Source organism: Oncorhynchus gorbuscha, linkage group LG20, assembly GCF_021184085.1.
Source record: "Oncorhynchus gorbuscha isolate QuinsamMale2020 ecotype Even-year linkage group LG20, OgorEven_v1.0, whole genome shotgun sequence".
Classification (NCBI taxonomy): domain Eukaryota; kingdom Metazoa; phylum Chordata; class Actinopteri; order Salmoniformes; family Salmonidae; genus Oncorhynchus; species Oncorhynchus gorbuscha.
This window is the reverse complement of record NC_060192.1, coordinates 18,742,162-18,886,340: the sequence shown is the minus strand read 5'-3', so window position 1 is coordinate 18,886,340 and position 144,179 is coordinate 18,742,162. Positions and strand designations below refer to the sequence as shown.

The following is a 144,179-nucleotide window of genomic DNA, read 5'->3' as shown; positions in this document are numbered from 1 at the left end:
AATAATGACATATATGCTACAAAACTGGATCTCATTATATGCACATTATAGTTGTGACGATAGTCGCGGATTGGTTGATGCTCAATGTTTAATTTAAAGCTTTCTACCATCCCATCTAAACCAGTATGACACCAATGTCGATGAAATGTAGCAAATCAGCTTGATCAGACGTTCACAACACACTCCCCGTCTTTCATTATGATCTGTACAGACTTTACCGAGAACCATATACCACATGTTTTACAGGGTCGTTAGTCTTTTGAGTTTCAGATAATTTTCTGCCACCACATAGCTCAAATTCTAGACATCGGATTAAAACGAGAGTATAGCTTCCAAAAAGTGACAATAAGACTTCACATTTTGTCGGATTGACTAAATTACTAGGTGCAACAGTTTGTATTAAAATTATAATTTTGTCATGTGCCCATTAAGAACCAACAATGTGCTATCTTTTCCAGACGAATTATCAAGAGTTCTAAAACCGGTCCCAAAGCACTTGGGTTGTCACACAAAAGCACCAGTAGCCGGCTAACAGCTGGCTGTAGCTAGTTTACACAAGCCAGATGAGAGGCAAGCTAAAAGCAAAGGAAACTATATTTTCTATGGAAGGTTTTTCATATGGCTGAAGTCATCTGTGTAAACTGCTGACCTTGACTCTTGCGTGTAATCGAGTACAAACACATGAGCACAAATAAACTAACGAACGTTCTTGCCTGCTATTATAGCCAGTTAACTAGCCAACTAGCCACCAGCTACAAGTCAACAAGACTGGCTGTATGGACAGATCGTGCACCACACCTCAATGTTGTCAATATATCCTTCATTCTTCCACAAAGCATAGTTAACTAGCTAGTCAACACCAAACTTTGGGAAACTGCCATGTTACTAATTTATAATACCTGCAATGGGTATTGCTTATCTAGCTATTCCATACAGTTAAACTTGCCTGATAACTACATGTGCAGCCTGATTTCAGTTTCAGCAAGACGTGCTAACTTCTTACCATTACCTATAACAGGGGCAGGTTAGCATTTTTTTGGGGGGGGGTATAATATTTATGCACCTGTAACTTTCTCATTCATTATTTTTCATGATTTAATCTAGGTCGGATAATTATCCATCATCATGGTAGCATCCACATTAATGTAGAAGTGTTCCGAAACATATTCTATTCTTATTAACAATAGAAGTGACTCCAAAATGACACAATACATTATTTACCATTCATTTCTACTGGGCACAACATAATCTGAAACACAACCAAAATAAACAGTAATGCATCCAATATATTTGTAGAGTCACAAGCTTAATGTAGTCATTGCGTGCTTGGAATATGGGACAAAATACTTCACTTTTGTCTACTTTAATACACATATAAGTGAATTTGTCCAAATATGTATGAAACTTTCAAATGGAGTGACTAGATACATGAAGTGCTGTCATTTCTAAACGGTAAAACAGATATGTATGAAAATACCCTCAAATAAAAGGTGACATTCTGTACTGTCGCCTCATAGCAAACATTTGATCTCAAATCCAAAATGCTGGAGTATAGAGCCAAATGAAAAGTTTTAGCTTCACTGTCCAAATAAATATGTTGGTGAGTGTGTCATTGAGAAAAAGATATACTTCGCAATAACATATATTTTTTGGTCAGTAGGTGTGCAACATAACAAGTTACTGGTGTGTTGGACACGGTCACATATTGATAGAGAGGTCTATAGAAACTGTCTGCATTCCTGATTTTTGTAACCATTAGCTAATCTGTGTAATATTGACATTAGCTCAGAACCCCTTGTTTTGCAAACATGGTCTCGTTTTATCAATTGCTCGGGCTAATCAATAGGCATTTCATTAACTCTGTCAAAATAATATGTAGCTTCAAGTTACAGGTAACTGCCAAAATAAAGGAAACACCCATGTAAAGTGTCTTAATAGAGCTTTGGGCCACCACGAGCCGACCAGAACAGCTCGAATGTGCCTTGGCAAGTGTTTGGAACACTATTCTTCCACGATAAATTCCGTAATTTGGTATTTTGTTGATGGTGATGGAAAACACTGTCTCAGGTGCCACTCCAGAATCTCCCATAAGTGTTCAATGTGGTTGAGATCTGGTGATTGAGACACACAAGGTTCAAGTTTCAAGTTTTATTAATTGTACAGTACAGAATACTCCATCCAACGAAACGCTTAGGTGCAAGTGTTTAAATTGTGCAGCATTTATCAATAATAATAAGAGTCTGGGAGTAGCAGTTGGGATGTGTGTTTTGCATGAATGTATGTGTGTGTGGATGTGTGCATGAGTGAGTGCATGTGTTTTAACGTGTGGAGTGTCAGTGCAGGTTGTCAGTCCATTTCAAGTGTTCAGCAGTCTGATGGCTTGTAGATAGGGCTCCCGAGTGGCGCAGCGGCCTAAGGCACTGCATCTCAGTGCAAGAGGCGTCCCTACAGTCCCTGATTCGATTCCAGTCTGTATTACATCCGGCCGTGATTGGGAGTCCCACAAGGCAGCGCACAATTGGCCCAGCTAGAGTAGGCCGTCATTGTAAATATGAATTTGTTCTTAATTAACTGAATTGCCTAGATAAATAAAGGTTATATAAAAAAACAGTCTCTGAGCCTGTTGGTATAATGCACCGATACTGTCTGCCTGAGTGAACAACTCGTGGCTGGGTGTGGGGTCCCTGATGATGCTGTGGGCCTTCCTCAGGCATCATTTCGTGTAGATGTCCAACTAGACCGTTTTCACCACCCGCTGGAGGGCCTTGCGGTCATGGACGGAGCAATACCTGTACCAGACTGTGATGCAACCAGCCAGGACACTCTCTACCCTGGGGTTGCAGGGTAGCCTAGTGGTTAGAGCGTTGGACTAGTAACCGGAAGGTTGCAAGTTCAAACCCTGAGCTGACAAGGTACAAATCTGTCGTTCTGCCCCTGAACAGGCAGTTAACCCACTGTTCCTAGGCCGTCATTGAAAATAAGAATTTGTTCTTAACTGACTTTCCTAGTTAAATAAAGGTAAAATAAAAAATTAAAAAATAAAACTCTCGATGATGCAGTGGTAGTATTTGGAGAGGACCCGGGATAGAATGGCACATTTCTTCAGCCATTTCAAGCCAGCCATTGGTCCATTTCAAGTTCTCAGTGATGTGGAAACCGAGGAACTTAAAATGGCTGACTCTGTCTACTGCAGTCCCATAGATGTGAATAGGGGCATGTTCCCTCTGCTTCTTGAAGTCAACAATCAACTCCTTTGTTTTGCTGACATTGAGGGAGAGGTTGTTGTTGTCATGTCACCATAACTCAAATTCACTTACCTCCCTCCCTATAGGCTGACTTGTCGTTGTTGGTTATCAGGCCTACAACCGTGGTGTCATCAGCAAACTTGGCTTTGTGAGTATTCACTCTTTTGAGAATTTTCCTCATGTCAGCTTTGGAGAAAAAAAGCACCTGGTCGTCGGGAGCAACAGGACTCTTCCTGGATGGCTCGGTACTGTCTCCCTCAAAGTGAGCATAGAATGTGTTAAGCTCGTCTGGGAGGGAGGCTTCGGTGAGCACCACACAGCTGGGTTTGCCTTTGTAGTCAATGGTAGTCTATAGTCCTTGCCACATGAGTCATGAGTCTGAGTTGTAAAACATCAATTCAAGTTTGAGTCTGTATTGTCTTTTTGCATCCCTAATGGATTCGGGGAGCTCATACACATCTCGCACCACTGACTCAGGAGGCATGCACACCATCCACCGCTTCCGAGTATATTACTTACTAATGTCTCTGGATAATAAAGTAGATGAGCTCAGGGAAAGGATCTCCTTCCAGAGAGACATCAGGGATTGTAACATATTCTGTTTCAAGGAAACATGGCTCTCTCTGGATATACTGTCCCCGTCCATACAGCCATCTGGGTTCTCAGTACATTGCGCATACAGGAATAAAGAACTCTCCGGGAAGAAGAAAGGCAAGGGTGTATGTTTCATGATCAACTACCGATGGTGTGATTGTGATAACATACAGAAACTCAAGTCCTTTTGTTCACCCAACCTAGAATACCTCACAATCAAATGCCAACCGTATTACCTCCCAATATAATTATCTTCAGATAACAGTCACAGCCATGTATATTTCCCCTCAAGTTGATACCATGGCGGACCTCAAAGAACTACACTGGACTGTATTCAAACTGGAAACCACATATTCTGAGGATGCATTTATTGTAGCTGGGGATTTTAACAAAGCAAATTTGAGGAAAATGCTACCTCATTTCATTTCATTTAAGTAATTTAGCAGATGCTCTTATCCAGAGCGACTACCTAAGTTCTACGAACACATTGACTGCAGTACTCGCGCTGGTAAAACATTCGACCACTGCTACTCAACTTTTCAAAATGCCTACAAGGCACTACCCTGCACTACCTTCGGAAAATCTGATCATGACTCCATTTTGCTCCTCCCTTTCTATAGGCAGAAACTCAAACAGGAAGTACCCGTCTATTCAACGCTGGTCTGACCAATTGGAATCCATGCTTCAAGATTGTTTTGATCACGCGGACTGGGATATGTTCCGGGTAGCCTCTAAGAATAACATAGACAAATACACAGATACAGTGACTGAGGTCATCAGGAAGTGTATAGGAGATGCTGTACCCACTGTGACTATTAAAACCTACCCAAACCAGAAACCATGGATAGATGGCAGCATTCACACAAAACTGAAAGCGGTAACCACCGCATTTAACCATGGCAAGGTGACTGGGAGTATGGCTGAATACAAACAGTGTAGTTATTCCATCCGTAAGGAATCAAACAGGCAAAACATAAATATACAGACAAAGTGGAGTCGCAATTCAATGGCTCAGACACGAGACGTATGTGTCAGGGTCTACAGGCAATCACAGACCACAAAGGGAAAACCAGCCATGTCGCGGACACTGACGTCTTGCTTCCGTACAAGCTAAACACCTTCTTTGCATGCTTTGAGGATAACACAGTGCCACCGACGTGGTCAGCTACCAAGGACTGTGGGTTCTCCTTCTCCATGGCTGATGTGAGTAAGCCATTTAAGCGTGTTAACCCTCGCAAGGCTGCCGGCGCAGACGGCATCCCTAGCCAAGTCCTCAGAGCATGTGCAGACCAGCTGGTAGGAGTGTTTACGAATATACTCAAACTTTCCCTATCCCAGTCTGCTGTCCCCATTTGCTTCAAGATGTCCACCATTGTTCCTGTACCCAAGAAAGCAAAGGTAACTAAATTAAATCACTATCACCCGTAGCACTCACTTCTGTCATCATGAATTGCTTTGAGAGGCTAATTATGGATGATATCACCTCTACCTTACCTGAGACCCTAGACCTTCTTCAATTTCCTTATCACCCCAATAGATCCACAGATGATACAATCGCCATTGCTCTGCACACTGCCCTATCCCATCTGGACAAGAGGAATACATATGTAAGAATGCTGTTTATTGACTATAGCTCAGCATTCAACACCATAGTACCCTCCAAGCTCATCATGGAGCTCGGGGCCCTTGGTCTGAACCCTGCCCTGTGCAACTGGGTACTGGAATTCCTGACGGGCCACCCCTAGGTGGTGAAGATAGGAAACAACACCTCCACTTTGCTGATCCTCAACACAGGGGCCCCACAAGGGTGCGTGCTCAGCCCCATCCTGTACTCCCTGTTTACCCATGACTGCATGGCCACACACGCCTCCAACTTAATCATCACATTTGCAGATGACATATAGGAGGGAGTAGGAACAGAGAGAAGTGATCTTATTGGCCGAAGTGGGAGGCGGGGGATGGCTTTGCACACGTCATGGATGTTTGTATATACATGATCCAGCACGTTGTTTCCTCTCGTGGGGCAGGATACAAAACGTGCTAGGTTAAAATCACCTGCAACAATAAATACTGCTTCCGGGTGAGAGGATTCTTGTTGGCTAATATTCTTGTAGAGTTCGCTGAGTGCTGCCTTGGTGTATGCTTGTGGCGGTATGTTCACAGCTGTGATAATAACACAAGTGAATTCCCTTGGCATATAATGGGGTCGCCGTTTTAGCATTAGGAATTCCAGGTTGGGTGAACAGGAGCTTGAGATGTTTTCAACTTCAGTACACCAGGAATTGTTGATGAGGAAGCATACACCTCCCCCCTACTCTTACCAGACGTCGCTGTTCGATCCATACAGAAAATGGACAAGCCGTCTGATTGAACAACAGAGTTAAGTGTATTTTCCGTAAGCCATGTCTCTGTATAAACAAAGAATTGGCATTACCTGTTGTCCCTCTGCTATTTAATCCTTGCTCTGTGTTCAGAATGTTTATTTTCCAGCGATTGGACATTAGCAATCAGGGTACTAGGAAGACGAGGCCGTGTAGCCAGTCTTTTCAGCCTAGCTTAGAGTCCCCCTTTCCTTCCTCTTCGCCGGCATTGCCTTCTGTCATCTTGGTCAAAAGCAACAGGGAAGCCCGCTGTGCTTGGAACAAAGGAGCGAATGTAGTATTTCAGACCTGGGAGGCTGAGAGATAAGTATGTAGCTTCCGATTCATGATCCAGATGTTGTTGTCGGTTGTAGGAAATGATTCCATGAACATTATGAGCAAACAAAGTAATAATTAATGCCAAAACAGCCATTAAAATGTTAAGTCGAGCAGGAACCGTCAAGATGCTCGCCCTCTTCAGCGCCACCATCTTAAATATCTTATATCACACACACACACACACGCACAAACACACACACACCTCAATCCACCTCAAATGGCACAAAAAAGAAGATTGACACTCACCATCTGAGATTGATATAAACAGATAAGATTAGTATTCCTGCAACATTATTTTGTTGAAATATGATTTAATCTCTTTAATTATCCCTTTAATCTTTTTAAAGGGATAATTGACCCAAATTATACATTGGTTTTCTTACACCTCAGAGTATGGACCAAAGGGGTATCCTACGAAGCAGGTTTGAGGAGTTAGTGAGGTAACTTTGGTTAACTCTGAGGTCAACTTGGGATAACCAGTCATACTAAAGTGGCTTATCTTTTAGCCAGGCCACGAATCCTGGCCAGGTCCTGTGGATGTCTTTTGACCACATTTTTGGATTCCTCATGTCTTACTCATTTTTTATTAAAAAGGCCGATTTAGGTTCAATCAATTATCTTAATTTCTCAAACCAAGTTATCTTTCAACAAAATAATGCTTTGGGAATGCAGATCTTATTTTTCTAACTACAGAAACGATTTCAGAGCAAACATGACCCCGACAAGAGTAGAAATACATTCTCAACTCAACAACTTTAATAAGGAAACAATAATCACATGATTTTGGTAATTGACCACAGGCTTTATGGTTTAAAATCAATCAGGTAGCAATGATGAACACATTGATAATGATGGATTTAGATACTACTATCTCCTAATCAGGGTTGGGGAGAAACTGATTACATGTAATAAGTTACATGTAATCTGATTTTAAAGAGTAACTGTAACCAGCAAAACTATTGTAATCATATTACAGATACTTTTGAAAAACTTGATTACTTCTTTGATGACTTTTAAATTAATTATGACACCTTTCTGTTTTCTCAATGACATTCAATTCAGCATAAAAACGTTTAAGTTTGTTCCACCTGAGCAAGTCCGACCACAAATCAGAGACCACTACGATGACAGACAAAATTTGTTTCATGAATCCTTTTTGTCTTTTTGTAATGCCTCTTAAGGGGAAAGTAACCCACAAGTAACAGAAAGTAATCAGATTACGTTACTGAGTTTGCGTAATGCAAAAGTTACGTTACTGACTACAATTATTTTGGACAGGTACTACTAACTGTAACAGATTACATTTAGAAAGTACCTACCCAACCCTACTGCTAAATAGGTTACATCTCAAAAGTAGTATTACCTGTAGATATAAGTCCTCCTGTGTCTTTCAGTGTACAGTGTACCAATATTTGATAGCACTAATCAGATACTACACTCCACACACACACAGTATACTGTGGGCATAAGGATAAAAAATACATTCATGTTTTGATCATTTTTCTCTCAAAACATGACAATTGTCCAAATAACAACTTAAAAATCTGCTTTTCACTCCACAAACATTTTCTGAGAACATCAATTCAATTAATTTGAATTTTAAGTCACTAGGACAAAAGGATCATACTCTTATTAAGACTGCACTTCTTCAGATACAGAAAGCCCACTTATATGCCATTAAGGTGAAAAAAACAACATAAAAAGAGAAACAAACAATGACAATAACAAACAATGAACTAAAAACAATATGGATTTGAGGGGAATCATACTAAAAGAACATCCAGCCTAGCTATTTGAAATTTATCCCACTACGTTTGAGCTCCTATATTGCACGTGCCCTCCCTGTCCCACACACAAGCGGCCCCTACAGGCTATGTCGTTAAATCAAAACTCTAAGCTGCCGGTGCTCTAACCAGCTTACCGACTTGGGGGAAAAAGGCATTATGGGAAAGCCAAAGTGGACACAAGTCAAAGGCAAAATGGCCATTAGAGTGAGGAGATTGGCCCGGGCTGGGGCATTGTCTTGGGGATTGTTGTGGCCGATTGGGAGTTTTAAGAGCTTTTACAGCAGGGCTAAAAACTTCAGCTCTGGTTGGATCCCTGATATAGAGTGCAGAGTAATGACAGAAATGCTGTGGATTTAAAGGGCTCATCCTCTTCTCTCTCTCTCTTTCCCTCCCCTTTTCCCTTTCTCTTCTCCCAGCTTTGGGAAGATTTGTTCATAATTTTTCATTACACAAATTGGTTTCCCCCTCAAAACCCCTGGCATCATTTAGGTTCGCCAAAGAGATAGTTTTCATGTTTGGGCGATGGAGTACAGAACATGTAGACAGACACTAAGCTAGTGTATTACACCCACTCACACACTGCCCTGCTTTCAGCTCCTACCCATGAGCTGATGCACAAGGCCAGGCATGTAGTGAGCTGTCCATCTGGGCTGATTCTGTAAATTATGTGCAGGCGGTTGTCCATGTAATTGGACCATAACAATGACCACCAGGTATAGCAGGGGTTATGTCTTTGTTAAACCTTGTAGGAAGGTCATTGGGCAGGTATAAGGAACATATAGGGGAACATTAGTTCTAATGTCCCACAGATTATTTCAACTCGCACTGCACACCATATATGGGAGTTTTTTTAGGTGATATTGTACTTGAAAAATATGTACTTGGTAAAAATCATACTACATTTCAAGAATAGAGGTGTGAATAACCTACTGATGAGTATTGGTGAACCTTACAGGATGCACCCCAGTGCACACATTGTTCTGAACACATTGCTTGGGAATACAATTAATATTCTCCCTGCTGTTGGTGTCAAGTGGGGTCAATTAATATCTGCATGTAAGAGCAGATGTAAAGAATTACACCAAGCCTGTGACCTTTCTCTCATTATGAAGATTCCAAAAACACAATAGTTTGAGAAAATTAATCTACATCTATTTTTTTTGTGCACACAATGTACTCGAGTGACGACAACAATAACAATGCATTAATGACAAGGTAATGGAGACAGATGGTTTTGTTTTTGTCAAATAGACATTTACCAAAAAAGAAAAAGAGAAAATACATTTGAGTTGCTCACTTTAAACCTAAAATCAGCTTACTCCCAATCTCATGTTGTCTTAGTTGTTTCTTGCAGCCCCATAATAAACTGTTCCCTTTGGGAGTGACGAAATGAAATCCCCTGGCATGCAGCTCAGGGATTAAAGTAGAAAATAAAAATGCCAAGGGGCCTCCTGGGAAAAACAGCTTGTTTTTGGTATATCTGAGAAAACAATTTTAGGACTAATGAGGTAGGTGTCTTGAGGAGCTTACTGTACTCTGCTGTTTCACACAATGATACATGAATAATATACCCCATTAAGATAAGTGTTTTATATGTACAAATTTAGCAAAAAACCCACAATATATCTTGGAAAACATGTAACACGATACAAAACAAATATGTTTACTGACAAATATTATACAATATCTAGATGTTAACGTATTCTGGCTTGAAGGACCAAATACAGAAAATGCTATAGAATTATAAAGGACTGTAGGCTAAGTGCGTAGGTCTGGTTTTCATTAGAATACATTTAATAATAATTCTCCCAAGCTTGCAAAATGTGGAAGCCTACATTTCATATTGTAAATATTGGGGAAAACAGTACAGTATGTTACAACATAGATAACTATTTGATTACTATTTGATTCCTTACACCAGGACGACCTCTATGATTCTCTGTGACTCTTTCCATTCAAATACTCATAGAAACACGCTGGAGCAATAACAATAACAGCATGCTAAGTCTCATGATTCCATATCTGATTCATTTTTGCATAGAGTCCATACAACTACTTAATCCAAATACAAACATACTGTTCATATTCTACATGCTCTATATTAAATTGCAGAATTCAAGGAAGACCTGCTATTGACAGGCTCAATAAGGGATGATCCTTAAGCCTATGCTCCAGACATATTTAATATTTGACTGGTTTATTTGGGGGGAGGGGTGGGGTTAATTTTCTTAAATGGGGGGCATTATCAGAAGAGACCCCATTGGGATGCCTCCGTGCTATAGTATAAACAACTATTCGTTTATTACATTGACGGTATTCCTGAAGATTTGTGCCTCATTAAATAGAGTTGCTGAAGCCTACAACCTCATCCCTTGACTACTTTGACAGATAGACTGCTGGGAAGGGGGGGGGGATTATGGAATAACACTATGTAATTATCTCCTTATATGATAAGAGCGTAGGGGTTAGAAAGAGGGAGGCTGGGGAAGAGGGGTGATCCGGGGTGTTACAGTGTCAAGACCGAAGACGCTGCGAACAAAACAATACAATGGATGTCAGCACGCTACGACAGCTTGAAGCCCAATTGAGGTCCGTGTTGATTTCTCAAAGTGACAAATACATAAAATAATACGTTATTAAAAGTAGGCTCTGAATTAATGAATAAATTAGAGAAAATATAATCATTTTACCTGGACAAAGAGTATGTGTATTACAGTAAATATGTGATATGTGAACTGGGATCATTGAGTTGAGATCTTCATAGGGAGCACAATATTTTTTGATTATAGAGAGATTACGTATTTCTGTGGAGTGTCATGTATGGCTGTGGTAGGATGGGATGGGAGACACGCGCCACGCAACGCTTAACTCCTTACGCTCCCCGTCTCGCTGGGACCAGTCATGCAGCAGCAAATTGGATATGATCATTATCCAGGGAGAGTGCTTGCATGTAAGTGTGTGGTGTGTGTGGTGTGTGTGGTGTGTGTGGTGTGTGTGGTGTGTGTGGTGTGTGTGGTGTGTGTGGTGTGTGTGGTGTGTGTGGTGTGTGTGGTGTGTGTATTTGTGTGTTGGCAGGGGGGTGCATTGCTTGTCCAGACATTGAGATGAGGCACAATGGAGAGTTAGTACAAGAATACATGCGTTGTCTTGGAAATGAACCCACTCTATGCAACAAATTCATAACGTCATGAGATCTGTATTTATTCTGCTCATCATCACGTGATCCACTGCTATGTAGGATGGCCTGTAAAATGGTTCTTAAAACAAGAAGTAGTCGATTAGGTAGAGAAGAACAGAGCTTTTGATTCTAATGATTCTAATAATGTTCGTTTATAATCATATACATGTAGGAGCTAGTCAGGGTTAACTCAACAACATTGAAAAAAATACACCAATTTATTCACACTGTATTTGATAGCTTTTGTGAGGATTTGACTCAGTTTTGACTTAGTTTTATAGTTACTACATGGGAATGTGTGGAAGGTTAAAAAACAGTGGGATGCATTTCTAGAGCTTAATCATCATTCTACTATTGATATAACACTGCTCTCCAATGGCAAGCCAGACTACTGCAGAAGCCCTGGATATTGGTTTTCACTAGATAACACAGCCACAGTCAGATTCCACAGCCACAAAGTAAAAATTGGCCCAAAAACAATAATTTGGGGTCTTAATTTAAGGTAAGGGTTAGGCATAAAGTTAGCAGTGTGGTTAAGTTTACAGTTAAGGTTAGGGTAAGGTTTAAAATACAATTTTAAGAAGAAAGTTATGGACGGGGTATAGCCATAACTAAGATTTTGTGGCTGTGTTAACTAGTGATGACTCTGAAGTGAATCAAGTGCATACAACTAACTACATTCTTCAGCAAAATGACCCATCAAATTGTCCAGACTTCATGAACAAGCCCTTTTAAGCTGGAAACTATGTTATGTCCACAACATCTCATCACACAAGGCACTTCTGTGGAACAACAAAGATAATGTTGTTAAAAACAAGTCTTTGTTCTTCTAGAAAGTTCTTAAAGACATATAACCTCCCAATATATTATAAAGAATTGAATTATATATGCAAAGCAACACTCAGGATTCACTCAATGAATGAAATCTAATTTGTTTTGGCAAACATGTCAAGATAGGGGCGGCAGGTAGCCTAGTGGTAAGAGCGTTGGGACAGTAACCGAAAGGCTGCTGGATTAAATCCCCAAGCTGACAAGGTAAAAATCTGTCGTTCTGCTCCCGAACAAGGCACAGATACTGGGTATTGGAACAGTTGGAGATTTCTGCCGCTGGCCCCATAGGAACAAACAATTTTGCCCGGAAGCAAGTGGACCCCTGCCATCTAAACAATTTGCAACGAAACAGCTCTTTAACTAGCCCCAAACAACCTTCTAGGAGGAAGATAACTCAAGAGAAACACAGCAGTCCCATTGTCCTTATTGTGGGCTCATCTATGATCCAAAATGTTTCTGTTAGGAAAGCAGAGACCATCTGTTACCAGGGTGCCCGGATCCAGGACATTGACTGTATGATCCCGCTACTCATTAGTAAACACCTGACTGCTTCAGCTATCACTGTCCATGTAGGGTCAAATGATATTAAACTACAGGAATCTGTAGTGACCTCTGCCCTATTGCATGTATCAGGGATACTAGGCTAAAAAACTCTGACCCACGTATCATTTTAAAGAGAAATTATAAACACTTCTCTTTAACCATGACCTTTATTATTCAGAGCTTTTATCCGTAAACTGCATAATTGGACCTAGTTTTAGCGTTCTCTTTCTTTTCAGCAATTTTTACCTTCATGGATGATAAACACGCCCCGTTAAAGCGACTTAGGGTAAAAAAAATCGAACTAATCCTTGGTTCTCCTGTGGTTTGAAAATCCTTTTTCTGCAAAAGAATCAAGCATGGTGTTAAGCCCGTCGTCGGAATGAGACCAAAGCACAGCGTGGACAGTGTACATCTTCTTTATTTATTTAAAAAACAACAAATGAAAAACGAACGTAAAGTTCTGCAGGGCTATACAGCTACTGTGCAAAAACAAGATCACACAACATAGGGTGGAAAACAGGCTGCCTAAGTATGATTCCCAATCAGAGACAACGATAGACAGCTGCCTCTGATTGGGAACCATACCCGGCCAACAAAGAAATAGAAATCTAGAATGCCCACCCAAATCACACCCTGACCCTAACCAAATAGAGAAATAAAAAGGCTTTCTAAGGTCAGGGTGTGACACATGGGCCTTGGCGAGGAAAACTGGTGAAACAGCTGATTGGCTGCTTTTTAGGCAATTGAGAAATAAATTGACCGGAGGAATAAAAAAGGCAAAATCTAGGTATTTTCTTGATGCTATGACAGTCGGCTGGTGATCCAGCTAAATTCTGGAAAACTGTCAACTCACTTAAACAAGGAAACTTGACAACTTGACATCCCTGCCGAAGCAAATTACATCGGAATCTGGGATCATCAGTGACCGAACTGAAATTTGTGATGTTTTTAATAAGCATTTTATTTCTGCTGGTTTTGTTTTTGAAATAAAAATTGGGCAACATGATCCTGACTGGTCTATGGTTTCAGCCCCTCTGCCTTTATCTGATGTGGAAAACAGAAAGACGTTTTTCAATTTTCAAAAAGTCACAGAAGATGAGGTCTTATCTGCACTATCTGCTATAGATTCTAAGAAATCATTAGGCGCTGACAAACTGGATCCATATTTACTCAAGTGTGCGGCACCTATTATTGCTGGTGTAGTGATGCATATTTTTAATCAAACATTTGTCGTAGGAAAGATTCCTAAATCTTGGAAAACAGCTTCCGTTTTACCACTCCTCAAGGGAGGTGATGGTAGTGAGTTTAATAATAATCGGCCCATCTCTAAGCTCTCCTGTTTGGCTAAGATTCTAGAGTCACTGGTGAATAGGCAACTACAATCTTTTTAACTGTTAACAATATTCTTTCTAGTAATCAATCTGGCTTTAGACCTAAACACAGTACTATTAATGCCACTGTACGTGTTGTAAATTATATTACTAATGCCCTAGATAATAGAAAGTACTGTGCCGCCTTATTCATAGATTTATCTAAAGCTTTAGACACTGTAGACCATGCGATACTTTTGGGTAAGCTGTCATCAATAGGACTGGGACTGGATGCCTGTCGTTGGTTTCATGACTATCTAAAGAATATAAGTCAGGCTGTTACAGTCGACGGCATCCAGTCAGAGCCATTGCAGTTGGTTAAAGGGATACCACAAGGTTCTATACTTGGTCCATTACTGTTCACTCTCTACATAAACAATATCGGTGATGAGATAAGAAAGTGTCAAATTAATTTATATGCTGATGCCACTGTCATGTACTCTATCGCTTCAACGGCTGACCATCTATAGAAACAGGACATGCTTGTCCTCTACAAATAGAAGACACATTGTGCAAGCTACTTTTATGTCTGTTATATATTATGGGGATATTATTTACATGCATGCTACGGCATCAACACGTAAATCGCCGGATGCTACTTATCATTGCGCACTTAGGTTTATTACGGGTACTAGCTACAGAATTCACCACTGTGCTTTATATCATAATGTGGGTTGGACTTCGCTGTCTGTGAGGTGAGAACAACATGCTCTCGTGTTTGTCTATAAAGCACTTCTGAATAAGCTACTGTCTTATTTTCATCACTAATCAATATTAGAATCAGAATTCCTAAAAACTTTTTCTGTTACGTTCCTTGCATATGGAATAGCCGGCAGACTAAACTTAAACTTGAGAGTCTTGTCCTCCTTGCTCATTTTAAATATTTATTGGAGCATTTGTCACGCCTTGGTCTTAGTATTTTGTGTTTTCTTTATTTATTTGGTCAGGCCAGGGTGTGACATGGGTTATTGTGGTGTGTTTTTTGTCTTGGGGTTTTGTGGGGTGTCTACGTAGTCTATGGCTGCCTGAGGCGGTTCTCAATCAGAGTCAGGTGATTATCGTTGTCTCTGATTGGGAGCCATATTTAGGCAGCCATATTCTGTGAGTGATTCGTGGGTGATTGTTCCTGTCTTTGTGTTTGCACCAGATAGGACTGTTTCGGTTTTCATTATTTCATTTAGTTATTTTTGTAGTTTCTGTATGTATAGTTTTCCTTCATTAAAATATCATGAATCATCATCACGCTGCATTTTGGTCCGATCCTTGTTCTACCTCTTCGTCAGAGGAGGAGATAGAAGAGAGCCGTTACAGCATTTTTATTTTTGTATTGCTGTTTCAGGTAATGCAAGTTCTTGTGCTGTTAGCGGAATAACCTATGTGTAAATTAAATCTGTTGTTGTTTTTTAAATATTTTTTATATTATCTGTGATTGTTTTGTTTGTCTTGTTTATTTTTTTAAATCATTGTGCCTAAACTGTATGTGCAAACATGTATACGCAGGGCCCAGCTGTAAAAGGGACCTTGGACTCAGTCTGTGCTCCTTGTTGAAATAAAGGTATAATAAATAATAATAATAATAACCCACTGTTCCCTGGTAGGCTGTCATTGTAAATAAGAATTTGTTTTTAACTGACTTGCCTAGTTAAATAAAGGTTACATAAATAAATAAATATTATAAAGATGCATGTTAGAAGGTTGCCCTCTGCTGGATAATACATGTAATAATACATTCATAAAATTACTCCAAGAACAAGATCTCTCCTAGAGGGACATTCTTCTGGAATGCATATATTACTGAAATTGAATGGAAGAAAGCTTGGTTGCGCCCTTACAAATTTTGTTGATCAGAAATTCACTTTGTAATAACTTGTTGAGGACATATGCCTTTTCTGTGATAAAGAAGGGGAAACTATTATACACATTTTTTACGAGTGTGACTTGCGCACTTAGGTTAAGTATTTACATTTTTTATTAAATTAATTAGACCCATGTATTTACAATGAAAGATGTAATATTTTATTATTCAAACGAAAACAAAACTACTGAATTAGTAATTCATTTTTTCATTATCTCTGGTAAATTGTGTATACACAAAAACAAATATTTGAAATCTGTCCCCAAATCGAATAAATATTTTTACTTGAAAACCAATATTTAATAACATCTCTAGAATATTTCAATAACAAAAAACCCAGGTATTCTTACAACTCTATCTATCACAGGTTTTCTCTGCACCTGCAATAACATCTGTTAATCACGTGTATGTGACCAATAAAATCATTCAACTTTTGAAAGAAAATTATTGTGATTTTTCTGCAGAGAAAACATACTGTACGTGCAGTGATGTCCTATGTTTTTTGTTATTGTATTGTAATTTGAAATACACTGCTCCCAAAAAATAAAGGGAACACTTAAACAACCCAATGTAACTCCAAGTCAATCACACTTTTGTTAAATCAAACTGTCCACTTAGGAAGCAACACTGATTGACAATACATTTCACATGCTGTTGTGCAAATGGAATTGACAACAGGTGGAAATTATAGGCAATTAGCAAGACACCCCCAATAAAGGAGTGGTTCTGCAGGTGGTGACCACAGACCACTTCTCAGTTCCTATGCTTCCTGGCTGATGTTTAGGTCACTTTTGAATGCTGGCGGTGCTTTCACTCTAGTGGTAGCATGAGACGGAGCCTACAACCCACACAAGTGGCTCAGGTAGTGCAGCTCATCCAGGATGGCACATCAATGCGAGCTGTGGCAAGAAGGTTTGCTTTGTCTGTCAGTGTAGTGTCCAGAGCAAGGAGGCGCTACCAGGAGACAGGCAAGTACATCAGGAGACGTGGAGGAGGCCGTAGGAGGGCAACAACCCTGCAGCAGGACCGCTACCTCCGCCTTTGTGCAAGGAGGAGCAGGAGGAGCACTGCCAGAGCCCTGCTAAATGACCTACAGCAGGCCACAAATGTGCATGTGTCTGCTCAAACGGTCAGAAACCGACTCCATGAGGGTGGTATGAGGGCCCGACATCCACAGGTGGGGGTTGTGTTTACAGCCCAACACCGTGCAGGACGTTTGGCATTTGCCAGAGAACACCAATATTGGCAAATTCGCCACTGGCGCCCTGTGCTCTTCACAGATGTAAGCAGGTTCACACTGAGCACATGTGACAGACGTGACAGAGTCTGGAGATGCCGTGGAGAACGTTCTGCTGCCTGCAACATCCTCCAGCATGACCGGTTTGGCGGTGGGTCAGTCATGGTGTGTGGTGGCATTTCTTTGGGGTGCCGCACAGCCCTCCATGTGCTCGCCAGAGGTAGCCTGACTGCCATTAGGTACCGAGATGAGATCCTCAGACCCCTTGTGAGACCATATGCTAGTGCGGTTGGCCCTGGGTTCCTCCTAATGCAAGACAATGCTAGACCTCATGTGGCTGGAGTGTGTCAGCAGTTCCTGCAAGAGGAAGGCATTGATGCTATGGACTGGCCCGCTCGTTCCCCAGACCTGAATCCTATTGAGCACATCTGGGACATCATGTCTCGCTCCATCCACCAACGCCACATTTCACCACAGACTGTCCAGGAGTTGGCGGATGCTTTAGTCCAGGTCTGGGAGGAGATCCCTCAGGAGACCATCCGCCACCTCATCAGGGGCATGCCCAGGCATTGTAGGGAGGTCATACAGGCACGTGGAGGCCACACACACTACTGAGCCTCATTTTGACTTGTTTTAAGGACATTACATCAAAGTTGGATCAGCCTGCAGTGTGGTTTTCCACTTTAATTCTGAGTGTGACTCCAAATCCAGACCTCCATGGGTTGATAAATTTGATTTCCATTGATAATTTTTGTGTGATTTTGTTGTCAGCACATTCAGCACTATGTAAAGAAAAAAGTATTTAATAAGAATATTTCATTCATTCAGATCTAGGATGTGTTATTTTAGTGTTCCCTTTATTTCTCTGAGCAGTGTATATCTAAAAAAACGATGGGATGGGACAAGACTACAGAACGTTCATATGCCCCCATCATTTTAATAGGAAGATTTCCAAGTTTGCAGTTTAACACACATGGGCTATGCATTAATCTTTCCATATGATGTCATGGGTCATATTTGGGTCAGCATAATAAAATAATCACTTTAAAAAAATCGAATAATACTAACTACATTCGTATGAGGCAGTTTAATTTTTTAACATTAATTCAAAGATAATTCTGACAATACATACCTCTGTAAATATCTTTGTTGAAGAGTTGTGAATGAGAAGTAAACACTTATTCACAGATGAAAAATAGCCCTTGATTCTTCTCTTCGTTCCTGACTTCCTGGTTCTACTTGTTTCTCTCCAATCAGGATATAGATCTTTGGTGCCTCCCAGTGGCGTTACATAGTAACACAGGTTTTATAAATCCAGAAATGGAAGTGAATACCATTTCTGCCTGTTCTATTTGTGGGCACGATTCTCAAGTATTTGTTCAGATTAGAATGGCAGAACATATAGATAGGCCATGTGAGTCATATTTGAGACTATCCTATATTGTTTGTTTATGTTGTTTCAGCTCACCAAAAAGAGGAATGACCATACTCACTAAAATAAAAATGTATAATGTATTACACCTCTTATCGCTTGATTATTACACATGTTTACATTTTGTAGTTTAATGTCTGTTTTAGTACAAATGACTTTAGGTTCTCACACCATATGCTGGTATGCCATGAAATAATCATGACTCATGATGCCATGTCTTTGTAATTTCCTCATTGTATCCAGAGATCCATGGAAATAACTGAATGAAAAGTAGGATGAGAAGAGAAGAGGATGAGAAGAGAAGAGGAGGAGGAATGGGGAGACTGTTAGCATGAGTCACACTTGTCATGCCACGCAACATCTCACCAAGAAAGCAAAAGTCCCTTGAATCTAATGCTGGCTTCACGAAACTAGGAAGTGGGAAGAAATCAATCCAACATGATTGTTTTCAAGTGTTTTTGAAGTGGGAACAATTCTTCAACGATAAGAAGTTAGATAGTTTGCTTAACATTGACAATATGTTCAAACTAGCTACATTATCCATATTGATAAGGTAGGTGGTAGTTGTCAAAAACAGATGTGTTGTCATCTTTTGTTTGAAAAGGTGAAAGGTCAGTGGGGAACAGTCACAAATTGGCAACAACATTTTCTCAGAGTTCCCCACTTGTAACTCCATCTTGGAAGGTCGTTCAAGTGAAACTACTCAGTCAACGTGACATAATCCATTCTCTGTAATGGTGACTTATTGAGCCCTGAGCCCTGATCCTGGGACTGCCAAGAGAACAGATGTGGAGTGCTCGGTTGGGATGTATGGTTTAAGCATAGCCGGAAGGCAGGGAGGGGCAGTTCCCCTTGCTGCTATGTAGGCAAGCACCAAGGCAAGCACCAAGCACCAGGGCTATCTGCCTGTAAGGCACCCCCACCATTGTCCCAATTCACGCCCTTCCCCTCTCAACCCAATGAGGGGATTCGATTAATGTCCCGGGCCTACTATCCCTGCTGAACCGGGTTAGCATTGATTGCATTCATTTTGTAATTGAGCTGCCTCCCCGGCATGAGGCAGGTGTGTCACGCCCTGACCATAGAGAGCCTTTTATTCTCTATGTTGGTTTGGTCGGGGTGTGACTAGGGTGGGCACTCTAGTTTTTGTATTTCTATGTTGGCCTGCTATGGTTTCCAATCAGAGGCAGCTGTCTATCGTTGTCTCTGATTGGGGATCATATTTAGGCAGGAATTTCCCCCACTGTGTTTTGTGGGAAACTGCCCTGGAGCTCGTTGGCACTCTGCTAACCATGGAATAACCTGTCGCCAAATCTATTTAACTGGTTTACTATGGACCAAACCCCTGTTTCCCTGGGGGGGAGCACATACTGTATCTCAGATTCGTCAACAAGACAACAACAACTATGAGAGAGCTAACCACAGACATTCAATGTCAGAATATTTGTGCAGTGTAGCTACTAGCTAGCCTATGAGCCCTCTAAAATACTACCCACCTGAAGCATCCTGCTCAAGCGTTTTACCTCCTTCGTTCAGAATGGAAATGAGGCAGACTAAGCTCTAGGTTGAATGAACCAGATTTTAAAGCTCACCTCAACCATGTTACTTTTGTGTAGCAGGCCTGTAATGAGCTTTGGATGACTTTTCTAGCCGACCTAATACTCATTCAGTGACAAAATCACTGGTGATGATTTAGTATTTGGGTGGGAACCTGTGGGTCATTCTTAATGGACAGCTTATTGCAATCCATTATTTTGTGAATCGCAACACATTCAAATATAAAAGTCTGTTCTCAAGCAAATTTGAACCATATAAGCAAACACATCTCACATGCTCCTCATGAGTCCAGTCCTATTGTTAGTTTTCAGTTTATTCAGTTTTCCATATTCATTTCCATATTCATTGAGAACAGACAGCATTTAGTCACGAGAAAATAGAAGCAATACTTGTGAAAAAGGTGCCGGTGGATAAACAAACACACGCATTCAGTGTCAACATGCATGGCTGAGAAAAGAACACACATACCCATTATGTTTCATATATAGTCTGTCAACATAGCAAACGGGACACATGCACAAAATACTATTATTAGTGAGATCTACAGTGTGTCAAGACCCTAGAAAACTCTTTTCCACCATCTCCTACCTCCTTTGTCATGTATTGTCATATTATGTCTTGTTCCTGTTCTTTCTCTTCACTCAGTCTCCCTCTGCTGGTCGTATTAGGTTACCTTCTCTTCCTTTCCTTCCCCCAGCTGTCCCTCATCTTCTCTAACTACCTCGTTCACCCTTTTCCCACCTGTTCCCCTTTTCCCTCTGATTAGGTCTCTATTTCTCTCTCTGTTCCTGCTTCTGTCTTTGTCAGATTCTCGTTTGAGTTTCTCATGCTAGAATCAAACTATCGTCTTGTTTGCTTCACCCTTGTCCCGTCCTGTCAGAATTTACCTGTTCATCTTATGCTACGTATGATCAGGTACCTCTGTCCTCTACGACCCGCGCCTACCCAGAGAGACCAGCAGTCTGTCGCCGCTCACCCAGCTATTTTCCTCGGCTGCTAAGAAGGGGACTCTAACCCAGCTATTCTCCTCTGCTGCTAAGAAGGGGACTCTTCTGTAATATTCAGAGGGACTTTATTATTCTTTTGTCGCCCTCTCTGCGGGTTGTCTATTTTGCCATTTTTATACATCTGAAGAGGATCTATGTCTTCCCTGTGTTTGGACATTAAAAGACTCTGTATCTGTTAAACCGCTTTTGGTTCCTCACTCACGTGCATAACAGAAGAATCTGACCAAGAATGGATCCAGCGACTTCGGATCCTCTCCACTCGGCCGTCGAGATCCAGGGAGCGATGCTAGGCAGACACGAGCAGGAATTGTCTGTTGCTCAACATGCCGTTGAGACCCTGGCCGCCCAAGTCTCCGACCTCACTAAACAGATTCACCATCTCCGCCTCGATCCACCGGCCACTTCCAGGGCTTCCGAATCTCCGGAGCCCAGAATCAATAACCCGCCGTGTTACTCTGGGGAGCCCACTGAATGCCGCTCGTTCCTCACCCAGTGTGCTATTGTGTTTTCTCTCCAGCCCAACACGTACTCCAGGAGCACAGCTCGTATCGCCTACGTCATATCTCTCCTTACTGGACGGGCTCGTGAGTGGGGCACGGCAATCTGGGAGGCGAGGGCTGAGTGTACTAACCAGTATCAGGACTTTAAGGAGGAGATGATACAGGTTTTTGATCGTTCTGTTTTTGGGGAGGAAGCTTCCAGGGTCCTGTCTTCCCTATGTCAAGGTAATCGGTCCATAACAGATTACTCTATTGAGTTTCGCACTCTTGCCGCCTCCAGTGATTGGAACGAGCCGGCTTTGCTCGCTCGTTTTCTGGAGGGTCTCCGCGCAGAGGTAAAGGATGAGATTCTCTCCCGGGAGGTTCCTTCCAGCGTGGATTCCTTGATTGAACTCGCTATTCGCATAGAGCGACGGGTAGACCTTTGTCGCCGAGCTCGTGGAAAGGAGCTTGCGTTCTCCGTTGCCCCCCTCTGCGCATCACTACCATCTTCCTCCGCCGGCTCGGGTGCTGAGCCTATGCAGCTGGGGGAGCTGCAGCTGGGGGGTATCCGCATCTCGGCTAAGGAGAGGGAACGGAGAATCACCAACCGCCTCTGTCTCTATTGCGGTTCCGCTGGTAATTTTGTCACTTCATGTCCAGTAAAAGCCAGAGCTCATCAGTAAGCGGAGGGCTACTGGTGAGCGCTACTACTCTGGTCTCTCCTTCAAGATCCTGCACTACCTTGTCGGTCCATCTACGCTGGACCGGTTCGTCTGCTTCCTGCAGTGCCTTGATAGACTCTGGGGCGGAGGGCTGTTTTATGGACGAGACCTGGGCTCGGGAACATGACATTCCTCTCAGACAGTTAAGGGAGCCCACGGCCTTGTTCGCTTTGGATGGTAGTTCTCTCCCCAGGATTCAGCGTGAAACGCTACCTTTAACCCTCACTGTCTCTGGTAATCATAGCGAGACCATTTCTTTTCTAATTTTTCGTTCACCTTTTACACCTGTTGTTTTGGGCCATCCCTGGCTAGTTTGTCATAATCCTTCTATTAATTGGTCTAGTAATTCTATCCTCTCCTGGAACGTCTCTTGCCATGTGAAATGTTTAATGTCTGCTATCCCTCCTGTTTCCTCTGTCTCTTCTTCACAGGAGGAGCCTGGTGATTTGACGGGGGTGCCGGAGGAATATCACGATCTACGCACGTTGTTCAGTCGGTCCAGGGCCACCTCTCTTCCTCCGCACCGGTCGTATGATTGTAGTATTGATCTCCTTCCGGAAACCACACCCCCGGGGTAGACTATACTCTCTGTCGGCTCCCGAACGTAAGGCTCTCGAAGATTATTTGTCTGTAGCTCTCGACGCCGGTACCGTAGTCCCCTCCTCCTCTCCCGCCGGAGCGGGGTTTTTTTGTTAAGAAAAAGGACGGGACCCTGCGCCCCTGCGTAGATTATCGAGGGCTGAATGACATAACAGTTAAGAATCGTTATCCGCTCCCTCTTATGTCTTCAGCCTTCGAGATCCTGCAGGGAGCCAGGTTTTTCACTAAGTTGGACCTTCGTAACGCTTACCATCTCGTGCGCATCAGGGAGGGGGACGAGTGGAAAACGGCGTTTAACACTCCGTTAGGGCACTTTGAATACCGGGTTCTTCCTTTCGGCCTCGCTAACGCTCCAGCTGTCTTTCAGGCATTAGTCAATGATGTCCTGAGAGACATGCTGAACATCTTTGTTTTCGTTTACCTTGACGATATCCTTATTTTTTCACCGTCACTCCAGATTCATGTTCAGCACGTTCGACGTGTCCTCCAGCGCCTTTTAAAGAATTGTCTTTATGTGAAGGCTGAGAAGTGCACTTTTCATGCCTCCTCCGTCACATTTCTTGGTTCCGTTATTTCCGCTGAAGGCATTAAGATGCATCCCGCTAAGGTTCAAGCTGTCATTGATTGGCCCGTTCCTAAGTCATGTGTCGAGCTGCAGCGCTTTCTCGGCTTCGCGAATTTCTATCGTCGTTTCATCCGTAATTTCGGTCAGGTGGCAGCTCCTCTCACAGCCCTTACTTCTGTCAAGACATGCTTTAAGTGGTCCGTTTCCGCCCAGGGAGCTTTTGATCTTCTCAAGAATCGTTTTACATCCGCTCCTATCCTTGTTACACCTGACGTCTCTAGACAGTTCGTTGTCGAGGTTGACGCGTCAGAGGTGGGCGTGGGAGCCATTCTCTCTCAGCGCTCCCTCTCTGACGACAAGGTCCATCCTTGCGCGTATTTTTCTCATCGCCTTTCGCCGTCGGAACGTAACTATGATGTGGGAAACCGCGAACTGCTCGCCATCCGATTAGCCCTAGGCGAATGGCGACAGTGGTTGGAGGGGTGACCGTTCCTTTTGTCGTTTGGACTGACCATAGGAACCTTGAGTACATCCGTTCTGCCAAACAACTTAATGCGCGTCAGGCTTGTTGGGCGCTGTTTTTCGCTCGTTTCGAGTTCGTTATTTCTTATCGTCCGGGCTCTACGAACACCAAGCCTGATGCTTTATCTCGTCTCTTCAGTTCGTCAGTAGTCTCCACCGACCCCGAGGGGATTCTCCCTGAGGGGCGTGTTGTCGGGTTGACCGTCTGGGGAATTGAGAGGCAGGTAAAGCAAGCACTCACTCACACTCCGTCACCGCGTGCTTGTCCTAGGAACCTTCTTTTCGTTCCCGTTCCTATTCGTCTGGCCGTTCTTCAGTGGACTCACTCTGCCAAGTTAGCCGGCCACCCCGGCGTTCGGGGTATGCTTGCTTCCATTCGCCAGCGTTTTTGGTGGCCCACTCGGGATCGTGACACGCGTCGTTTCGTGGCTGCTTGTTCGGTCTGCATGCAGCCTAAGTCCGGTAACTCCCCTCCTGCCGGCCGTCTCAGACCGCTTCCCATTCCCTCTCGACTGTGGTCTCACATCGCCTTAGATTTTATCACCGGACTGCCTTCATCAGCGGGGAAGACTGTTATTCTTACGGTTGTCGATAGGTTCTCTAAGGCGGCTCATTTTATTCCCCTCGCTAAGCTTCCTTCTGCTAAAGACACGGCACAAATCATCATCGAGAATGTTTTCAGAATTCATGGCCTTCCGTCAGACGTCGTTTCGGACAGGGGTCCGCAATTCGCGTCTCAATTTTGGAGGGAGTTTTGCCGTTTGATTGGGGCTTCCGTCAGTCTCTCTTCCGGTTTTCACCCCCAGTCTAACTGTCAAGCAGAACGGGCCAATCAGACTATTGGTCGCATCTTACGCAGTCTTTCTTTTCGTAACCCTGCGTCTTGGGCAGAACAGCTCCCCTGGGCAGAATACGCCCACAACTCGCTTCCTTCATCTGCGACCGGGCTATCTCCTTTTCAGAGTAGCCTCGGGTACCAGCCTCCGCTGTTCTCGTCTCAGCTCGCCGAGTCCAGCGTCCCCTCCGCTCAGGCTTTTGTCCAACGTTGTGAGCGCACCTGGAAGAGGGTCAGGTCTGCACTTTGCCGTTATAGGGCGCAGACTGTGAGATCCGCTAATAAGCGTAGAACTAAGAGTCCTAGATATTGTCGCGGTCAGAGAGTATGGCTGTCCACTCAAAACCTTCCCCTTAAGACAGCTTCTCGCAAGTTGACCCCGCGTTTCATTGGTCCGTTACGTATTTCTCAGATCATTAATCCTGTCGTAGTGCGACTTCTTCTCCCGCGATATCTTCGTTGTGTCTACCCGGTCTTCCATGTCTCCTGTGTTAAGCCCGTTCTTCGCGCACCCGCTCGTCTCCCCCCCCCCATCCTTGTCGAGGACGCACCTATCTACAGGGTCCGTAAGATTTTGGACATGCGTTCTCGGGGCCGTGGTCATCAGTACTTAGTGAATTGGGAGGGGTACGGTCCTGAGGAAAGGAGTTGGGTTCCCTCTCGGGACGTGCTGGACCGTTCGCTGATCGATGATTTCCTCCGTTGCCGCCAGGTTTCCTCCTCGAGTGCGCCAGGAGGCGCTCGGTGAGTGGGGGGGGTACTGTCATGTATTGTCATATTATGTCTTGTTCCTGTTCTTTCTCTTCACTCAGTCTCCCTCTGCTGGTCGTATTAGGTTACCTTCTCTTCCTTTCCTTCCCCCAGCTGTCCCTCATCTTCTCTAACTACCTCGTTCACCCTTTTCCCACCTGTTCCCTTTTTCCCTCTGATTAGGTCTCTATTTCTCTCTCTGTTCCTGCTTCTGTCTTTGTCAGATTCTCGTTTGAGTTTCTCATGCTAGAATCAAACTATCGTCTTGTTTGCTTCACCCTTGTCCCGTCCTGTCGGAATCTACCTGTTCATCTTATGCTACGTATGATCAGGTACCTCTGTCCTCTACGACCCGCGCCTACCCAGAGAGACCAGCAGTCTGTCGCCGCTCACCCAGCTATTTTCCTCGGCTGCTAAGAAGGGGACTCTAACCCAGCTATTCTCCTCTGCTGCTAAGAAGGGGACTCTTCTGTAATATTCAGAGGGACTTTATTATTCTTTTGTCGCCCTCTCTGCGTGTTGTCTATTTTGCCATTTTTATACATCTGAAGAGGATCTATGTCTTCCCTGTGTTTGGACATTAAAAGACTCTGTATCTGTTAAACCGCTTTTGGGTCCTCACTCACGTGCATAACAGAAGAATCTGACCAAGAATGGATCCAGCGACTTCGGATCCTCTCCACTCGGCCGTCGAGATCCAGGGAGCGATGCTAGGCAGACACGAGCAGGAATTGTCTGTTGCTCGACATGCCGTTGAGACCCTGGCCGCCCAAGTCTCCGACCTCACTAAACAGATTCACCATCTCCGCCTCGATCCACCGGCCACTTCCAGGGCTTCCGAATCTCCGGAGCCCAGAATCAATAACCCGCCGTGTTACTCTGGGGAGCCCACTGAATGCCGCTCGTTCCTCACCCAGTGTGCTATTGTGTTTTCTCTCCAGCCCAACACGTACTCCAGGAGCACAGCTCGTATCGCCTCGTCATATCTCTCCTTACTGGACGGGCTCGTGAGTGGGGCACGGCAATCTGGGAGGCGAGGGCTGAGTGTACTAACCAGTATCAGGACTTTAAGGAGGAGATGATACAGGTTTTTGATCGTTCTGTTTTTGGGGAGGAAGCTTCCAGGGTCCTGTCTTCCCTATGTCAAGGTAATCGGTCCATAACAGATTACTCTATTGAGTTTCGCACTCTTGCCGCCTCCAGTGATTGGAACGAGCCGGCTTTGCTCGCTCGTTTTCTGGAGGGTCTCCGCGCAGAGGTAAAGGATGAGATTCTCTCCCGGGAGGTTCCTTCCAGCGTGGATTCCTTGATTGAACTCGCTATTCGCATAGAGCGACGGGTAGATCTTCGTCGCCGAGCTCGTGGAAAGGAGCTTGCGTTCTCCGTTGCCCCCCTCTGCGCATCACTACCATCTTCCTCCGCCGGCTCGGGTGCTGAGCCTATGCAGCTGGGGGAGCTGCAGCTGGGGGGTATCCGCATCTCGGCTAAGGAGAGGGAACGGAGAATCACCAACCGCCTCTGTCTCTATTGCGGTTCCGCTGGTCATTTTGTCACTTCATGTCCAGTAAAAGCCAGAGCTCATCAGTAAGCGGAGGGCTACTGGTGAGCGCTACTACTCTGGTCTCTCCTTCAAGATCCTGCACTACCTTGTCGGTCCATCTACGCTGGACCGGTTCGTCTGCTTCCTGCAGTGCCTTGATAGACTCTGGGGCGGAGGGCTGTTTTATGGACGAGACCTGGGCTCGGGAACATGACATTCCTCTCAGACAGTTAAGGGAGCCCACGGCCTTGTTCGCTTTGGATGGTAGTTCTCTCCCCAGGATTCAGCGTGAAACGCTACCTTTAACCCTCACTGTCTCTGGTAATCATAGCGAGACCATTTCTTTTCTAATTTTTCGTTCACCTTTTACACCTGTTGTTTTGGGCCATCCCTGGCTAGTTTGTCATAATCCTTCTATTAATTGGTCTAGTAATTCTATCCTCTCCTGGAACGTCTCTTGCCATGTGAAATGTTTAATGTCTGCTATCCCTCCTGTTTCCTCTGTCTCTTCTTCACAGGAGGAGCCTGGTGATTTGACGGGGGTGCCGGAGGAATATCACGATCTGCGCACGGTGTTCAGTCGGTCCAGGGCCACCTCTCTTCCTCCGCACCAGTCGTATGATTGTAGTATTGATCTCCTTCCGGGAACCACACCCCCGGGGTAGACTATACTCTCTGTCGGCTCCCGAGCGTAAGGCTCTCGAAGATTATTTGTCTGTAGCTCTCGACGCCGGTACCGTAGTCCCCTCCTCCTCTCCCGCCGGAGCGGGGTTTTTTTTTGTTAAGAAAAAGGACGGGACCCTGCGCCCCTGCGTAGATTATCGAGGGCTGAATGACATAACAGTTAAGAATCGTTATCCGCTCCCTCTTATGTCTTCAGCCTTCGAGATCCTGCAGGGAGCCAGGTTTTTCACTAAGTTGGACCTTCGTAACGCTTACCATCTCGTGCGCATCAGGGAGGGGGACGAGTGGAAAACGGCGTTTAACACTCCGTTAGGGCACTTTGAATACCGGGTTCTTCCTTTCGGCCTCGCTAACGCTCCAGCTGTCTTTCAGGCATTAGTCAATGATGTCCTGAGAGACATGCTGAACATCTTTGTTTTCGTTTACCTTGACGATATCCTTATTTTTTCACCGTCACTCCAGATTCATGTTCAGCACGTTCGACGTGTCCTCCAGCGCCTTTTAAAGAATTGTCTTTATGTGAAGGCTGAGAAGTGCACTTTTCATGCCTCCTCCGTCACATTTCTTGGTTCCGTTATTTCCGCTGAAGGCATTAAGATGCATCCCGCTAAGGTTCAAGCTGTCATTGATTGGCCCGTTCCTAAGTCATGTGTCGAGCTGCAGCGCTTTCTCGGCTTCGCAAATTTCTATTGTCGTTTCATCCGTAATTTCGGTCAGGTGGCAGCTCCTCTCACAGCCCTTACTTCTGTCAAGACATGCTTTAAGTGGTCCGTTTCCGCCCAGGGAGCTTTTGATCTTCTCAAGAATCGTTTTACATCCGCTCCTATCCTTGTTACACCTGACGTCTCTAGACAGTTCGTTGTCGAGGTTGACGCGTCAGAGGTGGGCGTGGGAGCCATTCTCTCTCAGCGCTCCCTCTCTGACGACAAGGTCCATCCTTGCGCGTATTTTTCTCATCGCCTTTCGCCGTCGGAACGTAACTATGATGTGGGAAACCGCGAACTGCTCGCCATCCGATTAGCCCTAGGCGAATGGCGACAGTGGTTGGAGGGGTGACCGTTCCTTTTGTCGTTTGGACTGACCATAGGAACCTTGAGTACATCCGTTCTGCCAAACAACTTAATGCGCGTCAGGCTTGTTGGGCGCTGTTTTTCGCTCGTTTCGAGTTCGTTATTTCTTATCGTCCGGGCTCTACGAACACCAAGCCTGATGCTTTATCTCGTCTCTTCAGTTCGGCAGTAGTCTCCATAGCCATTTTTCCAGCCAAAGAGAGAGGTCACAAAAAGCAGAAATATAGAGAAAATGAATCACTAACTTTTGATGATCTTCATCAGATGACACTCATAGGACCTCATGTTAAACAATACATGTATGTTTTGTTCGATAAAGTTCATATTTATATCCAAAAATCTCAGTTTACATTGACGTGTTATGTTCAGTAGTGCCAAGACATCCGGTGATTTTGCAGAGAGCCACATCAATTTACAGAAATACTCCTAATAAACATTGCTAAAAGATCAAGTGTTATGCATGGAATTATAGATCCACTTCTCCTTATTGCAACCGCTGTCAGATTTCAAAAAAGCTTTACCGAAAAAGCACACCATGCAATAATTTGAGTACAGCGCTCAGACAACAAAGCAAGCCATTCAGATGTCCGCCATGTTGTGGCGTCAACAGGAGTCAGAAATAGCATTATAAATATTCACTTACCTTTGATGATCGTCATCAGAATGCACTCCCAGGAATCCCAGTTCCACAATAAATGTTTGATTTGTTCGATAAAGTCCATCATTTATGTCCAAATGCCTTTTTGTTCACGCGTTTAGTACACAATCCAAACTCACGACGCGTGGGCAAGTCCAGATGAAAGTTCAGATGAAAAGTCCTAATACAGTTCGTAGAAACATGTCAAACGAAGTATAGAATCAATCTTTAGGATGTTTTTAACACAAATCTTCCATGATGTTTCAACCAGAGAATTCCTTTGTCTGTAGAAATGTGATGGTACGCAGGTCGCTCTCACGTGAGCGCGCGTGATCAGCTCATGCCACTCTGGCAGACCCATGACTCATTCAGCTCTCATTTACCCCTCCTTCACAGTAGAAGCATCAAACAAGGTTCTAAAGACTCAAAAAGAAAGGTGGACCAAGGCACTCTTCATATAATTGATTAAGATGCCTTTGTTAGTATGTCATGTTCAATAGAAACAACGTTTTTAAAACCGACGCGTTTCGGCTGCATGGCCTTTGTCAGTGAGAATTAAAAAAAAGGAATACAATGTCCTCTTTTGAACAGCTTTTCAATTAGCCCTAATTGGAAAGAAGGAGTAGTTACACAATTGATTGGACACACCTAGTAAGCAATACTGTACACATTAAAATGTGAAATACTGTAGCTATGCTATCATAAAAATACAACTCCAAGATAGAAGTATCAGAACACTAAAAGGTAGTTCTAACCTTATATCTACCAAAATGTACTATTGTGTACCTTAGTAGCGCTTCCCTTCCTCCTCTTTCCACAAGGTTCTAAAGACTGTTGACATCTAGTGGAAGCCTTAGGAAGTGCAATATGACCCCATAGACACTGTATATTCGATAGGCAATGACTTGAAAAACTACAAACCTCAGATTTCCCACTTCCTGGTTGTATTTTTTATCAGGGTTTTGCCTGCCATATGAGTTCTGTTATACTCACAGACATCATTCAAACAGTTTTAGAATCTTCAGAGTGTTTTCCATCCAAATCTACTAATTACTCTGGGAACCTTTTTATCCAAGCTACTCAATACTGCCCCCCAGTCCCAAATAAGTTATTAATGTGCCCCAAAGCTTTTTACTGTCATTATTTATATAATTTATCTTTGTTTCATAGTATAGTTTATTTTCATTTTTTATTTCGTTTAGTCACACGATTTCTTAATTTGCAGTACGTTTGCCAATCAATTGGGTTGCCAGAGTTAATTGCCACACCTTTTGAGGAAAAACAAAAAGAAATGTGTGTAATATGTTTAAAAAATAAAGCAAACTGGATGGAATAGAGTATGAGGAAACATGCACCAAATTCTATTTGAATCTTCATCATAGAAATGCTACCAAAAATAATTCACTGAAACAAATGATGGAGTCACCCATGATTCACCAACCAATAGTTTGAAAGAGGAAGTAATGTACATTAAGCATATGTGTTTGTTTCAGTCTCCTCCATCTCCAGTAACCGAAGCTAATTGTATGGATTTTTTTCCTATTAATAAAGTCAAATGATCATCTGTACAGAAAGACTCATGTGAAGGCCAAATTACAGAGGGGGAACATCTTGATGCAATTAAAGCCTTTAAGTCCGAGAAACCTCCAAGGCTGGATGGCATAACAGTGGAGGTATACCAAACCTGTTTGATATACTCAGAGAATGGTAGATTATCGGACACTCAACAAGAAGGTCTGATTTCATTATTACTGAAACAGGATCCAAGTGGTAAATATAACGATCCAGTCCATTAAAAAAATTAGAGGTCTCTTACACTTCAGCAAAATGCTTGCGCATAGAATTGAAAACATGTTGTCTGATTCATCATCTGACAGGTTTTTTTACATGGACAATATATTGGAGATAATATAAGACAAGTACTGGAAACAAAATATCACTATGAAATATCTGGGAAACCAGGCCTAGTATTCATAGCTGACTTTGAAAAGGCCTTTGATAAAGTCCGACTGAAGTTTATATATAAATGCCTGGAATATTTCAATTTTGGAGAATCACTTGTAAAATTGGTTAAAGTTATGTATAGTAACCGTAGGTGTAAAATAATAAATAATGGCTACTTCTCAGAAAGTTTTAAACTGTCAAGAGGATTAAAACAAGGTTGCCCACTATCGGCATGTCTATTCATTATTGCTATCGAAACTTTAGCTGTTAAATTCAGATCCAACAATAATATTAAGGGATTAGAAATCCATAAAAAACCAAGGTGTTGTTGTGCACTGATGATTAATGTTTTCTTTGAAATCCACAATTAGAATCCCTCCATAGCCTCATAGAGGATCTAGATACTTTTTCTAACCTCTCTGGATTAAAAAGAAATTATGAAAAGTGTAGTATTTTACATTGGATCACAAAAAAATACAACCTCTACATTACCATATAGTTTACTAATGAAATTGTCTGACAGGGATGTTTATTTAAATTTCTATTTTATTTTATTAAACTAGGCAAGTCAGTTAAGAGCAAATTCTTACTTTCAATGACGGCCCCTTGTACAGGGTCAGAACGACATATTTAATGTGGACACACTTGGTATACATATCCCAAAATATTTTTTTTTATCTCACTCCAACAAATTTTAATATAAAGTTAGAAAAAATAGATAAGATCTACCATGGAAAGGAAAATACGTGTCTATTTGTGGAAAAATCACCCTGATTAACTCTTTACTCACATTCCAGTCTACCTATTTGCGTCTGGTTTTGCCTACACCTAGTGACCTGTTTTTTTTACTATATGAGCAAAAAATATTCAATTTTATTTGGAATGTCAAGCCAGAAAAAACTAAAAGGGCCTAACTATATAATGGCTATGAATTTGGAGGGCAAAAATGATTAAATATTAAAGCATCAGACCTCTCACTAAAGAAATCAGTCATCCAACAGTTATACATAAATCTGAACTGGTTCTCTAGCAAATAGGTAGGAATGTCTCACCCCATGTTCAAGAATGGCCTTTTCCCCTTTATTCAGATTACAACTGCTGGCTTTCGGTTATTTGAAAACGAAATCATCTCCAAAATTTCGTCATTTTTTAAACAAGCCATAGAAAGTTGGTTGCAATTTCAGTAACAAATATTGTGGTTAAACTCAAATATACTAATTGATAATACATTTTTAAAAATACGACTAATTGCAGCATTACCAAAAAATGGAAGAGGCAAGTGGAAGGGGGGAAAATAAAGGAACTTGTCTGTCGGCCCTGCTCTTAAGGATCGTACCCTTTAAAAAAAAATCACATAAATTGACATACCCAAATCTACAGCTGAAGTCGGAAGTTTACATACACCTTAGCCTTATATATTTAAACTCAATTTTTTTTTACAATTCCTGACATTTAATCCTAGTAACAATTCCCTGTCTTAGGTCAGTTACGATCATCACATTCTTTTAAGAATGTGAAATGTCAGTATAATAGTAGAGAGAATGATTTATTTCAGCTTTTATTTCTTTCATCTCATTCATCACAAGTTTACATACACTCAATTAGTATTTGGTAGAATTGCCTTTAAAGTGTTTAACTTTGGTCAAACGTTTGGGTAGCCTTCCACAAGCTTCCCACAATAAGTTGGGGGAATTTTGGCCCATTCCTCCTGACAAGAGCCGGTGTAACTGAGTCAGGTTTGTAGGTCTCCTTGCTCGCACACGTGTTTTCAGTTCTGCCTTTGAATTTTCTACAGGATTGAGGTCAGGGCTTTGTGATGGCCACTCCAATACCTTGACTTTGTTGTCCTTATGCCATTTTCCACAACTTTGGAAGTATGCTTGGGGTCATTGTCCATTTGGAAGACCAATTCGCGACTAAGCTTTAACTTCCAGACTGATATCTTGAGATGTTGCTTCAATATATCCACATAATTTCACTTCCTTGTGATGTCATCTATTTTGTGAAGTGCACCAGTCCCTTTTACAGCAAAGCACCCCCACAACATGATGCTGCCACCCCCATGCTTCACGGTTGGGATGGTGTTCTTGGTGTACTTTTTGGACATTTCTCCAAAAAGTACGACCTTTGTCCCCATGTGCAGTTGCAAACTGTAGTCTGTCTTTTTTTATGGCTGTTTTGTAGCAGTGGCTTCCTTGCTGAGCGGTCTTTCAGGTTATGTCGATATAGGACTCGTTTTACTGTGGATATAGATACTTCTGTACCTGTTTCCTCCAGCATCTTCACAAGGTCCTTTGCTGTTGTTCTGGGATTGATTTTTCACCAAAGTACTTTAATCTCTAGGAGACTGAACACGTTTCCTTCCTGAGTGGTATGACGGCTGCGTGGTCCAATGGTGTTTATACTTCTGTACTATTGTTTGTACAGATGAACGTGGTACCTTCAGTTATTTGGAAATTGCTCCCAAGGATGAACCAGACTTGTGGAGGACTACAATTTTTTTTCTTAGGTCTTGGCTGATTTCTTTTGATTTTCCCATGATGTCAAGCAAAGAGGCACTGAGTTTGAAGGTAGGCCTTGAAATACATCCACAGGTACACCTCCAATTGACTCACATGATGTTAATTAGCCTATCAGAAGCTTCTAAAGCCATGACATCATTTTCTGGAATTTTCCAAGCTGTTTAAAGGCACAGTCAACTTAGTGTATGTAAACTTCTGACCCACTGGAATTGTGATACAGTGAATTATAAGTGAAATAATCTGCCTGTAAACAATTGTTGGAAAAATGCCTTGTGTCATGCACAAAGTAGATGTCCTTATTTGTGGAGGAGGTTGAAAAACTTGTTTTAATGTCCCCAACCTAAGTGTATGTAAACTTCCGACTTCAACTGTAAGTGCCTGTAGTTAAGGACCTGAATCAAGGATATGCAAATGCAAAGGAATATGCAAAGGAAACACTTTGAAGTTTGTGGAAATGTGAAATTAATGTAGGAGAATATAACACATTAGATCTGGTAAAAGATAATACAAACAAAAAAACGTGTTTTCATTTTTTTTGTTACACCTTTGAAATGCAAGAGAAATGCCATATTTTCTGATACGAGTCTAGGTGTAATTTAGATTTTGGCCACCAGATGGCATCAGTGTGCGTGCAAAGTTTCAGACTGATCCAGCAAAGAATTACATTACTGCACAATATTTTGTATCAAGTCTGCCAGGAGTTTGTCCAGATGTGCTGAATTGGTCAATTGATGCTAAGATGCTAAGATGGTGCCGAATAGGATGGCTGATGTTTTACATGCTCCTAACCAGTTGTGATATTTTTGTGCTATATTTTTTTGCATTGTTTGTACCTTTTTAAATGTATTATTATTTTGTACATAATGTTGCTACTACTGTCTCTTATGACTGAAAATAACTTCTGGACATCAGAACAGTGATTACTCACCACAAACTGGAAGAAGCATTTTCCTTTAAAGAGTCCGACGAGAAGGATATACTGCTCTCCCGGGAACAGGCCCAAATCCCCGTCATTTGCGTGAAGAAAAGACAGAGGAAAAGAGGATGCAGATTGGGCTGCCCTCTGAGAATCCAAAGGTGAGCGAGTAAACTCTCACAGCCATCCATTCTACTTGCTAACATGCAATCATTGGAAAATAAAATTGATGACCTACAATTACAAGTATCCTACCAACGGGACATATAAGATATTACAGTTCTTAGTTTCACCGAGTAGTGGCTGTATGACGACACAGATAATATAGAGCTGGAGGGATTTTTCATGCACCGGCAGAACAGAGAAGCTACGTCTGGTAAGACGACGGGTGGGGGTGTGTGTCTGTTTGTCAATAACAGCTGGTACGCAATGTCTAATATTAAAGAAGTCTCAAGGTATTTGTCATGTTTGTCATTTATTATCATGTCTTGTCCCTGTGCTCCCCATTCTATTCGTTTCCCTCTGCTGGTCTTATTAGGTTCTTTCCCTCTTTCTATCCCTCTCTCTCCCCCTCCCTCTCTCACTCTCTCGCTCTCTCTTCTCTCTATCGTTCCGTTCCTGCTCCCAGCTGTTCCTATTCCCCTAATCATCATTTAGTCTTCCCACACCTGTTCCCGATCCTTTCCCCTGATTAGAGTCCCTATTTCTTCCTTTGTGTTCCGTTCCTGTCCTGTCGGTTCCTTGTTTAGAATTCACCGTGCTGTGATTGTGTATCGCCCTGTCGTGTCGTGTTTTCCTCAGATGCTGCGTGGTGAGCAGGTGTCTGAGTCTGTCTGGTTCAAGTGCCTTCCCGAGGCAACCTGCTGTTCACCTGCTGTTCAAGATCGAGTCTCCAGTTTGTCCTCGTCATTTTGAGTGAAAGTTGTTTTTTTGTTTGTAATTACTTTACTGGATTAAAGACTCTGTTTTCGCCAAGTCGCTTTTGGGTCCTCTTTCACCTGCATGACAGAAGGAACCGACCAAGGAATGGACCCAGCGACTTCAGACGCTCGTTACACTGCCGTCGAGATCCAAGGAGCCATGCTCGGCAGACACGAGCAGGAATTGTCTGCTGCTCGCCATGCCGTGGAGAACCTGGCCGCTCAGGTTTCCGACCTCTCTGGACAGTTCCAGAGTCTACGTCTCGTGCCACCTGTTACTTCCTGGCCTGCCGAGCCTCCAGAACCTAGGGTTAATAACCCACCTTGCTACTCCGGGCAGCCCACTGAGTGCCGCTCCTTTCTCACGCAGTGTGAGATTGTGTTCTCTCTCCAACCCAACACATACTCTAGAGAGAGAGCTCGGGTTGCTTACGTCATTTCACTCCTTACTGGCCGGGCTCGAGAATGGGGCACAGCTATCTGGGAGGCAAGGGCTGATTGCTCTAACAAGTTCCAGAACTTTAAAGAGGAGATGATTCGGGTTTTTGACCGTTCAGTTTTTGGTAGGGAGGCTTCTAGGGCCCTGGCTTCCTTATGCCAAGGTGAACGGTCCATAACGGATTATTCTATTGAGTTTCGCACTCTTGCTGCCTCTAGTGAGTGGAACGAGCCGGCGCTGCTCGCTCGTTTTCTGGAGGGACTCCACGTAGTGGTTAAGGATGAGATTCTCTCCCGGGAGGTTCCTTCAGATGTGGACTCTTTGATTGCTCTCGCCATCCGCATAGAACGACGGGTAGATCTTCGTCACCGGGCTCGTGGAAGAGAGCTCGCATCAACGGTGTTTCCCTGCTCCGCATCGCAACCATCTCCCTCCTCTGGCTCAGAGACTGAGCCCATGCAGCTGGGAGGGATTCGCATCTCGACTAAGGAGAGGGAACGGAGGATCACCAACCGCCTGTGCCTCTATTGCGGAGTTGCTGGACATTTTGTTAATTCATGTCCAGTAAAAGCCAGAGCTCATCTGTAAGCGGAGGGCTACAGGTGAGCGCAACTACTCAAGTCTCTCCATCAAAATCCTGTACTACTTTGTCGGTCCATCTACGCTGGACCGGTTCGGGTGCTACATGTAGTGCCTTGATAGACTCTGGGGCTGAGGGTTGTTTCATGGACGAAGCATGGGTTCGGAAACATGACATTCCTTTCAGAGAGTTAGAGAAGCCTACGCCCATGTTCGCCTTAGATGGTAGTCATCTTCCCAGTATCAGATTTGAGACACTACCTTTAACCCTCACAGTATCTGGTAACCACAGTGAGACTATTTCTTTTTTGATTTTCCGTTCACCGTTTACACCTGTTGTTTTGGGTCATCCCTGGCTAGTATGTCATAATCCTTCTATTAATTGGTCTAGTAATTCTATCCTATCCTGGAACGTTTCTTGTCATGTGAAGTGTTTAATGTCTGCCATCCCTCCCGTTTCTTCTGTCCCTACTTCTCAGGAGGAACCTGGCGATTTGACAGGAGTGCCGGAGGAATATCATGATCTGCGCACGGTCTTCAGTCGGTCCCGAGCCAACTCCCTTCCTCCTCACCGGTCGTATGATTGTAGTATTGATCTCCTTCCGGGGACCACTCCTCCTCGAGGTAGACTATACTCTCTGTCGGCTCCCGAACGTAAGGCTCTCGAGGATTATTTGTCTGTGTCTCTTGACGCCGGTACCATAGTGCCTTCTTCCTCTCCGGCCGGGGCGGGGTTCTTTTTTGTTAAGAAGAAGGACGGTACTCTGCGCCCCTGCGTGGATTATCGAGGGCTGAATGACATAACGGTTAAGAATCGTTATCCGCTTCCCCTTATGTCATCAGCCTTCGAGATTCTGCAGGGAGCCAGGTGCTTTACTAAGTTGGACCTTCGTAACGCTTACCATCTCGTGCGCATCAGAGAGGGGGACGAGTGGAAAACGGCGTTTAACACTCCGTTAGGGCATTTTGAGTACCGGGTTCTGCCGTTCGGTCTCGCCAATGCGCCAGCTGTTTTTCAGGCATTAGTTAATGATGTTCTGAGAGACATGCTGAACATCTTTGTTTTTGTCTATCTTGACGATATCCTTATTTTTTCTCCGTCACTCGAGATTCATGTTCAGCACGTTCGACGTGTTCTACAGCGCCTTTTAGAGAATTGTCTCTACGTAAAGGCTGAGAAGTGCTCTTTTCAGGTCTCCTCCGTTACTTTTCTCGGTTCCGTTATTTCCGCTGAAGGCATTCAGATGGATTCCGCTAAGGTCCAAGCTGTCAGTGATTGGCCCGTTCCAAGGTCACGTGTCGAGTTGCAGCGCTTTTTTAGGTTTCGCTAATTTCTATCGGCGTTTCATTCGTAATTTCGGTCAAGTTGCTGCCCCTCTCACAGCTCTTACTTCTGTCAAGACGTGTTTTAAGTGGTCCGGTTCCGCCCAGGGAGCTTTTGATCTTCTAAAAGAACGTTTTACGTCCGCTCCTATCCTCGTTACTCCTGACGTCACTAGACAACTCATTGTCGAGGTTGACGCTTCAGAGGTAGGCGTGGGAGCCATTCTATCCCAGCGCTTCCAGTCTGACGATAAGGTTCATCCTTGCGCTTATTTTTCTCATCGCCTGTCGCCATCTGAGCGCAACTATGATGTGGGTAACCGTGAACTGCTCGCCATCCGCTTAGCCCTAGGCGAATGGCGACAGTGGTTGGAGGGGGCGACCGTTCCTTTTGTCGTTTGGACAGACCATAAGAACCTTGAGTACATCCGTTCTGCCAAACGACTTAATGCCCGTCAAGCTCGTTGGGCGTTGTTTTTCGCTCGTTTCGAGTTTGTGATTTCTTACCGTCCGGGTAGCAAGAACACCAAGCCTGATGCCTTATCCCGTCTGTTTAGTTCTTCTGTGGCTTCTACTGATCCCGAGGGGATTCTTCCTTATGGGCGTGTTGTCGGGTTAACAGTCTGGGGAATTGAAAGACAGGTTAAGCAAGCACTCACGCACACTGCGTCGCCGCGCGCTTGTCCTAGTAACCTCCTTTTCGTTCCTGTTTCCACTCGTCTGGCTGTTCTTCAGTGGGCTCACTCTGCCAAGTTAGCTGGTCATCCCGGTGTTCGAGGCACTCTTGCGTCTATTCGCCAGCGCTTTTGGTGGCCGACTCAGGAGCGTGACACGCGCCGTTTCGTGGCTGCTTGTTCGGACTGCGCGCAGACTAAGTCGGGTAACTCTCCTCCTGCCGGTCGTCTCAGACCGCTCCCCATTCCTTCTCGACCATGGTCTCACATCGCCTTAGACTTCATTACCGGTCTGCCTTTGTCTGCGGGGAAGACTGTGATTCTTACGGTTGTCGATAGGTTCTCTAAGGCGGCACATTTCATTCCCCTCGCTAAACTTCCTTCCGCTAAGGAGACGGCACAAATCATTATTGAGAATGTATTCAGAATTCATGGCCTCCCGTTAGACGCCGTTTCAGACAGAGGCCCGCAATTCACGTCACAGTTTTGGAGGGAGTTCTGTCGTTTGATTGGTGCGTCCGTCAGTCTCTCTTCCGGGTTTCATCCCCAGTCTAACGGTCAAGCAGAGAGGGCCAATCAGACGATTGGTCGCATACTACGCAGCCTTTCTTTCAGAAACCCTGCGTCTTGGGCAGAACAGCTCCCCTGGGCAGAATACGCTCACAATTCGCTTCCTTCGTCTGCTACCGGGTTATCTCCGTTTCAGAGTAGTCTGGGTTACCAGCCTCCTCTGTTCTCATCCCAGCTTGCCGAGTCCAGCGTTCCCTCCGCTCAAGCGTTTGTCCAACGTTGTGAGCGCACCTGGAGGAGGGTGAGGTCTGCACTTTGCCGTTACAGGGCACAGACTGTGAGAGCCGCCAATAAACGCAGGATTAAGAGTCCAAGGTATTGTTGCGGCCAGAGAGTGTGGCTTTCCACTCGCAACCTTCCTCTTACGACAGCTTCTCGTAAGTTGACTCCGCGGTTCATTGGTCCGTTCCGTGTCTCCCAGGTCGTCAATCCTGTCGCTGTGCGACTGCTTCTTCCGCGACATCTTCGTCGCGTCCATCCTGTCTTCCATGTCTCCTGTGTTAAGCCCTTTCTTCGCACCCCCGTTCGTCTTCCCTCCCCCTCCCGTCCTTGTCGAGAGCGCACCTATTTACAAGGTACATAAGATCATGGACATGCGTTCTCGGGACGGGGTCACCAATACTTAGTGGATTGGGAGGGTTACGGTCCTGAGGAGAGGAGTTGGGTTCCGTCTCGGGACGTGCTGGACCGTTCACTCATCGATGATTTCCTCCGTTGCCGCCAGGATTCCTCCTCGAGTGCGCCAGGAGGCGCTCGGTGAGTGGGGGGGGTACTGTCATGTTTGTCATTTATTATCATGTCTTGTCCCTGTGCTCCCCATTCTATTCGTTTCCCTCTGCTGGTCTTATTAGGTTCTTTCCCTCTTTCTATCCCTCTCTCTCCCCCTCCCTCTCTCACTCTCTCGCTCTCTCTTCTCTCTATCGTTCCGTTCCTGCTCCCAGCTGTTCCTATTCCCCTAATCATCATTTAGTCTTCCCACACCTGTTCCCGATCCTTTCCCCTGATTAGAGTCCCTATTTCTTCCTTTGTGTTCCGTTCCTGTCCTGTCGGTTCCTTGTTTAGAATTCACCGTGCTGTGATTGTGTATCGCCCTGTCGTGTCGTGTTTTCCTCAGATGCTGCGTGGTGAGCAGGTGTCTGAGTCTGTCTGGTTCAAGTGCCTTCCCGAGGCAACCTGCTGTTCACCTGCTGTTCAAGATCGAGTCTCCAGTTTGTCCTCGTCATTTTGAGTGAAAGTTGTTTTTTTTGTTTGTAATTACTTTACTGGATTAAAGACTCTGTTTTCGCCAAGTCGCTTTTGGGTCCTCTTTCACCTGCATGACAGTATTGCTCGCCTGAGGTAGAGTACCTTATGATATGCTGTAGGCCACACTATCGACCAAGAGAGTTCTCTTCTATATTATTTGTAGCCGTCTATATACCACCACAGACCAATGCTGGCACTAAGACCACACTCAACCAACTCTATAAGGCCGTAAGCAAACAAGAAAATGCTCACTCAGAAGCGTTGCTCCTAGTGGCCTTGGACTTTCATCTAGGCAAACTTAAATCAGTTTCACCAAATTTTTACCAGCAACACCTTTACTCCACACACAGAGATCCATACAATGCTCTCCCCTGCCCTCCATTTGGCAAATCTGACCATAATTCTATCCTCCTGATTCCTGCTTACATGCAAAAACTGAAGCAGGAAGTAACAGTGACTCGCTCAATATGGAAGTGGTCAAAGATTTTCACGTTCCTTGGTGTCCACCAACAAACTATCATGGTCCAAACACACCAAGACAGTCGTGAAGAGGGCACTACAACACCTTTTCTCCCTCGGGAGACTGAACACTTTTGGCATGGGTTCCCAGATCCTCAAAACGTTCTACAGCAGCACCATCGAGAGCCTCCTGACCGGTTGTATCACCGCCTGGTATGGTAACTGTGTGTACGGCCCAGTACATCCCTGGGGCCAAGCTTCCTGCAATCCAGGACCTATATAATAGGTGGTGTCAGAGGAAAGCCCATAAAATTGTCAGAGACTCCAGTCACCCAAGTCATAGACTGTTTTCTCTGCTACCACACCGCAAGCGTTACCGGAGTGCCAAGTCTAGGACCAAAATGCTCCTTTACAGCTTCTACCCCCCAAGCCATAGGACTGCTGAACAATTAATCAAATGGCTACCGGAATATTACATTGACCCCCCCATTTGTTTTGTACACTGCTGCTATCCACTGTTTATTGTCTATGCATAGTCACTTTACCCTTAGCTACATGTACAAATTGCATCAACTAACCTGTACCCCCGCACTCTGACTCTGTACCTGTACCTGTACCCCCTGTATATAGCCTCGTTATTGTTGTGTTATTGTGTTACTATTTACTTTTTTACTTTTTTTATTTAGTTTATTTGGTAAATACATTTTATTTCTGGGACATTCAGGATGACAAATCAGAGCAAGATGACTGAATGTAAGTAAACTATTTACCTTCAGAGGGGAATGTATCAAACCAGTTGCCGTGATAAAAGTTATTTGTTGTTGTGCACTCTCCTCAAACAATAGCATGGTCTTTATTTACTGTAATAGTTGATGTTCATTGGATACTGCAGTTAGATTAACAGTAATTTAATCTTTCTGCCCATATAAGACATGTCTCTGTATCGGAAAGTTAGCTGCTGTATACAATGTCATTTGAGTCACATTGGCGCATGTTAGCAACAACCATCCCGGTTTAGGGACACTGACACCGTAGAGGTTAAAGAAAATTGTGATAAACAAAAATATATACCCGTTTCATTTAAGGACCAAAAAATTGACATCTGTGCCATATAGATGACAAAATATTTCGGAAGAGATTTTCAATGTAACGATTCCATGGCACATGGTTTATAATTTGACATGCAAAATAACGCCAGATTCCAAAATTAATTTTAATGATTATACAAATGTATTGCAACCAATAGAATGTTAAATATATGGGGGATACAACCTTCCCAGCTCTGCAGATTATGCTGTGAGGACGCAGTCATTAGATCATTTATTTTGGTACTGTCCATATGTAGCTCGTTTTTGGTCACAGGTCCAGGAATGGCTGAAGAATTGCAACACTTACCTGCAGCTGCCGCTGCAGATAGCAATACTGGGTAATTTGAAAAGTCATAGACAATCAATCAATAATATAATAATACTTTTAGCAAAAATATTTATCTTTAATTTACAATCTGTAAAAACTATGAGAATAGAAAGGTTCAGGCCATTTGTGAAGCATCACAGCACAGTTGAAAAATATATGGCAAATATATAAACTGGATGGACATCAGAATTAAAGGAGAGATGTGTTATCCTGGTGAATGAGGACCCAAAAGCGACTTAACAGAAACAGAGTCTTTATTCCAGTCTTAAACAAAAACGATAATCCTGGATATTATCAAAACAGGAAAACTGAAATCCTCTCGTCAGTAGAGAGGAACGACTGGAGACGCGACCACAGACTGCAGGTCGCTTCGGGAAGGCACAGGCCGTAGCTGACATAGACACCTGCTCACACGCAGCATCTGAAGAAGGCAAAAACACAACAGGGCGGAACAAGGACACAGAACAGCAAACATCAAACAAGGATCTGACAAGGACAGAAGCGGAAAACAGAGGGAGAAATAGGGACTCTAATCAGAGGGCAAAATAGGGGACAGGTGTGAAAGAGTAAATGAGGTAGTTAGGAGAATGAGGAACAGCTGGGAGCAGGAACGGAACGATAGAGAGAGAGAGCGAGAGAGGGAGAGAGGGAGGGGGAGAGAGAGGGATAGAAAGAGGGAAAGAACCTAATAAGACCAGCAGAGGGAAACGATTAGAAGGGGAAGCACAGGGATAAGACATGATAATCAATGACAAAACATGACAGTACCCCCCCACTCACCGAGCGCCTCCTGGCGCACTCGAGGAGGAACCCTGGCGGCAACGGAGGAAATCATTGATCAACAAACGGTCCAGCACGTCCCGAGAAAGAACCCAAATCCTCTCCTCAGGACCGTAACGGGAGACGATGAAGAGGGAATCTAGGGCTATTACTCTTATAACAATGAGACACGGGTAGAGAACTGTAAGCGTTAGAGCAAACAGGACCAAACAGGCCAGGAGAGTAACAACTAGGGACAGACTGAGACACAGCAAGGCTAAGACCAGGAACAGGAGAGAGGCGGTGGCTGTGGACAGACTGAGACACAGCAAGTGCAGGAGCAGGACCAGGAGAGATGCGGTGGCAGAGGACAGACTGAGACACAGCAAGGGCAGGAGCAGAAGCAGAAAAAAAGTTACCGGACTTATTCTGCGCGCAGTCCGAACAAGCAGCCACGAAACGGCGCGTGTCACGCTCCTGAGTAGGCCACCAAAACCGCTGGCGAATAGAAGCAAGCGTACCCCGAATGCTGGGGTGGCCAGCTAACTTGGCAGAGTGAGCCCACTGAAGAACAGCCAGACGAGTAGAGACAGGAACGAAAAGAAGGTTACTAGGACAAGCGCGCGGCGACGGAGTGTGAGTGAGTGCTTGCTTGACCTGTCTCTCAATTCCCCAGACATTCAACCTGACAACACGCCCCTCAGGGAGAATCCCCTCAGGGTCGGTAGACGCTACAGAAGAACTGAAGAGACGGAATAAAGCATCAGGCTTGGTGTTCTTAGTACCCGGGCGATAAGAAATCACGAACTCGAAACGAGCGAAAAACAACGCCCAACGAGCTTGACGCGCATTGAGTCGTTTGGCAGAACGAATGTACTCAAGGTTCTTTTGGTCAGTCCAAACGACAAAAGGAACGGTCGCCCCCTCCAACCACTGTCGCCATTCGCCTAGGGCTAAACGGATGGCGAGCAGTTCGCGGTTAGCCACATCATAGTTACGTTCCGACGGCGACAGGCGATGAGAAAAATACGCGCAAGGGTGGACCCCATCGTCAGTATGAGAGCGCTGGGACAGAATGGCTCCCACGCCCACCCCCGACGCGTCTACCTCGACAATGAACTGTTTAGTGACATCAGGTGCAACAAGGATAGGAGCGGATGCAACACGCTTCTTGAGGAGATCAGTACAACAATCATATGACCGGTGAGGAGGAAGGGAGGTGGCTCTAGACCGACTGAAGACCGTGCGCAGATCATGATATTCCTCCGGCCCTCCTGTCAAATCACCAGGTTCCTCCTGTGAAGAGGGAGCAGACGAAACAGGAGGAATAGCAGACATTAAACATTTCACATGACAATAAACGTTCCAGGAAAGGATAGAATTACTAGACCAATCAAAAGAAGGATTATGACACACTAGCCAGGGATGACCCAAAACAACAGGTGTAAAAGGTGAACAAAAAATCAAAAAAGAAATGGTCTCACTATGGTTACCAGATACTGTGAGGGTTAAAGGTAGTGTTTCACATAATATACTGGGGAGAGGACTACCATCCAAGGCGAACATGACCGTGGGCTCCCCTAACTGTCTGAGAGGAATGTCATGTTCCCAAGCCCAGGCTTCGTCCATAAAACAACCCTCCGCCCCAGAGTCTATTAAAGCACTGCAGGAAGCTGCCGATCCGGTCCAGCGTAGATGGACCGGCAAGGTAGTACAGGTACTTGACGGAGAGGACAGTAGTAGCGCTTATCAGTCGCCCTCCGCTTACTGATGAGCTCTGGCCTTTAACTGGACATGAAATGACAAAATGACCAGCGGAACCGCAATAGAGACAGAGGCGGTTGGTGATTCTCCGTTCCCTCTCCTTAGTCGAGATGCGAATACCCCCCCAGCTGCATGGGCTCAACACCTGAGTCAGTGGGGAAAGATGGTAGTGTCGGGGAGAGGGGGGGACACAGTTAACGCGAGCTCTCTTCCATGAGCTCGGTGACGAAGATCTACCCGTCGTTCAATGCGAATAGCGAGTTCAATTAAAGAATCCACGCTGGATGGAACCTCCCGGGAGAGAATCTCATCCTTAACCTTAGCGTGGAGTCCCTCCAGAAAACGAGCGAGCAACGCCTGCTCGTTTCAGTTACTGGAGGCAGCAAGAGTGCGAAACTCTATAGAGTAATCCGTTATGGATCGATTACCTTGACATAGGGAAGACAGGGACCAGGAAGCTTCTTTCCCAAAAACAGAACGATCAAAAACCCGTATCATCTCCTCTTTAAAGCTCTGATACTCGTTAGTACACTCAGCCCTTGCCTCCCAGATAGCTGTGCCCCACTCCCGAGCCCGTCCAGTAAGGAGTGATATGACGTAGGCGATCCGAGCAATACCCCTGGAGTACGTGTGGGGCTGGAGAGAGAACACTATATCACACTGGGTAAGGAACGAGCGACATTCAGTAGGCTCCCCAGAGTAGCACGGTGGGTTATTAATTCTAGGCTCCGGAGACCCGGAAGCCCAGAAGGTAACCGGTGGATCGAGGCGGAGATAGTGAATCTCCTCCGAGAGGCCGGAGACTTGGGCGGCCAGGGTCTCAACGGCATGTCGAGCAGCAGACAATTCCTGTTCGTGTCTGCCTAGCATCGCTCCCTGGAACTCGACAGCAGAGTAGAGAGAATCCGTAGTCGCTGGGTCCATTCTTGGTCGGATCCTTCTGTTATGCTGGTGAATGAGGACCCAAAAGCGACTTAACAGAAACAGAGTCTTTATTCCAGTCTTAAACAAAAACGATAATCCTGGATATTATCTTAGGTAAATACAAAACAGGAAAACTGAAATCCTCTCGTCAGTAGAGAGGAACGACTGGAGACGCGACCACAGACTGCAGGTCGCTTCGGGAAGGCACAGGCCGTAGCTGACATAGACACCTGCTCACACGCAGCATCTGAAGAAGGCAAAAACACGACAGGGCGGAACAAGGACACAGAACAGCAAACATCAAACAAGGATCCGACAAGGACAGAAGCGGAAAACAGAGGGAGAAATAGGGACTCTAATCAGAGGGCAAAATAGGGGACAGGTGTGAAAGAGTAAATGAGGTAGTTAGGAGAATGAGGAACAGCTGGGAGCAGGAACGGAACGATAGAGAGAGAGAGAGCGAGAGAGGGAGAGAGGGAGGGGGAGAGAGAGGGATAGAAAGAGGGAAAGAACCTAATAAGACCAGCAGAGGGAAACGAATAGAAGGGGAAGCACAGGGACAAGACATGATAATCAATGACAAAACATGACAAGATGTGGAGGTTAGAAGAAGGCCAGGAAGAAAAAACAAACAAAATGTACAACTATTGTAAAATAGATTGTGTCTGTAAAATGTATATAGTATGTATGAGCTGGAAGTAGAAGCCAAGCCATACACTGAACAAGTTCCACAGACATGTGACTAACAGAAATTGAATAATGTGTCCCTGAACAAAGGGGGGTCTAAATCAAAAGTAACAGTCGGTATCTGGTGTGGCCACCAGCGGCATTAAGTACTGCAGTGCATCTCCTCCTCATGGACTGCACCAGATTTGCCTGTTCTTGCGGTGAGATGTTACCCCACTCTTCCACCAAGGCACATACAAGTTCCCGGACATTTCTGGGGGGAATGGCCCTAGCCCTCACCCTCTGATCCAACAGGTCCCTGACGTGCTCAATGTAATTGAGATCCGGACTCTTCGCTGGCCATGGCAGAACACTGACATTCCTGTCTTGCAGGAAATCACACACAGAACGAGCAGTATGGCTGATGGCATTGTCATGCTGGTGGGTCATGTCAGGATGAGCCTGCAGACAGGGTACCACATGAGGGCAGAGGATGTATTCCCTGTAACGCACAGCGTTGAGATTGCCTGCATTGACAACAAGCTCAGTCCGATGATGCTGTGACACACTGCTCCAGACCATGATGGACCCTCCAGCTCCAAATCGATCCCGCTTCAGAGTACAGGCCTTGGTGTAATGCTCATTCCTTCGCAATACATGCGAATCTGACCATCACCCCTGGTGAGACAAAATCGCGACTCATAAGTGAAGAGCACTTTTTGCCAGTCTTGTCTGGTCCAGCAACTGTCTTACAACAGGCCTACAAGCCCTCAGTCCAGCCTCTCTCAGCCTATTGCGGGCAGTCTGAGCACTGATGGAGGGATTGTGTGTTCCTGGTGTAACTCGGGAAGTTTTTGTTGCCATCCTGTACCTGTCCCGCAGGTGGGATGTTCGGATGTACCGATCCTGTGCAGGTGTTGTTACACGTGGTCTGACACTGCAAGGACGATCAGCTGTCTGTCCTGTCTCCCTGTAGCGCTGTCTTAGGCGTCTCACAGTACGGACATTGCAAATTATTGCCTTAGTCACATCTGCAGTCCTCATGCCTCCTTGCAGCATGCCTAAGACAATTTCACGCAGATGAGCAGGGACCCTGGACATCTTTCTTTTAGTGTTTTCAGAGTCAGTAGAAAGGCCTCTTTAGTGTCCTAAGTTTTCATAACTGTGACCTTAATTGTCTACCGCCTGTAAGCTGTTAGTGACTTAACGACTGTTCCACAGATGCATGTTCATTAATTGTTCATGGTTCATTGAACAAGCATGGGAAACAGTGTTTAAACCCTTTACAATGAAGATCTGTGAAGTTATTTGGATTTTTACGAATGTTTACGATTTTTACGAATGATCTTATCCTGAAAAAGGGACGTTTCTTTATATGTACAGTTGAAGTTGGATTATTTCACTTATAATTCACTGTATCACATTTCCAGTGGGTCAGAAGTTTACATACACGAAGTTGACTGTGCCTTTAAAAAACTTGGAAAATTCCAGAAAATTTATGTTATGGCTTTAGAAGCTTCTGATAGGCTAATTGAAATAATTTGAGTCAATTGGAGGTGTACCTGTGGATGTATTTCAAGACCTACCTTCAAACTCAGTGCATCTTTGCTTGACATCATGGCAAAATCAAAAGAAATCAGCCAAGAACTAAGAAAAAAAATGTAAGACCTCCACAAGTCTGGTTCATCCTTGGGAGCAATTTCCAAATGCCTGAAGGTACCACGTTCATCTGTACAAACAATAGTACGCAAGTATAAAAACCATTGGACCACGCAGCCGTCATACCGCTCAGGAAGGAAACGTGTTCAGTCGGTCTTCCAAATGGACAATGACCCCAAGCATACTTCCAAAGTTGTGACAAAATGGCTTATGGACAACAAAGTCAAGGTATTGGAGTGGCCATCACAAGGCCCCGACCTCAATCCTATAGAAAATATGTGGGCAGAACTGAAAACGCGTGTGTGAGCAAGGAGGCCTACAAACCTGACTCAGTTACACCAGCTCTGTCAGAAGGATTGGGCCAAAATTCCCCCAACTTATTGTGGGAAGCTTGTGGAAGGCTACCCGAAACATTTGACCTAAGTTTAACAATTTAAAGGCAATGATACCAAAATATTAATTGAGTTTATGTAAACTTCTAACACACTGGGAATGTGATGAAAGAAATAAAAGCTGAAATAAATAATTCTCTCTCCTATTATTTTAACCTTTCTGTAGCTCAGTTGGTAGAGCATGGCGCTTGTAACGCCAGGGTAGTGGGTTCGATCCCCCGGGACCATTATTATTTTTTAACCTTTATTTAACTAGGCAAGTCAGTTAAGAACAAATTCTTATTTTCAAAGACAGCCTAGGAACAGTGGGTTAACTGCCTGTTCAGGGGCAGAATGACAGATTTGTACCTTGGGGATTTGAACTTGCAACCTTCCGGTTACTAATCCAACGCTCTAGCCACTAGGCCACCCTGACATTTCACATTTTTTAAATAATGTGGTGATCCTAATTGACCCAAGACAGGGAATATTTACTTGGATTAAATGCCAGGAATTGTGTACAACTGAGTTTAAATGTATTTGGCTAGGAGTGTATGTAAACATTCGACTTCAACTGTGTATATACACTGCTCAAAAATATAAAGGGAACACTTAAACAACACAATGTAACTCCAAGTCAATCACACTTCTGTGAAATCAAACTGTCCACTTAGGAAGCAACACTGATTGACAATAAATTCCATTTGCACATGCTGTTGTGCAAATGGAATAGACAACAGGTGGAAATGATAGGCAATTAGCAAGACACCCCCAATAAAGAAGTGGTTTTGCAGGTGGTGACCACAGACCACTTCTCAGTTCCTATGCTTCCTGGCTGATGTTTCTGTCACGTTTGAATGTGGGCGGTGGTTTCACTCTAGTGGTAGCATGAGACGGAGTCTACAACCCACACAAGTGGCTCAGGTAGTGCAGCTCATCCAGGATGGCACGTCAATGCGAGCTGCGGTTGGCCCTGGGTTCCTCCTAATGCAAGACAATGCTAGACCTCATGTGGCTGGAGTGTGTCAGCAGTTCCTGCAAGAGGAAGGCATTGATGTTATGGACTGGCCCGCCCGTTCCCCAGACCTGAATCCAATTGAGCACATCTGGGACATCATGTCTCGCGCCATCCACCAACGTTGCACCACAGACTGTCCAGTAGTTGGCGGATGCTTTAGTCCAGGTCTGGGAGGAGATCCCTCAGGAGACCATCCGCCACCTCATCAGGAGCATGCCCAGGCATTGTAGGGAGGTCATACAGGCACACACTACTGAGCCTCATTTTGACTTGTTTTAAGGACATTACATCAAAGTTGGATCAGCTTGTAGTGTGGTTTTCCACTTTAATTTTGAGTGTGACTCCAAATCCAGACTTCCACGGGTTGATAAATTTGATTTCCATTAATAACTTTTGTGTGATTTTGTTGTCAGCATATTCAACTATGTAAAGAAAAAAGTATTTAACAAGAATATTTCATTCATTCAGATCTAGGATGTGTTATTTTAGTGTTCCCTTTATTTTTTGGAGCAGTGTATATTTAACCCAAAAATATATGGGGGATTGGAAATGATGTAGACATTTACATTGATGAAAGCTACAATCTATCCGCAGAGTTAAGGCTAATCTACCCCAACATTAAAAAAAAAGAAAATAGATATAAATACTTGACCCCTCTGAAATAAAAAAAACTTTAGACCAATATCCCTTCTTTCTTTTATTTTTAAAATACTTATGCTTATGAGTATGCTGTCTCTGACCAACTCCCTTGCTATCTCTCTCAGAATGATCCTCTTGACCGTAACCAGTCAGGTTTCAAGATGGGTCACTCAACTGAGTCTGGTCTTCTCTGTTTCATGGAGGCTATCCGCACTGCCAAAGCTGACTCTCTCTCCCCTGTTATCATCCTCCTAGATCTATCCACCCACTGCAATGCCGTGAACCATCAGAACCTCCTCTCCACCCTACCAAGCCTGGGTGTCTCAGGCTCTGCACACTCTTAGAATGCATCTTACCTGGCAGGCTGCTCCTACCAGGTGACGTGGAGAGGATCTCTGTCTGTACCACATACTCTCACTACTGGTGTCCCCAAGGGCTTTGTTCTTGGTCCTCTCCTCTTCTCTCTATACACCAAGTCACTGGTCATATCCTCCGTCATATCCTCACATGTTCTCTCCTATAATTACTATGTGGATAACACTTAACTACTATTCTCCTCCCCCTTTCTGACACCCAGGTGGCAACACGCATCTCTGCATGCCTGGAAGATAGATTAGCTTGGATGTCGGTCCACCACACCACCATAAGCTCAACCTAGGAGGAAACCTAGAGAGGAACCAGGCTCTCAGGTTTGGCCAGTCTTTTTCTGGCAGTGCCGGGTGGAGATTATAAGAGTACATGGCCATTAAGGCCAGATCTTTCTTCAAGATGTTCAAACGTTCATAGATGACCAGCAGTGTCAAATAATAATCCCAGTGGTTGTAGAGGGTGCAACAGGTCAGCACCTCAGGAGTCAATGTCAGATGGCTTTTCATAGCCGAGAATTCAAAGGTTGCGAGAGAGGGAGAGGTTGTGAGAGAGGGAAAGGGAGAGGGAGAGAGAGGGTTGATAACAGCATGTAGCACGCCCGGTGAACAGGTCAGTTATGACAAAGCATGGATTAGCTTTGCTGCATCTTTCTTGTCATTTTTGCAGTTAGGGGGCTGCCATAATGTGGCAGGTAGCCTTGTGGTTAGAGCATTGGGCCAGTAACCGCAAAGTTGCGAGATTGAATCCCTGAGCTGACAAGGTTCAAATCTGGCAGTTAACCCACTGTTCCCCGGTAGGCAGTCATTTTAAATAAGAATTTGTTCTTAACTCACTTGCCTAGTTAAATAAAAAATACAAATAAATGCATACATACTTGTTACTACCCTGCCATAAACACAGACTGACAACTCAGTAAGCAGTGATTGCTTGAGTGTAACTTGTCTATTGACATGTTTCTCAAGAGATAATGACAGTGAAAAGGAAAATAACCTGAAATTATTTTATATGATGTGGGGAAACGATTAAATTGAACATGTGAAAAGATGGTGAGAAAAGGAAGCTGGAAAAGCATAGATGCAAGCCAAATTGGGGAAGGGACCCTGTGGGAAAAACCCAGGTTGAGCTATGTGCTTTGAAAAGAGGCCAGAAAAACGCTATCGCTCAGCATACAGTAAGACAGAGTAAGAGAACAAAGAGAAGAGTGAGAAAAAGAGCCTCTGTGTGTGTGTGTGCGTTTGTACGCGTGCGTGTATTCATGTGAGTGTGTGTGCCCATAAGTGTGTATGTGTGTGACCTATGTATCAGACAGAGACATTGGGATTTCCCCTTTTGCAGTCAGCAGCCCTGCTTGTTCCCTCCCTCCCTCATACTCACACCAAACATGCATCACTCTCTGCTCTGTGATGTCAGCAACAGGGGAGGGGCTTGCCTTATATGGATGTATTTGCACAATACCTCACTTCCTCAGCAGCTGCCATTTCTGTGCTAAGAGAGAGGGAAGGAGAGAGAGAGAGAGAGAGAGAGAGAGAGGGGGGGGGTAGAGAGAGCTGCTGGGAAGGACGCCGTTGCAGCACTGGGAAGTCTTGAGCAGCTGGAGGAAATATTTGTGAAGGGTTAGCTACTGGAGGAGGCTGCCCATGGCTCAGTCTACTAACACTGTTGACCAGGATCTGGCCAGCAAGAGGCTACACTCGAGGTAGGAACCGACCCAAGGGGGAAGGAAGAGGGTTAGTGTGGTGTGGATTCCTGGACGGTCAGCACAGCCTGTTCTTAGTGGGGGGAGGAGAGAGCAAAGTCCGGGAAAGAGGAGCGACTGGGCTGCGAGACAAGGGCTACCGGCTCTCTGCCTGGCTGCCTAAGGAGGCGTTAGACAGGGCGAGCTAACCTAGACACAGCTCCCTGTGAGTAGGCTACAACTCTAGTCAAAGCTTCAGTCCCAAGCCTCATTCCTGGCCTCAGTCCTGGATATCTTAGTCTCTCCTTTCCCAGACTAACATTGCTGCTGCTGTGGGCTCTAAGTGAATGTGCAGACTGGAAGGAGCCACATAGGACCAGGACAAGAGTGGAGCTGGCTGGCTGAGATTGGGCTCACACACACACACACACACACACACACACACACACACACACACACACACACACACACACACACACACACACACACACACACACACACACACACACACACACACACACACACACACACACACACACACACACACACACACACACACACACACACGGTCAATAGAGCACACAGCTGCTCGGTAAAGTCTGTATTTGTGGTAGGTGGATTTGTATACGTAACAGTATGGCTGTCTAGGGAGGCATTAATTTTCCTTTGTCTTTGCATGCATTTAGAGACAGCTAAGCCTTTCTCTGTTCCTTCCCTGTGCTCTCTCTACTGCTGACTGTACTATATATATTCTTTCCACACAGCTTTGAGGGTAAACAGTATGTGCAGATGAATTATAGACAGCACTGAGAGTATGACAGTGGAAAGAATGATGTGTAAGTTTTATTGTAGACTTGAAAGTCCTGAGTTAATAATGGTTACACAAAGTGTGTGTGGAGCTCAAAATCCCCTCTAGCAGTAACACCACATTGGGTTGATTAGCTTAAAAAAAATGACACTGAGGACTAATCTGGATATACCGTATAAAGGATGACCACCAGACTTCATATGTGACTGGTGGGCAGTGTCAAATCAAATGTTATTTGTCACATGCGCCGAATACAATACAAGGTGTAGACCTTATAGTGAAATGCTTACTTACAAGCCTTTAACCAGTTTTAAGAAAATCCCTAAAAAAGTAAGCGATAAATAAAATAAACTGCTGCTCTTTAAATATTTGTTTTATTTTAATTTAACCTTTTATTTAACCAGGTAGGCCAGTTGAGAACAATTTATCATTTACAACTGCGACCTGGCCAATATAAAGCAAAGCAGTGTGACAAAAACAACAGCAGAGTTAATAACACAAAATAAAATTGGATAGTTGGATGGGCTATTTACAGATTGGCTGTGTACAGGTACAGTGATCGGTAAGCTGCTCTGACAGCTGATGCTTGAAGTTAGAAAGGGAGATATAAGACTCCAGCTTCAGAGATTTTTGCAATTCGTTCCAGTCATTGGCAGCAGAGAACTGTAAGGAAAGGCGGCCAAAGGAAGTGTTGGCTTTGGGGATGACCAGTGCAATATACCTGCTGGAGCGCGTGCTAACGGTGGGTGTTGCTATGGTGACCAGTGACCTGAGATAAGGTGGAGCTTTACCTAGCATAGACTTATAGATAACCTGGAGCCAGTGGGTTTGGCGACAGATATGTAGTGAGGGCCAGCCAACGAGAGCATACAGGTTGCAGTGGTGGGTAGTATATGGGGCTTTGTGATAGATAGTGATAGATAGGTACCAGTTTGCTGAGTAGAGTGTTGGGGGATGTTTTGTAAATGACATTAACGAAGTCAAGGATTGGTAGGATAGTCAGTTTTACGAGGGTATGTTTGGCAGCATGAGTGAAGGAGGCTTTGTTGCGAAATAGGAAGCCGATTCTGGATTTAATTTTGGATTGGAGATGCTTAATGTGAGTCTGGAAGGAGAGTTTACAGTCTAACCAGACCCCCTAGGTATTTGTAGTTGTCCACATATTCTAGGTCAGAACTGTCCAGACCAGTAAATAACAGTAGTGGGGCTATATACAGGGGGTACAGAGTCATTTGATTAGCTGTTCAGGAGTCTTATAGCTTGGGGGTAGAAGTTGTTTAGAAGCCTCTTGGACATAGACTTGGTGCTCCGGTACCGCTTGCCGTGCGGTAACAGAGAGTCTATGACTAGGGTGGCTGGACAATTTTTAGGGCCTTCCTCTGATAGAGGTCCTGGATGGCAGGAAGCTTGGCCCTGGAGATGTACTGGGCCAAACACACCACTCTCTAGTGCCTTGCGGTCGGAGTGATGCAATGCGTCAGGATGCTCTCGATGGTGCAGCTGTAAAACCTTTTGGGGATCTGAGGACCCAAGCCAAATATTTTCAGTCTCCTGAGGGGGAATAGGTTTTGTTGTGCCCTCTTCACGACTGTCTTGGTGTGCTTGGACCATGTCAGTTTGTTGGTGATGTGGACGCCAAGGAACTTGAAGCTCTCAACCTACTCCATTACAGCCCCGTCGATGAGAATGAGGGCATCCTCGGTCCTCCTTTTCCTGTCGTCCACAATCATCTCCTTTGTCTTGATCACATTTAGAGAGAGGTTGTTGTTTATGCACCACACGGTCAGGTCACGGACCTCCTCCCTGTAAGCTGTCTCATCGTTATCAGTGATCAGGCCTACCACTGTTGTGTCATCAGCAGACTTAATGATGGTGTTGGAGTTTTGCCTGGAATCAGGAGGAATCAGGAGGATAGCGTTATGGTCAGATTTGCCAAATGGAGGGACAACTTTGTACGTGTCTCTGTGTGTGGAGTTAAAGTGGTCAACATTATTTTCTCTGGTTGCACAGTTAGCTGATAGAAATGAGGTAAAACTGATTTAAGTTTCCCTGTATTAAAGTCCCCGGCCACTAGGAGCACCACCTCTGGATGAGCATTTTCCTGTTTGCTTATGGTGGAATACAGCTCATTGAGTGTGGTTTTAGTGCCAGCATCTATCTGTGGTGGTATGTAGACAGCTACGAAAAATAAAGATGAACTCTCTATGTAGATAGTGTGGTCTACAGCTTCTCATGAGATACTCTACCTCAGGCGATTAAAAACCCTGAGACTTCCTTAGATATCGTGCACCAGCTATTGCTTACAAATATGCATAGGCCCTCACCCCGTGTCTTAGCAAAGGCTGGTGTTCTGACCTGTCAATAGTGTATAACCCGTCAGATGTATCTTCTTAATATTGTTGTTCATCCACGACTCGGTGAAACATAAACTATTACAGTTTTTAATGTCCCATTGGTAGGATATACTGTTGAAGTCGAAGTTTACATACACTTAGGTTGTAGTCATTAACTTGATTTTCTACCACGCCACAAATGTGTTGTTAACAAACTATAGTTTTGGCAAGTTTGGTATCTACTTTGTGCCTGACACAAGTAATTTTTCCAACAATTGTTTACAGACCGATTATTTCACTTATAATTCACTATCACAATTCCAGTGGGTCTGAAGTTTACATACACTAAGTTGACTGTGCCTTTAAACAGCTTGGAAAATTCCAGAAAATTATGTTATGGCTTTAGAAGCTTCTGATAGGATAATTGACATCATTTGAGTCAATTGGAGGTGTACTTGTGGATGTATTTCAAGGCCTACCTTCAAACTCAGTGCATCTTTGCTTGACATCATGGGAAATCAAAAGATGTGAGCCAAGAACTCAGAAGAATTGTTTTTGTAGACCTCCACAAGTCTGGTTCATCCCGGGGAGCAATTTCCAAACGCCTGAAGATACCACGTTCATCTGTACAATCAATACTACTTAAGTATAAACACCATTCGACCACACAGCCGTCATACCGCTCAGGAAGGAGACGCGTTCTGTGTCATACAAATTAACATACGTTGGTGCGAATAGTGCAAATCGATCCCAGAACGGCAGCAAAGGACCTTGTGAAGATGCTGGAGGAAATGGGTACAAAAGTATTTACAGTGGGGCAAAAAAGTATTTAGTCAGCCACCAATTGTGCAAGTTCTCCCACTTAAAAAGATGAGAGGCCTGTAATTTTCATCATAGGTACACTTCAACTATGACAGACATAATTTGAAAAAAAATCCAGAAAATCACATTGTAGGATTTTTTAATGAATTGATTAGCAAATTATGGTGGAAAATAAGTATTTGGTCAATAACAATAGTCTGTCATAGTTGATGTGTACCTATGATGAAAATGACAGGCCTGGCTCATATTTTTAAGTGGGAGAACTTGCACAATTGGTGGCTGACTAAATACTTTTTTCCCCCCACTGTATATCCACAGTAAAACGTGTCCTAAATCGACATAACCTGAAAGGCCGCTCAGAACTGAAAAAGCGTGTTCGAGCAAGGAGGCCTACAAACCTGACTCAGTTACACCAGCTCTGTCAGGAGGATTGGGCCACAATTCCCCCAACTTATTGTGGGAAGCTTGTGGAAGGCTACCTTAAACATTTGACCCAAGTTAAAAAATGTATTGGCAATGCTACCAAATACTAATACTAAGCAACTATACTAAATAAAATGCATTATTATTCCCATACCATTATTACAGAGATTTTGACAAATTATGCCACCCTCTGCCTATTGGGTACTTAGCTTATTTAAGCCCGTTTCAAAATACAACACAGCCTCTTTAAAACCTGTTTGGGATAGGCGTGCCGCTAGCGGGACACCTCGACAACATCCGTTGAATTGGCAGAGCGCCAAATTCAAATTAAGTAACATTTTAAACTTTCATGAATGCACAAGTGCAATACATCAAAATAAAGCTTAACTGCCGCCATGTCAGATTTCAAAAAGGCTTTACGGCGAAAGCAAACCATGCGATTATCTGAGGACAGCGCTCCCAGCACACAAATGCATAACAAATCATTTTCAACCACTGAGTTGCGACAAGAAAGTCAGAAATAGCTATATAATATATGCCTTACCTTTTGAAGATCTTCTTCTGTTGGCACTCCAAAAGGTCCCAGTTACTTTACAAATGGTCCTTTTGTTCGATAATGTCCTTCGTTATATCCATAAAAACTCAGGTTAGCTGGCTCGCTTCAGTCAATAATCGACTCAGTTTCCCACCATCAATATGCATACAAAATGAATCCCAAACGTTCCAAATAAACTTTTCCAAACAAGTCAAACAACTTTTATAATCAAACCTTAGGTATCCTAATACGCAAATAAATGATAAAATTTAAGACGGAGAATAGTATGTTCATTACCAGAGATAAATAAGAAAGAACGCGCTTTCCTTCACGCGCCTAGAAACAAACACTACAGCCAAAATAGGAGCCACCTAAAAAAAACTACTGGGTAATTTTTTCCAAAAACCAGCCTGAAACTCTTTCTAAAGACTGTTGACATCTAGTGGAAGCCCTCGGAACTGCAATTTGGGAGGACTTGGGCTTATAATTATAGTACTAGCCATTGAAAACGGTGGCACATTTTTTTTAGTTATACTCAGACATAATTTTAACAGTTTTAGAAACTTTAGAGTGTTTTCTATCTAAATCTACCAATTATATGCATATCCTAACTTCTGGGCCTGAGTGACAAGAAGTTTACTTTGGGCTTTTCATCCGGATGTGAACTATCCCAAATGTTTTTAAGACAAAAAAAGCTCTTTAACCTCTCTGGGGTATGTAGCGTCCCACCTCGCCAACAGCCAGTGAAATTGCAGGGCGCCAAATTCAAAGCAACAGAAATCCCATAATTAAAATTCCTCAAACATACAAGCATTTTACACCATTTTAAAGATAAACTTGTAAATCCAGCCACAGTGTCCGATTTCAAAAAGGCTTTACGACGAAAGCACACCAAACGATTGTTAGGTCAGCACCTAGTCACAGAAACACAGCCATTTTTCCAGCCAAAGAGAGGAGTCACAAAAAGCTGAAATAGAGAGAAAATGAATCACTAACCTTTGATGATCTTCATCAGATGACACTCATAGGACGTCATGTTACACAATACATGTATGTTTTGTTCGATAAAGTTCATATTTATATCCAAAAAACTCAGTTTACAGTGGCGTGTTATGTTCAGTAGTTCCAAAACATCCGGGGATTTTGCAGAGAGCCAAATAAATTTACAGAAATACTCCTAATAAACATTGCTAAAATATCAAGTGTTATGCATGGAATTATAGATCCACTTCTCCTTATTGCAACCGCTGTGTCAAATTTCAAAAAACTTTACGGAAAAAGCACACCATGCAATAATCTGAGTACAGCGCTCAGACACATAAACAAGCCATGCATATACCCGCCATGTTGTGGAGTCAACAGAAGTCAGGAATAGCATTTAAAATATTCACTTACCTTTTGATGGTCTTCATCAGAATGCACTCCCAGGAATCCTAGTTCCACAATAAATCTTTGTTTTGTTCGATCAAGTCCATAATTTATGTCCAAATACCTCCTTTTTGTTTGAGCGTTTAGTACACAAATCTAAACTCAGGAGGCGCGGGCAAGTCCAGGCGAAAGTTCAGACGAAAAGTCATATTACAGTTTGTAGAAACATGTCAAACGAAGTATAGAATCAATCTTTATGATGTTTTTATCATAAATATTCAATAATATTTCAAACGGAGAATTCCTTTGTCTGTAGAAATGCAATGGAATGCAGCTAACTCTCACGGGAGCGCACGAGACTGAGCTCATGGCACTCTGCCAGATAACTGACTCATTCAGCTCTCATTCCCCCCCTCCTTCACAGTAGAAGCCTCAAACAAGGTTCTAAAGACTGTTGACTTCTAATGGAAGCCGTATGAAGTTCAATATGACCCCATAGACACTGTATATTCATTACATTTACATTACATTTAAGTCATTTAGCAGACGCTCTTATCCAGAGCGACTTACAAATTGATGCATTCACCTTATGACATCCAGTGGAACAGTCACTTTACAATAGTGCATCTAAATCTTAAAGGGGGGGGGGGGGGGGAGAGGGATTACTTATCCTATCCTAGGTATTCCTTAAAGAGGTGGGGTTTCAGGTGTCTCCGGAAGGTGGTGATTGACTCCGCTGTCCTGGTGTCGTGAGGGAGTTTATTCCACCATTGGTGGGCCAGAGCAGCGAACAGTTTTGACTGGGCTGAGCGGGAGCTGTACTTCCTCAGTGGTAGGGAGGCGAGCAGGCCAGAGGTGGATGAACGCAGTGCCCTTGTTTGGGTGTAGGGCCTGATCAGAGCCTGGAGGTACTGAGGTGCCGTTCCCCTCACAGCTCCGTAGGCAAGCACCATGGTCTTGTAGCGGACGCGAGCTTCAACTGGAAGCCAGTGGAGAGAACGGAGGAGCGGGGTGACGTGAGAGAACTTGGGAAGGTTGAACACCAGACGGGCTGCGGCGTTCTGGATGAGTTGAAGGGGTTTAATGGCACAGGCAGGGAGCCCAGTCAACAGCGAGTTGCAGTAATCCAGACGGGAGATGACAAGTGCCTGGATTAGGACCTGCGTCGCTTCCTGTGTGAGGCAGGGTCGTACTCTGCGGATGTTGTAGAGCATGAACCTACAGGAACGGGCCACCGCCTTGATGTTGGTTGAGAAGGACAGGGTGTTGTCCAGGATCACGCCAAGGTTCTTAGCGCTTTGGGAGGAGGACACAATGGAGTTGTCAACCGTGATGGCGAGATCATGGAACGGGCAGTCCTTCCCTGGGAGGAAGAGCAGCTCCGTCTTGCCGAGGTTCAGCTTGAGGTGGTGATCCGTAATCCACACTGATATGTCTGCCAGACATGCAGAGATGCGATTCGCCACCTGGTCATCAGAAGGGGGAAAGGAGAAGATTAATTGTGTGTCGTCTGCATAGCAATGATAGGAGAGACCATGTCAGGTTATGACAGAGCCAAGTGACTTGGTGTATAGCGACAATAGGAGAGGGCCTAGAACAGAGCCCTGGGGGACACCAGTGGTGAGAGCGCGTGGTGAGGAGACAGATTCTCGCCACGCCACCTGATAGGAGCGACCTGTCAGGTAGGACGCAATCCAAGTGTGGGCCGCGCCGGAGATGCCCAACTCGGAGAGGGTGGAGAGGAGGATCTGATGGTTCACAGTAACGAAGGCAGCCGATAGGTCTAGAAGGATGAGAGCAGAGGAGAGAGAGTTAGCTTTAGCAGTGCGGAGCGCCTCCGTGATACAGAGGAGAGCAGTCTCAGTTGAATGACTAGTCTTGAAACCTGACTGATTTGGATCAAGAAGGTCATTCAGAGAGAGATAACGGGAGAGCTGGCCAAGGACGGCACGTTCAAGAGTTTTGGAGAGAAAAGAAAGAAGGGATACTGGTCTGTAATTGTTGACATCGGAGGGATCGAGTGTAGGTTTTTTCAGAAGGGGTGCAACTCTCGTTCTCTTGAAGACGGAAGGGACGTAGCCAGCGGTCAGGGATGAGTTGATGAGCGAGGTGAGGTAAGGGAGAAGGTCTCCGGAAATGGTCTGGAGAAGAGAGGAGGGGATAGGGTCAAGCGGGCAGGTTGTTGGGCGGCCGGCCGTCACAAGACGCAAGATTTCATCTGGAGAGAGAGGGGAGAAAGAGGTCAGAGCACAGGGTAGGGCAGTGTGAGCAGAACCAGCGGTGTCATTTGACTTAGCAAACGAGGATCGGATGTCGTCGACCTCCTTTTCAAAATGGTTGACGAAGTCATCTGCAGAGAGGGAGGAGGGGGGGGGAGGAGGATTCAGGAGGGAGGAGAAGGTGGCAAAGATATTCGATAGGCAATGACTTAAACTACAAACCTCAGATTTCCCACTTCCTGGTTGGATTTTTTCTCAGCTTTTTGTCTGCTATATGAGTTCTGTTATACACAGACATCACTCAAACAATTTTAGAAACTTCAGTGTTTTCTATAGAAATCTACTAACTATATGCATATTCTAGCTTTTAGGCCTGAGTAACAGGCAGTTTACTCTGGGAACCTTTTTATCCAAGCCACTCAATACTGCCCCCCAGTCCCAAAAGTTAACTGACTCGCTTTTCAAAGAATTGTACACAAGTTGTGCTCTTGCTGGAAGCAGTCACTCCCCTATTACTGATGACAAAAGGATCAATAACTGGGCTAATAACTCACTAACTAGTTTAGGTTATGAAACAAAATGTTCACACGTGGCTACATGCAGCTCTTGCTTTGATACCAGAACAAGCACATCTACTCAGGACCACAGCTGTAAGCACAGTCCAGTTCAAGGTAAATGGCATAGATCCATATGTGGCAATTGTCTATTTGCATATAGGCCTGCTGCAGCTCTGGTTGGTTATTCCGCACCGGTCTGTGTAGAGTACGGGCTGAGTGGTGTGCAATAGAATCCAACTCCGAAGCATTCTGCCTATAGCAAAATCTCTTGCATATTTTGTTTTGTTTCGGTATGTTGCATTGAAAGTGGCTAATATTGTGTTGATCTGATCACAATTGCACAGTAAAGGGAAACATTTGTAGTGTTAACTAACAGGGAAAACTCTAAAAAGTTGAGTACAATTCAATCTCGTGCTACTCTCAGTGGGCTGATATTTCTTACATGTGCTGCACGACAGTTTTTGAGCGATTGCTCGCCTGCGGGCAGCTTAGATGGAACATTGATTACAATGAGCAAAGTGATCATGCTGTTTGTATGTGGATGCTGTGAAAGATCATTTTGTTTGTGTGTGGTCAGGAGTGTATTCAACCCACCGATTCTGTTGAAGAACGTTTCTTAAATGGAATCAAATGGATCCAATAGATACCCATGTTTGGAACAGTTGGACTAATGATTACACCCTAAACCAGCTAAATGCAGGCAAGAGTGTGCAAAGCGTTATTGAATGTGTCACTGTCTGCCACCTTGATTACTATATCTTTTCTCTCGACCTGTGCACCTACGTTGTAAATTTCCATTCATAGGCAAGATTGTAGCATTGTCATGATGGGTAGATGGAAAATTACAGTATCATGTAGTAGACTAAACCTAACAATCTTACATTGAGCTGGGTGAATGGGAAATCTAATGACAGTCAATCAATATGCTGTAATAGAAATAAGACCACGCTCATAAAAAAATAAAAAGAATCATCCTCATTGTAGACGGCACGACTGCATGTGTGTGTTTGTGAGTAACGGGACAAACACAGATGAGTCAATAGCAGGGTTTTGTCTAGGGTGACTTTTTCATCACAAGCCAAACAAACCCTACCTCTCATCTGTCCATGTTGTCTGTGTGGGTCTGATTGACAGGGCTCCATTCATATGCATTCAAGGCTTTGTGGGCAGTGCAGACACAACGGTGCTGGAGTATGGAGAGGTAAAACTCTAAAGAGGTGCTTCAGACCCTCTCGGTTTTCTAATGATACAGTAGATGACTATTCATTAGTCCCAGAGCTAATGTTTGTGATATTACACAGAGCTGAAACACTAGCACTCCCATCTGTCCGTGATCAAGAGGTTTTCCTCTGTCAGAATAGGAATGACAATTCTTTTTCCATTATCTATTGCATTCAATTGATGTAGATAGACTACAAGAGGATTCAGTTGACCTCTATATGGCCCTGTAATATCCTCAATCAAAGTGTGCCATAGCTTTTAGATCAGTCTGATTTGAGAGGCATTGAAAATATGGCAAATTACTATTGCTTTAATGTGATGTGGCATTGTTTTTTGTTTTGGTTACATTCCTTTCATCTTTATCCATTTCCATGCACAGTAATATCTGTTGACACCATGTAATAATATGTAGCGAGAGAAAGAGTGAGAAGGAGAAAACAGGGATCAGCCACAACCCGAGACATGTAATGAGGCGAAAAAAACATTGAAGAGTTTCACTTTGGTCACCCTGACAACCAGCCTTGCCTCTGTAATTATGGGTGGATTAATACTCGGAGCACAGAGCTCCTTAGCCAAGCAAGGATCCAGCAAAGAGAACGGTACATTATCATAACACCCAGAATCATCTTAAAACCCATACATGCTAATAATGTAAGATATATTTCAGTGCATTTCTCTTGTTTCTTTACAACCTTTGTTTCTATTGGTCCTGTCTGTTGCTCTCTCTCTGTCTCTCTCTGTCTCTCTCTGTGTGTGTGTTGGAAGGTCAATGTTAGTCACACACATTTTTTTTGTTAGGATTTGGCATGGCTTTCTCTCTCTCACTAGTTCAACTCAACTGTCACAGATGACTCTCTTGCCTCCTTTCCAGGGGAAAGGTCATTTAAAAATAACTCTGATTAAGCAAACAAAACAAAGACTTATTCCATTTTTATTGGCCTTATAATGCTCGACTACTGCTGGGGTGTGGAGATGAAGCATCTACCTGTTTAATTGGAAACAGTGTATATACATTATATATTCAAAAGTATGTGGACACCCATTCAAATTATTTGGCTATTTCAGCCACACCCGTTGCTGACAAGTGTATGCAATTGAGAACACAGCCATGCAATCTCCTTAGACAAACATTGGCAGTAGATTGACCTTACTGAAGAGCCCAGTGACTTTCAACGTGACATCGTCATAGGATGCCACCTTTCCAACAAGTCAGTGTGTCAAATTTCTGCCCTGGTCAATTGTAATTGCTGTTATTGTGACGTGGAAATGTCTATGAGCAACAACGGCTCAGCCGCGAAGTGGTAGACCACACAAGCTCACAGAACGGGGCCGCAGAGTGCTGAAGCGCGTAAAAGTTGTTTGTCCTTGGTTGCAACACTCACTACCGAGTCCCCAACTGCCTCTGGAAGCAATGTCATCACAAGAACTGAGCTTCATGAAATTGGTTTCCATGGTCAAACAGCCACACACAAGCCTAAAATCACCATGCGTCGGCTGGAGTGGTGTAAAGCTCGCCTCCATTGGATTCTGGAGCAGTGGAAAAGCGTTCTCTGGAGTGATGAATCACGCTTCACCATCTGGCAGTCCGACGGACTAATTTGGGTTTGGCGGATGCCAGGAGATGCATAGTGCCAACTGTAAGGTTTGGTGGAGGAGGAATAATGGTATGGGGCTGTTTTTTCCTGGTTCGAGCCAGTTCCAGTGAAGGGAAATCTTAACGCTATAGCATACAATGACATTCTAGAAGATTCTGTGATTCCAGCTTTGTGGCAACAGTTTGGGGATGGCCCTTTCCTGTTTCAGCATGACAATGCCCCCGTGCACAAAGCGAGGTCCATACAGAAATGGTTTGTCGAGATCGGTGAAGACAAACTTGACTGGCCTGCACAGAGCCCCGACGTCAACCCTATCAAACACCTTTGGGATGAATTGGAACACCGACTGCGAGCCAGGCTTAATCGCCCAACATCAGAGCCCACCTTCACTAATGCTCTTGTGGCTGAATGGAAGCAAGTCCCGGCAGCAATGTTCCAACATCTAGTGGAAAGGCTTTTATTTATTTTTTATTTAACCTTTATTTAACTAGGCAAGTCAGTTAAGAAGAAATTCTTATTTACAATGATGGCATACCCCGGCCAAACCCTATCACGGACAACGCTGGGCCAATTGTGTACCGCCCTATGGGACTCCCAATCACAGCCAGTTGTGATACAGCCTGGAATCAAACCAGGGTCTGTAGACTGAGATGCAGTGCCTTCGACCGCTGTGCCACTCGGGAGCACTGTGGAAAGCCTTTCCAGAAGAGTGGAGGCTGTTATAGCAGCAAAGGGGGGACCAACTCCATATTAATGTCCATGATTTTGGAATGAGATGTTGGACGAGCAGTTGTCCACATACTTTTGGTCATATAACTTGTCTTCAGGGAAGGGCAAGCATACTGTAGATAGGACTTGTAAAATTCACAGCTAACATCTGGGAACTTTATGCAAGGCAAGAGACATCCAAGTAACCATATTGTTTCTGGGAAAGAGGAGATCCCACACACACACACACAAATGTTTACGCTACTGGGTCATTCCAAGAAAATAGTGCCTTTTGCCTCCCTTTGACATTTTGAGTAGAAATTGTGCAGCAATATTAAAAGCCTGTCATATTAAATGAAGTGCCCTTTTTAATATAGACCACATGGAGAATTCAATAAATCTGATTTTCTATATGAATAATGACTTGCTAAAGTTTTCACCATAATTGTAAAGCCCTGGTTATTGTATTGCTTTGACAGTCTTTCCTGAAGATTATTATTTATTTAATCTGATTAGAGATTCATTTACATCTGAGTGTCATTTTTAGGTCAACCCTGTTACTTGAACTGAACTTTCGTTTTAATATAGGGAAAGTATTCCTTTTTAAAATGTCTTTCGAAAGGAACATTGAACATCTAATTGTCCAATGATAGTGTGAAAGCAGGTGACCTTTAAAATACTACTATTTTTGGCCATTTTCTGGTGTTTTGTCTTGGGAAACTGAGTGGGTTGAGCATAACATGTTAACCCTGTTACCCATTAATAGACAGGCTAGAAATGTTTTAACAATTGCATTTTTTTTGTGACGCTTTACATTCAATTGCCACTTCCTGTTGTACACAACAAGCTTCCATTCCCCCTGTCACAAGTGGATTCATGGCTGATTCAAGATGAAATCGTCAACCCTGTTACGGTCAACCCTGTTACGGTCAACCGTGTTACTTTATTTGGTAATTAATAGGCCCTTTAAAAAAAAAAATGTTTACCTCTTGAGATGGGAACTTGTTTTTTATGAAGTTTTGTAAAATCGACTTATCAAAAGTCACCGAATTGATGGAACAACCCTACTGCTTTGTGGCTGAGGCATGATGGTGTTTTATGACACATGCTGTGTGATTATTGTTTGTCTGGAAGGTTTCTAAATTCAGTGGTTTAAGCTAACATGCTTCTCTCTGTGTGTGTTGTAGTTTCCTCATCCTCAACTATAATAGAAAGTAATTCATGAAGACAGCCAATGTAAAAAAAAATATGCAATGACAAGAAACATGCTAAAATAACAAATTCCCTCCCTTTCCAGACTAAACCATAATTCCACTACCCATTTTAGCACATCGAATCACAATCTCAGCAATAAGACCACATGACAGATTTCTCTACTGGGATATTATGGCGACTCAGTATTGACTTAGTGTTACTATGCAGAGACCAACCGTCACCGAGGGAAAATATTATTATTCCTTTTAAAATACTATCTTTGGCCCTGAGTAACCATGGCTCCCCTTTTGATCCCACCAGAAACTAAATGTCCTTCTCTCTGGTGTACGTCTGGCATTTCTTTGGACCTCACTCCTGGAGAGGACTTTATACTATTGGACTGTTTCAAAGTTCATCTTTGGAGGTTTATCCTGGCTCAGATTGGGTCTGTGTTCAGTAACCAAACAGTGTGGAACGTTGCAGATAGAAATCCTATGAATAGAGCTGATGTGATTCCTTGTTCTAACAGAGAGGCGTGTTTATGCTCCATAACATACTGTATCTCTGTCTGAACGTAACAAAATGTTGCGTCCTGCTGAATGCACCCGTGGCTGCTTCAGTAACCTTACAGTGCAAATGACAATTTGGATATATCAAATGCCTGGGTAAATATTAAACTAAACCTTGCCTGTGTTATAAGTTATAATATTTTTGTTAGCTCCCTCGGAACCCTCATAGTCTTAACTCATTTTATGATCTGTTCTTCTCTGGAAAACATCATTCACGTTTTTCCCCTGTGCTGAATAAATGTTCAGGCCACACAGCGATGCGAGAAGACCAATATACAGTAACTACTGATATATGGTTTAACGAGTGTCCTCCTATGTTTGTTTATAACTTCATTTGGCCTGAATGGTGACTGTCTGACTGATCCACAAATAATAATAATAAGTAGATCTTTAGGATGCAAGGTGATTTGTAGATCAGTCAGTCTTTAGTCACTACCGGGTAAGTCTACTTCCTGGTTGGCCTACTTGGTCGCAAGTCTCCAGGCTGTGTTTTCAGGGCTCTGACCTGTCTCTGACCAATAGGCCAGTCAGTAGCACAATCGTCTCAGCACTCTCAGCTTATTGTCTCTCTTTAATCCCACTGGACTCCAATGCAAATGTAGCATCATTTGAGATTAGGCTAATTACAAGCATGAAAGGCTGTGGTAATGCAGTGTAGGTTGCAGTTTATGATTTTAAAGAACGCAAACAAGACAAAACTCTTGCCTTTTCACTGGCTACATTTTTAAACTGTGTTCCAGTAAGGTGGTGGTTAACGGATGTTCATAATTCTACCATTTTACTAACCAAGACAAAATTAGAAAGTTAGGGCTACAACAGTAGCTAGCCTATGAAAAAGCGGAAGGATGAAAAACATTGAGAGGAACCTGAGTGGTGTACTACGAATCTAGCTAGATGTACTCGGGTAACTTCAGAAATGCCAATCTATAGCTTCACATTCCACCTCAGGCTTCATCCATATTACGAAGGTGGATGTTGCTCGTCCGCCTGTCGCTAACTCCAACAGGCTTGTAACTGCGTGTACATGTTAAACATGGCTAGTCGAACGCCAAACTCTTTCATTGTGACAATACTGAACCATCAATCTACGGGCGAGTCAGTGCCACATTGTTATTTTAGCTGAAATCAACATGAAAGAAAAGTTATCTTGCAAATTCAGGAAGCTATGGTGTGAAATATGCTATTAGAAGTGCTGTCTGTCTTTTATTTTATTCACTTATGTATCGTTAAAGCCGTCTTTGTGCATATCAATGCAGGAGCACCCCCCCCCCCATTCCTATAGAGGAAGCACTTGTATAAAGTTTTACTGTGCGTGAAGTCCTGTCATTACTAAATGCGTACTGTGATAGGTATTTTAATGTTACTATATTTTTTTTACACAAAAAACATTTGAATGAAATGTTTAAAGCTGCATTATGTCACTTTTTGGGGGACCCTACGGGATTCACATAGGAAATGTTAGTTATAGATCTGTCATTCTCATTGAAAGCAAGTCTAAGAAGCGGTATGCTTCCCAGTCTTAAGTTTTGTTTCAGCTTCAAACAGCTGAAAATACAATATTTTGGGTTATTGAAAATATACTGTATAAATTCACAGCGATTTAGATGGTACAATGATTCTCTATAGGGTGCAAGTGCTTATTTAGTCACAAACTGAAAATAGGCAAAACGTTTGAATTTTAGCAACCATGAAATGGGCGAGCGATTTCTGCATATTGCACCTTTTAATCAGTCATACTCACATGAAGGGGATGATGACGCAATATTTGCGATAGGGAGGGAATCTTATTTCATTGGTCATCAACTTGCTGCTCCACACTTCATTCTGGCTAAGTGGAGTTAGCCTGCGCTGAAGGTGGTTAGTTCTGAAAGATTCATTGCCATAAAAATGTACCTGGCTAAAAGCTAACTACTATTGTGTCACTGGTTATCCTGAGTTGAACTCAGTTGACCAACGTTAGCTTGCTAACTCCTTAAACCAGATTCGTAGTACACCACTCAGACCTTTTTGAGAGGGATCCCATCCTCCTATGGCTGGCTAGGCATAGCCATCAAGGCCAAACAATTGTCAGGTCAGTTTTTAAGTGCACAGGGTTTCCCTCTCACTCTGATCTTGACCTCCAGCCATGAGAGCCAAACGATCAAAGACAAGGCTCTGGGGAGTGGACATGGAGCTAATAGAGAGACACTGGCCTGGTAGAAACACATAACCTAGCCTACCCAGAAGCCAGTGCTGTGATCAGACACTCAGGTCACTGCCCCTTTGTGATCACAATACAGCGGGAGTGCTCAACCCCAAAGGCCCAGCTGTCTGTGAAGATTTGGTAATTCATTGATCTATTTCCATCATTTGTTGGCTTAAGGCCTGAGACTGGGACCCATATGTCACAGTATACCAGAGGTTTGAAACCTGTTTTTGCGTTATGTTTCTTCTTCTAACAGGAACAAAAGGATATATGAAAGTTGAATGTAGATTTCTCTCTAATCCTCTTCAGACTATAGGGGCTGAAGGATCCATTTTAGCTAAAACTTCTTAGCCCTCTTATCTTACCCAATTCTAACCCAGTAACCCTGGGAGACCAACAGACAGTGTGTCCTGTTTTCCTTTCGAGGCCTGTACTTCTTTCTCTCTCTGCCTCTCAAATGAGAACTGATAATATAACTCAGGCTCTTTACTCATTAAAAGCACCCTAATGCAAGAAATGGAGCAGCCAAAAATATAATGCCAAATATTCCAGATTTAATCGGATCAAAACCAATTGTGTACTGACTGCAATTTGTTTCTGATTTGTAAACCTGTGTTTATCTTTTAGTAAATATATCAAGGTTATGGGTGTGTGTTGGGGGAATGCAATCAAACTTTCTTCAAATATATTATTCCCCATGTCACCTCCCTGCTTTTCACCTTCTACCTCTGGGGCTGGTCAGTGTGCCAGACCATGTGCTGTGGGCCTGTTAGAATATATGCCAGGGTCAGCAGATAGCTGGATTAGACCAGACTGCCTGGATCGCTGTGTCTCCTCCACAGAGGAGCTGCAGGTCATTGGATTAAGGTTCGGATTATATTCTCTCACTCACTGGGGAATTGGTTCTGCTGAGACGCTGGTGTCACACTGTCGTCACACGCTGTTACCCAGGATCCCCGCTCCAAGACACTTCCTCTTCTCTCAGTGTGGCTCAACAGAAATAGATTACAGCACTCAGTCACTCAGTGCTGGTTGAGAGATGAACCATAAAATACTACCTAGGCAGGACAACACTATACATTAATTTACTGACTCACCTGTTAACCTGCCTCTTACAGTGCTTCTGAATTGTACTTTTGTGGATATCCATAGACATCTGCGGTGTTGGAAGGAGTAACTTTGTGCTTTGTTAGGAGTTCATGGCTTCAAGTTTGAAGGTTTTTTGGGATCCTTGTCATTGTTCGGATCGCTTCAGAGGTTCATCATTAGTTATTGGGCAGCATTTGAGGACACCTGAGGAACAAATGTTGTCCTTTGCTTTAAAGCGTGCATAGTATCTCCAATGGGTTTCTGTCCCTGTGGTCTGGCTGCACTGTTGCTGACATTGGCGCATTCGACTACTGGAATAATCAATTGAATCTGACGTGGCGTTGGACATCTGCTTGCATATTGACTTATCGGGAACAGAGAAAGCCATCTCAAACCTTTTGTTTTGTGTGTGTGTGTGTGGCCTGGTTGGAGCAGAGTATTGCTATGTTTTTCTCCTGGATTCTCTAGCAGAACTCTCTAGGGTAGTACATTAGCATATGTGACATTTTGCATTCACGTTCACCTCCACCCTAAAGTTTAACCTCACGACACATATCCCTTAGGCTAAGGAGGGCCTTTCAGTGCCTTAAGTTGACCTGGTACCCCATGTCGTCTGACTCTGGCCATCTCACCGGGGCCCAGAGAGCTGTGTGCAGGCTGGTCCACCGGGGCCCCAGACCATGGGCCCTGCTGAGGCCCATAAGGCTGGAGCTGGGGGTGTATGTGGAGAAGACCTGCACTAAACAGAAACACAGGTATTGGTGTCCTGCCGACAGCAGGCTCAGACGCAGCACTTTATTTCACTGTCCTATTATGCTATTTCCTCAAGATATTGTGTAGATGCTGACTGATACTGTATCGGTTGGTTACTTATTTAAAGTAATTCCATTTCCAACCTATTTGGGATAAATCAGTGTCAGGTGGTGTCATACATCTTACAGAACTTAATTAACAAGTTGTTTATGCCAATGAATCCCTCGATGCAAAGGAGTAAGGTTTTGGTAATAATACCACGTTATTTGTAAGTAAATAGCAGCGAAGTGGTGTACTGTCAAATAAAAAGCTGCTAATCATATTTACATCTAGATTAAACTGTGGGGCTAATCTACACTCAACTTTACAGTGAGCTGGCTGAAGAAGCAGTGTCATGTCTTTTGCGTTTTTAATGATAACAGAATCCACATTGGCTGGTATGTTAATTTCAGTTGCTTTCATCGTACTGCAGCAATGATTTTCAGATGACTGTGGGGGAAGGTCTTGGAATGGACTCAGGAATGAGGCTTGCTGAGCGATTATGCCAGATTTCTGTGGTATGGACTTCAGACCACGTGTGCTAAAAGAATGAAGTAGAACTCGTTTTCCTTGAAAACAAATGTCTGTCACTGCGCTGTATAATCATATTAGGCTTTAGGCAGTGGAAGTAAGATATATTTAACTTGACAAATATTTTGGACAGTTTTGTATGGCAAAAACTGTTATATGAAATCCAGGAAGAGGCTAGGCATATTACGTAACAATTGTAACTAAACTAAAGCATTCTGGAGGGTGAGAGGGAGTGGAGTGACTGTACATCAGAGCCTTGTGACCTGGCTCTACAGCAGTTATTTGTGGCATATACTGTAATTCTAAAGAGAATAGATTGACTAAACCCAGAATCTTGTACTCTTGGGCTTCATGTTGCTGAATGATATTTAGCTTGGACAAAAAGACAGTGTTTTATTGGGCAAGGAAATCCTCTGTAAATTTCTCCAAGGAGCATGTTCATTGGGCATGAGGTTTTGTGTGACATGAATTCACTCTCCTTCCTTATTGTCAGTGTGGAGATGAGGTGTTTCCTATTGTTTCACTCTAATCACTCCCACTGAAGCATTTAAGACCTGCATCACTATGTGTAACCTTTATTTAACTAGGCAAGTCAGTTAAGAACAAGTTCTTATTTACAATGACGGCCTACCGGGGAGCAGTGAACAACTGGGGCAGAACGGCAGATTTTTACCTTGTCAGCTCGGGAATTCGATCCAGCAACCTTTCGGTTACTGGCCCAACGCTCACAGCCTGACTGAAACAGAGTGTGTGGGCCGAACAGCTCTGGGAGGATGAGACACTCCTTCTCAATGCAGGGAAGGAAAGATGTCAGTTATCTTTACCATATAAACAAACTGGTCTTTAAACAGTAGCGTTTATGGAAAGATAGACGTGATAAAGGAGCTGAAAGGACGATGTCTCCAAGGTGCTCATGACACTGATTCCTCTGACACTCTTGCTGTGGTAACTGCACAGTGACATGCATTCAGACACTGTTGCCATGGAGACATTTCGGGAATAAGCTTTTCATTGTCATAAACCAAGTTTCCATCCACAGTTTTTATGCGAGTAAAGTCATACTGTAAAAAAAAAAAATTATGACATCTGTGATGGAAACAGGTCGTATTGCTACAATTTTATAAATGCAGACAGATCAGTTGTTTGTTCGACATGGTGATATGTTTTTGTGTCGGTAAAATATATTGTGGGAAATGTTGGTGGAAACACCTATGTGCAAATATTGATATAATAACCATCATATCGAAGTAAATTTGGATCCACGTGATGGTGTAATGTGTGGTCCTTCCACTATGACTGAGGACACCATGCAGTTTATTAGGCTACAAATGAGTTATGATGAACTTCGCGGTTTGGTGAAAGTGCACGGTGATATTGATGTTCCTTTCAAATAAATATTGGGGGTCTTATTCTGGTGACCTGATGATTGCAGCTTGACTGCCTTATCCATTATCCTAACCGCACTGGATCTATTAGCTGTTGGCCTGAGCACAAGCACCAAGACCAGAGTGGCCTATTTACTGTTTAACACAAGTTTGTGACAAAATTATTAGTGGAGCTGAAAATGCAATAGAAACAGATTGATCTTTAGGTTTTTATTTGCTGGCGATGCCAGTGGCACACTGTTTCGGACTTGCTATAATACGGATGTTATTTCTCACTTTTCTCTGCGTGTGTGTGTGTTCAGGATGGAGGCTTCGTGTCTGGAGTTGGCGCTGGAGGGAGAGAGGCTGTGTAAGGCGGGGGACTTTAAAGGCGGGACAGCATTTTTCGAGGCGTCTGTGCAGGTGGGAACAGAAGACCTGAAGACCCTCAGTGCCATCTACAGCCAGCTGGGCAATGCCTACTTCTACCTGAAGGAATACGGCAAGGCCCTGGAGTACCATAGACACGACCTCACTCTGGCCAGGTGAGGCCACGGAATACCAGGAAACATCATGTCTGATCATGGATTCAAATTGTAGTTGAAGGATTTCAACCAATGGTATTAACATGTTTAAAAGATAAATTGTATAGACTGCAATGAATGTGAATACTGAAGTCATTCATAAAGCATAAGAGAATAAACAGTTATCATTCATTGCACACTGTGCAGAGTGTACTCCTGTTGCCCTGCTAGAAAAATATAAGGGTTTGATACTGCTAATGTTGATGAGACCCCCTTGGTATTTAACTCAGATGGCTAAGCCTCTCCTGTGGAGAGGGGGGCAGTTGGTAGCCTGGCAGGGGGGTGATTACAAAGCCAGGGGGCTGCTGCCTTGATAAATTACAATAACAGCAGGACAACTGGAACCCTGTCCTAGGAAGGAAGCTACCTCTCAAACAGTTAGATAATCAAATCAATAAAGCTAATATAACATTATTGTAATAATTATCCATTTAGCAGATGCCTTTGTCCAAAGCAACTTACAGTCATGCGTGCATAAATGTTTCATATGGGTGGTCCCAGCGGGAATCAAACCCACAATCTTGGCGTTGCAAGCACCTCTAGCTGTGCTACTGTACTGACAATGACCGCAATGGATTTGGCAAGACCGCATAAACAGATCTGGATCTCAGGCTATGTATGACTGATAATGAGATACGGTCTCTATTCTCAGGACAATAGGGGACAGGATAGGGGAAGGGAAAGCCAGCGGTAACCTTGGAAACACACTGAAGGTTTTGGGCCGCTTCGACGAGGCAGCAGTGTGCTGTCAGAGACACCTGGACATCTCTCAAGAGCAAGGGGACAAGGTTGAGTACACGCACCCACCGACATCCCATGGATTGGAGTATTGCATCTGTTTAGTACCTTTCACCAGATTTTGAAGAACAGCCTGTTGTATTGAAAATAACTATTGAGTGTGGTCCATGCTATGTTAGTTGAACAATTCCTCAATGTCTTCCAATGTCTCTCGTTGTATTCTAAAGTCGCTCATTTCTTTCTCTTTTTTCCCTATGTTTCTGACCAGGTGGGAGAGGCCAGGGCTCTGTATAATATAGGGAACGTGTTCCATGCCAAGGGAAAGCAGCAGTTATGGGGCTGTACCCAGGACCCTGGGGACCTCCCACCAGACGTCAGAGATACACTGCAAAAGGCTACTGGCTTCTACGAGTGAGTGTTATGCTGTATACAAGTGCAAATGTGACAGACCTCCTCGGATTGGTCTTTTGTAGCAAAACTCGAAATTGTGTTTTTTACATTGGATAAAAGTAGAGACTCAGAGATAAAAAAAGAATGGTATATCATATATGGCAGTTGAGGAATAAATGGAAAAGTAATTTTGCTTTGCAAGTTGATAAACTTGTAACCCCACTTTTGAGAAAATGTCCCTTTAATGTTTTGGGACACCTACTGGAGAACTCTTCTTTGTCTACAACCATTCAACATGGTTCACACTCTCTTAAGCCTTAGCCCCACCCATCTCTTCAAGGATTCACATGTGAGGCCATGTGCTGAACTGTGAGTATGGTAGTGTACAACCAAAGATTTCAAGACTAAAGACTGGTTTACATTAGAGGTCGACCGATTTATGATTTTTCAACGCCAATACCGATACCGATTATTGAAGTACCAAAAAGGGCCGATACCGATTAATCGGCCGATTTATTATGGAAAAAGAAAAAATAGAAAGAGGGAAAAAAAGAAAGTATTTTTAATAATGACAACCGAATGAACACTTATTTTTACTTAATATAATACATCGATTAAATCAATTTAGTCTCAAATAAATATTGAAACATGTTCAATTTGGTGTAAATAATGCAAAAACAGTGTTGGAGAAGAAAGTAAAAGTGCAATATGTGCCATGTAAGAAAGCTAACATTTAAACATGAGAACATATGAAGGCTGGTGGTTCCTTTTAACATCAGTCTTCAATATTCCCAGGTAAGAAGTTTTAGGTTGTGGTTATTATAGGAATTATATGACTATTTCCCTCTATACCATTTGTATTTCATATACCTTTGACTATTGGATGTTCTTATAGTCACTTTACTATTGCCAGTGTAACAGTATAGCTTCTGTCCCTCTCCTCGCCCCTACCTGGGCTCGAACCAGGAACACATCGACAACAGTCACCCTCGAAGTAGCGTTACCCATGCAGAGCAAGGGGAACAACTACTCCAAGTCACCAGAGCGAGTGACATTTGAAACGCTATTAGCGTGCACCCTGCTAACTAGCTAGCCATTTCACATCAGTTACACCAGCCTAATCTCAGGAGTTGATAGGCTTGAAGTCATAAACAGCGCAATGCTTGAAGCATTGCGAAGAGCTGCTGGCAAAATGCACAAAATTGCTGTTTGAATGAATGCTTACAAGCCTGCTGGTGCCTACCATTGCTCAGTCAGACTGCTCTATCAAATCATAGACTTAATTATAGCATAATAACACACAGAAATACGAGCCTTAGGTCATTAATATGGTCGAATCTGGAAACTATCATCTCGAAAACAAAACATTTATTCTTTCTGTGAAATACGGAACCGTTCCGTATTTTATCTAAAGGGTGGCATCCATAAGTCTAAATATTCCTGTTAAATTGCACAACCTTCAATGTTATGTCATAATTATGTAAAATTCTGGCAAATTAGGCTGCCCAAACTGTTGCATATACCCTGACTCTGCGTGCAATGAATGCAAGAGAAGTGACACAATTTCACCTGGTTGATATTGCCTGCTAACCTGGATTTCTGTAAGCTAAATATGCAGGTTTAAAAATATATACTTCTGTGTATTGATTTTAAGAAAGGCATTGATGTTTATGGGTAGGTACACATTGGAGCAAGGACAGTCCTTTTCGCGAATATGCACCGCATCGATTATATGCGATGCAGGACACGCTAGATAAACTAGTAATATCATCAACAATGTGTAGTTAACTAGTGATTATAATTGATTGATTTGTTTTTTATAAGATAAGTTTAATGCTAGCTAGCAACTTACCGTGGCTTACTGCATTCGCGTAACAGGCAGGCTCCTCGTGGAGTGCAATGAGAGGCTGGTGGTTAGAGCGTTGGACTAGTTAACTGTAAGGTTGCAAGATTGAATCCCTGAGCTGACAAGGTAAAAATCTGTCGTACTGCCCCTGAACAGGGCAGTTAACCCACCGTCCCTAGGCCGTCATTGAAAATAAGAATGTGTTCTTTAATTGACTTGCCAAGTTAAATAAAGATTAAATAAAGGTGTAAAAAAAACAAATCGGCCAAATCGGTGTCTAAAAATACCCATTTCCGATTGTTATGAAAACTTGAAATCGGCTCTAATTAATCGGCCATTCCGATTAATCTAGTTCATACTACTTCTATTGACATGTCTGTGTACAGTTGTTGCAGTGACATCATGAACATTCTATAGTCATTCGACTTCAAACTCGTCATTGTTGTTATGAAATAATATTTTTTTGTATAAACACAAAAAAGACATGCTGAATGACATCAGCAGCCTCGGAGTTCAAAATAGCATATCTCGTGCATAATAACACCAATAAACCAATCCTTTAAAAAATGAATTGAGTACTTGTCAATCTAGCAAACCAGGCAACTAAAAGCAACTTTCTAAACAATGTTTTGGTTGGTTTCTAGTAAATTGTACAGTGAAATGGTTACTTGCATAGTAGTCTTTTGTTTAGACATGTAGCCAGCTAGCTAGCAAAATAATGAATCATAATCCCAACTCATAATGTTAACACTCTGCATGAATCTACAGGTAGATAAAGCTAACCAACTAGCTAGGTTCGATGTTAGCTAGCTAGCTAACATTAGGCTATAACTAGAAATGCAAATAGCTTTGAGAAATTAATAACATTACCACACAGATCATACACGTAACGTTAGCTAATGAGCCAGACAGCCAGCTAGCCTGCCAGCTAACGTTAGCTAGCTAGCTAACAGTACGCTGTAACGTGGAATAAAAATAACTTTCTGATAAAATGAGAAACTTATAATACCTGAAAATGTAGCTAGCTCTACTCTTACCCGTATCAATAGATGAACACTTCTCCCTCTCTCTCACGGATGTCATGGTTGCCCTTGAAGATGTATCCAGACAGGTGTTTTTATACAACAACCTTCTGTGTTCTCTTTTCGACTCCCTCCGCATTTGCAATCAGAAGCCTACATTTTCTCCATCTCGTTAGCTATCATACTCTGATTCCACCGGGCATTTCACTGATTTCAAAACTCGGTTCTCCAGGAAGTGAAGAGCCTTAGCAACACTAGCGCAGTTCTTCGTGATATCTTTAAAAGAAAAACACTACTAAAAATATGTTCAAATGCCTCTCCTGTGAAGTAGGGATGAGCGACATATACCTAGTTTCCTGAAATTAGTCACAAATGAACACATACATACTCGTATAAATATAAATAATATGCACAGGCAATACATATATCCCACTGGGCTATTAGCACCTTCAAAATCCTCCTCTGTGGGCAATTAACACTACTTTAATCCATATGTGAAGGAGAGGGATAAAAGTGAATTGTCTTTACAGTTTAAAAGCAATTACTGTCGTACTCAATCCCTTGTGGACACACACTGAGATGCTTCCTCTGGCCTTTTGTTTGGTATGGCAACATGGTGACAGGCCAGTTGTCTATGTCAAAGCTTTCATAACTACTGATGTACTGTAGGCTGCTGTAAACGTTGTGTATCCAGGGGGTACAAAATATACAGTGCCTTCAGAAAGTATTCATACCCCTTGATTTATTCCACGTTTTGTTGTGTTACAGCCTGAATTAAAAATGGATTAAATATTATTTTCTCTTCCATCTACACTCTCAATTCTTTTGAAAACAGGATGCAAAAATATATAATTTACATAAGTATTCACAACCCTGACTCAATACTTTGTAGAAACAGTTTGGGCAGTAACTACAGCTGAGTCTTTCTGGGTCTAAGAGTTTTCCACACATGGATTGTGCAACATTTGCCTATTATTGTTTTCAAAATACTTCAAGCTTTGTCAAATTGGTTGTTGATCATTGCTAGAGAACCATTTTCAGATCTTGCCTTAGATGTTCAAGTAGATTTAAGTTAAAACTGTAACTCTGCCACTCAGGAACATTCACTGTCTTCTTGGTAAGTAGCTCCGGTGTAGATTTGGCCTGTTTTAGGCTATTGTCCTGCTGAAAGGTAAATTCATCTCCCAGTGTCTGGTGGAAAGCAGACAGGATTTTGACTGTGATAAGCTAAATTGTGTTTCCTTTTTATGCTGAAAAACTCCTCAGTCCTTAATGGTTACAAGCATACCCATAACATGATGCTGCCACACATTTTTTTGCAGTATTACTTTAATACCTTGTTACAACCAGGATGCACGTTTTGGAATATTTTTTATTCTGTACAAGCTTACTTTTCACTCTGTCAATTAGGTTAGTATTGTGGAGTAACTACAATGTTGTTGATCCATCCTTAGTGTTATATAACAGCCATTCAAATCTATAACTGTTTTAAAGTCACCATTGGCTTCATGGTGAAATCCCTGAGCTGTTTTTCCTCACAGGCAACGGAAATAGGAAGGACACCAGTATCTTTGTAGAATGGGTGTATTGATACACCATACACAGTGTAATTAATAACTTCCCCGTGTTCAAAGTGATATTCAATGTCTGTGTTTTTTTTTACCCATCTACCAATAGGTGCCCTTCTTTGCGAGGCATAAGAAAACATTCCCGGTCTTTGTGGTTGAGTCTGTGATTTGAAATTCACTGCTCGAGTGCGGGATGGTACAGATAATTGTATGTGTGGGGTACAGAGATGAGGTAGTCATAAAACAATCATATTAAACACTATTATTGCACACAGAGTGAGTCCATGTGACTTAATATGTTACTTGTTAAGCAGATTATTACTCCTGAATGTATCTACTTAGGCTTGCCATAACAAAGGGATTGAATAGTTATTGACTCAAGACAGTTCAGCTTTTCATTTTCTATTAATTTGTCAAAATTTCAAAACACATAATTCCACTTTGACATTATGAGGTATTGTATGTAGGCCAATGACAATAGTATTTTCCATTTAATCCATTGTAAATTCAGGCTGTGCTACAACAAAGTGTGGATAAAGTTGAGGTGTGTGAATACTTTCTGAAGGCACTATAGAATGTTCACTCCAAGACAACAAAAATGTGACTTTGTGTAAAACACAATTTTGTAACAAACTCAAGTCCTCTCTACTAAAGGTTGAACCTGTGTCTGGTCAAAGAGCTGGGGGACAGAGCCGCTCAGGGGAGAGCCTTCGGTAACCTAGGCAACACCCACTACCTTTTGGGAAATTTTGTGGAGGCCATCAAATTCCACAGACAGGTGAGATACATATCCCTGGGATAGTAGTCAACGTCATATGATGTACCAGTAAAGATACACACACACGCACGCACGCACGCACGCACGCACGCACGCACGCACGCACGCACGCACGCACGCACGCACGCACGCACGCACGCACGCACGCACGCACACACACACACACACACACACACACACACACACACACACACACACACACACACACACACACACACACAATAGTGTGACATAACAATTAATGGAAGGTGTTTTCACACTAGATCATTTCGCCCCTGGGTGAAAACACATAAGGGACACTTGCCTTTGTCTTTGTGAATGACCTCAATATAAGTGTATGACGTACATACAAGACGAACAAGTATCAGTTTCGCAACACAATATTTGTCAGTCTATAGGATAATTTTTTTTTTGAATGACACAAATATTAATTTTCACAAAGTCTGCTGCCTCAGTTTGTGTGATGGCAATTTGCATTTACTCCAGAATGCTATGAAGATGAATTGCAATTAATTGCAAAGTCCCTCTTTGCCATGCAAATGAACTGAATCCCCCAAAAACATTTCCACTGCATTTCAGCCCTGCCACAAAAGGACCATCTGACATCATGTCAGTGATTCTCTCGTTAACATAGGTGTGAGTGTTGACGAGGACACGACTGGAGGTCACTTTGTCATGCTGACTGAGTTCGAAAAACAGACTGGAAGATTCAAAATGAGGGTGGTGATTGGAATCATTGTTCTTCCTCTGTCAATCATGGTTACCTGCAAGGAAACACGTGCCGTCATCATTGCTTTGCACAAAAAGGGCTTCACAGGCAAGGAAATTGCTGCCAGTAAGATTGCACCTAAATCAACCATATATCGGATCATCAAGAACTTCAAGGAGAGCGGTTCAATTGTGAAGAAGGCTTCAGGGCGCCCAAGAAAGTCCAGCAAGCGCCAGGACCGTCTCCTAAAGTTGATTCCGCTGCGGGATCGGGGCACCACCAGTACAGAGCTTGCTCAGGAATGGCAGCAGGCAGGTGTGAGTGCATCTGCATGCACAGTGAGGTGAAGATTTTTGGAGGATGGCGTGGTGTCAAGAAGTGCAGCAAAGAAGCCACTTCTCTCCAGGAAAAACATCAGGGACAGACTGATATTCTGCAAAAGGTACAGCGTTTGGACTGCTGAGAACTGGTGTAAAGACATTTTCTCTGATGAATCCCTTTTCCGATTTGCTTGGGGCATCCGGAAAACAGCTTGTCTGGAGAAGACATGGTGAGTGCTACCATCAGTTCTGTGTCATGCCATCAGTAAAGCATCCTGAGACCATTCATGTGTGGGGTTGGGCTCACTCACAATTTTGCCTAAGAGCACAGCCATGAATAAAGAATGGTACCTACCAACACGTCCCTGAGAGCATTTTCTCCCAACCATCCAGGAACAGTTTGGTGATGAACAATGCCTTTTCCAGCATAATGGAGCACCTTGCCATAAGCCAAAAGTGGCTCTGGGAACAAAACATCAATATTTTGGGTCCATGGCCAGGAAACTCCCCAGACCTTAATCCCATTGAGAACTTGTGGTCAATCCTCAAGAGGCGGGTGGACAAACAAAACCCCACAAATTATCACAAACTCCAAGCATTGATTATGCAAGAATGGGCTGCCATCAGTCAGGATGTGGCCCAGAAGTTAATTGACAGCATGCCAGGGCGGATTGCAGAGGTCTTGAAAAAGAAGTGTCAACACTGCAAATATTGACTCTTTGTATCATCGTCATGTATTTGTCAATAAAAGCCTTTGACACTCATGAAATGCTTGAAATTATGCTTCAGTATTCCATAGTCCCATCTGACAAAAATATTTAAAGACACTGAATCAGCAAACTTTGTGGAAATTAATATTTGTCATTCTCAAAACTTTTGGCCATGACTGTACAGTACATATCAAATATATAAACTTTATTTTGTTCACAGAGACTTTCCATTGCCAAGGAGTTTGGTGACAAAGCAGCAGAACGTAGAGCCTATAGTAACCTTGGCAATGCTCTGATTTTCCTGGGCCAGTTCAACACTGCCACGGAGTACTACAGGTTAGAAGAGACTACAACACTGACACCTAGTGGACATAATGTGTATCAACCAATGATGCTCAGAGCGCTATGTGATATAGACTTCATTGCCTGCATGCATTCAAATCTAATGATGTTTTAGATCAATATAATGTATGAAATTAATGTATAATTAAAATGTTTCATTTAAATAAATTGTTGGAATTGTGTGCGGGATAGTAAAAAAACACATGATCAAACTTTAAATATCACTGTTCTCCTCTTTTTCCATTCATCGCCCTCTTCCCCTCTGTATACATCTCTTTTCCTCTCCCTCTCGCTCCCCTTCTCCCCCTTCTCCCTGTTCCATCCAGGAAAACTCTGCAGCTGTCTCGTCAGTTAAAGGACCAGGTGATGGAGGCCCAGGCGTGTTACAGCCTGGGGAACACCTACACTTTGCTGCAGCAGTACGAGAGAGCCATAGACTACCATCTCAAACACCTCCTCATAGCCCAGGAGCTCACTGACAGGTACACACACACACACACACACACACACACACACACACACACACACACACACACACACACACACACACACACACACACACACACACACACACACACACACACACACACACACACACACACACACACACACACACACACACACACACACACACACACACACACACACACACTTCCACAAGCACCACAGGAGGTTGGTGGCACCTTAATTGGGGAGGACAGGCTCGTGGTAATGAATGGTGCAGAATCAATAGAATGGTATCGGATACAACAAGCACATTGTTTGATGCCATTCCATATGTGCCTTTCGAGCCATTATTATGAGCCGTTCTCCCCTCCGCAGGCTCCACACACATACCATAAACCTTTAACATGCTTATCAGTATGCTGTTTGATTTGTTCCTTCTCGAACTATGTTTTGATAGGGTTGGAGAGGGCCGTGCCTGCTGGAGTCTGGGAAATGCCTATGTGTCTTTAGGGAATCATCGCCAGGCCCTGCACTATGCCCGCAAACACCTGGATATCTCCAGAGAGGTAACCACTGTGAAGTTCATTTTCAGACCAATATAAACTCAGCAAAAAAAGAAACGTCAACTGTGTTTATTTTCAGCAAACTTAACATCTGTAAATATTTGTATGAACATAAGATTCAACAACTGAGACAAACTGAACAAGTTCAACAGACACGTGATTAACACAAATGGAATAATGTGTCTCTGAATGAGGGGGGGGGGTCAAAATCAAAGGTAACAGTCAGTATCTGGTGTGGCCGTCAGCTGCATTAGGTACTGCAGTGGATCTCCTCCTCATGGACTGCACCAGATTTGCCAGTTCTTACTGTGAGATGTTACCCCACTCTTCCACCAAGGCACCTGCAAGTTCCTGGACATTTCTGGGGGGAATGGCCCTCACCCTCCAATCCAACAGGTCCCTGACGTGCTCAATGGGATTGAGATCCGGGCCCTTCGCTGGCCATGTCTGAACACTGACATTCCTGTCTTGCAGGAAGTCATGCACAGAACGAGCAGTATGGCTGGTGGCATTGTCATGCTGGAGGGTCATGTCAGGGTGATAAACTGTTAGTGTCTTAACGACCGTTCCACAGGTGCATGTTCATTAACTGTTTATGATTCATTGAAAAGGCATGGGAAACAGTGATTAAACCCTTTACAATGAAGATCTGTGAAGTTATTTTGATTTTTACAAATTTTTACAAATTTGACAGTGTCCTGAAAAGGGGCCATGTCTTTTTTTGCTGCGTTTATTTGCCGTTGCTATTATCAGACTAACAATAATCAGACAGTGAAATCCCATACACCCGCAGTCAACAAGGTATTTTTCTCTCTCTCCCTTCTCCCTCTCTCAGATTGGGGACAGGAATGGCGAGTTGACTGCCAGGATGAATGTGGAGCAGCTGATGGAGGCTCTGGGGGTCAACGAGAGTGACCTTTCACCCTGCGGGTCAGAGTTTGAGGTGCAAGGTATGAGGGATATTTCCTTCTATGGTTCTACCTTGAACTTGTATTTTCAGTGTGAGAGGGAGACTTCAGGCGTCCGCATACATAGGTTCGGTTTGCTGCTAGTGGTACTAGGCTAGGCGAAGTAATCGTTTGTGCTCGCATACTCCCTTAAAATGACTATGCTTTAAAAATGAGAAGAAATAGGCAGTATTACTGTTTATCCCTCTTGAGATGCCATATAAATGACATAGCCAGTACACTTCCTCAAAATAGTCAGAATTAATCTAAGATAACTCAAGAAATCTGTTATGAATTTGCATGTTTTTTGCAATTTTACGTTGAACTAAGATGTTTGGTACAGTGTTTCTCAAGTGATTTTTATTTTACATGAAAACTAGTCTGTCGTTGAATGACAACAAACACTTCATTGGGGAATCCCTGCTGTTGACCTATCCCAGAAAAAGAGTCTGAGACTTTCGCCCACCCGAACTTCGGCTTGCCATGTGCGTTTGAACAGCCCCCAAAAAATAACTGCCGAACACCGAAACAAACCAATACATATGCTAACTGTTTCAACTTGGAAGCCTATGTTAAGCTTCACAGTATATAAATTATGACCACGTGCCAGAGTCTGGTGTAGTGGTGAAAGCTCCCAACATTGGACCACATATGCCTCCTGGAACCTTAAAAAAAAGGAGAACAAATAAATACATAAATGATGACCCCTGGAGGTTTATTTGGAAAAGGATAAGGTTAACCCATAAATATTGGTTTGAGTCTCGATGTGTGTTTGTCCCCTTGATGGTTCAGTGTAGGATTTGAGGGTAAGATGATTGTAGATATGAGCCTTATAGTGTTAATTCTACCTGATGCGCTAAAATCATAACATGCTGAACTAACATTCCAAATGAATCTACTTTTGCTGTTTTATTTGAGTAGATTTGACATTTGACCCATGTCTGCACTTTTTTAAACATGAGTTCATTCCTATGTGGATAAAAAATACATATACAAATTAAAGGGGATGGTTCTATTTCTTTTGATAACCGACCCAGACATACTTTTTCAGGGTGATACTAATGACCATAGTAATAATAATTATCAACATGGAAAGCCCTATATAGTATTTTCTGTTTTTGACCAGCCCTGGTTCACATGCAGAGGCACTGCCCAGCTCGCTCTCCATCTCCATACCACACCCCTTCCTCACAGAATCCCCGGCACACTCTCGCACGCACACACACACACGCTCAGGAGGAAAACATCCCACCACTCCTCCAGCCAAACTCTTGAGTTGAGAGAGAGAGAGAGAGAGAGAGAGAGAGAGAGAGAGAGAGAGAGAGAGAGAGAGAGAGAGAGAGAGAGAGAGAGAGAGAGAGAGAGAGAGAGAGAGAGAGAGAGAGAGAGAGAGAGAGAGAGAGAGAGAGAGAGAGAGAGAGAGAGAGAGAGAGAGAGAGAGAGAGAGAGAGAGAGAGAGAGAGAGAGAGAGAGAGAGAGAGAGAGAGAGAGAGAGACAGAGAGCACCTGTGATGGATTCTCACAGGATACTTATTGGACACTGCAAATGGAATTTAACTATAGACTATTAACAATTATAGCAACAGTTTATTTTCAATTTATGTGACTGACAACAATTACTTTACCTTTTCAAAGTATGAGGTAAGCCTTTGAATTATTTGAATGTACTGTAAATGGTATTGGATGCTTTTTCCTTCTAGTTGCTATGGATCTGTAAAGAATAGTCAAGCGGTTTGAAAGCATACTTGAGAAGGCTTCTGTGAAATTCTATAACCCATTCTCTATTCAATTGGTTGAGGGAGATGTATGTATATGTCAGAGGTGGATTGAGTTTTGCAAAGCGCAGAATAAGCTTTAGAGAATGCATACATTTGTCCTTCGCAGAGCCACGCGCTTAGATCTATTATGTATGCAGAGTAATGTCTCATTGTACTTCTGTCAACAGAATCCTTCTCTGCTGATAATGCATCTTAGTGAATGCATTATGTATGCCCCTCTTAAAGGACGTCTGTAGAAGTATAGAGTCATCATTTCAGCTCCATCGTTCTGAGATTGGATTCAATCCATCGCGGATCAGAGGATGGAGTCATTTAGCAGATGCTCTTATCCAGAGTGACATAGTTAGTGCATTCATCCTCAGTTAGCTAGGTGGGACAAGCACATATCACAGGCATAGAAAGTACATTTTCCCCCAGTAAAGTAGCTGTCAGTAGAGTCCGAGCTAGAAAGGGGCTGGAGGGGTCAAGATACGTTTTGAATAGGTAGGGTTTCAGATGTTTTCGGAAGATGGGCAGGGACTCTGCTGTCCCAGCTTCAAGGGGAAGCGGGTTCCACCATTGGGATACCAGGACAGAGAAGAGCTTTGACTGGGCTGAGTGGGAGTTGCCCTCCTGTAGGGGTTGGAGGGCCAAGAGACCTGAGGTGGCAGAACCGAGTGCTCGGGTTGGGGTGTAGGGTTTGAGTATAGCCTGAAGGTAGGGTGGGGCACTTCCTTTTTCTGTTCCGTAGGTAAGCACCATGGTCTTGTAGTGAAGGCGAGCTTCGACTGGAAACCAGTGGAGTGTGGGGAGGAGCGGGGTGACATGAGAACTTCGGAAGGTTAAAAACCAGGCAGGCTGCAGCATTCTGGATAAGTTGCAAGGATTTGATGGCACCAGCAGGGAGCCCAGCCAACAACGAGTTGCAGTAGTCCAGATGGAAGAGGACAAGTGCCTGGATTAGGACCTGCGCCGCTTCCTATGTGAGGTTGGGTCGTACTCTATGGATGTTGTAGAGCATGACCCTGCAGGAGCGAGTCACTACTTTGATGTTTGCAGAGAATGACAGGGTGTTGTCCAGGGTCACGCCAAGATTCTTTGTACTCTGGGAGTGTGATACTGTGGAGTTGTCAACCATGATGTAGAGGTCTTGGATCGGGCAGGCCTTCTCCGGGAGGAAGAGCAGCTCTGTCTTGTTGGCGAGCTTGATGGTGGTGGGCCGACATCCAAGTTGAAATATCTGCCAGGCACACAGAGGTGTGTGTCGCCACCTATGTGTCAGAAGGGGGAAAGAGAAAAGTAGTTGTGTCATCCACATAGCAATGATGGGAGAGACCGTGTGAGGATATGAGTGAGTTGGTTTATAGAGAGAAGAGGGCCTAGAACCGAGCCCTGTTGGACACCAGTAGCGAGAGTCTGTGGTGCAGACACAGATCCTCTCCACGTCACCTAGTAGGAGCAGCCTGGCAGGTAGGATGCAATCCAAGAGTGTGCAGAGCCTGAGATACCTAGCTCTGAGAGGGTGGAAAGGAGGATCTGATGGTTTACAATGTCGAAGTTAGCGGTTAGGGTCAAGAAGATTGTTCTGAGAGATAACGAGAAAGTTGATCAGAGACAGCACGCTCAAGTGCTACATGTCTATAGTTTTTGACATCCAATGAGTTGAGTGTTGGTTTCTTCACGAGGGGAGCAACTATGGCCATTTTGAAGACAGAGGGGACACAGCTAGTGGTCAGTGATGAGTTGATAAGGGAAGTGAGGTATGGGAGAAGGTCTCCAGAGATGGCCTGGAGAAGGGGATAGGGTCGAACGGGCAGGTAGTCAGGCAGGCAGACCTCACTAGTCACAGGATGTCATCTGGAGAGAGAGAGGGGAGAAAGAGGTCAAGGCGTAGTATTGTGTGAGTGAGACCAGTGGACTCAATAGGTGATTGAGTAGCGGATGTTGTCAACCTTCTTTTCAAAGTGATTGACAAAGTCGACTGCAGAGAGGGAGGAGGGAAGGGTGGAGGGTTAAGGAGAGAGGATAAGGTAGAAAATAGTTTCCTAGGTTTAGAGGCAGAAGCTTGAAATTTAGAGTGGTAGAAAATGGCTTTAGCAGTGGATACAGAGGAAGAGAAGGTAGAGAGGAGGGAGTGAAAGGATGATAGGTCCTCCGGAGTTTTGTTTTGCTCCATTTCCGCTCAGCTGCCAGCAGCCCTGTTCTGTAAGCTCGCAATGGGTCACTCAGCCACTGAGCAGGAGTGGAGGGCCGAGCAAGACAGGAGGAAAGGGGACAGTGTGAGTCATAGGATGTAGAAAGGGATGAGAGTAGGGTCAAAGAGGCAGAATCGGGAGACGGAGGGAGAAGGATTTAGCAGAACGGAGAGATGATAGAATAGAAAAGGAGAGAGTGCTGGGAGAGAGAAAGTGAAGATTGCAACAGCGCATGACCATCTGAGTGGTTAAGGTTGGAGGAAAGGGTGGCAGAAAAGGAAACAAATGAGTGATCAGAGAACTGCAGGGGGGTTGCAATGAGATTAGTAGGCTAGAAGCCTCTAGTAAAGATGAGGTCAAGCGTATTGCCTGCCTTGTGAGTTGGAGGGGATGGGAAAGGGTTAGGTCATAAAAGGCAAGGAGGGGAAAGAGAGATTTGGAAATAAATAAATCAAAGGCAGACATTGGGAGGTTGAAGTCGCCAAGAATAAAGGAAATAAGTTAACCCATTGTCATATCTTAACTATCATTAAATTGAAGACTTAGTTTTATCAAAGATTTTCTGTAATTAGTATTACGTGATTAAACTGATTAATCATGTAACTGTAATTAACTAGGAAGTCGGGGCACCAAGGAAAATATTCAGATTACAAAGTTATAATTTTCCTCATGTAACTTTTCAGCTATTTTTTATCTGATAAATTAGTCTTCTAATTAATTAATTATTTACTTTACCTCACGTTCGTCTCATTCCAAACGTTGTAAATTGTTGGTTATCTGCACGAACCCAGTCTTCACTATGAGTCATCCATCAATTCACAGAAATGCATAAAAAACAGTTGATAGTTACAAGGAAATGATAACGGAAATTCCCTAGTGGGTTAAACCGGCATGGCGGCTTCTTGTACAAAAAGGAAGTGGGGGTCGACTGAGAAAAGACAACACACAGTTGATAATTATAACAATTGAAATGCTAATCCTTTGCACATGAACGCTCATTCATTCAGGAACAATTGCAATCAATATATATATATTTTTGCTCAGTGTGTTGTCGGGATCTCTGCTGAAAAGTTTGTTTCTGTTGGAGAGTTTCCGTCCTCTCTGTCTCTCTCTCTCTGTCGTGGTTAGAGTGGATAGTTCAGAGTGACATTCATTCATTTCTTTATCAGTCTTTATCGGTTTCGGCGGTCTTCGTTCTTCGCGTTCAATGATACCGAATTCCTAGCTCCAGACTAGTAATTCATATCAAAGACTTGTTCTTATTCTGTCGGTATCGATAGTCTAAGAGTTTAACCACGGGTATGGTTAAAATATTCAGCAATCGTCTCAAACCTTGGCCCTCTCGTTATCGAGGTAAACTGGTCTGCAACCTTTGTCCTCTCGTGATTGAGAGAAAACATGGTCTGTTGAGAACTTTTATTCAGGAGTTTATTCAGGAGTTACAGAAACGGGCCCGACTCTACCTGGGCTCATGGGCAGTCCTCTGATTTAGTTAAACTCATAAGGGAATTGGAGTTTCCTTCATTAAACAGTCCAAAATCACATTACACAATTTTACAAAGAGTATCATCCTCACTTATTCATCTTATACAATAATTAGATGTAAACCTCATATCTGAGGCTATTATATAAACAGCGTTATGGTAATGTGGCCGCACCGTATCCCATGAGCTTCACCAAGTTGTAACAAACAGACCAGTTCGTAGCTTGATTCTTCATCGATCTTTTATACCTTCTCCGGAACATGAATGTTGTTCGGACCTCAAGTTCTATGAGGTGGAAGAAATTCCTTTGTTCTCTATGAAAATTCACTAGGTCTCTAAACTGTGGCCATGAGGAGATCATCTCCTCAGGAGATCTTCTTCTCAGGAATTTACCATCTCTCTGACCACAGCAGCCTAGTTGTAGGAGGCAGGGAGAGGGGGATGGGGCTTGCTGTCCCCACAGAGGGCAACGTCATGACACCATTCATGTCCATAACGGAAATGTAGAATTTCCTTTAGTACACGTGTTCTCTGAACTTAATGATGGACAGATCTGAAGAAATGTTCTAAATCGGCCAAAGCATTTGTCTACAATGTGAGTTTTTGATATTGTAATGAATTTAGACTTTGGAGACATGAGGCTACTGTTTTTGGCACATTTCATGAATTAAGTCCCGTGAATACATCTTCAAATTATCAAATTGTAATTTTTGGTATGTAGATAGTTGGGACCATTTTATATATATATATATATATATATATATATTTTTTTTTCATACATACATGCATCCATCCATCCAGTACCAGTACCAGTCAAAAGTTTGGACGCACCTACTCATTCCAGGGTTTTTCTTTATTTTTACTATTTTCTACATTGTCGAATAATAGTGAAGCCATCAAAACTAGGAAATAACACATATGGAATCATGTAGTAAAAAAACAAAAAGTGTTAAACAAAATATATTTGAGAATCTTCAAAAAGCCACCCTTTGCTATGACAGCTTTGTGCACTCTACATATATAAATATCAAAATAAATCCTCTCTCTCTCTCTCCATTGATTTACATTGGATTTGCGTATGATGTGAATACATGTTCAATATATGTTCAAATGGTCAGATCTTAATTTTTGATTTATAGCTTGTCCGCATTCACAAAGTATTCAGACCCTTTGACTTTTTCCACATTTTGTTACATTACAGTCTTATTCTAAAATGTTTTAAATAGTTTCAATCAATTTTTTATTTATTTTATATTTTACCTTTATTTAACTAGGCAAGTCAGTTAAGAACAAATTCTTATTTTCAATGACGGCCTAGGAACAGTGGGTTAACTGCCTGTTCAGGGGCAGAACGACAGATTTGTACCTTGTCAGCTCAGGGGTTTGAACTTGCAACCTTCGGGTTACTTGTCCAACGCTCTAACCACTAGGCTACCCTACACACAATACCCCATAATGACAAAGCAAACACAGGTTTTTATAAATTTTAGCAAATTTACAATAAATCCCCCCCACAAAAATATTCCATTTACATAAGTATTCCAACCATTACTCAGTACTTTGTTGAAGCACCTTTGGCAGCGATTACAGGCTCGAGTCTTCTTGGGTATGATGCTACACACTTGGAGTTTATCCCATTCATCTCTGTAGATCCTCTCAAGCTCTGTCGGGTTGGATGGGGAGCGTCGCTGCACAGCTATTTTCAGGTTTCTCCAGAGATGTTTGATCGTGTTCAAGTCCAGGCTCTTGCTGGGCCACTTAAGGACATTCAGAGACTTGTCTCGAAGCCACTCCTGTGTTGTCTTGGCTGAGTGCTTAGTTAACCTTCACCCCAGTTTGAAGTCCAGAGCATCCTGGAGCAGATTTTCATCAAAGATCTCTCTGTACTTTGCTCGGGTTCATCTTTACCTTGACTAGTCTCCCAGTCCCTGTTGCTGAAATACATGCCCACAGCATGATGCTGCCACCACCATGCTTCACCGTCAGGATGATGCCAGGTTTCCTCTAAACATAACGCTTGGCATTCAAGACAAAGAGTTCAATATTGGTTTCATCAGACCATACAATCTTGTTTCTCATGGTCTGAGAGTCCTTTAGGTGCCTTTTGGCAAACTCCAAGCGTGCTGACATGTGCCTTTTATTGAGGAGTGGCTTCCGTCTGGCCACTCTACCATAAAGGCCTGATTGGTGGAGTGCTGCAGAGTTGGGAAAACCATCTCCACAGAGAAACTTTGGAGTTCTGTCATATTGACCATCGGGTTCTTTGTCACCAGCATGACCAAGGCCCTTCTCCCTCGAAAAGCTCAGTTTGGCCGGGCATCCAGCTCTAGGAAGAGTGTTGGTGGTTGCAAACTTATTTCATTTAAGTATAATGGAGGCCACTGTGTTTTTGGGGACCTTCAAAGCTGATTAACATTTATAGTTCTCTTCCCCAGATCTCGACACAATTCTGTCTTGGAACTCCACGGGCAATTCCTTCGACCTCATAGCTTGGTTTTTGCTCTGACATGCTCGGTCAACTGTGGGACCTTATATAGACTGGTATTTGCCTTTCAAAATCATGTCCAATCAATTGAATTTACCACAGGTGAACTCCAATCAAGTTATAGAAACATCTCAAGGATGATCAATGGTAACAGGATGCACCTGAGCTAAATTTTGAGTCTCATGGCAAAGGCTATGAATACTTATGTAAATAAGGTATTTCTGTTTGCTATTTTTAATACATTTGCAAAAATGTATAAAAACCTGTTTTTGCTTTGTCATTATGGGGTATTGTGTAAAATGTGTTATTTCCTCCATTTTAGAATAAGGCTGTAACGTAAAAAAATGTGGAAAAAGGGAAGGTATTGAACAAATGTGCTGTCCAAATGTGCTGTATATTTCAAAAGTATATATATATTTATATATTGATCCAGACAAACTATACACCAAATATTATTCATTAATATATGACCATTGCAACATGTAATCACATGACTTAATTTGTGACGTGTAAAAAAATTGTACCCGCACTTGTACAAAGATTAAATATAGTGCAATACAGAAACGTCTGTAGTTTACAAATGAGTTGAATCATACTGTATATTTAGCATATTTGGGCTTGGAATAGGTCAAATAAAATAATATATGCTTTTAAACAATTTAATTTGGAAATGTAATTCGAATGATTCTTTATATTTTCTCAAGGTTGATACTGGAAATTAGATGCTGACAATCAATCTTAACATTTCAATGTGGCCTGCCTAGACACTTGTACTAGCTATGTTGACACCAAATTTCATGGATTTACAGAAATTGTTCAGTGGCGCATTTTGATATTGTACGAAATATAGTAAAATGATGTGAATGGGTTTTAATGTTTCTCCCTGACAGATATGCACTGTTACTCATTCACGCACGGTTATACAAATGACACCCTACAATTCTACATGTAGTAACAGTTGAGAGGAAATCCATGTATTGTCTTTTTCTTACCCATTTATGTCATTGTGATATATTGTTTAAAAAATATTCAGGGAATATACTCTGTATTCCAAGAGAACGGCAATGTCCTAAGGCTATGATAGGAGAAAGATAAAGGGACCATGTGAGAAATAATCTAATGAAGATAGACTGATAGATGGAATGTTGAGTGATCATTGTTTGAGGTCACTTGAGAGAATTCCGGTCAATTGCATCTTCTATTGAGTCCGGGTTGGGAGGAAAGGGTTAGTCAGGTGGACACAGCCCTGCTCTGTGTATGGATAGGACATGTTGGATGTTTATTTGAGACAGAGACGGTCTGTTTGGATCAGCAGGCCCATGCTGTACAGACTGTGGTTAGGTGGGACCCAGCCCTGGCGGCCCTGGCACTGCCGCCTCGCAAAATGGAAATACAATGAGAAGACAGACATTCAAGTTGTTATAATGGTGATGAAGTTTAGATTATTGTAGTTTGCGAACCATTGGTGCTTAGCGTTTTCTATGCAAGAATAACTTTATGCCTTACTATTTACAAATTGTCAAACTAGTATGTAATTTAGGACTGTGTTGTGTCTATTCATTTGGGGGGAATTCCAATCTGAGTTAAGCCACCGTAAATAATTCCCTTTTTAATGCACTTTTCTCTCTACGCACTTTTCTCTCTCTTCTCTCTCTGACCTTGCTATTAACTTGCTATTAACTTAATTTAGGGTGGAGATTAAAAATAAGGTGTGGCAGTGTGTCTTCAGATATTCAGTCCTTGATTTAATTCCCTCATAATTTCACCACATTTACACATGATGAAAAGATGTAGTTGTAACGGCGTTCGTCTGTTGAAAGAGAGTCGGACCAAAATGCAGCGTGGTGGTTACTCATGTTCTTTAATGAAAATTAGACGATACATGAAATAACAATAATATACAAAACAACAAACGAAACGCGAAAATACAGCCTATCTTGTGATGACAAACACAGAGACAGGAACAATCACCCACAAAACACACAGTGAAACCTAGGCTACCTAAATATGGTTCCCAATCAGAGACAATGAGAATCACCTGACTCTGATTGAGAACCGCCTCAGGCAGCCAAGCCTATGCTAGACACCCCTACTCAGCCGCAATCCCAATGCCTACTAAAACCCCAATACGAAACACAACAAAATAAACCCATGTCACACCCTGGCCTGACCAAATAAATAACGAAAACACAAAATACTAAGACCAAGGAGTGACAGTAGTAAGGTTAAGCAACCTGTCAGTTCCAAGTGGAACAACATCTACTTTATTTTTTCCCGATAGAAATAACAGCATTCTCCATAAACTGTAATTTATAAATTCATAAGAACTATCGATAAGAGCTAGGTAAATGAGTAAGCCTTTTGGATAAGGGGATTGTAAATATAAATGACAATTGTTTTAGATATATTTTACCTTATGATTGCTGGAGACAAATGTGAAACAAGTCATATGGCAGCAAACTGAAGCATATCAACAGACTCTTTCACCTTTTCCACAGTGAAGTTTATGATTATGCTGGCCTTACAATTTGGAATGAAATTGGGGGGACCCGAGCTATCAGCTTCTGTAGCCATGAGCAAATGACAGTATAGCACCAAACCTACCAGTTTGATTTATGATTTCTACAATGTTTTAATTATATGCCCAGACTTTTCAGTTAAAAAAACAAACAATTTGTATCATGTTAAATATTAGCCTCTATCGGTAGTAACCATCAGTTATACCCACATACATTTATAACTGTCAGTGACTTTAGTGTTAGTTTTCTTACATATTACATCATTCAATTACGTTGTTATTTTACTGTTCATGCCTCTGTCACGTTTGTGTAGTTTTTCCTGAGGATCTCTAGCAATAGTGGATCATATTAGGCTAATGTATTATAAATTGTGCAGTAATTTGGGACTTGTAGTCTATTATTTGAATCATGATGGAGCAAAACATAGGTAAGTTCAAAACTGCACGGTCCACCACGACTGGACCGTTGTCAAAAAGTTCCATGATTAGATTATTGAGGATTATTATGGTAGATTTATAGGACTACTGTTCAACCCCTATTGTACACTTCTCTCACCTTCCAATATTTTATGGATTGAACAATTGAATATGGCAACTTTCAGGGGGAATCAAACCACTATTTCTGATTCATCAAACATTTTTTGTGTACATTTTTGTGAGTCTGCTGAACTATGTTTTATTAAAAGGTACACCAAATTTAAAGGGGTGTCTTTAAATAAATGTACTGAAAACCCCATTGAATGAAAACTCCATGAGAAAATCTGTTGGCCAGCAAGTAGGAGGGTTTTCAGCAATTTAATTAAATGTATTCAACGTGCGCAAGGGAACCACTCCTGCAAAGTCTGTTATGCACCTCCACACTGTAAATCTGAATCCCAACTACTGAAGTGCATAGGAAAGATGTACATTTCCTAAATCTGAATCGGGCCCTAGATGTGCATGTCTGAGATAACTAGGCCTTCAGTGAGTCCATACACTGGACACGTGAGAGCCGAAGGAAACCAGTGTAGATAGATTTGGGATGGTGATTATGTCCCAGTCCAGACGGACATAACACAGACCATGTATGACAACAAAATATTTGGTTGTGTACACTTGGGCACGGTGTAGAGTGAGTGATGGTAATCGTCAAGCATTACATTTTCCCCTCCAAACAAATACACAGATGGGTTCTCTGATGCACATAACAGAAACACAATGAAAATCGAGATGTCAAGTTTGGAAGAATTAGGCCTCAGCCACATGGTTAAAATCATCTATTGGTCATATCGTGATGCAAAAATACAAATGTTCAGGATAATGATAATAACATAACTTTCTAAATGTAATTGCCAATCCAATCCAAACAATTCTATAGCTAACGATACAACCAAATACATAGTGTTTTATTTGTTTACTTTCCAAGTGTCACATGACTGATAGATCTCATGCTTGTCCTATCTACGTAGAAGTGGACTGCAGAAATGGACATACAGGGTACATCGGTAGGGCTGTGACGTTTGTGGATTTTTGGGTAACGATTGTCATACAAATGATACAGTTATTGTCAATTTTCATTTTTGTTGAAAAATGTTGTGAGCTTGTAATAAATACAACACAGCCCTGATGACACCCCTATCTCAAAAACAAATGGTTTTAACAGCTTGGAACTTTTGGAAATGATGCTTCTCTTCCAGACCGTTCTGCTCGTAAAATGATTACCAACTCTAACCACTTCAAATGACAGACTCATATTAGGTAAACTATATCTACTTCAATGTAAAGTTGAATTCCCCTTCCTCAAAAATAAATGTAGTAAGATGATTATGAAGATTTTTTTTTTTTTAAATTCACAGTTATTGTCGGTTACACAATTATACAATAATTGTGCCAGCCCTACACATTCTCCATATCTCAGTGCAGGCCGTCCAGCTCACACACTGGCCCAACATTCCCTATGGGTTCATGGGTCGTAAAGGGCCCGTTAACCACAGTCCTTTTACTTGGCTGTCTGACTGAACCGCGTCCTCACCACGCATCACAAGACCATCTATTTGAGCTGTATGGGAAACAGTCTAGATATGTGTTTTGGTTTTATGTTCATATAGGTTTATCGGTTGAACAATGTAGATTTTGAATGGTCATCCTACAGAACCTTGTGTAACACATCAATGGTAGAGACATTGGTAAGATAACATTATTGCACCCTTTTATAAGGGGTTTGTAAACTATTTTTTAAACTGTTTAAACCTCTTTAGATGTAAAGTCCCTTGTCTAGGGGACTCGCGTGGTTCTGGTACCGGTTCCGACTGACATGTTTGCTTATAAATGGATCTATGGACACCGTAGATCAGAATTGGGGTAGCCCTGGTAGCGTTAGTACTGGTTCCCACGGACTGTGAGAGGTAGGATGTGAAATCTAAGTAGCACATTCAGAGATAAAATAAATCATAGATTAAACAAAAAACACTTTGTTTAATATGAGATGAAAGGCAAGTTCTTAACAAGTTCAGGAAGCCAAGCTAGAGCTATGTGTGACGTTCACAGTTGTGGGAGCAGATGTTTTGATCAAGAGAGACCTTTCATCTCAAAATATGCACACATTTTCTCTAACACTAAACATACAAATATGTATTTTAGACTCATAAGGAATCTTATAGTGGTTTAATCATTTTATTATGCTATATTTATAAAACACATGTCAATTCAAGCCGTATCCATACAGTCTTGTTGAATAGGAAATGCGTCATAAAATATTTCGTAGTTTCATATTTGTACTTGAGCTTGTGTCCTCAAAAGTGACTACACCTCAGCAATGTATATGCTATTTTTACCAGAAAGGTGAGATTTTTACCTTTTCTTGGCGAATGCAGCATTACTAGTTATTGTTTGTTTATGGTCCTCTCATAATAAATATTTTTCAGGGATTACGTAGATTACATTTTAGATTACATGTATTAATAGATTGTGCTGATCATCCAGATTCGATCAGAAATGAATAGATATTGTATTAAGATCAAGGGTGTGGGGTTTCCACGTCACTAAGGTCATGAACAAACCAGGCACAAATAGAATGCAAAGGGGAAGTTTATTAGGGGTTTTCATACATGGGGAAAGAAGGGGGGATTCACCAATCACCTCACAGTCCACAAGCCATTCCCTTTGTCAGTTCCGTTTTCCAGGGGTAATCCGCACACTCGGGTCCTCAGCCAAACACAAGGGGGTTAGGTTAGTCCGACAGTCCAGGTCACAAAGTGTAATCTCACACATAGTATTCTGTCTTCTCCCACCCTTCATAACGCTCTTGGTTCTCTCCTACTCTGCCTCGTTATGAATGTTGCTTCCCCCTTTTATCCCCAAACACTCCCTGGCTTAACAAGTTACTCTTTCTTCTTTGGGGCAGGAAGTTCACATAAGGCCCAGGGGTGAAGCCAACGGACTGCCCAGATATCTCCCCTCAATCACCACTCCTCTCACCTCTCCCTGCCCACTGCCACAATATTTATGAAATACCTGTACATACTTTAACGATCCGAGCCTTGATTAGTGTGTTACTATGTCTCTGAAGTGGGATTGTGGATAGGGTGTTTGTCTTGGGTCAGGTGACCCGGGTTAAAGCCCCCCTCAGGGCAAGACTGTCCCCCCATTCATTACAGTACTAAATGACACTAAACCATCCATACACACTAAACCATCCATTGACAACTTTACAAAGGGTATCTTATGCTTTGATGTCCTCTTTTGCTCTCCTCTTTGTTCTAGGAGCCAGACCCAAAATTACCAAGAGAAACAGTGTGGACAGTGTCGAACTGTGGAAGTACTCGTCAGATAAGGTAAAAACAGTCATTTTGTTGATTCATTGAGATTTCGTTTTCTCACCTAATTTCTGACATTTTATAAAATGACAACATACACATGTAAAATCAATGAAAATCCAATGGTATCCCTGCAAGAATGGAGACAGCCAGGAATTGGACAGTATATCTCGGAGATCCAAGAGTCAGCAGTCTCAGCCAAGTAGAGGGAAGGGCTACCCCGACAGCCAGTCCTCAGATGAGAGGCAGTGGTTTGACTCCCCTGTGGACGCCGATGAAATCACAGTCCAAGTCCCGCCTCCGGTGAGTAGCCATATTTTAATTTTCAATATTTATTGAACCATTATTTAACTAGGCAAGTCAGTTAAGAACAAATTATTATTTACAATGACGGCCTAACCCGGCCAAACCCGGACGACGCTGGGCCAATTGTGCGCCGCCCTATGGGACTCCCAATCACGGCCGGATGTGATGCAGCCTGGATTCCAACCAGGGACTGCAGTGACGCCTCTTGCAAATAAGTTCTGAAAAATGTAGTTAACCAGTGCATCATTTTTCCATTGATCATCCTTGAGATGTTTCTACAACTTGATTGGAGTCCAACTGTAGTAAATTAAATTAATTGGACATGATTTTGAAAGGCAAATACCAGTCTATATAAGGTCCCACAGTTTACAGAGCATGCCAGAGCAAAAACCAAGCTATGAGGTCGAAGGAATTGCCCGTAGAGCTCCAAGACAGGATTTTTTTGTGGCACAGATCTGAGAAGGGTGGCAAAACAATTCTGCAGCATTGAATGTCCCCAAGAACATAGTGGCCTCCATCATTCTCAAATGGAATAAGTTTGGAACCACCAAGTCTCTTCCTAGAGCTGGCCGCCTGGCCACACTGAGCAATCGGGGGAGTTCCTCTGTGGCGATGGGAGAACCTTCCAGAAGGACAACCATCTCTGCAGCACTCTACCAATCAGGCCTTTATGGTAGAGTGGACAGACGGAAGCCACTCCTCAGTATAAGGCACATGACAGCCTGCTTTGAGTTTGCCAAAAGGCACCTAAAGACTCTCAGACCATGTGAAAGAAGATTCTCTGGTCTGATGAAACCAAGATTGAAGGCTTTGGCCTGAATGCCAAGTGTCACGCCTGGAGGAAACCTGGCACCATCCCTACGGTGAAGCATGGTGGTGGAATCATCATGCTGTGGTGATGTTTTTCAGCGACAGGGACTGGGAGACTAGTCAGGGTCAAGGGAAAGATGAACGGAGCAAAGTACAGAGACTTCCTTGATTAATACCTGCTCCAGAGCGCTGAGGACCTCAGACTGGGGAGAACGTATACCTTCCAACAAGACAACAACCCTAAGTACACAGCCAAGACAATGCAGGAGTGGCTTTGGGACAAGTCTCTGAATGTCCTTGAGTGGCCCAGCCCGAGCCTGGACTTGAACCCGATCGAACATCTCTACAGAGACCTGAAAATAGCTGTGCCACAACGCTCCCCATCCAACCTGACAGAGCTTGAAAGCATTTGCAGAGAACAATGGGAGAAACTCCCCAAATACACTTGTGCCAAGCTTGTAGCGTCATACCAAAGAAGACTCCAGGCTTTAATCGCTGCCAAAGGTGCTACAACAAAGTACTGAGTAAAGTGTCTGAATGCTTATGTAAATTTGATATTTCCTTTTGTTATTTTTAATACATGTGCAAAATATTCCAAAAACCTGATTTTTGCCTTGTCATTATGTGTAAATGAGGGGAAAAAACAACTTAATCAATTTTAGAAAAAGGTTGTAACGTAACAAAATGTGGAAAAAGTCAAGGGGTCTGAATACTTTCTGAATGCACTGTATAACTTCACTTCCTCATTATATCCCTGCATAACAACAACATGCGCCTGGTGTTTACTAGTCATGTTCATTTAATTAACGTGGAGAATATACCGGAGGAAATTAGAATTGTCAAACTCATCCCTATGTCAGCTCCACTAAAAGGCATCAGTTACAAAGACTATTGTTTTCAATGTGTAGCCTTGTTCTATAATGGGCTCAGAGACACAATGGCTTGAAGTGTTTGAGCTTCAGGAGACGGTAGCGATAGCACCTCTTGAGTAGCTTGTATCTCCTTGAAGCCCTAATTAAATCTGACACTTTCCTCCTAGTATCAAAGTGTTTTACGGAAAGGCATTATCTACCGAGTCAAGCTTCAGTTTCCTCTCTGCATTTTAGGAATGGAAGCCTTTTAAAAAATCAACGGAAGCTAACCTGACGGATAAAAAGAAATAAATGTGATTAGCGCCCTAAAGCTGGTGGTCAGGAAGACGTTTCTGAAGCCTGTAGGGTCCTTGCATCTTTGCACCTTTTAGTCTGAGATGTACATCATGATTATAGAGGCAAGGGAAAGTGCCATAGGTGAGACATGATGTGATTTAATGAGGGTTATTGGACAATCTAGATCTCCAGGTGAATTCCTGGTAGAGACAGGAGTGCTGTATCTGATGGCGTCAGAATAAATCAGCGTCCAGGAATAACACAAAGTGAACCTGCAGGCCTTTCTGACTGCTCTAGATTGTTCACAACAATATTCCTTTGTGCTTCCGTTATCCTTAGGGCATCCTCGGCCAGCGTCAGCCAAAGCGGTTGTGCTTTGCTGTCACTTGGCATCTGAGGCGGCCAACCATGCGTCCCGGTTCTGTGATGCTGTTTATTGTTGCAATCAGTGGCTTGACATGGAAAAGGGCGAGGAAGCCATTGTATGAAGGAAGCCTGTTATTTAATGACTGACTAAAATAGCAGTTGTGCAACTTGGGGTTGAAATGGAGACAAAGTGGACTTCATCTGGCTAATCGTTCTCTTGTCTACAGAAATAAGGTCAATAAAAATGGTATTTGAACTTTGGGCTATTTGTTTCACACTTTAATATATCCACAACATTTTCGGTCCTCATGATGCCATCTATTTTGTGAAGTGCACTAGTCCCTCCTGCAGCAAAGTACCCCCACAACATGATGCTGCCACCCACGTGCTTCACGGTTGGGATGGTGTTCTTCGGGTTGCAAGCATCTCCCTTTTTCCTCCAAACATAATGATGGTCATTATGGCCAAACAGTTATATTTTTGTTTCATCAGACCAGAGGGCATTTCTCCAAAAAGTACTATGTGCAGTTGCAAACCATAGTCTTGCTTTTTTATGGCAGTTTTGGAGCACTGGCTTTTTCCTTGCTGAGGGCCTTTCAGGATATTTCGATATAGGGCTCGTTTTACTGTGGATATAGATACTTTTGTACCTGTTTCCTTCAGCATCTTCACAAGGTCCTTTGCTGTTGTTCTGGGATTGATTAGCACTTTTCGCACCAAAGTATGTTCATCTCTAGGATACAGAATGCGTCACCTTCCTGAGCGGTATGACGGCTGCGTGGTCCCATGGTGTTTATACTTGCGTACTATTGATGGTACAGATGAATGTGGTACCTTCAGGCATTTGGAAATTGCTCCCAAGGATGAACTAGACTTGTGGAGGTCTACAATGATTTTTTTCTGAGGTTTTTCCTAATTTCTTTTGATTTTCCCATGATGTCAAGCAACAAGGCACGGAGTATGAAGGTAGGCCTTGAAATACATCCACAGGTACACCTCCAATTGACTCGTATGGTGTCAATTAGCCTATCAGAACCTTCTAAGGCCATGACATAATTTTCTAGAATTTTCCAAGCTGTTTTAATGCACAGTCAACTTAGTGTATGTAAACTTCTGACCCACTGGAATTGTGATACAGTGAAATAATCTGTCTGTAAACAATTGTTGGCAAACTTACTTGTCATGCACAAAGTAGATGTCCATACTGACTGGCCAAAACTGTAGTTTGTTAAACAGACATTTGTGGAGTAGTTGAAAAACAAGTTTTAATGACTCCAATCTAAGTGTATGTAAACTTCAGACTTCAACTGTGTATATATAAAGAGTCAATATTTGCAGTGTTGACCCTTCTTTTTCAAGACCTCTGCAATCCACCCTGGCATACTGTCAATTAACTTCTGGGCTACATCCTGACTGTTGGCAGCCCATTCTTGCATAATCAATCCTTGGAGTTTGTTTGTCCACCCGTCTCTTGAGGATTGATCACAAGTTCTCAATGGGATTAAGGTCGGAGGAGTTCCCTGGCCATGGACCCAAAATATCAATGTTTTGTTCCCAGAGCCACTAGTTATCACTTTTGCTTTATGGCAAGGTGCTCCATCATGCTGGAAAAGGCATTGTTCATCACCGAACTGTTCCTGGATGGTTGGGAGAAGTTGCTCTCTGAGGACGTGTTGCTACCATTCTTTATTCATGGCTGTGTTCTTAGGCAGAATTGTGAGTGAGCCTTTTCCCTTGGCTGAGAAGCAACCCCACACATGAATGGTCTCAGGATGCTTTACTGATGGCATGACACAAGGCTGATGGTAGTGCTCACCTTGTCTTCTCTGGACAAGCTTTTTTCCCGATGACCCAAACAATCGGATAGGGGATTCATCAGAGAAAATTACTTTACTCCAGTCCTCAACAGTCCAATCCCTGTACCATTTGCAGAATATCAGTCTGTCCCTGATGTTTTTCCTGGAGAGAAGTAGCTTCTTTGCTGCCCTTCTTGACACCAGGCCATCCTCCACTGTGCGTGCAGATGCACTTACACCTGCCTGCTGCCATTCCTGAGCAAGCTCTGTACTGGTGGTGCCCCAACCCCGCAGCTGAATCAACTTTAGGAGATGGTCCTGGCGCTTGCTGGACATTCTTGGGCGCCCCGAAGCCTTCTTCACAACAATTGAACCGCTCTCCTTGAAGTTCTTGATGATCCGATAAATGGTTGATTTAGGTGTAATCTTACTGGCAGCAATATCCTTGCCTGTGAAGCCCTCTTTGTGCAAAGCGATGATGACTGCACGTGTTTCCTTGCAGGTAACCATGGTTGACAGAGGAAGAACAATGATTCCAAGCACGATTCCCTCCTTTTGAAGCCTCCAGTCTGTTATTCGAACTCAATCAGCATGACAGAGTGATCTCTAGCCTTGTCCTCGTCAACACTCGCACCTGTGGTAACGAGAGAATCACTGACATGATGTCAGCTGGTCCTTTTGTGGCAGGGCTGAAATGCAGTAGAAATGTTTTTTGGGGGTTCAGGTCTTTTGCATGGCAAAGAGGGACTTTGCAATTAATTGCTATTCATCAGATCACTCTTCATAACATTCTGGAGTATATGCAAATTGCCATTATACAAACTGAGGCAGCAGACGTCTTGAAAATTAATATTTGTGTCATTAACAAAACTTTTGGCCATGACTGTATATCCTTTTTTTTACCCTTCCCTCATTAAAACCCACCACCTTATTCCAATGCTTTATCCCTGTTTGATTCTATCCCATGCCTGAGAGGACTGGACACTACCGCTAAACACACCCTGTAACTCTTCTGAAGTGAAATCTCATATCCCCAAGTACTTTTCTGCAGCTGCCACCACAACTTCTATTTTCTTACGTACCATCTCTGCAGTACAGTTGATAACCATTGCTATGAACACTAAGAAGCCAACCTAACTGAAACATATCACTCATTGGCATATCCCTCTGTTCTGGCACAGATCTACTATTCACAGGGTTCCTCTCAGAATCCCTCACCCTTGATCCACCCTCCTACTTTCTTCACTGCCTCAGAATATGACATCTTCTGCACTGCTTTGACCCTGGCCACCTCAACCTGCCTCTCTGATCCTGGCCACCTCAACCTGCCTCTCTGATCCTGGCCACCTCAACCTGCCTCTCTGACCCTGGCCACCTCAACCTGCCTCTCTGACCCTGGCCACCTCAACCTGCCTCTCTGACCCTGGCCACCTCAACCTGCCTCTCTGAACCTGGCCACCTCAACCTGCCGCCTCTTTTACCGGACAACTCTGATCCCCAGAAACATGGGCACCCCTACAGTTGACATGTTTTCCACCAAAATTACACATTCCTCTGTTCCATGTGTTCCTGCACACTTCCCACATCTTGGAATCTCCCTCCTACACACTGCTGCAACATGCCCATAAACGTGACACCTGTAACACTGCAGTGGATTCGGCACAAAACCGCTAACGGAATAACTCATATATATTAACATGACTTTGTCAAATCTCAAAAGAACAGACTGCGTCACCTCTGTTTCCCCACACTCACCACCGGATCTGCATCGCACCAAACAGCGAGCATCACAAACACCAGGAATCAAGGGTTGCTACCTACATTAATGAGCACAAGGTTATCATGCTTTAGAAAGCTGCAGTCCTTGCAGATGAGTATGAGTTTGTGTTGACCTAAAAATATATTCAAACAGGGCACAAAGTACTAATATCCCTACACAAAAAAACTATGCAGAGAAGTCCTCTTTCACTACAAGGTTTGTCTTTTCCACCAGCACCCAGAGACAAGGATGGACAGAACTGGTTAACCGTATTTGCCAGTTTGGCTTTACTGCCATGAGAAAAGCCATATTTGTCTCTGTGCCTGTCCTAAGTTGAAACACAACATTTTGAGAGAAAAAGCTTTCTTCTTGTGGGAGCCCTCCAGCGCATTAAGTCTCTGGTTGGGACTGGTTTATCTCCTAAACAAGATCAGATTTGAATGAACGCTTTGTTTCAGAAGGGTTTGTATCTCTGCAGAGTGGTGATGCTGTTAAACAGCCAATGAAGATACTGGAAGACATTGGGGCCGCCCAGTCCTTCATTTTGTTTGACACTTCAGCAACTGGTGACTGTGTTGGTTCAAGGCGTGGAGATGGGTTGCTTGTAGAATGTGGAACTCAAGTCTGATCTTGTTTCTGGTCGCGTGGTCGTTGGAGTGAAGCCTACCCTACCTGTGAAGGGAGTCTTGTTGATTTTAGGCAATGATTTGGCGGGAGGGAAAATTGTGGTGAATTCTGTTGTTTGTTAGGTGCCAGAGTAGAGGAACCTGATGGGTTATCAGAGAAATACCCTAGAGTGTTCCTAGCTGGTGCTTTTCCACGTGCTATGTCTAAGAAGATTGCTGAGAGCAAGTCTAGTTTTGAGGAGGATGTCAGTAGTCTCACCATATTTGATCTGTCTGAAACATTTCTGTGTGGTCCTGACTTTGCAGCCTGGTCTCAGTGACTAGCCGTAACGTAGTAAATGTTATCTGGGACACACAAATATTATATGTTCTGTTTGGTATGTTTACTTAAGGCAAACAGGAAAGTACAGTGGTTGGTTGAGGTGCATGGGTGGGAGTATAACGAGAACATCTAGCAACCCTGGGGTTGCAAGTTCGAATCTCATCATAGACAACTTTCGCATTTTAGCTAATAAGCAACTTTTCAACTACTTAATATATAATAATATAATATAATATATGCCATTTAGCAGACGCTTTTATCCAAAGCAACTTACAGTCATGTGTGCATACATTCTACGTATGGGTGGTCCCGGGGATCGAACCCACTACCCTGGCGTTACAAGCGCCATGCTCTACCAACTGAGCTACAGAAGGACTACTTAGCATGTTAGCATGTTAGCTGACCCTAACCTGAAACTCATTATTGTATGTTTTACAAATTGGTAACATTGGTAACATTTTCAAATTCGTAACATATAATACTAACTGTAATTCATAACATCAAATGTGAATTGGCTAATGGTCATCCACAAATTAATACATACCACACGAAATGTAACATATCATACTAAATTGAGTGTTCAGATTCAAGTACAGAATAATACGAAATGCTCTGAGACCAGATTGGATTTTGGTGGAACTCCTGAGTTGACCTCTCCTTTGAAGACCCCAAAGGAGAGCGGGTTGGTAGGACCTCTGAAAAGAGAGAGGATTCTTACAGTTGACACTGTTTAGGAAGCATTATGATTACTGAACAGAAAAAATCTCTCCCTTCTATTTGCGGAGATACTGTACATCCAGTGAATGAGTTTGAGTGTGTTACTTTGACAAAGATGACGTTATGAGGTGAGAAAATAGTATTCCCACAACACTTTTATTCAAGGCTTCAAGGCTACAGGCTACAATCTCAAATTGTCGTTCCAGTTACACTCCGACAAGAGATACTGTACTTATGAGGGTAGTATTGCAGGCCATCTTGGGGTCAAGATGTATGACCGTATCTTGCATAACTTGCAACCTAGGAAAGGTAGTGGGTCAAGGAAAAGTCTGACCATTCATGGCAAAAGTGGAGGCCATTATTAAGCTTCCTGTGCCAAGGGTGAGGGGCAGTGAGGGAGGTGGCGAGAGAGGGAGGTGGCGAGAGCGGGAGGTTGCGAGAGCGAGAGATAGAGATGGAGGTGGCGAGAGATGGAGGTGGCGAGAGATGGAGGTGGCGAGAGATAGAGGTGGCGAGAGATGGAGGTGGCGAGGTGGCGAGGGGAAGAGGGAGGGAGGGAGGTGGGGAAGAGGGAGGAAGGTGGCAAGGGGAAGAGGGAGGTGTCGAGGGGAAGAGGCGAGGGAGGTGGCGAGGGGAAGAGGCGAGGGAGGGAGGTGGCGAGGGAGGGAGGTGGCGAGGGGAAGAGTGAGGAAGGTGGCGAGGGGAAGAGTGAGGGAGTTAGCGAGAGAGGGAGGTGGTGAGGGGAAGTGGGAGGGAGGTGGCGAGGGGAAGAGGGAAGGAGGTGGCTAGAGAAGGAGGTGGCGAGGGGAAGAGGGAGGGAGAGGGCGAGAGAGGGAAGAGGCGAGAGCGGGAAGAGGCGAGGGAGGGAGATGGCGAGGGAGATGGCGAGGGGATGAGAGAGGGAGATGGCGAAAGGGAGATGGCGAGGGGAAGAGGGAGGTGGGGAAGAGGGAGGGAGGGAGGTTGTGAGGGGAGAGGTGAGGGAGGTTGTGAGGGGAAGAGGGTGGCGAGGGAGGGAGGTGGCGAGGGAAGTGGGAGGGAGGTGGCGAGGGGAAGTGGGAGGGAGGTGGCGAGGGGAAGTGGGAGGGAGGTGGCGAGGGGAAGTGGGAGGGAGGTGGCGAGAGAGGGAAGTGGGTGAGGAGAAGTGGGAGGGAGGTGGCGAGGGGAAGGGGGAAGGAGGTGGCTAGAGAAGGAGGTGGCGAGGGGAAGAGGGAGGGAGGTGGTAAGGGAGGCAGGTGGAGAGAGGGCGTGAGGGGGAGAGAGAGAGAGAGAGGGAGGGGGCAAGGGGAAGGGAGGGAGATGGCGAGGTAGGCGGGGCGGAGGGGGAGGCATTGAGAGATAGAGAGAAAAAGAGGTGGCGAGGGCGAGGGAGAGAGAGAGATGTGGCGAGGGGGAGGGAGAGAGGTGGCGAGGGAGAGAGGGGAAGGGAGGGAGGGAGGGAGGGACAGACAGAGTCGGAGGGAGATGGCGAGGGAGGGAATTGACGAAGGAGAGAAATGGTGGGAGGGAGATGGCGAGGGGAAGAGAGAGAGGGAGGGAAAGAGAGCGAGCGAGAGAGATGGTGACGCGGGGATGAGAGATGGGAGAGAGAGGGAAGTGGTGAGGGGAAGAGAGAGAGAGAGGGAGGGTGGAAAGGAGGAGAGTGGTGGGGGAAGAGAGGGGAGTGAGTCAGGCGTGTGGAGAGTGAGGGAAGGGGAGAGCGCTTGGAGAGAGAGAAAGGGAAAGATCGGAAAGAGAGGTGCTTGTGTGGTAAGTCACTTCATACTCTTTATCAAAATTATTGTTTGATGGATGATAGACTAGTTAGATAGCAACACTAAGTGTTAGCCTAAATGTTTTTGCTTTGCCAGAGAGTCAGACACATTTAAATTCATTTATAATACCCAGTAAAGCAACATTTGAAGGGTAGTCTAATTTTGTTATGAAGTTTTCACAAGAAAAGTTGCTGCTGAAAATGTGACCGCCTATAGCAATATCACTGTTGTATCGTACTACTGAACATTCTAGTCTCTGACCTGATTCTGGTTCTTGCTCACTGTGAGTTGCCCCTTGTTCACTGTGAGTTGCCCTTTGTCTATATCATGCTGCACCAAATTGAGTTTTAAAGGTTTTCAATTATCAAAGCAAATGTTTAGTCAATCTAATTTGCTACCAGAACGTAATGGGATTGTACGTTGTGTATCCAGTTCGATTTGTTTGGCGATAATGCTTGGTGTTGATTGTGCCATAATGGCGTGTCATTATGGTATGACATCCAGGGTGATAATAACACCATCAGCCATTACTGATCCATGATGTGTCCTATGGTTTACCGCCTTTGATGTCTACCATTAACCTGCCAAGGCATTTATCATCAACATGGAGGCAGGATCACACACTTCTTCAGTGCAGAGAATCATGTCAATGTATCCTGAGGGTGGAAATTGGAGATGGCTATACTGTAGTACTGGGATGTTGATTCTGGATAATTTATGTGTACTGTATAAAGAGGTTGTGCAATGTTTGACCCAAATAAACAAAAGTGATCTAAATAGTGATGAATAATCATATTTACATTGGAATTAGCTTGTTATAACAGTATACATTATTTGTAACATATTCATCAACATATTAACACTGAGGTGTTGATAGCTTTGAAAGGTCTAGTTTCGTTATTCATGTGAAATTTAGAGTTGGCAAGAAAGGAGGTTTATTTTTACATTATGTCAGGTGACAGATTGAGCAACCTTGAAGATCTAGGCCAAGGTATAAACCCTAGGTAGGGCATTCTCAGCACTGAGGGACGTAATTGGTCAGATTGTGAGAACACTGTTATGCTGTTAGTGGTGCGTACTGGCGGCAGAGAAGTCAGACGCTGGAGAGCAAAAACTGTTTCCAAACGGCGCAGTTTAATAACACAAAAAAACCCACCGGGAAACAGAACAATCAAATCATGGGTATATGACCCGACACACACCAGGACAGACGTGCACAAGCACCTACAACAACCGATCACCGACAAGGACATGAGGGGGAACAGAAGGTTAAATACACAACATGTAATTGATGGGATTGGAACCAGGTGTGATGGAAGACAAGACAAAACCAAAGGAAAATTAGGTCGGTGACTTGGACCGCCGAACGCCGCCCGAACAAGGAGGGGGACCAACTTCAGCGGAAATCGTGACATATGCGCTATTCCAGGCAGTACGCTATTCCAGGCAGTACGCTATTCCAGGCAGTACGCTATTCCAGGCAGTACGCTATTCCAGGCAGTACGCTATTCCAGGCAGTACGCTATTCCAGGCAGTACGCTATTCCGGGCAGTACGCTATTCCGGGCAGTACGCTATTCCGGGCAGTACGCTATTCCGGGCAGTACGCTATTCCGGGCAGTACGCTATTCCAGGCAGTACGCTATTCCAGGCAGTACGCTATTCCAGGCAGTACGCTATTCCGGCAGTCCAGGCAGTACGCTATTCCGGGCAGTACGCTATTCCGGGCAGTACGCTATTCCAGGCAGTACGCTATTCCAGGCAGTACGCTATTCCAGGCAGTACGCTATTCCAGGCAGTACGCTATTCCAGGCAGTACGCTATTCCGGGCAGTATCAAAGGCGTATTGTATCCAAAGTGCTAGGAAAAGGTTTCAGAACAACTTAAACAACAACAACTTGATTTTTAATGCAACACACAGATCGCCAAAATTATGTAGAGGCAGTGTTGGAAAAAGTACTCAATTGTCATAGTTGAGTAAAAGTTAAGATACTTTAATATAAAATGACTCAAGTAAAAGTCAGTCACCCAGTAAAATGCTACTTGAGTAAAAGTCTAAATGTTTTTGGTTAAGTATCAAAAGTAAATGCTGCCAAACATACCCTCGTAAAACTGAGCATCCTACCGATCCTTGACTTCGATGATGTCATCTGTAAAATAGCCGCCCAACACTCTACTCAACAAACTGGATGCAGTCTATCACAGTGTCATCTGTTTTGTCACCAAAGCCCCATACACTACCCACCATTGTGACCTGTACGCTCTCGTTGGTTGGCCCTCGCTTCATACTCGTCATACCCGTCGCCAAACCCACTGGCTACAGGTTATCTACAAGTCTCCGCTAGGTAAAGCCCCGCCTTCGCTCACTGGTCACCATAGCAGCACCCACTTGTAGCACTCGAGCAGGTATATCTCACTGGTCACCCCCAAAGCCAATTTCTCTTTTTTGGTAGTCTTTCCTTCCAATTCTCTGCTGCCAATGACTGGAACGAACTGCAAACATTTCTGAAGCTGGAGACTGATATCTCCCTCACTTGCTTTAAGCACCAGCTGTCAGAGCAACTCACAGATCACTGCACCTGTGCATAGCCCATCTGTAAACAGCCCATCTATCTACCTACCTCATCCCCATACAGTATTTATTTATCCTGCTCCTTTGCACCCCAGTATCTCTACTTGCACATTCATCTTCTGCACATCTACCAATCCAGTGTTTAATTGCTATATTGTAATTACTTCACCACCATGGTCTATTTATTGCCTTAACTCTCTTATCTTACCTCATTTACACTCACTGTACATAGGCTCTTTTTTTGTTCTACTGTATTATTGACTGTATGTTTTGTTTATTCCATGTGTAACTCTGTGTTGTTGTATGTGTCGAATTGCTATGCTTTATCTTGGCCAGGTCGCAGTTGCAAATGAGAACTTGTTCTCAACTAGCCTACCTTGTTAAATAAAGGTTAAATAAAAAAAAAATAAATGGAACTGCTAAAATATACTTGAATATGAAAAGTAAAAGTAAAAAACCTTTAACATTCCTTATAATAAGCAAACCAGACAGCAGAATTGTCCATGGGGCACACTCTAACACTCAGACATAATTTACAAACGAAGCATTTGTGTTTAATGAGTCCGCAAGTACAGATGCAGTAGGGATGACCAGCAGTGTTTTCTTGATAAGTGTGTGAATTGGACCATTTTCCTGTCAGAATGTAACAAGTACTTTTGGGTGTCAGGGAAAATGTACGTAAAAAGTACATGATTTTCTTTAGGAATGTTGTAAAGTCAAAATTGCAAAAAAAACATGAATAAACTCCTTCACTGTCAACTGCGTTTAATTTCAACAAACTTAAAATGGGTAAATATTTGTATGTAAGTCGCTCTGAATAAGAGTGTCTGCTAAATGACTTAAATGTAAATGTAAATGTAATGTATGAACATAAGATTCAACAACTGAGACATTAACTGAACAAGTTCCACAGACATGTGACTAACAGAAATTGAATAATGTGTCCCTGAACAAAGTGGGGGGGGGGTCAAAATCAATAGTAACAGTCAGTATCTGGTGTGGCCACCAGCTGCATTAAGTACTGCCGTGCATCTCCTCCTCATGGACTGTACCAGATTTGCCAGTTCTTGCTGTGAGATGTTACCCCATTCTTCCATCAAGGCACCTGCAAGTTCCTGGACATTTCTGGGGGGAATGGTCCTAGCCCTCACCCTCTGATCCAACAGGTCCCAGACGTGCTCAATGGGATTGAGATCCGGGCTCTTCGGTGGCCATGGCAGAACACGGACATTCCTGTCTTGCAGGAAATCACAAACAGAACGAGCAGTATGGCTGATGGCATTGTCATGCTGGTGGGTCATGTCAGGATGAGCCTGCAGGAAGGGTACCACATGAGGGCGGAGGATGTCTTCCCTGTAATGCACAGCGTTGAGATTGCCTGCAATGACAAGCTCAGTCCGATGATGCTGTGACACACCGCCCCAGACCATGACGGACCCTCCACCTCCAAATCGATTCCGCTCCAGAATACAGGCCTCAGTGTAACTCTCATTCCTTCGACGATAAATGCAAATCTGACCATCACCCCAGGTGAGACAAAACTGTGACTCTTCAGTGAAGAGCACAGCGATGGTGGGTTTGTGCCCATAGGTGACGTTGTTGCCGGTGATGTCTGGTGAGGTCTTGCCTTACAACAGGCCTACAAGCCCTCAGTCCAGCCTCTCTCAGCCTAGTGCGGACAGTCTGAGTACTGATGGAGGTATTGTGTGTTCCTGGTGTAACTCGGGAAGTTGTTGTTGCCATCCTGTACCTGTCCCGCAGGTGTGATGTTCAGATGTCCCAATCCTGTGCAGGTGTTATTACACGTGGCCTGCCACTGCGAGGAAGATCAGCTGTCCGTCCTGTCTCCCTGTAGCGCTGTCTTAGGCATTTCACAGTACGGACTTTGCAATTTATTGCCCTGGCCACATCTGCAGTCCTCATGCCTCCTTGCAGCATGCCTAAGGCATGTTCGGGCAGATGAGCAGGGACCCTGGGTATCTTTCTTTTGGTGTTTTTCCAGAATCAGTAGAAAGGCCTCTTTAGTGTTCATAACTGTGACCTTAATTGCCTACCGTCTATAAGCTGTTAGTGTCTTTACGACCGTTCCACAGGTGCATGTTCGTTAATTGTTTATAGTTCCTTGAACAAGCATGGGAAACCGTGTTTAAACCCTTTACAATGAAGATCTTTGAAGTTATTTGGATATTACAAATTATCTTTGAAAGACAGGGTCCTGAAAAGGGGACATTTCTTTTTTTGCTGAGTTTAGTAAAGTACAGTACAGATACACCAAAAAACTCCTTAAGTAGTATTTTAAAGTATTTTTACTTAAGTACTTTACTGTGTAGAGACCATAATTGTACTGCCAATGATTGCATTGGGCTAAAACTAGAGAATCACACTAATAGCCATTCCAGAAACAGCTTTCTCATATTGAATTGCACCCCACCAGAACAGCCTCAATTCGTCAGGGCATGGACTCTACAAGGTGTCAAGTGTTCCACAGGGATGCTGGGCAATGCTTCCCTACAGTCGTGTCAAGTTGGCTGGATGTCCTTTGGGTGGTGGACCATTCTTGATACACACAGGAAACTGTTGAGCGTGAAAAACCCAGCAGAGTTGTAGTTCTTGACACAAACCGGTGCGCCTGGCATCACTACTATACCCCGTTCAAAGGCACTTCAATCTTTTGTCTTGCCCATTCACCTTCTGAATGGCACACAACCCATGTCTCAATTGTCTTAAGGCTTAAACATGTCATTCAGATTTTTTTTCGTCACTGGCCTACACAAAATACCCCAGAATGTCAAAGTTCAATTTTGTGTTTAGAAATGTGTACAAATTAATAAAACATTAAAAGCTAAATATTGTAGGTATTCAACCCCTTGGTTATGGCAAGCCTAAATAAGTTCAGGAGTAAAAATTTGCTTAAGTTGCATGGACTCGCACTGTGTATTTTCTAATGCCTACCTCATATCTTTATGCTATACATACAATTATCTGTAAGGTCCCTCAGTCGAGCAGTGAATTTCAAACGCAGATTCAACAACAAAAATCGGGAGGTTTTCTAATGCCTCGCAAAGAAGGTTTGTCAGAAGAGTGAAAATAAAAAAGCAGACATTGAATATCCTTTGAAGCATGGTGAAGTTGTTAACTACACTTTGGATGGTGTATCAATACACCCAGTCACTACAAAGATGCAGGTATCCTTCCTACCTCAGTTGCTGCAGAGAAAGGCACTGAAGTAAAACAGCAAAAAATGTGTCAAAGAAATGCACTTTATGTCCTGAATTCAAAGCATTATGTAAAGGGAAAATGTAACACAACACATCACTGAGTACCACTCTTCATATATAAAATTAAACTGAATAGAGCTAAGCTCAGGCAAAATCCTAGAGGGAAATCTGGCTGTCTACTTCCACCAGACACTAGGAGACAAATTCACCTTTCAGCAGGACAATAACCTAAAACACAAGGCCAAATATACACTTCAGTTGCTTACCAAGAAGGCAGTGAATGTTCCGGAGTGGCCGAGTTACAGTTTTGACTTAAATCTACTTGAAAATATATTGCAAGACCTGTAAGGGGTTGTATAGAAACTATCAACAACTAATTTGACAGAGCTTGAAGGTATTATGAAAATAATAATGGGAAAATGTTGTGCAATTGTTGTCCAGGTGTGGAAAGCTCTTACAGTCTTACCTAGAAAGACTCACATCTGTAATCGCTGCCAAAGGTGCTTCTTAGATTAGATAGATAGATATCTGTATTTCTATCTATCTACACTACCAAAAGTATGTGGACACCTGCTCGTCAAACATCTCATTCCAAAACCATGGGCATTAATATGGGAGTTGACAGACCATTTGTATGCGCTAAGTGCTTCAGCACTTGGTGGTCCCGTTCTGTTAGCCTTTTTGGCCTATCACTTCAAGGCTGAGCCGTTGTTGCTCCTACACGTTTCCACTTCACAATAACTGCTCTTACAGTTGACCGGGGAAGCTCTAGCAGGGCTGATATTTGAGGAACTGACTTGACGGTGCCACGTTGAAAGTCACTAAGCTCTTCAGTAAGGCCATTGTACGATGAATGTTTGTCTATAGAGATTGCATGGCTGTGTGCTCGATCTTATACATTTGTCAGCAACGGGTGTGGCTGAAATCAATTTCTCTGAGAAGGAGACCGTGATCTCAACTTGACTTGCTGTTTAAATAAAATCCAGACCACCACTTGCCCCAAACAAGTTATTATCTTATACAATTTTTCAATTTAATCTTTATTTAACTAGGCAAGTTAGTTAAGAGCAAATTCTTATATAGAATTACAGCCTAGGAGCAGTGGGTTAACTGACTTGTTCAGGGGCAAAACGAGATATTTTTACCTTGTCAGCTCGGGGACTCGATCTAGCAACCTTTAAGTAACTGGCCCAATGCTCTAACCACTAGGCTACCTGCCGCTCCACGAGCAGAACATGAACCACATAAAAAGGATATAAGAGACAATTGAGTCAATGTGTGTGGGATGAGGGGTTGTGCTGCCTCTTCTATCACTTAGCGTCCATGTCTCTCTCTTTCAGAAGCTAAGTCGTGACCCCTCTGATGAGGACTGCTTCTTCGACCTCCTCAGCAAGTTTCAGAGCAGCCGCATGGACGACCAGCGCTGCCACCTTGACGACCCGAATGTAGAGAACGGAGAAAATGGCGAGAATGGAGGGGCTGTCTCTCTTAATGAAATGCTAGGTAGGTTAGCGAATTAGTGCTGTTACGACAGTGTAAAGCTAGAGGATCCCTGATACTACTTCCATTAAGGATCTGCTGTGAATCTGTTTCGGTTTGAAAGGTGTACAAATCCAAATTCTAGGAGAAATCTATGTGAATGAGGATCCCTGAATTCCATTACTTCCATTAACTTCCTTTCACGTCAATGCATGACTCAATGTATCACTCAAAGCACACATTGCCGGACATCTCTAGTCAGAAATGTGTGGCATTGATTTTTTTTTGGGGGGGGGTCAATTACAGTAAAGGAATATAATCCAACTCCCTTTTCTCTCAGATCCAGCGCTCATCTCCTCGCCCCAGACAGAGGAGCTGTTTGACCTGATCGTCAGCTCCCAGAGCCGTCGCCTGGATGACCAGCGGGTCAGCGTCAGCAACCTGCCGGGCCTCAGGATCACCAATAACAACCTGGGCCACCTGTGTGTTGACACAGACCCCCAGGAGCCCAGCGATGACTTCTTCAACATGCTTATCAAGTGCCAAGTAAGGCCATGTCTCACTGCCTCAGCATCTCTATGGGTTAAATCTTAACCTTAGTCTCCCATTGACATCCATCGATGCGTAATTTAGGTAAAATACACAAATATTTGTGCTTATCTCAGGTTATGCAGGATTCATGAATTGCAGCACTCATGAATTGCAATTTTAGATGTATGTCTCTCCTTCTCTCTCACTGTCTCTCTCACTCTCATGGTCTAAACCAAGTCCTCCAGGATTGATGACCAGCGGTGCTCCCCACCAGAAGGGGGGCCCCGGGCTCCCACGGTGCCTGACGAGGACTTCTTCAGTCTGATCCAGAGAGCACAGGCCAAGCGCATGGACGAGCAGCGGGTCCACCTCCCCTCAGAAGAACAGGACGGGCCCGACTCCGACCCATCCGGGGACTCCAGCTAGGGGCCCAAGCAATCAGCCCTGGGGCAGGGTTTGAGATTGCGACCATTTGACTTGGCAATGCAAAACCAATTTTGAATTGGTCGCTAGGGTGTCAGTGAAAATGTTTTGCTTGTCATCTTAGTTTTTGGTTCACAATTAGCTTTTTTTCTATTATCAAGATTTATTCTAATAGCAGTGGGCAGCAACAATGGGTATGCAAACAATGGGTATGCAAACAATGGGTATGCAAACAATGGGTATGCAAACAATGGGTATGCAAACAATGGGTATACAAACAATGGGTATGCAAACAATGGGTATGCGATGTGCAATTCGGTCATCATCCACTGTTTGAATGAACGTGTCTAAAGGTTTTCCTAAAACACCTTTCCAATTAAATGTTGACTGGAAAGTAGGACTATCTGACAGAATGTGGGGCAGCAGGTAGCCTAGTGGTTAGAGCGTTGGACTAGCAACCGAAAGGTTGCAAGATCAAATCCCCAAGCTGACAAGGTAAACATCTGGTGTTCTGCCCCTGAACAAGGCAGTTAACCCACTATTCCTAGGCCGTCATTGAAAATAAGAAATTGTTCTTAACTGACTTGCCTCGTAAAAAAAAAAAAATGATTTGTATGATATATGAATTTTTCTGCTAACTCTGTCAGTGTAGCCCACACTGTACATTGCACAGTACAAGAACACTGCTAGGCAATTGAATTAAATGCAACTTAATTCTCCAATTATACTTTTTTTTATTGTTCCCAGACCTTAAATGTAGTCTCCTGATGTGGTTTAAGCATTGTTGTGGACTTAAAACATCCAAGTTGTTGTAGTTTTCCTATTAAAACAGTGTGATTGTGACAGTGAGAACCTGGAAAAAACAAGGAAAACTATTAAATTAAACCGGGAAAAATGAATTTACCAAAACTGATTTTATAGGGCTCTACACCTGTAGACTGACTGTTCAAAATCACTAACACTAACCAGGTTTCCTTCCAACCTTTTTATGTGAGTAAAGTACATGTCGGATGAGACATTTCATGACAGGCCAGATGTAAACAGCTAATATTTGGAAATATTATTTGGAAAGTAACCTTTCCAAATATTGACAAAACAAAATACGCAACACAAGGTGTGATCTTTTTGTGTCTAAAATTATGTGAGAAATGGCAGTGGAAATGCCTTTATGCACAAATATTGATCATCATATCAAAGTAAACTTGGAGTCACGTGGTGATATGTTGTGGGTTGCTCCCACTGCGACTTGGGAAACTATGCAGTTTATTAGGCTACAGATGAAATAGCTTATGGGCTGGTGAAAGTGCACAGTAATGAGCTTGATGCTCCTATATAATACATATCGAGGGTGTTATTCTGGTGACGTGATGCTTGGCTGCCATTTGACTAATAATCTGCCATTTGTCTATAATAATCTCATCATGTAGGCTATACCCGCACTGTTTCTGCAAGCTGTTGGCTAGAGGGCACGAGCCAAGACCAGAGTGGGCACATTCGCTATATAACTCAAAAACAAAATGTCACAGAACCATCAGTAGACTTGAAGATGTGATGGAAACCCATTTTTTTATTTGGTAACATCAAAAATAATGTGTATGGGCCGCACACAGCCTTTTATCCACATCAAGTCAATTTGATGGAAACTCATCTCTGGTGGGAGAAGTTTTGAGTATTCGCATGAAAATCGGTCGCTAATTGGATGGAAACCTAGCTATTAACACAATGTTTGAGATTTTGCAAAGGTTTTATTTTCCCCTCCAAACAATCAATGTTAATATGATGTTGTCAAGTTAAAATTGAATGATTTCTGTATGGAGGGTAGGACATTATAAGCTACTTGCTCAGCGTGCATCATTGCTCAGCGTGCATCATCCGCTTTACCAGGACAGTAATTCTTTTCATTTTGAGCCAGTAGCTCCCAGTTGGCACTGGCCCGGTGTGTCACTGGCAAATTTACCTGAATGTCAAGCCCTGCCCGAGGAATGCTAATTTACCAGATGGCTTTTCATTACTTGCCTGGTTCTGTATGGAATGCAGCTACATTATAAGTCACAGGTGAGGTCATTATCATGGGGTGTGACCAAATCATGTACTGGTGCCATCAACTGGTCTGCAACCCTGCCTGGGCCACCACTCGAGGAGATCCTTGAAGGGATAGGTGTGCAATAGGTGGCACCCTTTCAGCTGTTGTGAATCTGTTTAGATTTGAAAGGTGTACAAATCCAAATTCCAGGAGAAATCTATGTGAATTAAGTGTTTTGCTAGAGTTTGAGACGCCAACAAGATATTTACTCTACCCCATCTACTGCCTTAAATCAGTTTTTTTTTCAAACTCCGATTGTATTACTAAGTATCAGGGGTCTGTGATTTCAAAGCGTATAATGGCGAAGTGTTTGGTTTGAAGGATGACGATGATTGCTGCTGGTGATTTTTGTTGACGACAGTATTAGCTATGTCAAAATTGCATTCGGTATTAGACAACAGCTCAAGAGACTTCAGGAATAATTATAAAACAGCACAGTTAGTCAAGGTCTAGTCATTATAGAGTTCATGTCTTCTGGAGTACAAACAGGTTTAAAACAAAAAATTATACATTTCTCAAAATAAATGTTATGTTTAATAGTATACAAAATGTCAAGAATATATTGTTTTAGAGAGTTGAATCAAGCTCAAATCAAAGTGCATCTCTTCATTTAGGCCATGGAAGTGCCAATAGTGCAGTATATAGGCAGTATACTGATTGCAATCAACAAATGTCTAATGGTAACCCCCACAATGCCATCAACTTGATCAACCTTTCTCTGACCAATGACCTTAGAGCTGACAGTCCAATGGATCGGGGACTTTTTTTTAGGACGGCACAGGAGTAGATGTATAGCCTATGCATACACAATCCTGTGTTGCAGGGATCTCCTTCTACATTGCCACAGCTGTTAGTCTTCAGTTTCCAATTGTCTAGGAGGGGTTAGTTTTATATTCTGCTTGTATACTGTCCCTTTGTGGTGAAACATGTGTACTACAGCTGTCCTGTGTGTCCTATTGGAAATGAGACTTTGGTCATTCCTGAGGTTGAGGATGTAATCCTGTGAGCAAGTATAATGCTTTTAAGCACTTTTTATTATTTCAGTGACAAGCTATACATAACTGTACAGTATATACTTTGCATATTTTTTGCAGATCATTTTGTAAAGGATAGAGTATATTTGCAAAAAATGTTAGTGCCTTTTTGTATTTCTGTTCTCTTGTGGTTATCAGAATGATCCTGTAGAGTTATCCTGTAGCAGACCCAGTGGACCAGAGACAGGTGTATACTGAAGAAATGAAACTAAAACAGCTTGTAGTAAGATCTAAACATACAGTAACGTGTTGCCTAACTGATGATCCATAATGGACATTTTTGTTGCTCTTCCTCTTTGGGACTCCATTTGTAAATGTTAGTTTTACCGTGTAGCTCTACTTTGTACCTCAAGAGTCATGACCCTATCCCAGAGTGGGCCATAAACCTAACTCGGGATGGGTCGTGATCTATATGATTCATCTCGATCTCTGTAATAAGAGGCTTACAAGGTCCCCACTGTTTTCCAAACAGAGCTCATTTCCTCTATTTTTCCATAACTTATAAGGGTAAACTTGGTCCTGATCTATCCGGTACGCTTCTATTTGTCACTACCATATGTACATATATTTTTTTGTATTTATGTTCCATTTGAGGACATAAAGATGTCCCTTCTGCTTTTAATAAATATTGATTCCAATGTTTTATGTGCCTCTGTTGTCATGTCCCATCAAGTGTTCTACTCATTACCATAAGAAAGTCTGCTTTCAAACAACCGGCTTTGCTTCAACTTCAACACATTGCATGTGGGTGTTGTTGTGGCTACCTTTTTTTGATTACACCCCATACTATATTGCAGAACCATTCTTACGTCCACACCCAATTGGTGTAGTGTATGATTCAATTCCCCCCCCCACCCAAAGACCTGGATAGTCTTTAGATATCCGATATGTAATGTTTTACATCATCATTATCAAATGAGTCTCCTCGCCCAGACAAGAACGACTCCTTATAGCAGCAACTAAAATCAAGGTCATAAAAAAAGGATGGGGAGTGTCATTGACTTGCCCTTAGTTGGGCGAGGCACAGTGAACCGACCAAACATGTTGGTTTGCTTTTCTCTGTTTTCCAAAGGAGATTACAACAGTGACGAGAATGAAAAGAAAGGCAGTGCTCTTTATACAGCTTGAGTTGTGGTTCACCTTAGCACAATGGCTCTTTTCCTGTTTATTGCAAAGAAACAGATGCAACATTGCTATTTTATTGTTTGAGAGTCATTTGATAATTCCCGGCATTTCCTGCACATAAACAACGTCTCGTCTGTGATATTACAGCTGAGGCTTGCGATGGGATTTATTTTTGTAATTTTTTTTAGCAAAGTAATTCCCATGCATCTCAAGTATTCTGCTGGAACAGACCACAATCCTCCTACATAGCCCCCCCCCCTCCCCAGCAGTTGGTTCATTCCATATTAAAAGGAACAACATATCAATCTGCAGTTAGCTGATAATCCCCCTCTGACTTCCTCATTAGCTTGGTCTCTCCCTAGCTTCCGAGCTCACTCTCTCTCTTCCCCTCAATTTAACAACCTCTGCCCAAGGATGTAAACTGTAAATGCAAAAGCAAAGCTTCCGTAGATCGAACACACAACACATGATGACAATAATACATTCTTACAGCAGTCGAAGGCACACTGCCCCCAAACTCCCCTCTCCTCCTCTCTCTCCCTCTTTTCCCAGAATGCACTGGTGTCTGAGCAGGCTGAGCTGTGCTATAAAAAGTGGAGGAGGGGGAGAGAGTGCTGCCGTGCAGCAGGGACACTGCTCAGACACACACAGGATCCAGAGACACACACTTGTGGACAGAGCCGCAACGTTACAGAGGTCAGTACAGAGGACAGACAGCCATACAATAGCAGCGGTGCAGAGGAATAAAAAGCGCAGGAAGCGGGGCTTGGGGGATAATTGTGCCGCAGGAACACAGAGAGGGGCTTGTGAGGGAATAGTGGGCAGGGAGAGAGGGTGGCACTGTGAAGTGCCGCCTGACCCTAGCTGCCACTGCTTCTTTGATGCAATGCATTTAAAGGCTATGGAAGGCTGAGGAAAAGGGTAGCTCAGACACTTGCGTACTGTATATTGCATTGTCCTCATTCTGCTATGGTGTAAGAATGTCATAGCCAAATGAAGTGTGTGTCATACTATGTGTGAGTGGACTAGACCATGCCTGGACTGCATGCACAGTAGGAGATCAAAAGAACAGGCTTGGCTGTTTTTACTATTTTTTTCAACCTTCATTGACCATGGCAGAAACAACGTGTTGCTATGCCTGTCCGGGTGCTCATTCCCACCAACACACTAATTTGCAATATGCCTGTGTTTACAGCATGCTGCATTGATGCGGGGTGATGTATGTCTTTTTATGCTATTGGTTCTTCTTAGTTAATGGTGAAGATCCAAACACGAAAAGCCCTACCGCCTGGAAGTCACACACCACACAGCTGCAGTACACATCCTTCTCTCCCTTTCTCCCCAACCATATCTCTGCAAAGACCATAGAATATCTTAACTCAGACTGGGCTGATGATGTCAAAAAGTTCTCCTGCTTTACCTTAAAGGCATATCACCACTATTAAAGGAGCAGGACCACAAGAGGACCACCTACAATACAGTTCATCAACTGCTTTGCATAAGAGAGCTGTGGACACTGCAGTTGTAATGACAGATTGTGCTTATTGTTAAATACTCTATGCTACACTTACATTGGCTTTACCAGCTAAGCTAGTGCATTCGAGCCTTCCATGTGCTTTCTGCGAATGGTTGACATGGTATCTGGGAACAGCTGCAGAGAGGACAGACAGGGTCTTTTAATAGCTGGACTGCATGACTGGGGACACCAATAACACACGCCTGGGAAAGAGAGAGGTGCATTGGATATGCACAGACTTCAGATAGGGGCGAGTGGGTTACCAGATGCTTCTTGGTACAGGTTTTACGCACGTGGCTTACATGAGGAAACTGAATGGGTTGATTCTGGAGCATTCAGATGACGCTGCCCTTGGTACTGAAACGTTAATGTCTGTGGAATCATGTTGTATTCATTGAAAAAAAAGTCCATTGCAGGAAAGTAGTGCAATATTTTGAATGTATGCTTCTTTCGTGCGTTCTTGATGTCCTTTATCCTGGAGAAAGGAAAGTGTTTGGGGATGTGGGCGAACAGACATTGAAAGCCAGTAGGATGGTTTTGCGACCAGGCTAGAATGGATGACGGACAGTGCGTCAGAGAAAAAATGTCTAAGTTTCCAAAGGGACTCGCACTCAAAGCATAAAAAGGAATACTCTAAGGTACCTTTGGAACTCTACAGCTAACAGACATTGACACACGCAACCCTGCCTCAATAATGACAGTGACACAGCTAACACCCAGTAAGCAAAATTACATTGAAAATACAGTCTTTTCCATACTTTACCATCAGGTGCCTAGTGGTTAGAGCACTGGGCATTGGGTCAGTAACTGAAAGGTTGCTAGATCGAATCCCCCGAGCTGACAATGTAAAAATCTGTTGTTCTGCCCCTGAACAAGGCAGTTAACCCACTGTTCCTAGGGCGTCATTGTGAAAAAGAATGTGTTCTTAACTGACTTGCCTGGTTAAATGAAAAAAAAGGTGAAAAGATGTCATTTCCAGACATCGAAAAATACATTTTTGGGGGATATTGAAAATACATATTTTCCAGGTGTTGAAATCGGGTGCATTTTATGTGTTGAATGAAAGGTGAAAATACAAATCTTCCCAATGTTGAAAATACATATTTTTCAGTCATTGATTCTATGGCCAAATTTCAACTGCACATACACTCTCAATGAAATAGGCATTATATCAAAATAACAATTTCAAAGCATTTGCTGAATTATAAGGACATCTGTCAATGGAAATAAATACATTAGGCCCTAATCTATGGATTTCACATGACTGGGCAGTGCCCAGCCATGGGTGGGCCTGGGAGGGCATAGGCCAATCAGAATGAGTTTTTCCCCACAAAGGGGCTTTATTACAAACAGAAATATACTGCTCAGCACCCCCTTCTCTCCCCCTTTGACGGTCCCGCAGGTGAAGAAGCCAGATGTTGAGGTTCTGGGCTGGTGTGGTTACACTTGCTCTTTGGTTGTGAGGCTGGTTGGACATACTGCCAAATTCTCTAAAATGATGTTGGAGGTGGTTTTTGGTAGAGAAATTAACATTCAATTCTCTGGCAACAGCTCTGATGGACATTCCTGCAGTCAGAATGCCAATTGCACACCCCCTCAAAACGTGAGACGTCTGTGGCATTGTGTTGTGACAAAACTGCACATTTTTGAGTGACCTTTTGTCTTCATAACAAGGTGCACCTGTGTAATGATCATGCTGTTTAATCAGCTTCTTGATATGCCACACCTATCAGGTAGATGGATTATCTTGTCTTATCTATACTTGTCCCAAATACAATGCCTTTAGTTTTAGAAATATTTAGGACTAATTTATTCCTAATTATTCCTAATTTAGGACTAATTTATTCCTTGCCTCCCACTCTGAAACTAATTGCAGCTCTTTTATCTGTTGCAGTCATTTCAGTCACTGTAGTGGCTGACAAGTATTGTGTTGAGTCATCCGCATACATAGACACACTGGCTTTACTCAAAGCCAGTGGCATGTCATTAGTAAAGATTGAAAAAGGAATGGGCCTAGACAGTTGCCCTGGGGAATTCATGATTCTACCTGGATTATGTTGGAGAGGCTTCTATTAATTAAAGAACAACCTCTGTGTTCTGTCAGACAGGTAACTCTTTATCCACAATATAGCAGGGGATGTAAAGCCATAACACATTTTTCCAGCTGCAGATTATGACCGATAATGCCAAAAGCTGTACTGAAGTCTAACAAAACAGTCCCCACAATATTTTTTTAATCATCAATCTATCTCAGCCAATCATCAGTCATTTGTGTACGTGCTGTGCTTGTTGAATGTCCTTCCCTATTTAATGAATGATGGAGCCGAGTTAGCCTTTTTTCCCAAAATTGTATTTAAGGTGCTCTAAGGCTTTTTACTATCATTCTTTGTCATTTATCTTTGTTTCATAGTGTAGTTTCTTCTTATTTTTAGTCAGTTTAGTCACATAATTTCTCAACTTGCAATATGTTTGCCAATCGGTTGTGCAGCCTGACTTATTTGCCATTCTTTTTGCATCATCCCGCTCAACCATACAATTATTCAATTCCTCATCAACCCACAGGGATTTAACAATTTTTACAGTCATTCTCTTAATGGGTGCATGCTTATTAGTAACTGGAATGAGCAATTTCATAAATGTGTCAAGTGCAGTGTCTGTTTGCTACTCATTACACACCACAGACCAACAAATATCTTTAACATCAAAACCATAGGAATCACTACAAAACGTATTGTATGCCCTCTTATACACTATATTAGGCCCAGTCTTTGGAACTTTGGTTTCCCTAGATATGGATACTATATTGTGAACACTACATCCGGGGGATCTGGGAGTACAGTGAGTACAGTGTAGTTTAATTCCTTAGAGTACATTAGAGTAAAGTAGGGTGCAATACAGTACACTATACTTTACTGTAATATAGTGTACTCTGCTGTAATGTACTGTGAGGCACTGCCCAAACGTGCAAAACATAGATGTCTATGATTGCTTCAGATTTGGTCCGGTCTGGATTGTACCAAATCTGAACCTTGTCTATGTTTGGGCCAAATACAGTCAGGACTGGACCAGAAATCAACGTCCTTGGACGTTGAAATCAAAGCTGGCCTGGACTGCACCAAAGAAAGACCAAAAAAAGACGTCCGGTTTGGACAGGACCAAAAAGACATACAAAGAAGTGGCCATTGGGAAATGGTTAGTGTAAAAAACATAACGTTCAACGTAATGGTCAATGTAACACATAGTGCTGTGTAATATAGCACACGTTACACCTCATGTCAAGTTAATTTATTTATTTAATTTATTTATTTCACCTTTAATTCAACCAGGTAGGCAAGTTGAGAACAAGTTCTCATTTACAATTGCGACCTGGCCAAGATAAAGCAAAGCAGTTCGACACATACAATGACACAGAGTTACACATGGAGTAAAACAAACATACAGTCAATAATACAGCATAAACAAGTATATATATACGATGTGAGCAAATGAGGTGAGATAAGGGAGGTAAAGGCAAAAAAAGGCCATGGTGGCAAAGTAAATACAATATAGCAAGTAAAACACCGGGATGGTAGATTTGCAGTGGAAGAATGTGCAAAGTAGAAATAATCATAATGGGGTGCAAAGGAGCAAAATAAATAAATAAATTAAATACAGTAGGGAAAGAGGTAGTTGTTTGGGCTAAATTATAGGTGGGCTATGTACAGGTGCAGTAATCGGTGAGCTGCTCTGACAGTTGGTGCTTAAAGTTAATGAGGGAGATAAGTGATTCCAGTTTCAGAGATTTTTGTAGTTTGTTCCAGTCATTGGCAGCAGAGAACTGGAAGGAGAGGTGGCCAAAGAAAGAATTGGTTTTGGGGGTGTTAACCAGTTAACCATACTTCATGATATAATAATAATTTGGCGGGTGCCTGTATGTGTCCCATTTCACATGCAAATTATATGCATGTGTGAATTGGAAATGTGTTTTTTGCATATCCAAACTCCACTTGAGACATCCTCTGAGAGTTGGGTCATGGCCAGGGTCTGCCATGATTAACGGTCGGTAACCCCAGCTGCTTGGGCAGTGCCCGATCCTCTCCTGATTGGAGGAGGTGTGTGTTTGGCATGCCAAGGAGGCTGCACAGCCTAGTGAAGGCACCATAATAGGCCAGGGTGGGTGTCCCAAAGGGGCACAGAGCTGACTCAGATGCCTGGGTGACATTTACAAAGGTCACTGAGTCAAGAGCTATACATAAAACCTGCCACCCTGGACCTGGACTACTGAGTCTTCAGAAAAACCAAGGTGGAGTAGGGTAGCAGGATGGTGAAGGGGTTCAGTGAAACTTTACCACTTCTTTCTTTCTCCTCTGTGAGTGGGGTGAAATAATCCTATCAAGCTCTGGCTGCCATATTGAAATGCTTTTCCAAGGGTGAAATGTACAGTATACTTGAGCCTGTCTGTGGAACAGGTCTGAGCTGTGGCTTTTTTTAAATGGTGTATTATAAACAAATCACAAAGAAAATGAAAGAACATCTTCGCTTAGCAACTTAAGATGCTACCAGTCACCTGCCTACCCGTGTCTTTGGCAGTGTCACTGCAACATGAATCATAGGATATTTAAAACCAGAAATGCCCTTAGTGTGTTGTTGGTAACCTGTGAGTTTATGCACTGAAAATGATTACCATGACACGAGCAAACATTCAACCATTATTCTACTCAGTCCCTAATGAACCTAATATTCTGAGAGATTTCCCCTTAGATAAGCCAGCTGCAGTCAAAATTGTCTATATTGTAAAAATTCACCTTAATTTAAGGTTAGGCATTAGAGTTAGCAGTGTGGTTGGGGTTAAGGTCAGGTTTAAAATAATAGTGTGTGACTTTGTGGAAGTGCCAGCTAGTGACCACTCTGCAGAGTTTCCTTCAGAACAGCTACTCTTTCTGGGGTCCAAAAAGACTATGGTAACTAATCTACATTTCAGTCACTTAGCAGACGGCCTCTTATCCAGAGCGACATACAGGAGCAATTAGGGTTAAGTGCTTTGCTCAAGGGCACGTAGACAGATGTTTTACCTAGTTGGCTCTGAGATTCAAACTAGTGACCTTTCAGTTACTGGCCCAACACTCTTAACCTAACGAAAGCAGACTTCTTACTTTCTCGCTGGCTTATGGTAGGGTCAGCTCCTCCTATCCCAAGACACATTGAGTTTTACACTTATCCCTCAACAACTGATTGAATAGCACCCTCCCTACCGCCGTCTTTGTTTCAGCCAGTCAATGACTGATTCATCGTCAGCTCATGTCAGACCTTTTAATTTATTCCACAACAATTTATACAGGATCAGCTTTCTCTCCAACTTTTTATCCAGTTGTTTCAGGCAACATTCAAAAATAATCACACGGCTAGGCTTCACCCTCATCACATGATCCAGAGGGCAGCCACTTGAGCTGAGAGATCTGTTTACACATGCCACCCTGACGCACCCAGAAATGATTCTCCCTCTTCCTCCTTCCCTCTGGCACTTAGGAAGGCCGGAAGAAAATGCACAGGGAACAGTAAGGCTGTTATTTTATTTGGTAATATTAACTCATATTTACTGCAATCAGAAATATTCAGATTCCATTCCATGATACAGTTTTTGCACAGGGATGGTACTATGCTCTGGTCGTGATTTTTCTGGGGGTGTTAAGGAACATCAGGTTCTGCTATAATTTCTGGTTGAGTGATGTAACCGGCTGCTGAGTGATCAGATACTGTAATGTTACTGTCATTGATTCTGTCCATCTTGAGATATGTGGAAGTAATGCTTTTGACTTTACTTGATGCTGCATTCTAATGATTCCCTTCTGTGGACTAGGGTTTATTGTTCCTAAGTTAAGTTACATTCAAGTTACATAATTTACAAATGGTATTGTGTTTGTTCTGAGGAAGCTTTATTCTCACAAATTTTGAGAAGGTAACAATTTCAGGCGGTAGTGGTTTAGACATTTTCTCTTTTGCTGTCTTAATGTCAAAACTGATTAAGAGTATAGGCTTTACTGTATTACTATGAGAATTTATTCAGATTGCGTAATTTACTGTAATTCTTTTGATATGGATAAGTAAGTATACAAACACAGCATTCACCCAAAATCAATTGCTTTGGAGGACACAACAATATTTTTAAAAACAACTAAAGCTACTGACTGATATTACCATCTTTGGTTCTCTTCGAAATAGGAAAATGAGACTTTGCATCTATTTGCATGGAGTCAAATGCAGGCTAAGAAGTGGTACTATCTCTGAATGTACAAGCTAACTTCTGTTTTATCTCTCTTCTATTTCAGTTAAAAGGAATAACCCTTATAGATCAAGATGGCAGGTAATTATGACAAATGAAAAATATGTCGATCTCCTTTAACATAAAACTTTTCTCATGGGGGAAGTACTTGTGTTCTAAGCAATGATTTATGTATACACTAGATGACTCAGGTGGGCTGCTGTGTGGAAGCAAATGCGTCTCCATCTTGACACTCCCCCACATTGTAGAAAATATTTGGAAAACTATAGAAATGCATTTATTAATATCTTCATCCATCCTTGTAATGGTTTTTCTATTAGACAGCTTAATGCATACATTAATTATATTGTGAGCTAAACATAATAAAATGAATAAAATATATATAACACCATTCTTAAATTATCACTTTTTGAGATTACTAATGTTACTGTCCCCAGTACAATAACAAATACTTAAATATATGTAATTTTGTCCTTGTAATTGAAATACAGTAGAATTCCATTCATTCCTATGAAGGAAATCACCTACTGGGGAGTGCCAATATGGCCGACCGGTGGCTTCAAAGCCTCTCAATGGCCAATACATCGCATGGCAATCCAGTGTATATTTACATCATTGGTCCTAGTTAAGCTATGGTGACCTCTTCTGGTTATTTACAATATTGCCACTGCTGAAAGGAACATACTGTACTGTACCTTCATAGTTTGCACAACACTCAAATGGGAAAATACATTATATGAGTTTGTAGCTATATATTGTATTGTTGAGGGAACATTCAAAAAGAAAGGGATTTCTTAGCTACTACTTATCAGTGAATGATTCAGTGCCTTAAGAAAGTATCCAGACCCCTTGACTTATTCCACATTTTGTTGTGTTAGAGCCTGAATTCAAAATGGATTAAACAGATTTTTGTTCTCACCCATCTACACACAATACTCCATCATGTCAAAGTGAAAACCTGTTTTAAGAAAATACTGAAAATGTATTGAAAATGAAAAACATAAATATTTAATTTACATAAGTATTCACACCCTTTTGGTATGACACTCCAAATTGAGCTCTGGTGCATCCGATTTCCATTGATCGTCCTTAAGATGTCACTACAACTTGATTTGAGTCCACCTGTGGCCAATGCGATTGTTTGGATACGGTTTAGAAGGAAACACACATCTGTCTCTATAAGGCCCCACAGTTGACAGTGCATTTCAGAGTAGAAACTACACCATGAAGTTTAAGGAATTGTCTGTAGATCTCTGAGAATTGAGATGAAGCATAAGCATAAAACAATTTCTAGAGTCTTGAAAGTTTCAATTTCCCATCATTGGGAATATGGAACTTCCCAGACCCTGCCTAGAGGTGTCCAACAGGACAATGACCCCAAGTATACAGCCAAAGCAACGCTGCAATGGCTTCAGAATAAGAATGTGAAAGTATTTTAGTGGCCCAGCCAAAGCCCAGACTTAAATCCCATTGAAAATCTGTGGCAGGACACGAAGAGTGCTGTTCACTGCCACTTCCCATCTTATTTAACAGAGGTTGAAAAAACCTGCGAGGAAGAATGGCAGAAAATCCCCAAATCCAGATGTGCAAAGCTGATACAGACATGCCCAAGACGACCCAAAGCTGTAAATGCCGCCATAGGTGCTTGTACAAAGTGTTGACTCAGGGGTGTAAATACACAAATGAGATCTGTTTTTCATTTTCAAATGTGCAAACATAAAAAAAAAAACATGTTTTCACTTTGTCATTATGGGGTATTGAGTGTAGATAGGTGAGATTTTTATTTATTTAATCCATTTTGAATTCAGGCTCTAACAACAAAAGGTGGAATAGGTTAAGGGGGTGAATACTTTCTGAAGGCACTAGAGAGATCGGTAGGTTTACAGTGTTTTTGATGGACTCTTATCCAATTCAGATGTACAAATCTCAAAAGCCTTTAATTAAAAAGTACAGTACTTTTGGATTCCCTAGTGACTCAAACACTGCATATTCTCATGTGGAATAACTCAGACCATTATGCATAAACACCCCAAATTGCTATAAAATGTGTGACTACAGTGACTTTGGCTAATTTTAGCCCAGTGCTACTGTAGCTAGGGGCCATTTTCTATATGGTCACAAAGCATTGTGAAGTGGTTGGCGAAGGTTGCCAAGGTAACTCCATTGTATATAAGTCCAAGAAGGCAGAGAGGTTCCATGTCAAGATGGGTTGCTCATTCAGCTGCTCCAACTCAGCAAGCTGCTCCAGACAAATTGTCCGTTCTGATGATGGTTTGTTACACATCCACAAAAACTTTTAGTCAACTTGGGTTTACTGTCAGCAACCTGCAGGTTTAACCAGTAATCGTCTGAAGTTGTTTCTAGAACTACCAGCTATGCTTCTCTGTTGCCTCTGTTCCTTTTAGACAAAATCAAGGACGCTAAGATCATCTTCGTTGTAGGTGAGTGAAATATAATATATCATCTTATTTTAAAATCAACACTATCAGGCAACACAGCACAAAATGTAGGCATATGCACGTTCTACGCCTGATGTAAGGTGAAGTCAACACTTCTCTTGAAAGAATACACCAAAGTATAAAGTAAATATACACAACAGCCCTTTGTCATAAACCAACCACCACTAAGGTTATGGCTAGATGGGATTCACCAACCAACCAACCAACCAACCAACACCAACCCCTGTCCTCCTTGTATGTGTCCCCTAGGTGGGCCTGGCTCTGGTAAGGGCACCCAGTGTGAGAAGGTGGTGGCCAAGTATGGCTACACCCACCTGTCTTCTGGGGACCTGCTGCGTGCTGAGGTAGCATCCGGCTCCGAGAGGGGCAAGACCCTCCAGGCCATCATGCAGAAGGGAGAGCTCGTACCCCTGGTGAGTGGCTGGGACAGTGCACACAGTCATTCCTAGAGCAGTTACTATGTAATAACATGTTAACAATGTTGTTAGTACAGTAAATATAGTCTAACTTCACAGATTTAATGTATACTGTACCGTTTGTGCTGAATTCCTTAATAAGCATGAATAAATCAGGTTAACACTCATTTTAATTTGGATATTGTGTTCACCAGGAGTTGGAACCGGTTCAGGGAACAGAACCAAAAACAGGAAAATAATTACATTATTTGAGGAACAGAACCAATACCGAAAACAAAAGTGATCTATACTGTTCCAGAACAGAATTGTTATTTTAAAAGCATGGGTACCGGTTAATAATGTTCCGGGCATTTTTTTCCAGTCACAATGAAGTACTTATGCAAAGCCCTCACTCTGTCACTCACCCAGCGTCTGCCTGTCAGCTGGAAATCTTTGCCAGTCTGTGTGAGTGTGTGTAGGTTAACTTCTCCTCCCCTCTGAAGCATAGGTTACTGTAGCCTACTGATGATGTTAGAAGCGTAATTCAAACATTTGGGAGAGATGTTTAATTTGTGGAGAATGGATGAACTTTTTCAATGCTAGTTAAGAATACTATAGTTTTCACCTTTCACATTGGATTTATTAAACACAAAAAGGTAAGACGTGTTTTAAATTCTTGTGTAAGATTGTTAGCTAGCTAACGTTTGCTCCGGTCCAACATTAAAACCAACTGGGAAGTGAAAGACATTGAAAGTTATTCCATAGAAGTCACTCCTCCATAGGTATAATTCTGTATAATGCATGTCATAACAAGATGCCCAGCAGTTCAAGGCAAGCTTCCTCCATCCTCTCTCCTCACCCTCAAAATTTCAGTTGCATCTCGTGCTCTACACTGTGACTAGCAGCATAGTGTGTGTGTTTATCTTTCATTATGATATTATGAAACCATGCTGTCACGGCAAAATACAATTTGCTCTTAACAACTTTCCTATAGAGATTAAATCACTTACCCGCTCAACAGCAAGCTGCTCCATCCGCACTGATTGGTGAAGTAATTTAATGTCGAGCTAAATATAAAAAACAATATATATTTCAGAGGATAAAAAGGAACAGAAAGGAACGATATAAACTGGTACTTTTTTGTTGTTGTTAGAACCGGTTCATAACTTTATTTTGCTGGTCCGAACAGTGGAACGGAACAAAAGAAAATGATGGTTCTGTTTGGAAAATAATTTTGGTTCCAACACCTGGTGATCACAAGTTACTTTATGTCATTTTACGACAGAGAAGTGAAATTGTTCCAACAGCTTTCTACGGAGGTGTGTTTCCTGTCAATAAATAGTACATGTGTGCCCCCCTCCCAGGACACAGTCTTGGACATGATCAAAGACGCCATGATCGCTAAGGCCGGCGTGTCCAAGGGCTTCCTCATCGACGGCTATCCCCGTGAGGTCAAGCAGGGCGAAGAGTTTGAGAAGAAAGTAAGACGAGAAAGGAACATATATTCACATTCAGAAAATCCATACTTTAACATTGCTGGGCAATTAGGTTGCTGCAGTGCAAAAAAAATCACAGAACGCAAGTAGGGAAACCTATGCATTTTTTAAGGAGTCCCATCCTTTAAAAAATCACTATAAGCTCAATATCTATCAATTTCCAACAGTTCTTCTCTCAAAATATATTTTCCTTTCGCACATCCCCTCCCAGTTAAAAGGACTATATAATTTCAACAACCTTTTTAGAGTTGTCCTGACCATGATGTTTGTCTTCTCACAGATCGGAGCCCCCTGTCTGCTGCTGTACATTGACGCCAAGGGTGAGACCATGGTCAAGAGGCTGATGAAGCGCGGTGAGACCAGCGGTCGCGCTGACGACAACGAGGAGACCATCAAGAAGCGCTTGGACCTCTACTACAAAGCCACTGAGCCAGTCATCACCTTCTACACCAGCCGCGGCATCGTCAGGAAGGTAAGACCGGTGCCATTAGTTATAGGCTACTGTCAATGCCTGAATCCACAGGAGGTTGGTGACACCTTAATTTGGGGAGAGCGGGCTTGTGGTAATGGCTGGAGCGGAAGGAGTGTTTAATGCCATTCGTTCTGTTCCGGCCATTATTATGAGCCGTCCTCCCCTCAGCAGCCTCCACTGGTTGTATCCCAACATCAGATGAGAGAGAGACAGAGAGCGAGAGAGTGTCATAGGACAGTGTTAGATAAACAGTTCTGCTCTTTTAAAAATAAACAAGTGCATTGTGACAAAATATGCATTGTGACAATACACCCAAGTGTCTCACCTCGCAGCTCTTGTAAAACTCTGAAAATTTGACTCTCTCTCTCTTAATAAAATCCTTATCATTTTAAAAATGATGATGCCACCGACATTACAATCACATCTCATGCCTTTCTCTCTCATTCTCCTCAGATTGACTCTGAGCTGCCCGTGGATGAAGTCTTCGGACACGTTGCCAAAGCTATCGATGACCTGAAGTAAAAACGCAAACATGACTGGATATGAATTTGTTTTGGTCATTTTTTTCAAAATGTCAATTTCATGCAGAAAGAAGCTCAAATCTGCTCAGTCACCTCCCACTCGGCACACACTGGTTGAATCAACGTTGTTTCCATGTCATTTCAATTAAATTAAGTTGAACCAGAGTGGAATAGACATTGATTGGATGTCTGTGCCTAGTTGGCTTGGCAATAATGAAAGGCCATTAAGGAACAGCACTGCCTTAATTTAACACTTTAGTCTCCTGTTTCAGTCCACAACAGCCACCCATATACGGCAATATTCTCTCTCTCTCTCTCTCGCTCTCTCTCTCTCTCTCTCTCTCTCTCTCTCTCTCTCTCTCTCTCTCTCTCTCTCTCTCTCTCTCTCTCTCTCTCTCTCTCACTCACTCACTCACTCACTCACTCACTCACTCACTCACTCACTCACTCACTCACTCACTCACTCACTCACTCACTCACTCACTCACTCACTCACTCACTCACTCACTCACTCACTCACTCACTCACTCACTCACTCACGGTTAGTGCTGATTTCAGCTCTATGTACTTACAGGAGGGATCTCTCAACACTTTCCCAGACCATACATGTACAATGCCTGCCTGGGGTGGCTCTGGGCTACACTCTGATCCTGTGCCGCCATGTAGACACCGGAGTATATGGGAAAGCATGGAGACATGACTCCTTTATGGCTGGTGCTAAACGCCATGCAGTGACAGACATGGCAGCAGGCCATTACATCATGCAGGCATTCAGGATATAGTATAGTTCTCCCACAGTAGGAATAGAGTACAATAGTAACCAACCATTGTAAAAGAAAATGCAGTATGCCTATGTTCGTATTAATTCCACTGTCTAACACTTCATGATATGTTTCATTACATCACATAACAGATAAACTCTGTCATATGTGAACAACTACAGAGTAGTATGCATAACATAAAAGCTTTGCAGGTGCCTATTTGAAAATGTCACAATGTCTATCATCACGTGATGTTACTGTAGTAGGAGAGTCCACACCTGAAGCGCACCGCACTTTGATCTGCTGCCGGGATTCACGTGCTACTATTACTTATGTCGTTTGTAATCTGACGGCCTGTTGGGCTAATGTGTTTTGTACAGGAGATTTGTTTTCCTTCCTGAAGAAAGTAAATATTATTTAGCAGTTGTAATCTGTTGCTGGAAAACTATACCATAGTTAATAATTCAATCTCCTCGAGAGGTAAATTCTTACTTTTGTAGTGGCTAACCTAACCCAAAAATGTACTCCTTATAGTCCAAGGACCCGTTCTGTTTAGAGGCGAATTGGCCCTGGCAGCCAAAACAACCAAACACTCCATGTGAAACGATTCTCTTACATATTATATCAAAATGATTTCACAAATGCCAACAGTTGCAGGCGACAGTATTTTTCAGTGACAACACATTTGTGGCTTCCGTTTACATACAGGTGTTGGGAGACGCAAATAGCTAATTAGCACAGGTACGCCTCTGTCTTCCGTAAACAAGTGCTGTAACATGGATATATGGCCATGTGGGAACCCTAACTCTATAGAGGTGTGTAGTAGATGAACCTTTGTTTGAAAAACAAAAACAAATGTATCACTGATATGAAAGAAACATTCCTTATGTTTCCAAAACTACCGCAAGCGATGCGTTTTAACGATCAGAACGAGCTTCGTAGTCTTAACAAAAATTCCCAGGCCAGAAGATACTATCGTCAATAGGCACTAAAGGTAAGTTAGTTATCGTCTAGGAATGGGTTATGGATTACCTAGTTAAACATTCCTGCTAGACACTCTAGCTCAGGTGAGATTGCAATTGTTCATAAATGTGTGCAAAACAACCTGCTTTTCAAACGTGGATATTTGGTTGTGTCTTTTGACCATTTATTAGCAGCATAGATAAAAACGTAACAAGATTTCATACTGGCAGATGTAATTACCGATAAATCCATATCATAGATCCCAGTAACCCAGCATATAGTACTTTAGAGTAAAATTTGTGAAATTTTGTCAGACAAACTATAGACAACACACAAAAGTAGGCCAATTGCTTATACAGTCTGTCTGATTTACAAACAATTTGAAGACAATACTGCACTCTAGTGGGCAAAAACTTGATGATCAAAGCTATTGCCTCGTATCCCAGTGTGAGTGAAGTGTAGCTTAGTTGGTAGAGCATGGCGCTTGTAAACGCCAGAGTTGTGGGTTTGATTCCCACGGGGGACCAGTATGACAAAAAGTATGCACTCACTTTGGATAAGAGTGTCTACTATAAATGACTAAGATGTCAAATGTGTTGCAGGTGTTTCATGTTTTTGGTTTAACTGGCCTGAAAGACCAGATGTGTTGAATTTAAGCAATTACTGGGCCTCCCGAGTGGCGTAGCGGTCTAAGGCGTCACTACAGACCCGGGTTCAATCCCAGGCTTTATCACAACCGGCCGTGATCGGTAGTCCCATACGGCGGTGCACATTTGTTCCAATGTCGTCCGGGTTAGGGGAAGGTTTTACTTGACTCATCGCGCTCTAGCGACTCCTTGTGGCAGTGGGGGCTGACATGCATGCAGGCTGACAGTGGTTGTCAGTTGAACGGCGTTTCCTCAAACACATTGGTGCGGCTGGCTTCCGGGTTAATCAGGCGGGTGTTTGAAGTGCGGTTTGGAGGGTTATGTTTCGGGGGATGCGTGACTCGACTTTCGACACCTTTGGGGAGTTTCAGCAATGAGACGATCGAAAAAGGGGATAAAAAAATATTATTATTTAGGCAATCACTGAACTGATCAATTAGCTCAGTTGGTCAGGTATGGTCCCTAGTTGTAACAAAATCCTGCAGTACCTGCAGCTCTCCAGGAACAGGGTTGTCTACCCCTGGCATATAGCATTAAAAAACATGCTGTCATAAAATAAATCAGCTCTTTCAGAAACCATGAAGCATAGTTTCAAAATAGTTTTTATGCATGACTCTATCCCTGAAACATCCCAACTTTACCCGGTCAATAACAACCTTTTCAAAATCCATGCATGGACCCACTTTACTAAAAGTGCTGAAGGTGGATCTTTTACAACAAAAACAGGGTCAAGGTGAGTGAGCATGTAGACACAACAGGATGTAGAGTCATTGCTACCCCAGTACATCCCGTGTGTTATTGGAACTCCCCACCTCGTGTACCTCACATCTCACACACAGCCCTCAGTAGGCTCACAAACACTTTCTAGCAGGTATCCGGGCTATCCTCCAAGGAGCGCTCTGCTCACGACTCCACGGCTACACTGGAAGGGGGATGAGAAAGAGGAAAGGAGCTTCTTAGGGACAGGATGAGTCCATTGGAAAGCCAATTAGAAAAGGAGTCAGTAAGCACTTTTATGCAGTCAGCAGGAATGTTAAGAATGTCAAGACTGTACCTAGTTTAAAGGTAGTGGTAACAATAAGGGAGAACGAGGGAGGGGGTGATGGCATGTGTGTGTGTGGATACCAAAATGGGCCAGTTCAATCAGCCTTTCACATAGTAGCCTATATTACAGAAAACATATACGACAGAAAAAGTGTCAGATTGATGTAATTAACACTTAATTCCTTTCACCAGCCATCATACAAATCAGTGGAGGCTGGTGGAGTGAGAAATGGGGAGGATAGACAAATGCTTGATAGGCCTACCTCACAGGAGGTTGGTGGCACCTTAATAGGGGAGGACGGGTTTGTGGTAATGACTGGAGCGGAATAGGTGGAATGGTATCAAATACATCGAACACTTGGTATGGAGCCAATCCATTCGCCCCGTTCAAGCCATTATTATGAGCCGTCCTCCCCTCAGCAACCTCCACTGGCCCACACATACACTTGCAGCCTTAAGCCAATACTATGATTCAAAGAAAACACAATGAGGGCCTCCATGCCAATCCCCCACGTCATGTTTCAAAGCCCCTTGCTAACACACTGCCTTGACCCAGAACCCACGAGAGCCATAAGGAAACCTGTGAGCTGGCGCATGGACACTTTCACAAACGTCCCCCTCAGACTGATGTGCTGCTGGCCGGCGACATGGAAACTCGTGGCACCGCGCTGAAACCCGTGTCGACCTGCTGGACCAGCGATGACAGACGGTGACCACAGAGCGGCGGATTGTTTCCTGTTATTGAAGGACTACAGAGAAGTAACCCCCCCCATTGGCCCACTGCGGATAGAAGGGAAGTTTCGCTCACAGCTTATAGAGGAGACGCACCCTAAATGCAGAGGTGTACGTGCAGACTGTCTGGTGCGCCTGGGACGTTGCTATACTAGGCTTGTGGGTGCTTATCTATCTAGCTGTCTGTGATGAATGGCCAATATACTGTAGTCCTCCTGTGTCTACTTACTTGTAGAGGGGTGTCTACAACAAGCTGAGCGTGTGTGCATGTTTTATTTAACAGGATTTGAGTTATGTTATACATTAATGTTTTTTCGTTCTTCCCTGGAGTCATGTAGTCAAGAATGTTATCTTAGGTATGTCCCTTGTAAGCCTGGTGTCAACAATCTGAAATGTATACATTTTCCATAGTATAAACGAGTCATGATCTAGAATCATGAGGCAGGTGTTTTTGTAGGCTACATAGCATACACAAAATCCTATAGTTCATTTTTTTCACAGGACTGGTACTATAGCAAACATGTATAGGCTACAAAACACATTGAGGAATAATCCTATTCCCGAATTTACACATACACTAAATTACCACAAGTATGTGGACACCTGCTCGTCCAACATCTCATTCCAAAATCATGGACATTAATAGGGAGTCGGTCTCCCTTTTGCTGCTATAACAGCTCGATGATTTTTTCCCACTACACGCTTCAGTATTCGGCGGCCCCGTTCTGTGAACTTGTGTAGCCTACTACTTCGCGGCTGAGCCATTGTTGCTCCTAGACGTTTCCATTTAACAATAACAGCACTTACAGTTGACCAGGGCAGCTCTAGAAGGGCAGAAATTTGACAAACTGACTTGTTGGAAAGGTGGCATCCTATGATGGTGCCATGTTGAAAGTCATTGAGCTCTTCAGTAACGCCATACTACTGCCAATGTTTGTCTATGGAGATTGCATGGCTGTGTGCTCGATTTTATACAGCTGTCAGCAACAGGTGTGGCTGAAATAGCCAAATCCACTCATTTGAAGGGGTGTCCACATACTTTTGTCTTTTCTGTATAGTGTGCCATTAGTTTAATTAATGTATTTTTGTTTAACCTTTACTTACCTAGGCAAGTCAGTTAAGAACAAATTCCTATTTAAAATGACGGCTTACCAAAAGGCAAAAGGCCTCCTGCGGGGATGGGGGATTAAAAATATAGGACAAACAACACCATGACAAGAGAGACACCACAACACTACATAAAGAGAGACCTAAGACAATAAAGTAGCATGGCAGCAACATATGACAACACAGCATGGTAGCAACACCACATGACAACATGGTAGCAACACAACATGGTAGCAGCACAAAAAATGGTACAAACATTATTGGCACAAAAGCAAGAAGGTAGAGACAACGATACATCACGAGAAGCAGCCACAACTGTCAGCAAGTGTCCATGATTGAGTCTTGAATGAAGAGATGGATATAAAACTGTCTAGTTTGAGTGATTTTTGCAGCTCATTCCAGTACTTGTACTGCAGTGGAGGCTTCGAGGGGAGGACGGATCATAATAATGGCTGGAACAGAGTGAATGGAATTGCATCAAACACACGAAAAACACCTATTCCAGCCATTACCACAAACCCATCCTCCCCAATTAAGGTGCCACCAACCTCCTGTGCTGTACTGTCCAATTCTTATACACACAAGTGTAAAGGAATGAATAAGAATATGTGCATAAAAGTATATGGATGAGCGATGGCCGAACGGCATAGGCAAGATGCAGTAGATGGTACAGAGTACAGTATATACATATGAGATGAGTAATGTAGGGTATGTAAACATTATATAAAGTGGCATTGTTAAAAGTGGCTAATGATACATTTATTTAATCCAATTTATAATTATGAAAGTGGCTAGAGATTTGAGTCAGTATGTTGGCAGCAGCCACTCAATGTTAGTGATGGCTATTTAACAGTTTGATGGCCTTGAGATAGAAGCTGTTTTTCAGTCTCTCGGTCCCAGCTTTGATGCACCTGTACTGACCCCGCCTTCTGGATGATAGCGGGGTGAACAGGCAGTGGCTCGGGTGGTTGTTGTCCTTGATGATCTTCTTGGCCTTGCTGTGACATCGGGTGGTGTAGGTGTCCTGGAGAGCAGGTAGTTTGCCCCCGGTGATGCATTGTGCACACCTTACTACCCTCTGGAGAGCCTTATGGTTGTGGGCGGAGCAGTTTCCGTACCAGGTGGTGATACAGCCCGACAGGATGCTCTCGATTGTGCATCTGTAAAGGTTTATGAGTGTTTTTGGTGATAAGCCGGATTTCTTCAGCCTCCTGAATGACGAGTTTGGAAGGTACCATGGTATTAAATGCTGAGCTGTAGTTGATGAACAGCATTCTTACATGGGTATTCCTCTTGTCCAGATAGGTTAGGGCAGTGTGCAGTGTGAATGTGTTAGTGGAATTCTAAATTCCTCTGTATTATTTCCCAATCAGAATTATTTACTCTGTCAATGCATTCTAAGGGATTGTAAGACCCAATATTTTTATAATAATGGACAGAGCCCCGGTCTTAAAAGTCAGGTAACAGCGTTTAATTCAAGAGAGTACTGGTACATGCACATTTTTCCACAGGTTATAAACTGAAAATGACGTCAGCGTTTTCTAAATGTTCTATCTCTTCATGACACGGAGCCCTATAGTTCTCGAGCCTTCCCTCCTCGCCTAAAGCCAAAATCAGTCATTGTAAATCAGCATTCTAGACAGTCTGGAGATAGTCCGTCCCTGCCATCTGGAGATAGTTCATTCATTTGTACAAAGGAACAGACCGTCATTGTTACTTGACTCCTGACTATATTATATACAATTGGGAATGGGAGCAAGAGAGAAAATTCATTATGTACAGTACATAATAGCATTTGGACTAGTCAGTCCTGATTGAAATGTATACATAATTAGTCATCATTGATAAAAAAATTCCCCTAACAGAATGTGATTGCGTTGTCTGTGGACCTATTGGGGTGGTAAGCAAATTGGAGTGGGTCTAGGGTGTCAGGTAGGGTGGAGGTGATATGGTCCTTGACTAGTCTCTCAAAGCACTCCACGATGACGGAAGTGAGTACTACGGGGCGATAGTCATTTAGCTCAGCTACCTTAGCTTTCTTGGGAACAGGAACAATGGTGGCCCTCTTGAAGCATGTGGGAACAGCAGACACCCGCCAGCTGGTCTGGGCATGCTATGCTCTGAGGACGCGGCTAGGGATGCCATCTGGGCCGGCAGCCTTGCGAGGGTTAACAAGTTTAAATGTTTTACTCACGTTGGCTGCAGTGAAGGAGAGCCCGCAGGTTTTGGTAGCGGGCCGTGTCGGTGGCACTGTATTGTCCTCAAAGCGAGCAAAGAAGTTAAGTTTGTCTAGGAGCAAGACATCGTTGTTCGAGACGGGGCTGGTTTTCATTTTGTTGTCCGTGATTGAATATAGACCCTGCCACATACCTCTGGTGTCTGAGCCATTGAATTGCAACTCTACATTTTCTCTATACTGACGCTTAGCTTGTTTGATTGCCTTGCGGAGGGAATAGCTCCACTGTTTGTATTCAGTCATGTTTCCGGTCACCTTGCCCTGATTAAAAGCAGTGGTTCACGCTTTCAGTTTTGGCGAATGCTGCCATCAATCCACGGTTTCTGTTTGGGGAAGGTTTTAATAGTCGCTGTGGGTACAACATCACCGATGCATTTGCTTATAAACTCACACACCGAATCAGCGTATTCATCAATGTTATTGTCCGACGCTAAGCGGAACATATCCCAGTCCACGTGATCGAAGCAATCTTGAAGCGTGGATTCCGATTGGTCGGACCAGCATTGAACAGACCTGAGCACGGGTGTTTCCCCCAGTCCCTCCAAAAGGAGGGCTTTGTATGCGTCGCGGAAGTAAGAGTATCAATGGTCAGCCCGGGTCACGCATTCGATATGCTGATAAAATTTAGGGAGCCTTGTTTCCAGATTAGCCTTGTTAAAATCCCCCAGCTACAATAAAAAGCCTCAGGATATGTGGTTTACAGTTTACATAGAGTCCAATTAAGTTATTTCAGGGCCGTTGATGTGTCTGCTTGGGGGTGATGATAATCAAAGAGAATTCTCTTGGTAGATAATGCGGTCGGCATTTGATTGTAAGGAATTGTAGGTCAGGTGAACAACAAGACTTGAGTTCCTGTATGTTGGTATGATCATGCAACGTCTCATAAGGCATACTTATTCTTACCAGAGAGATTGTTTGTTTCTGTCGGCGCAATGTGTGAAGAAACCATGGGGCTGTACCGACTCTGATAACTTATCCCGAGTGAGCCATGTTTTCGTGAAGCAAAGAACGTTACAATCTCTGATATCTCTCTGGAAGGCAGCCCTTGCTCAGATTTCGTCTACCTTGTTGTCAAGAGACTGGACATTGGCGAGTAGTATACTCGGGAGCGGTGGGCGATGTGCCCGTCTACGGAGCCTGACCAGAAGACCACTCCTTCTGCCCCTTCTGCGACGCCATTGTTTTGGGTCTCAGGCTGGGATCCCATCCATTGTCCTGGGTGGTGGACAAAACAGAGGATCCACTTCGGGAAAGTGGTAAGTTGGTAAGTTGACGTTGCTCTTACATCCAATTGTTCCTCCCTGCTGTGTGTAATAAAACAATGTAAAAAAATCAAATAAATACTGCATAGTTTCCTAGGAATGCGAAGTGAGGCGGCCATCTCTGTCGACGCCGGAAGTCTTAGCAACAACAATATCAAAATGTCTGCTCTTACTCCATACATGGCACAGACTTGTAAACATTGTTTTCATCAAGTCATTACCAGACCACTTCATAACTATAAATGTTCAATGCCCAAACACATGACAGTGATAGTCTTGTATTACAGATATGTTTTTAATAAAGATCCTGTCATGAAGGCTGCAGCTATTGTTGCAGTAGGAAATAATGAATGTGATTTATTTCAGCTTTTAATTATTTCATCACATTCCCAGTGGGTCAGAAATTTGCATACACTCAGTTATTATTCGGTAGCATTGCCTTTAAATTGTTAACTTGTGTCAAACGTTTTGGGTAGCCTTCCACAAGCTTCCCACAATAAGTTGGGCGAATTTTGGCCCATTCCTCCTGACAGAGCAGGTGTAACTGAGTCAGGCTTGTAGACCTCCTTGCTCGCACAAGCTTTTTCAGTTCTGCCCACAAATGTTCTGTAGGATTGAGTTTAGAGCTTTGTGACGGCCACTACAATACCTTAACTTTGTTGTCCTTAAGCCATTTTGCCACAACTTTGGAAGTATGCTTGGGGTCATTGTCCATTTGGAAGACCCATTTGTGACCAAGCTTTAACTTCCGGACTGATGTTTTGAGATGTTGCTTCAATATATCCACCTAATTTTTGTGCCTCATTTGCCATCTATTTTGTGAAGTGCACCAGTCCCTCCTGCAGCAAAGCACCCCCACAACATGATGCTGCCACCACAGTGCTTCATGGTTGGGATGGTTTTCTTCGGCTTGCTAGCATGCCCCCTTTTCCTACAAACATAATGATGGTCATATTGTGATGGTCATATTGGCCAAACAGTTCAATATTTAGTTCATCAGACCAGAGGACATTTCTCCAAAAAGTACAATCGTTGTGCCCATGGACATTTGCAAACCGGAGTCTGGCTTTTTCATGGCAGTTTTGGACCAGTGGCTTCTTCTTTGCTGAGCGGCCTTTCAGGTTATGTCGGTATAGGTCTCGTTTTACTGTAGATATAGATACTTTTGTACCTGTTTCCTCCAGCATCTTCAAAAGGTCATTTGCTGTTGTTCTGGCATTGATTTGCACTTTTCGCACCAAAGTACGTTCATCTCTAGGAGAAAGAACACGTCTCTTTCCTGAGTGGTATGACGGCTGCGTGGTCCCATGGTGTTTATGCTTGCGTACAATTGTATGTACAGATGAACGTGGTACCTTCAGGCGTTTGGAAATTGCTCCCAAGGATGAACCAGACCTGTGGAGGTCCACAATTATTTTTCTGAGGTCTTGGCTGATTTCTTTTGATTTTCCCATGATGTCAAGCAAAGAGCCATTGGGTTTGAAGGTAGGCCTTGAAATACCTCCACAGGTACACCTCCAATTGACTCATATGATGTCAATTAGCCTATCAGAAGCTTCTAAAGCCATGACATAATTTTCCGACATTTTCCAAGCTGTTTAAAGGCACAGTCAACTTAGTGTATGTAAACTTCTGACCCACTGGAATTATGATACAGTGAATTATAAGTGAAATAATCGGTCTGTAAACAATTGTTGGAAAAATGACTTGTATCATGCACAAAGTAGATGTCCTAACCGACTTGCCAAAACTATAGTTTGTTAACAAGACATTTTAATGACTTCTGTCACAAATATACAACTGACTGGATAACTTATTAATTAGCCTATCAAATAAGACATTTGACAAGAGGACAATTGTTGGAAATCATCATCACATCATACCATTCTATATTAGTAATATGTTTATACATAATTGGTAATGTTCATTCTGAAATTACATCCCTGGTTACATGATGTCAATTTGTTCTCATAAACTAAGCAGTCTCGAGGATGAGAAAGTTCAGTCACAAGTCACAACTCCCATAGAGCGACAAAAGATGATTGTAGCAATATTGGCCTCAAGAGGGCGGTGTGGTCCCCAGTTGTTTTTGACAATGATATGTTATACTGAGGTGAGATTCTTCCAAAACCTAGGGA

The 144,179-nt window shown here is 43.1% G+C and overlaps 2 protein-coding genes across 5 annotated transcripts; both read left to right on the top strand.

Moving 5' to 3' along the window:
- The first annotated feature begins 52,419 nt into the window (after positions 1–52,419).
- Positions 52,420–119,689, top strand: LOC124006983 (G-protein-signaling modulator 1-like). Of its 3 annotated transcripts, none has more exons than XM_046317201.1 (14): positions 52,420–52,614; positions 73,230–73,451; positions 74,143–74,278; positions 74,497–74,639; positions 79,709–79,832; positions 81,792–81,907; positions 82,240–82,395; positions 82,818–82,926; positions 83,759–83,873; positions 98,051–98,121; positions 98,242–98,406; positions 114,837–114,999; positions 115,316–115,521; positions 115,744–119,689. In XM_046317201.1, exons 1-14 carry the CDS (start codon positions 52,556–52,558, stop codon positions 115,930–115,932), a joined length of 1,974 nt encoding a protein of 657 aa, XP_046173157.1. In that variant the 5' UTR covers positions 52,420–52,555; the 3' UTR covers positions 115,933–119,689. The 3 variants fall into 3 exon arrangements, with proteins under 3 accessions (XP_046173157.1, XP_046173158.1, XP_046173156.1); XM_046317202.1 differs by lacking the exon at positions 52,420–52,614 and adding an exon at positions 53,068–53,203; XM_046317200.1 differs by lacking the exon at positions 52,420–52,614 and adding an exon at positions 70,144–70,974.
- Positions 119,690–120,768: 1,079 nt separating this feature from the next.
- Positions 120,769–133,454, top strand: LOC124007349 (adenylate kinase isoenzyme 1-like). 2 transcript variants are annotated; one of them, XM_046317842.1, is made up of 7 exons: positions 120,769–120,867; positions 127,993–128,027; positions 130,352–130,387; positions 130,655–130,818; positions 132,165–132,281; positions 132,577–132,768; positions 133,222–133,454. In XM_046317842.1, the coding sequence occupies exons 2-7, from the start codon at positions 128,021–128,023 to the stop codon at positions 133,288–133,290; spliced, it is 585 nt and encodes a 194-aa protein (XP_046173798.1). In that variant the 5' UTR covers positions 120,769–120,867; positions 127,993–128,020; the 3' UTR covers positions 133,291–133,454. The 2 variants fall into 2 exon arrangements, with proteins under 2 accessions (XP_046173798.1, XP_046173799.1); XM_046317843.1 differs by lacking the exon at positions 120,769–120,867 and adding an exon at positions 127,172–127,221.
- Positions 133,455–144,179: the final 10,725 nt, after the last annotated feature.

Coding starts and splice junctions, on each gene's coding strand:
- LOC124006983 (XM_046317200.1), top strand. CDS start 70,826: ATGTCGTCTGACTCTGGCCATCTCACCGGGGCCCAGAGAGCTGTGTGC. Junction 81,908..82,239: donor ACTGCCACGGAGTACTACAG/GTTAGAAGAGAC, acceptor TGTTCCATCCAG/GAAAACTCTGCAGCTGTCTC. Junction 98,122..98,241: donor GGAAGTACTCGTCAGATAAG/GTAAAAACAGTC, acceptor TATCCCTGCAAG/AATGGAGACAGCCAGGAATT.
- LOC124007349 (XM_046317842.1), top strand. Junction 130,388..130,654: donor TAAGATCATCTTCGTTGTAG/GTGAGTGAAATA, acceptor TGTGTCCCCTAG/GTGGGCCTGGCTCTGGTAAG. Junction 130,819..132,164: donor AGGGAGAGCTCGTACCCCTG/GTGAGTGGCTGG, acceptor CCCCCCTCCCAG/GACACAGTCTTGGACATGAT.